The sequence below is a fragment of the Microcebus murinus genome, chromosome 15, assembly GCF_040939455.1.
Source record: "Microcebus murinus isolate Inina chromosome 15, M.murinus_Inina_mat1.0, whole genome shotgun sequence".
In the NCBI taxonomy this organism is placed as follows: domain Eukaryota; kingdom Metazoa; phylum Chordata; class Mammalia; order Primates; family Cheirogaleidae; genus Microcebus; species Microcebus murinus.
Window position 1 is genome coordinate 19,131,579 of NC_134118.1, and position 121,896 is coordinate 19,253,474.

General features: G+C 42.7%; 1 protein-coding gene across 1 annotated transcript; it reads right to left on the reverse strand.

Annotated features, from left to right (window-relative positions):
- Window positions 1–15,671: 15,671 nt before the first annotated feature.
- Window positions 15,672–121,073, reverse strand: MBOAT1 (membrane bound glycerophospholipid O-acyltransferase 1). Its single transcript, XM_012753638.2, has 13 exons — window positions 120,684–121,073; window positions 66,708–66,853; window positions 65,587–65,664; window positions 59,110–59,205; window positions 43,962–44,017; window positions 41,535–41,589; window positions 39,492–39,675; window positions 37,054–37,246; window positions 32,206–32,309; window positions 28,675–28,739; window positions 26,216–26,348; window positions 23,605–23,756; window positions 15,672–17,211 (listed from the first exon to the last, which is right to left on the reverse strand). Exons 1-13 carry the CDS (start codon window positions 120,780–120,782, stop codon window positions 17,085–17,087), a joined length of 1,488 nt encoding a protein of 495 aa, XP_012609092.2. The 5' UTR covers window positions 120,783–121,073; the 3' UTR covers window positions 15,672–17,084.
- Window positions 121,074–121,896: the final 823 nt, after the last annotated feature.

The following is a 121,896-nucleotide window of genomic DNA, read 5'->3' on the forward strand; positions in this document are numbered from 1 at the left end:
CCTTAAGATTTAGCATTAAGTAATCTACCCCCTTTGAACACTTTGATGACTTCTCATGTCCTTAAGACAAACACTGAAATCCTTCATTTGGCCAAGGGCCCTGAATGGCCTGGTTCTTGCTTATGTTAGGAATGCACCACATTCCTTCCATAGTCAGGATTTTCCTTCTGCCTGGAACGTGTGTCTCCCAGCTTTCTCTTTGCTTAGTTAATTCTGGCTTGGGGTAGACACCACTTCTCTGTTTTCTCCACTAAGGTAAGTCCTGTATCGCTTTTTCACAGTTGTAGGAGTCACTGTTGGTTGCCTCCTGTTCTTCTTCCTCTCATATAAGGGAACAGGTTACCATAAAAAAGGAACAATTAGAGAATACAAAACATTTGAAATTCAGCATATGAAACTTTAAAATTCAATAGAAATAATGACCTATAAATTAACATCTGACTCATAAGAGTCCCAGAAAGGGAGAACAGATAGCAAAAGGAGGAAACGTTCAAAGAAATGATAAAAGCAAATTTCCCAGTACTGTGGAACTTGAGTCTTCACACTGAAAGGATCTACCAAATGTCCAGAATGGTAAATAGTCACCAACACCAAGATATATTATAAAGAAATATCAAAACATGAAGTGTTTCTATAAAGAAAAAACTTCTAGAGCCAAAAATAAAAACAGCATATAATGAAGCCATTGATGGAGGTCCACTTTTCCTTAGATCCCTAAGCGAAAACAGCTTTTGTCCAAACATTCTACACCAAATCAACCTCTTAACAAAGTTCTGAGTAGGTCAGACATTATGACTCATGCGATCTTTCTCCTGATGCTACTCCAGGATGTATTCCACTAAAAGAATGGAGTCAACCAAGAAATGAGGGATTCAATATAGGAGGGTGGTTAAGGCAAGTCCCAGGCAGATGGAGGTGAGCAGGCGGCCAAGAGAGCAAGGAGTCTAGACTGGAGGTGAACACAAGGCTTCAGAAAGACTTCGCCAGGAAAAAAAAAGTGGAATTGATCAATGATCTTAAGGGATTGCTCACGTTAGAAATACGACTGAAGACACTTAAGAGATTTGTAAGATAATTGGGAAGGATTACCAACAGGTACAAAGAAAGCTGGGCAAACAAAAAAGAGACCTTTATTAATCTACATAAAATAGCAGTTGTTTAAAAAAATAAATACAATTATGGTACACCACTTGTCTTAAGAGTGGACAATATTTACGTGGTAACATAATATAAATATTGGCTATTAGGAGGAAATAGAGGAAGGGGGAAGTGAATAGAGGTCTTAAAAAAAGCCACAAACCACCATAATAGGAAGTCAACAGATAAGATCTGAAAGTGGTAAATCAAAAAATGTCAGTATAGGCCGGGTGTGGTGGCTTACGCCTATAATCCTAGCACTCTGGAATGCCGAGGCGGGTGAATTGTTTGAGCTCAGGAGTTCAAGACCAGCCTGAGCAAGAGCAAGAGCCTATCTCTACCAAAAATAGAAAGAAGTTAATTAGACAGCCAAAAATATACACAAAAAATTAGCCAGGCATGGTGGTGCATGCCTGTACTCCCAGCTACTCGGGAGGCTGAACACAAGGATTGCTTGAGCCCAGGAGTTTGAGGTTGCTGTGAGCTAGGCTGACGCCATGGCACTCTAGTCCTCGCAACAAAGTGAGACTCTGTCTCAAAAAAAAAAAAAAAAAAAAATCAGTATAATGTTAAGTAGAAATATGGAGACAAAGTAGCAGAAGAAAGAGATGAGAAGAGTTAAAGTTGGTTGCCTCTGGGGAGCAGGAGGGGGAAGAGCACTGTGCCGGAAGAGCATCTACCGTGTTTCCCCGAAAATAAGACAGGGTCTTATATTTATTTTTCTTCAAGAAGACACCCTAGGGCTTATTTTCAGGGCATGTGTTATTTTCCCCTCAAAGCCTCAGCTTGCAGCACGCACAGGATGGCCAGGACCTGACAGGGGGAACCAACCTTGTTGGTGGGGCTGCCCGCACCTTTGTGGTCACCTCTGGGATAGTAGCTGTCACAATGAGGCATGTGAAGGGCTGCTCATGTTCTTTCCTGCTCCGCCACAAAATGCATGGGTTGTGCGCATACGCTGCGTAGCCACGCCCATCGCTAGGTCTTGTTTTCGGGGTAGGGCTGATATTGCGCAAATGCTTAGAAATCCTGCTAGGGCTTATTTTATGAGTAGGTCTTACTTTCAGGGAAACACGGTAGGTGAGAGACTGCCAAGATCACCAAGCCCAGGTGAACCCACCGAGCATCTTTTTTAGACCCTGAATTTTTCCAGGCAGAGATATTAATCAGTTACTGTCATAGCTGTGGCACCTGCATATGTTGTTATGTCACTAACAACACAGCTGTGACCAGAGAGAATGGAAGAAGCAATGCATCTGCAGCATTCCAGAAGTCCTTACAGGCGCTTGCTTGGGTTTCATTGTTTATACAAAGCTGAAAACTCCCCTCTTGGCCCCCTCCTTTGATTACTCTCAGATTTCTACCCAGTGTCACAACCACTCCTTAGCACTGTCAACATCTGTGTCCACATTAGGCTGATACATCCTTGCATCATTGTGTCATTTTATCTTTGACCCAATTTGATTGTGGAATTCTATGGTTATAAACTAATGCTGGTTGATTTTCTTCCAATTGCATTCAAATCATTTAATGTTTCTAAATTTTAAAAGTATATTTTATGTATAGATGCTATTGCTTACTAAGCTGAGCTACTTGGTTTTTTAATTTTATTACGTTAAATGTTCACCCATATGCAGATAAGTGAATGAAACATAAATGTACACCTCAATTGTCACAAAGTGAATGTCTGTGTAGCAACTATCTAGGTCAAGAAATAGTGTTACCAGCACCCCTCCCTCTTCCTCAAAAATAACTGTCATGACTTCTAATGATCTGTTAATCCTTCAGTTTCTCCTGGTTTTTGAACTTTATATAAAATGGGGTCCTATAATATGTATTTGAACTTTTTGTTTTTTCCATATCTATTTCCATAAAAGTACTTTTGTACATAGACCTTGTATTTCATGACTTTGCTAAGCCTGTTTATCAATGCTAATAATTTGTCTTTTCTACAGGATTTTCTATGTTTAAGATTATAACATCTACATTTAATAAAAAAAAATTATTTCTTTGTTTCCAACACTTTTATCTTTGATTTCTTTTTCATTCCATATTGCATTTACTGGGAACTCCAACACATGTTTCCTTGTCCCTAATTTCAAGGGGAAAGCCTTTAACAATTGCTATTGGTTTTTATGTGCATTCATTAGATACAGGAAGCCCCTTTCTGCTCCTAATTTGCCAAGGACTTTACATCATGAGTACATATTAAATGCTTCTCATTGTTTTTATGCATCTATTAAAATGATTATAATTTTTCTTTATTCCGTGAGCATATTAATCATACTGATTAGTTTTTGAATACTAGACAGACCAAACTGGCATTCCCAAAATAAACCAATTTGAGCAAGATTTATTATCCTTTTGATATATTATCTTATATTATCTCTAAACCAATTTGAGCAAGATTTATTATCCTTTTGATATATTATCTTATATATATCTTGATATATTATCTTGCTCAATATATTATATTGCTCAATTCATTTCATTCATATTTTGTTTAGGATTTTGGGGTAGGATTCGACTGTAGTTTTTCTTATAATTTTTGTCATGTTTTGGTATCAATGTTATTCAAACACTGGAGATTATCTTCATTGTTCTTTCCTATTTGTTGAAAAAGTACAAAAGTTTCGCATTAATTCTTTCTTAAATGTTTGGAAGAATTCACCAGTGAAACTTCTGAGTCTAAAGTTTTCTTTGTGGGAAGGTTCTTAATTATAGATCTAATTTATTTAATAGTTCCAAATTATTCTGGTTTTTCTCTTTCTACTCGTGTTGGTTTTGGTCAGTTGTGGTCTTTTCAGAAATGTCAATTTCATCAAGTTGTCAACTTACTGTTTAATGCTGCTCATGATATTCTTATAATCTTTTAAACGTTTGCATCAGGATCTATGGTATTGTCTCCTTTTTGATTAATGATATTTGTGTTTTCTACCTGTTTTTCTTTAATCAGTGTATCCAGGAGTTTATTAATTTTATTAATCCTTTTCAAGAACCAACTTTCAGTTTTACTGATCCTCTTTGATTTCTATGTCATTGATTTTTTTCTCTTACCTTTATTATATATAGCCCATGTTTTTTTAGATTTTGTTCTTTTCTAATATATAAATTTAAGGCTATAAATTTTAAGAATGGCTTTAACTGCATTCCATCCATCTGGGTTTATTAGAATTAGTAGTACCTTGGTCACTTTGAATGTGTAAGCCTACTTTTTAGTCACTTATTTTAAAAATATTAGATCTGCCTTTAATTACATCCCATCATAAGCCCCTAAACTATATTTTAAGTTATCTGCATATATTAATTTGATAAAAGGGGGGGGGATGTTCAACTTCCCACTGTCAGGCGAGGACAGGTGAGAATGATGTAGCTTACTTGCTTATACTTTTCATTCAATCCCACATCCAATCTTCATTCTCCCCATCCAAATCCCATCAGCCTTCGAGTTCCTCCTTAATAAGGCTTTTGTGGCTGACCACTTCCTTCTCTGAGCTCTTACAGTACTTGATGTCCACTTTACTCATTCTGACACTTGATAACTATCTTAGAGTGCTACTTTTTCAAGTGTGCATGTATTTTCAATCAGCCTACTGTGAGGAGAAAAGGCCTGTATATTCACTTTTATTTTGCATCTCCCTCGGCATGTCGCCTGGTGCCAGACATGTGACTCCCAGTGGATAATCCCATAAGATACAGGAAGAGCAGGTGTACTGGTGCAGGGGACAGGGCCAGAGTGCCCTTCCCACACCTTCTCAGCAACCATCTTTTCTATACAGACAGCAGCTTCTTACAACAATCACTTGCGACTCTGCCAAGTGACCCTCTCCAGCTACTGAGAATGCGTGACCTGCTTGCAGGACATGCCATGGTGCTGGGATTGTCCCCATGACAGATGAGCACTGGTCCATGAATACCCAGCCTCCTCCTTCCCCTGGGTGGGGCAGCTCTGGGACGTGCTCTGCACTGTCTCCCACAGCTACCCAGGAGACTGAGCCTCAGTTTCCCACAGTGGCCATCTACTAATTAATGCACCCCGCATTAGTTTCCTTCCCGTCCCTGTCTTGCTTCTCCATTCCAAATCCCTCCTGGTATCACGTCCCAAGCCAACTACTTTTACTTCAAATTGCATCATCATCTCAGGGTCTGAGTATGGGGAAATGCAACCCACAACTATGTGTTGGCCTTTCTGTCTCTCTAAAGGGATTATCCCTTATACAGAGATTAACAAAGCTTAAAAAGCAAATTCTACATACAATTTGTTCAAACTAATAGTACAAGAAGAATTTTCAGTATAATTCTTGAAATGAGCTTACACGCTTTGACACCACCAGATACAAGCCCAAGAGGAAAGCACCAAGTTCCAATCCTGATTCAGCCATCACTTCCTGGATGTGTGTCCACAGGGAAGTCACTCCTCATCTTCAGGCCTCAGGCTCCTAATTTAAAAAGGGAACATAACACCTGGTCCTACTAACCTCAGATTGTTGGTCTGGGAAAACAAAGGGGGACTGTATGAGGAAGGGCTTTCCAAACTGTGAATTACAAATAAAATGTGCAATGAAATTGAATGGCAGCTCTTTTTATGAGGGTCTGAAACTAGTCTTGCAATATGTGGAAAAGTAATCGAAAGAAAAAAAAGGGCCGGGCACAGTAGCTCACGCCTGTAATCCTAGCACTCTGGGAGGCCGAGGTGGGAAGATTGCTCAAGGTCAGGAGTTCAAAACCAGCCTGAGCAAGAACAAGACCCCATTTCTACTATAAATAAAAAGAAATTAACTGGCCAACTAAAAATATATAGAAAAAATTAACCGGGCATGGTGGCGCATGCCTGTAGTCCCAGCTACTCAGGAGGCTGAGGCAGAAGGATTGGTTGAGCCCAGGGGTTCGAGGTTGTGAGGTAGGCAGACGTCACAGCACTCTAGCCGGGGCAACAGAGCGAGACTTTGCCTCTAAAAAAAAAGAAAGAAAGAAAAAAAAAAAAAAAGGAAAGGAGGAAGGAAAGAACAGACTTGCTTAAAAGATATGTTGCTTTCTAATATTTTCCCCTATGGTGTTGAGGCATAAAGTCAATCTGTGAGTTTTATCCAAGTCCCCAGTTTTTTGGGGAAACAAATGAGCTGGGAAAGGAGACCTAGAAAGAAAGGTTCATTCACTGCATTGCTTAGCCCAGTAATCTTGGGCCACAAGAGAACCGATGCCCATACTGTACTTCTGTGTGAGAACAAGGCATTTATTTATTGTGCCTACTAGACACAGTGGAGACTTAAATACTTGCCAAAATGCTTATGTTTCTTGCTAAATTCAAAAACTTGCCTAACAGCTCTAACTATAAAACTGAAATGTCAATGATGGTAGATAATGTATGAAGTGCCTGCATTTTCCTTTAAGTCACTCAGAATGTATTACCCAGGAAACAAAATTCTTAACACAAAGTTATAAGCAAAAAAAAAATAAGTTGGCTCACACTAGCACAGCCACAGGCTGAGAAGCTCACTACTAGAAATAAAGAAACTCATACAAGTGTGAAGGAAAACACCAAATCATAAAACAAAAGCAACATTGCTGGTCAGCTTAACCTACCTTTTGCAGATGAGAAAATTGATATCCAAGAAAACGTATGGCCCCGTATCACAAAGACTTGATGACTTTCCCTGTATCATCATTTCAGAATTCTATCAGCTTCAAAACTCACATCATGGTTCAGTTCATTTCACCTCCACCACTCTGATGGGTGAGTATTGCTATTATTCCACCTAAGATGAAAAGCATTCAGAGAGGTTGCTTTCTTCAGGGCCACACAGCAAATGAGAAGCAGAAATATGCCTTCAATGAAGCTATTTTGCCTCCAACATATCTATTCCTTTGAGTCCACATACCTTCCTATTTTGCTGTTTTCTAAAGTAGGAAGAGGGCACTGCAAGACGTCAATTCAGTATTTGATCCTTTAGGAACGCAGTCATTAAAATCTGATCTTTATTCCAACAGACCATCATTTACTACTCAAAAGAAACACCAGAGATTAAAGTGGCAATTGCTAAGTATTCAGAGTGTACATGAATGAATGAACGAACAAATGAAGGCTTGGCTTTGCAATTCAACATGGAAGAGTTGAAATTACCTAAAATTACCTCCTATGGCCACAAGATGTCAGTACTTCACACCATTTCAGAAAAATTACATTCAAGTCAAGAATTTTAGATCACTTGGACAGAGGGAGATAATTTATCGCTCATTAATTGAGACAGGTTCATTTATTTCTCATGTGTTTGGGGACTGCCTCCTTGTTTTCTCTTAAATCTACCTCAAGAGAGACTGCAAACTGGAGACTTTTAAATAAGGCCTGAGACTGAATGCACTTAAACAGCTGGGAAGCCCTAACCAAGAAGTCACTGGCTCACCTGTTCCCCTGGCTGTTCAGCAAAAACAAAGGCAGGACTGGCACTTTTACTACTCTCTTTCCCTGCTCAGCCTGCAAAGGCTCCTCCCAGCACTTGCTGGTCATTTGACCACTCTCACTGCTTCAGAGTCACAAAAAATCAGTGATTCAGCAACATCCAAAAGGCAGTGCATTTGGGGTTTTAAATTATGCTTTCTTCTAGAAATATTTGCTTCACACTTTCCCTCACTGGAGCTCAAGTTCAGATTACTGTAGTGAGTTCATGTAAGCTATGCATGCATTTAATTATTCAGTTCAGGGCTGCCCTGTGCTTATTTGTATTTTTTTTTTTTAGTATCATTAGAATCCAGTTTGCAAATCTTTATTTCAAGTTCTTAAAAGTTTTAAAACACCAAAATAATGTTAACCAAGCTCCACATTTTAAATTCAGCTACATGTAGCATTGACAAAATGAACTGCAAATTTATTTGGATTTAAATACTTTATTTACTTTATTCATATGAGACCTACTAATGCCATACATGTTTCTAGATTGATTTTTTTAAATCCCAGAAAGATTTGGGGCTTGAGGTATTTTATTATTCTTCTCTACAAAGATTTCTTTTCCTAACATTGAAACTGTTGATAAATAATCTTCATTAATGGCAATTCAAGTTTGCTGAGCTAGAGAAAGAAAAAAACTCAGTCTGCTATTGAAAGAAGCTGCTTGGTAGGTTTGGAGAAGAGCATTCAACTTCATAGACCAAAAGAGGTGTGTCGCCTTTAAAAGTCCATATTTCCTGAACAAATACGTCCTACTTATTGAGCGTCTAACAGTCACTTACCAGGCAGAGAAAGAAGCCTCAATCTCCACATTGCGGTGGACTATGAGATATGGCAAAGTCATTTCTCACCGGTAGTAGTTTAAAGAGCTAAGGTTTGCAACTGATTAACCTTGTAAAAATTAAATAAGTTACTAGTCCCTGTTCAAGTAACCCTTATTATAACTGACTTCACTGGTTTTCATTCCTTGTGTTGCTCACTGGAGCAGAAGGAAAAGGGATAGAATATTTCACAACATGGACACAGTCTCACACTGTAAATTTCAATGACAAATTCAAATTCCAAACGCTAAAAAAAGCATTAGACTCTTGTAAAAATAAATACCTATACAAAAGAACAACTAGAAATACAAAAAAAAAAAAAAAAAAAAAAAAAAACACCAAACCTATAAAACGAAAATGAGAAAGACAATAAAATGTCAACAGGTGCTGGGATTACAGATGCCTTATTCTCTTTCTGTACTTTCAAAATTTCCTAATTTCTTAATGCAATAGCAACAATGTAATGCCCAACAATTACAGGAATGTTTTTTTCAAAACTATAATACCTTCATTCACAGAATATTACACAGTCATTAAAAACAGCTTTCAGGAACTTATGATATGATACATTTGCAACAAACTGGAGAGCCCGAGCGAGGGTACAGCATCTCTCCAAAAGGCTGTGTAAGAGGACAGTGGCTGCCTCCACGGATGGAACCACAGAGCTGAGGCAGGCCCGGGAGGGAGAATTACTTTTCTACGTACATTTTTCACACTAATCAGTTGGCAAAAAACTAAAAGTCTGGTAATCCCGAGTACAGATGAGAACGTGGACAAAGAGAAACGCTGTACGCTGTGGGGGAGGGGGGAGTTCACACACCCATTGGAGAACAAGCGTACCTGGGGCAGGCTGAAAGTACATTTCTTTACACCAGGATCCTGGGGTGCCACTTCTCCATGTCTACCCTGTCACCCCATGTGCGCACCAGAGAACCGCAAACAGGTGCTCCCCGCAGCACGGCTTATTACCACAGAAACCAGGAGAACCTGAAGTTCTGCGCGGACTGAGCTGCGTCTGCCCCAGATTCATGCGTCCTAGCCTCCAGTACCTCAGAATGTGAGTGCGTTTGGGGAGAAGGTCTTGGAAAAGGTAGTTCAGTTAAAATGAGGTCAGTAGGGTAGGACTTAATCCAACATGACTGGTGTCCTTTAAGAAGAGGAGATGAGGACACAAGCACACACAGAGGGACGACCACGTGAGGACACAGGGAGAAGACGGCGTCTGCAAGCCGAGGAGACAGGCCTCAGAGGAAACCAACCCTGCTGACACTTTGATCCCGGACTTGTGGCCTCCAGAACTGTCAGACAACAAATGTGTGTAAACCACGCAGTCGGTGGCGCTTGTTTATGGCAGTCCCAGCGAACTAATGCAAAGTCCACCGGTAGGCAGATAGGAGAATACATTCTTGGTTATGCAGAAAATGCAACACTACCTCGTCTTTAACAGAACCACTAACTACCAGGAGTTGTAAAAGATGAAGGCCCAAGCAATGTGAAGTCTAGTGAACAGAGAACTCGCAGGAGGTGAGTTCCAGCAAGCTGGTCTTACCCCACCCGAACCTTAGTGGCCAAACGAGCTTGGTCCAGCACCATATTCAAGGGAAAGCCTGGATCTAAGTGCCTAGGAAACACTGAGCCATGGCTCATTCATTACAAGGGCCATTTCTAGCCCTGGTCTCTAAACGCAGGGGCCAGAACCCCAAACTCAACCCACCTGTCCTAGACGGCCCCTCTCCATTACCCCAGAGAAGGCATCTCGCCATAGTGAATGAAACTCATTCATTCTCTCATGTGTTCAACTAACACTGATCCGATACCCCTTTGAGTCAGAGCCTTGCTACACACAAGATGTAAAGAAACACAGGTTATAGTTGTCAGGCAGCTAGTTGGCCATCTGGTTGGGGAGAGACAAATGAAACCAAGTCAATCACAACACAAGGTATTACTGGGGTTCTATGAGCAGAAGCCAGACGTGAGTGGAGTAGGGCCTCACAGGGAAAACAGCATCTTGTCTGGTATACCTTCTCTGCCTACAAGGCCTGCCCTTTTTGCTTTGGGACATGCCTGTTCTTGTAGGCAGTGGAACTCACAGGTACAAAGGCACCGAGTCCCAAACCCAGGCTGCACGTGGGGCGGCTGACTGTCCGCAGGGAGGGCCGGGAACCCAGGCTGGCGAGGGAGGAAGGGAAGGGAGTGGGTTTCTGCCGCAGATAGCAGGAGCCGACAGGAGCTTTTATGAAGAGGGGTGACCTGAAGGGCTGACCAGGAAGAGTCCCTGCCAGCAGCATGGAGGACCGGAGGGAAAAGGTTACTGGTGACCAGACAGAAAACTTGTCCTAGCATCTGGTAGCTTTTCCGGGCCAGTGCACACAGAGACAGTTGCAACCTGCGACTGCAGCTGGAAGCGCTGAAAGGTCATTTCGCCTGTCGAGCCCAGACAATAGACCGAAAGAAGGCCTGGGCTGAATGGACGATTGATTGTAGCTGGCAACTGCTTACGCCATGTAAATTTTAATGTCAGAAGTGCTTATCCAGTACCAATTTTCTTTGTGCGAGAACATAAAGGGCCATGTGGATCCAGAAAGCCTTCTTTTCTAGAAAAGCGCTCCCCATTGACCTCCACTGGTTGGATCGGCAGTTACGATGAAAGGTCCTGCGAAGCTGCCCAGGCATCGGATGCCAGCGGATACCCAGGGGCATGCAGGTGTACGGGTCCCCGAAACATGCCCAAACGCCCCCTCTGCACTCATCCGCAGACCAACGCCACTGGAAGTGTAGCGGGTCCTCCAAGGCCCATCCGTCCCCACAAAGTGCACTGTGCTGGGTTTTCTTTTTTATAGGAAGCGTGTGTGGGAGGTACACCCTAGTGGCTCAAGACAATTTGCCTCTACTCCCGTCTCTGCTATAGAAGAGATCTGCGATGTCTTGGGCAAAGCATTAAACAGTCCCTTCCCCACCCCCTGCCTCAGTTTCCTCAGATATAAAAAATGAGATGAAGCCAGTAATTCCCACACCTGGCTGCACGTGAGAATTATGTGGGAAGCCAGTTAAGAATACTGATTCCTGGGCATGACTCCAGACCAGTTGAGGCAGAATATCTGAGGAGTGGGGCTCTGGAGTCCGTCTGTAGCCAATTATTTGTCAAGGCATCTGCTACCTGCATGTCCCCAAGGTCAACCACTTTGAAAGATGTCCGGGTACCTAGAAATCCAAATAATGGGAAATGTACCACCACCCCCAACCCTGTGGCCAGTATTTTGGCCAGTGCTTCTGGGGATTCTCCCAGGAGGCTTAGGTCACTCCTGGACATGTCTTGCTCCGATCTCTAGCTCCTACTGCGTTCTCTATCTTATGCCGTCTGTCCTCTTCTCTCCTCCCAAAGCCAGCCCAAACTGGAACCAGGTTTGGCTCCCTCTTTGAAAGTGAAAAATGTCTCTAGCTCTGGCGGTAAGAGAGGACATTACATAAGAGCCTGGGAATTCTACACCTTCCAGTCTTAAAGGAAGGACACCCTGACCATCCATCCAGAGAATTCCCCTTCTCCTCGGGCCCCCAATTCTGCCATCTCTTTATTCCGCTTTCAAGTAGTCCATACCTAATTATCCCGAAGTTTTGTTGATTGATTTCTCTAGCAAAGCAGTTTGCTCCCCACAACATATACCAACTACTTAAAGGTCAACCTTTGCATATCTCAAAATGCATTAGGGACCATGATAAATAAAAGGTCTTTGAGGAGCATGAAAAATGACAGAAGGTCCAAAATGCCTTCTCTTTAAGGTAATCAAAGGATTTAGGTAGACTCCCACTCCACCAGCTTGCTATCTCACTTAGCCAGCAGGAGGAAGGCTGTGGCCACACTACCATTTTCCCACACTGATATGATATGAATGATGCTGCTTCCCTCCGAAGATGGAAGTAGTGATTTTGTTTTCAACAGCAAATCTATTTTCTCACTCCTTGGGTGTTTAACAAACTCCCCAAGTGGCAGGGCCAGCCAGTCTGCATTTGGAAACCACTGGACCAGGTAAGTGAGTGCTGGAGTTACTTTCAGCCTTTTTATTTTTTTGAGACAGAGTCTCGCTTTGTTGCCCAGGCTACAGTGAGTGCCATGGCGTCAGCCTAGCTCACAGCAACCTCATACTCCTGGGCTCAAGCAATCCTGCTGCCTCAGCCTCCCAAATAGCTGAGACTACAGGCATGCACCACCATGCCCAGCTAATTTTTTACATATATATTAGTTGGCCAATTAATTTCTATTTATAGTAGAGACAGGGTCTTGCTCTGCTCAGGCTGGTTTCGAACTCCTGACCTCGAGCAATCCGCCCACCTCGGCCTCCAAGAGTGCTAGGATTACAGGCGTGAGCCACTGCGCCCGGCCTACTTTCAGCCTTAAAATGCTGAAAATACACCTGCCTCTGCACCAGGGTGTGAGATGGACTTTGTTTGGAGTAAGCCCCTAGGTGACCTGGGGCAAGTTACTTGCTACTTACGGTCTCTGAGCTTTGCTTTCCATCTTTGCAAAGAAGAGAATACTGCCGCGTTCACAGACTATGTTGCGAATGCATGTGAAAGTCACTGTCAATAAATATTGGTTTTCTTCATCTTGACATACGGCAGGTAGCCTGAGATAAGTGAAGGGAGTTAGACAAAGCTCACGGGGGCTGGACCTTCTCTATGCAAATACCTTTCCTCGTGGGCTTCATGAAGTCATTCTGAAGCCTGGAAACTTCCCTAAGGATCCTCCCTGAGGGGGACCAACCACTCCACCACCGTGAAAGCACAGCCAGCCCCTTTGGGCGGCGACACACTGACTGGTGCTGGCACGTTGCACTGTTAGCATCCAGCTTCAGGACAAGGGCAGCTTGACTTCCCCGGGGACACGAGGCTGGAGGGCAGTGACAGTGCTGTCCTGGGTAACCTTCAGGCACCAGGAAGTGAGGTCGCTCTAAACTGGCAAGGAAACAAGAATCAGGCAACCAATCACGTTACAGTTTCTGGATGCTGGGATTCTCTGGGCACTCCTACCACACGCTGCCCTGGATCCCATCTCTCTGGGCAAACTGTGAGCTCTATGAGGGCAGAGAACAGTATCTTTCACCTCCCAGAGTGCCAGGCCCACACTAGACATGACACATTTGATAAATAAGTAAATGCAGGCCGGGCGAGGTGGCTCACGCTTGTAATCCTAACACTCTGGGAGGCCGAGGCAGATGGATCGTTTGAGCTCAGGAGTTCGAGACCAGCCTGAGCAAGAGCAAGACCCTGTCTCTACTAAAAAAAATAGAAAGAAATTAGCTGGACAACTAAAAATATATATATATAAAAAAATTAGCTGGGCATGGTAGCACATGCCTATAGTCCCAGCTACTTGGGAGGCTGAGGCAGGAGGAGCGCTTGAGCCCAGGAGTTTGTGGTTGCTGTGAGCTAGGCTGACGCCATGGCGCTCTAGCCTGGGCAACAAGAGTGTGACTCTGTCTCCAAAATAAATGAATGAATGCATGCATGCATTAATTTATGGATGGATGGACCAGAGGGGTTCAGGTTCAGACTATGTAAACTGGCTGCCCGAGTGATTATTCCACGTGTTTTCAGAATTCCCCCAAAACACAAGCCTTTATTTCAAAACCTAATTCTGAAAAGCAGAAACGATGTTCCCCAGTCTCAAAAGTGACTCAATCAACTGCCAAGTGCAATGACGCATTAAACGAACCCATTCAATCCCTCATTCATTCAACAAACACTTACTGAATCTTCATTACAGGCCAGGCACTATGCCAAGTGCAAGCGACAAGAAGGGAAGAAGATGTGGTCCCCGGAAGCGCGGGGCACCAATCGATATCTTTTAAGCTTCCGCTGTGGTTCCAGCGTGCAGCGGGGGTTGAGGAGGACTGTTTGGGGGTCCACCTGCTCACCACGCACAGCCTGCGGAGTGACAGAGGGCACGCGCCACACCAGTTCTGGGGGACCACCTGCCCGTTCCTCTGTTCTCCTTCCAGCTGTCTCCCCCTGCCCTTTTCTCTCTTAACCAGTCACAATCTCAGACTGAATTATTTACTGCTTTTGCAACCACTGGACAATACTGTTCCTATGGTTACCTTAAAAAGTAAACATAAAATAATAAAATAAAATGTAACTGAAATATTTTAGATTTGGCTTTTTCAAAAACAAAACCAGAAAATGTATTTCTTTTCCACTGAAAGCTCATCAATCTGATATTTATTAAATGCATATTATATTTAGAACAACTTAGAAATCTAAGGCAATAAAAACAGTTCCAAGCTTCTGTCTAAACTTCGGTTCTAAATTGAACTTTTTTTCTATGGGAAAATGGTTCTCAGGAGAAAAAAGGTGCTCTTCTCTGTGTTGTCCTTCTAGTGCTGAGTAAAGCATCAACAACAAAAAAAAGGACTCCTTCGGGGCCTGGCACCAATTTCTACTCACTCCATACATAACAAGCAATCGATACCTGGTGATTGCTAGTGCAACCAATAGCTTCAGTCTGCCCAGAACTGAGGGGCTGGGAAGTCCTTGGCAAACCAGGACGGGTGGTCACCTTAGCAGTCACCTCTCCTCTTATGACCTGAGTTCCTCTCTCAGAAATGAAGATACTTAAATACAATGACACCTGGTCATAAATCACACAGCAAGTTCAAAGTCTTCATCGTAATATAGATTATTCCCACTTCATGCCAATGGTGATATTACCATTTTTGCTAGTGTGCAAGACGTGCATTTTTCTTGGTCTTGCTCCTCAATGTATTTCTGTTGAAGACAGGCTCTGATAGATTTCCAGCACCTACATCCCCTGCCACTATCTACCATCTAAGATTCCTCCTGAGACAGCAACATAGGGCTGCTCCAAGATTTCCTGGTTACATTGGAGTGGCTCCCACATACTCAACTTCCATTATCCCCCGTAAGGACTAGAGTTCAGGTTCTAGTACCACTACCAAGGCTGCATAAATGCTTTAGAGGGACAAGCACATCACCTGCACATTTCACTGTCCTAAGAGAAGCACCAGCAGGACACCGTGTGCAAAGACTCATAGCTGATGGCTTTCATGGGGACAGTCCTCAATTCAAACCTCAGCTCTACCAGTAACTCTGTGACCTTGGAGAGTTAGCAAATGTCTCTCTGACCCTCACTTCCTTCCTCTGTAAAAGGAGAGTACATCCTATCTGCAAAGTTGAGAATGAAGATCAAAATCATACCAAACACAGGCATCCAAGTGCCTGACGTATATAGTAAAAACTGAGCATGTTATGATGCTCAAATTTTAGGCAACTAAAACCTTAAGTTTGTACACATTTGTTCAAACACACAAACACACACGTGCTTCCGAATGTCAAGTCTCCACTGACACAAACAAAAAGCAATTCTTCCCATCAGAAACATTTTCTTTATATGGAAACATATGATTTATTCAGTAAGAAACTAACTTTCTTACCATCTGAGTCAAGTAAATTTTCTCCTCCCAAGTCATTTGATTAAGGGCACACCACACAGCACATGTTTTATTATTATCATTATTATTTTTGACGTTTAATACCATGTTTCCTTCTCCCACATAGAATCTTACCCAATAGAAGTCTCCAAGAGGAGCCATAGCACATTCATAGCAAAGACAGAAAACTGCCTTTCAATTTCTGCTTTCCAATCTGATTCAACTAAAACAAAGCTGTAGTTAATCAACTAGGACACTGGAAAGATGAAAATCAGCCCATGTGAACATCATGGCCTCGATCATCAACACCTCCATGAAATAAGGGGAGAAAAGAGAGAAACATCTCGAACTTTTATATAACTTTAAATTACTTTTAGAAAAAAATTATTTCTTTAAAAGGCATTGTATTGCCTTCGATGGTTTGAACATTTAGGCGTCTTCTCGGGGCCATTCCTGGGCAAACAGATGGCGAGTGTGAAATGGAAAACATTCGGAAAACAGCAGCCTCTCTTAGCCTCCTGGTACCCGGTATACAGGTACAGGAGACTTTCTGATTTCCAATCTTGGCTCAGAGTTCAGAATTTAAAAAAGGGAAAGGTTACATTCCTAGAGGGGGAAAAAAATGCAGCCTTTTTGAGGGCACACCTGGACTTTCAGTCCATTCAAGTGTTCACGGTTCATCCTTCTGGCTCACAAGAGTTTTCAGTGCCCTGAAAACCTCCCTCCACGATCCTTCTCCTCCATAGTCTTCTGAGTGTAGTGGGACATTACCGCAAACCAGTAACGTCACAAGTCAAAGGGTTTGGGGCTTCCCAAGGAGCAGCTGCATCTGGGTAAGTTCTGATTTAAGAAACCTAGGACAAGTCTTCTCAGCAATCAACTTCCAACTTCCGGCACCAATGCCTGCGTCCTCAGCATCTGGCGGCTGCCAAGTCGTGCCAGAAAAGCAAAGAAAGAGCCTGCGAGCCCAGAATGGGCTGCCTCTGCAAACCTGGCACAATCCTCCACACACCTCCCCACCACGCAAATGTCCTATAAAATATTAAAACAAATAAACTGGACATGGCCGATTTCTCTGTACAAAAAGGCTTTATAAAAATACTCCCTGCATTTTAAAAAAGAAAAAAAATAAAAGATGCATGTAAACATCGCCTCCACGTCACTGGAGAATCCTTGAACCTTTTCATCTCATCTTTCGAATGTTCTGCGGATTTACTTGTTCAGCTCTTCTCAGAGGTGTCACTCTGCTTTCTTCTTATTAACAGAGTTCAGACTCTGAGGCCGCCTTTGAGTATGAACTTGTGGCTTGATTGGCAGAAACAGTATTATCAGGAGACTTACGATGTGTAAATAAAAGTACATGGACCTAGGAATAAAAGCATACGAAAATTGTATTTCAAACAAAAATGCAAAATGGGAAACATGATTATCTCATCTTCAGTGTGACGAGTAAAGGCACTGTTTTGGGCAGTAGGGGACATGTCTGTACTCAGGCTTGTCTCAATCTACTCGACAGGTAACTCTGTTTGGTGGGTGAACAGGTCAGACATGGACTGAAAACTCACAACTGGGCAGAGCAAACCAACCAGCACCTCTGTGGATAGACATGGTATCTTCCCACTGGCAATTATAATAAGCAGACCGAGAGAATTAACCCCAAGACAGCCAGAAATCCCCAATATTCAAAGTCAGAGGACTCACGAGACCAAATTCAAACCCAACACAGTCATGTGCCATAGAACAACATTTCAGTCAACAATAGGCCCCACACACATGAGAGGGGTCCCATAAAAATCATAATAGAACTGAAAAATTCCTATCCCCCAGTGACATCATAGCCATTGTAATGTCACAGTGCAGCACATTACTGTTTTTGTAGTAACGCTGGTGTAAACAAACCTACTGCGCTGCCAGTCATATAAAAGAATAGCATACACAATTATATATAGTATATGATACTTGATAATGATAACAACTACGTTACTGGTTTATGTATTTACTATATTACACTTTTTGTTATTATTTTAGAGTGCGTTTCTTCTACTTATACATATAAAAATATTAACTGTAAAACAGCCTCAACAGGTCCTTCAGGAGGTATTCCAGAAGATGGCATTGTTAACATAGGAGATGACAACTTTCTGTGTGTTATTGCCTCTGAAGACCTTCCGGAAAAACAAGCTTTGGAGGTAGAAAACAGTAATATTTATGGTCGACCTTGTGTAGGCCTGCACTAATGTGTGTGTTTGGGGCTTAGCTTTTAACAACAAAGAAAGAATAAAAATAGGCCGGGCGCAGTGGCTCACGCCTGTAATCCTAGCACTCTAGAAGGCCGAGGTGGGCGGATTGCTAGAGGTCAGGAGTTCAAAACCAGCCTAAGCAAGAGCGAGACCCCGTCTCTACTATAAATAGAAAGAAATTAATTGGCCAACTAATATATATACAAAAAATTAACCAGGCATGGTGGCACATGCCTGTAGTCCCGGCTACTCGGGAGGCTGAGGCAGCAGGCTTGCTTGAGCCCAGGAGTTTGAGGTTGCTGTGAGCTAGGCTGACGCCACGGCACTCACTCTAGCCTGGGCAACAAAGCGAGACTGTGTCTCAAAAAAAAAAAAAGAATAAAAATAAAAAAACTTTAAAAACAGAAACAAACTTAAAGAGTTAAGATATAAAAAAGTATTTTTGCACAGCTATACAATGTGTTCATTTTAAGCTGTCATTAACAAAAGACTCAAAAAGTTAAAAAAAAGAAAAGTTTGCAAAGTAAAAAGGTTACAGTAAGCTAAGGTTAATTTATTATTGAAGAAAGAAAACTTTTTAATAAATTGACTGTAGCCCAAGTGTACAGTGTTTATAAAGTCTACAGTGGGGAGCAGTAATGTCCTAGGCCTTCACATTCACTCACCATTCACTGGCTGACATACCAGGGCAACTTCCAGTCCTGCAAGCTCCCTTCATGTTAACTGCCCTATACAGGTGAACCATTTTTCATCTTGTATGCCACATTTTTACTGTACCTTTTCTATGCTTAGATACACAAATACCATTGTGTCACAACTGCCTACAGTATTCAGTGCAGTAACATGATACACAGATTTATAACCTAGGAGCAATAGGTATACCATATAAGCCTAGGTGTGTAGTAGGCTCTGCCATCTAGGTGTGTCCAAGTACACTCTATGATGTTCCAAAAATGACAAAACCACCTACTGATGCATTTCTCAGAAAATATCCCCATCATTAAGTGATGCATGACTGCATTCTGTTGCCTAAACACAACGCAGCTAAAACTGTAACCCAAATGTTCTATTCAAGTGTAAGGGGTTCTTCTCGTGTGTCTTACGAGTGAGAGGGATCCTGATTTTGAAAAGCTAGTCCATAACCCTGCAAATAACTGTCATGGAAACTAATGAGAAACAAGTTTTGCTTTTGAGGTTTGTGAACTTCTCTTGTAAAAGTATGGTATTTGACACAGTGCGCACAACGTAAATGCCAAATAAATATTGAGCATATCAACAAATGCAAGTAATCTGAAACAGTTTGCATCAGCACAACTGTTCTAGATCCATTTGGAAAGGTTAAAGTAACACTTTTCTCCAGTGCTTTCTAAACAACAAAGGAAAATAGTGTTAAGCGGTGGGATCGCAATTGATTACATATCATTCCCCAGCTTCTGTGATCCTAAGGTCAGGCACATTAGAATCAGATAACTCACATATGCGGTAAACGTCTCCACCTTTTCACAAGACAAATGCCTCCCTGAAAATGGCTACTGAATGGTCAAGAGCTCTAACAGAAGCAGACATATCTCCATGCGTTTATTCTTTCAATAAGCATTTACTGCTTAGGATATATGAAGCATTAAACTGGGATCTATAAAAAGGCATAAGCATACTCCCCTTCCTTTAGGGTAATAGAAACAAGACAAGTACATGATTCATGGTTGTTTAACCAGCTGAGGGGTGAACAGCCATAGCAAGCGACCATTTAATTTACCATGTAAACCAAGACATTACTGAGAGCAAAAAAGGGCTCCAGATAAGCATGCTGGTTTAACAGGTATGAACCGGGATTCTTCCAGGCACACCCTAGCCATAGGTGACTCCAGCTTGCAAAGTCTGAATGCCAAAAATATGCTTTATTCTTGAGCTTTGCTTTAATCTTTTTTATATGGCAAAATCTACATACGAGCAATTGTGTTAAATTATATGCAAATACTTCGAGAATCAAAGGGAAACAAATTTCAATCCCCTAATGAGGTTTAGTAACCTCTTCTGATATTTCATGTTTCTTTAAAATTTTAAGGAATATTCCATCTTTCTATTACGGAAAAACTCAATTCAGCTCAACTGGCATTTATTGAGCATGCGAGGCATGACATAAGTACTCCAGATACGAAGACGAACAAGGCACAGTTCCACAGTTCCTGCTTTCGAGGACTCTGTGATCTATAAAAGTTTCTGCACAAATTCTAACATTCTTTCACACTGAATTTATGAAAGTGCTATCTAATTAAAGACATTTTGCATGTATGAGATATATGAGAATTTGCTTTTCAAAATGATTTCATAGAAGACCTTTAAATGTTCATCTGGGGCTCATTTACAACCTAAAGAAAAAAACTAGACTGAGAACTCTGAGGCTGAGATTTGAAGCCACTCTAGACCGAACACTGACTACACCTAAGAACAAAGCACAACTGGAATTTAAACGTGAAGCAAGGAGGATGTACTAAGAGATGGGTGTGCATATAACTGTCGTCCACTGCCAATTACTAAAGTTTGGCCCTAAGTGAGGAACAGATCTGGAATACAACGAGACTCACCTTCACTAAAACACCATGCAATTTTAATTTCTTTCACCAGATTTAGGGATTTTCTTAAGAGTTTCTGAAAGCAGGTTTTGAGGTGCCATACTGTGTATTAGCCCCTAGCAACAAGTGGTTATTAAAATTCAAATAAATCACAATGAAAGGAAATTGCAAATTCAGCTCCTCAGTCTCACTGGCCACATTACAAAATGCTCCATGGCCGCACACGTGCTGGGTGGCTGGTGTCTCAAATGGCACAGATAGAACATTTCCATCATCATAGAAACTTCTACTGGACAGAGCAGATCTAGATAGAAAATTTAAATTATATACATAACCAGATAACCAGATGATACATTAGGTTGAATCATCTGAAATGGGCCAAATTGACAAAAATGTCAATTCCTGTATCATCCTAAGCAAAGGTGTTTTTAAAAAGTATTCTAGGCCGGGCGCGGTGGCTCACGCCTGTAATCCTAGCTCTCTGGGAGGCCGAGACGGGCGGATTGCTCAAGGTCAGGAGTTTGAAACCAGCCTGAGCAAGAGCGAGACCTCGTCTCTACTATAAATAGAAAGAAATTAACTGGCCAACTAATATATATAGAAAAAAAAAATTAGCCGGGCATGGTGGCGCATGCCTGTAGTCCCAGCTACTCGGGAGGCTGAGGCAGGAGGATCGCTTGAGCCCAGGAGTTTGAGGTTGCTGTGAGCTAGGCTGACACCACGGCACTCTAGCCTGGACAACAAGTGAGACTCTGTCTCAAAAAAAAAAAAAAAAAAAAAAAAGTATTCTAGATTGTTTTTAAAAAGAAGTGAAAAGCTCCCTGATAATTTGACTCTGCCCCTTAAGTCCCACTCTAAGCTTAGAAATTGGCATACTTGAGTTGATTAAATGCACGTTATCACAAACCAACCACCACTTAGTCTACTCGATAAGCAGTTTGCATCCAAAATAGCTTCTCTTAAAGAAATTTTTCATAACTCTGGCCATATTGCCTTTAAGGGAACCTTAAGTCTGAAACTTGGGTCTAGCACTTAGTTGCTGTGTGAGTTTTGTTAAATTCCTCACCCTCTCTGAGCCCCCACTTTCTCATATGATAAACAGGAATACAGATACCTACCCGTCTCGCCTCAGCTCAGCACTCTCCAGCTTGGGTTCTTACTCTGCCCACATTCATGTTTCTCTGGTCCTCAGTGTGCAGAGCTTCCTCCTGGTATACTATGGGGGCTTTTCCATGCTGTTCCAAATCAAGAGCACTGCCCACAGTGGCCAGCCTCTCCCAGGGCACACACGCTGCCCCCACTCCACTCCCACTGCACAGCCTCCAGGACTGAGCTCAAATGCCACTTCCTCCCAAAAGACACCCACACACATGCCTAGGCTGAGTCAGATTCCTGTTATATGCTACACTCTCACAGAGCTCTGTACCATTCACTCAGAGTACGATCTCAGTGTGTATTTCTACATCTGCCAATTACTGCCTGTCTTTTCCATCAAGCTATCAGCGCCGTGGGAGCAGGCATGGTTTCTCTACTTTGCTTGCCATTCTATCCCCAGCTTCTAGCACAGTGCCCAGCATATTATAGGTATTAAATGATCCTGAGCTGAATACAGGCATTTCTGCTATTAATATAACATGATCAATCCATTCCTAAAAAGTCTCACACACATGCAGCAATATCTTGTGTTTAGAGGCCAGGTGCGGTGGCTCACGCCTGTAATCCTAGCACTCTGGGAGGCCGAGGTGGGCGGATCGCTCAAGGTCAGGAGTTCGAAACCAGCCCGAGCAACAGCAAGATCCCCACCTCTACTAAAAATAGAAAGAAATTAATTGGCCAACTAAAATATATAGAAAAAATTAGCCAGGCATGGTAGAACATGCCTGTAGTCCCAGCTACTTGGGAGGTTGAGGCAGAAGGATTGCTTGAGCCCAGGAGTTTGAGGTTGCTGTGAGCTAGGCTGACGCCACAGCACTCTAGCCCAGGCAACAGAGTGAGACTCTGTCTCAAAAAAAAACAAACAAACAAAACAAAACTATAGGTTTGCACTTTGTTCAGTGCATGGGTGGTCCCCAGCATGTGCCTACTTCACCCTAAATTCCATGTACTCCTCTCCACTATGTGCAACCAGCTGCATAAACTCCCCACGTGCACCCACCAAATCGCCATCTCGGAGCACAGAGGGGCCCTTCTACAGATTGCATGGTTGGCCAACCCCGGCCCCAGCAGGGCCCCAGCTCCTGCCTCTGTCTCTGTCCTGTTCTCAGAATGCCCAAGGTCTCCAACGTAGCTGCCCCACTAAGAAAAAGGGCCAAGGGCAGCAAATTCTCCCTCTCCTTTTAATCCAGATCTATCCCTTCAAAGTGTGCTGTTATGAGCATCTCTTAATTACCTTCAGAATGGCTTAAGAGATTCCTGCCCGCTTTGTTCATATGTATTGGTATTTGAACATTGGTGCCTCCAGGACAGCCATTTTCTCTTAAAGCTTCTGTGGACATTTTCCTTTCCTTTTTTTTTTTTTTTTCTTTTTTTTTTTTTTGAGACAAGGTCTCACTCTGTTGCCCAGGCTCAAGTGCAGTGGAGCAATCATAGCTCACAGCAACCTCCAATTTCCTGGGCTCAAGCGATCCTTCTGCCTCAATCTCCTGAGTAGTTGGGACTACAGGTACACACTACCACACCCAGCTAATGTTTTTATTTTTTTGTAGAGATGGGGGTCTCACTATCTTGCCTAGGTTGGTTTCAAACTCCTAACCTCAAGCAATCCTGCTGCCCAAGCCTCCCAAAGTGTTGGGATTATATATCATGAGCCACCTGGCTGCTGCTATGGACATTTGTCACACTGTCACACATTTAGAAGTCCTTAGACTGCTTGATTCAATTCACCACCCTCCTAAGCCGAACACAGATAAATTTACTAGATGGCAACTGAGAACAATGGAAACTTACTTGTATAAACTGATGGTTGGTTCCACTGCCAACATAACAAAGGGTGCAACTGTATAAGAGACAGCCAGCTGAGTGACAGCCCAGGTGACCACATCATAGGCAACTCTGACAGCTTTTGAGCAAAGGAAGTAATGCCTGTAGTTGTTTCTTACCTGCAAGCCCAGGGAGGGGGGAGAGGAAAGAGTGAGAAACAAAACAGCTTTTACTCTGTGCACACACGTAGTATACCACAGCAACACGGGCTACAGAAAACAACCAGCATCTGAGTTCTATTTTCAGCTAAAAATACCATTATGGCTTTTCTTATTTAAAAAGAAAAAAAAATACATGTTCACTGTAGAAAAATGTTCAAACTAAGCCAAAAAAAAAAAGTTTTTTTTTCTGTTTTTTAACATCTCCTAAAGTAGCATTTAAAAACTTGGTACACAGCCTTCTAAGCCTTTTCTATTCATATGTATCCACATTTATATTCTTAATGGCACCAATACATTTTCTAGCCTGTTTTTTCATTTAGTTATAGATCTATACGAACTTTTCTCCATGTCAGTAAATATTAATCTCCAATATAATTTTAAGTTAATTAGGTAAAAATGTTAGCTTGTTTTCCCACCCTCTGTCTTGCTATTAGAAACAATTCCATGATGCATACCCTTGTAAATAAATTTCTGCCCTGTTTCCCAGTTAATCTCCATTGGGTAATGATAATACAAATAACATTACTATTACTAATAACAAAAGCAGCTACCATTTACTGAGTACTTACTGTGTGCCAAGCCTGTGTTCATGATCATCTCTGTTGGTTTTCCCAACAAGTCTATTGAGTAAGCATCATTATTCCCATTTTACAGGTATGGAAACTGAGACTTAGCTAGAGAGACAATTCTTGGAAATGGGACATGCTGGGTCAAAGGTTACACTCATTTGTACATCTTTTGACACATGTGACCAGACTTGCTGCAGAAAGGCACCTCATTTCCAGGTGCAAGAATCAAAGGCAGAGGTGAAAACAATGGCTAGTTTATATAGGCAGGTCAGTCCCAAAGCAGGAAAGGCTTCAGTCGCCAAGGCTGCTCGGCAGGCTAAGGACCCTCTCCTGCACCCTACGTTCCTCAGGATAGAGACCAGGGGTCTGTCCATGGAGCAATGTTGGACATCCGGTATAAAATATCTGGTAACTTGCAGGGGCCTTAGATGCTTTATGACTATTTATCTCTTTCTAGACAAAATGAAAACACTGTGCTATCAACCCTTTCTTTTCCATCCTCTACCTAACTTATTTGTGAAAATTGTTTTCAGGCAATACAAAAGAAAGGCTCTGCAGAAATCAAAGCCTTTATGCCAGAACTAAAGACATTTTAAGGACTAATACTCTGGATATATTAACAAACAAAATTCTGACCTTTATTTCTCAGTTTGTCCTGGCCACCTATTCTTTAGTTTTCCTTTATAATCTGAGTAGGTATATGAATGGGAGAAAAGAAAATATCTTCCCTGTGTTCTATGTATTAATACAAATATATTCAATATGAACTTAATTTTAGAAGTGTATTGATCAGTATGAATAGCGATAAATTATCTACCTTGTTCACATGTGTATTCTAACACACCTCTGTCTAATCAAAATAGAAATTCCTCAGGGGAGGGACTCTTGTTTTGTTCACTGTGGTGACCTAGCACCTACACCACTGACTGGCGCATAGTAGGGCTCCTGAAATATTCACAGAGTAAGTGGATTAAAGGATAAGTGACTTGGTAGGCTGAGGCTCCTGAATTCACATCCAAAAAGCAGTTCAACAAATGTCATTAAAAGCTCTTCATGTCTGAAATGAGGAATCATTATCAAGGACTGGAATTAAATCAAATGCAAACTCCCTCTTTTTGACAATGAAAGCATTTTGAATTGCAATTACATCTATACATGTTCACCTTCTTCTTTGAGGACAACCACATTTTTTATTCCTTTATTATCTTGTTCTACAACAAGCAAATAGCAGGAAAAATCTAGGACAAAGTAAAGGCTCCCAAAAAAAACCTAGAGAACCAAAATTTATAAAATTCACAAAGAATTTTACACAAACTACGACAACTGGATCAGGCACGAGAACATAAGACGTTAGATCAATCTCTCCACAGACACATTTCTTACGGCTGCTATGTTACTGACTGCTCAGAGACACTGTGAATTATTTCTAGGCTTAGGGCAAGGAAATGAGAAATTAAGTGGAGCATAAGCAAGCTGAAATCCTATGGAGCCTACATTAATTAATAATCATTGTCATCTGTAATTAGTAGATAGTGTATGTTCACAGCCTTTAATGATTAAAAATGTTTTCATCTCTTAAGATACTAAACATTGCCTCTAAAATTCCTTCTGTTTTACAAACACCCTCTGTAAATAATATGAAAATAAAATGTTCAACTATCTTTGTAATGACCACAAGTTCCTCTATATGGAAGTGCTTCTCTAATACTTCTGTATGTTGTCTGATTTTTCGAAGTATCACTCCCACCTTCTACCCACAACCTCAACTCCTGCTAGGACCCAAAAGATGACAAACATACAAGCATGGGATGCCTAAGGCAAAGACCCCCTAAACCCAAGGAGGCTTACCGCTCTAGCTGCTAAGGTGACAAGGGTTCCAGTTAAGAAGGTAAAATAGTATCCAGGGTAGACACCATGCCACAAAGCAGACAGGATGAAGGTTAGCACCGTGGGGTACCAGGGAACCCGTTCGTAGCACACGCTGTGAAGAGAGGAAAGAACAAGAAGCCACAGGTAAAACACACCAGAAACTTCTAGCTACAGATGCTTATTTTGGGACCAGACCACACAGAAATCATCTGATCCATTACTGGTGGGATGCTGCCTGACCTTCTTCAGGTATCTAAAAGCAACCCACGCAGTCTGAGCTGGTCTGGTTTCCACCAGCACTACCAGATGGGCAGGTCATGGCTCCTTTTGAGGAGATGTTATACACTTTTAACCTCCACAGACTAAATGATCTGGACTTCACCACATTATAGCTACTAGAGGTCTGAGTGATCGCTTTCCACCCAGCAAGAGTTCCTGCTATATAGAAGATGATTCCACCAACAGCCTAATCTTATAAGTGCCATTGGCCTTCAAAATATTGGAATCAGGATCAGAGTCTTTAGAAATGAACATCCACATTTAGTCAAAATTAGTTTACCTTTCCAACCAAGCCCCTATGCCATCTAACTAATCAATAACACAATCCTTTTCATCTTTCTTGGCAATGACTCCAACATATAATCAATGAGCCATTATATGACCTCTTCGGGTTTCACAGTGTCCATCAGACCTAATTCATAAATTTGCCTTAAAGGGTGAGATTGTGAGACTCTAGAAAATGTCAACAAATGCCCTGGAGATCTTTGGCGTTTTGGTTGTTTATTAAAACAAAATGATAGGGAAGTTCCCCCCAACTCAGCCTATGAATTGCCAATGATAATCCAAGGAAGCCACATCTGGTTTACTAAATGAGAGGACCCCAATAAAAACATAAAAAATAAACTGGAAATTCAAACGGTTAACACCAATACACCGCTATGTGGGTTGTTCAAAAGTAACTGATGTAAACTGAAACTAAGGATTATAGCTCCTTCTTCAGAGGAAGAAAGAGAATGCATTTGGGGAGACAGACATGGACTGAGACCCCTTTTTGAAATGAGGAGTAAGGACATGCGTATTTGTTTCTTACTCTTTGTATCTTTTTGTGTGATTGAAATATTTCATTTTTTAAAAAACTGGTTTCTTTTTATTTTTATTTTTTATGTACACACATGTATGTTCAAGTCATTTTAGAATACAAACTCCTAATGGAGACTATATGGCTTTTAGCACAGTTGGATTACTCAATATACAGAAATAAAGGTGTATGTTACAATTATTTGTAAAATCGTTAACAGCAATAATTTTAAGGTCAACATTTCAAAAACTGGATGCATGGGTCAATTTTCAGAAAATACTGCAATGATCTTACTTTGGAGAAATTGCTACATGTCTGTTTCTTCTCTTGCCCCAGTATTTTAACCTATGAGAGATGCTACTTATGAAAAACAGTGGAACTTGTCTTTTTTTTTTTTTTTTTTTTTTGAGACAGAGTCTTACTCTGTCGCCCTGGGTAGAGTGCAGTGGTGTCAACATGGCTCACTGCAACCTCACGCTCCTGGACTCAGAAGCCTCAGCCTCCCTCAGCCTCCCAAGTAGCTGGAACAACAGGTGTATGTCACGACTCCTGGCTAATTTTTCTATTTTTTGGTAGAGACGGGGTCTCACTCTCACTCAGGCTGGTCTTGAACTCCTGAGCGCAGGCAATCCTCCCACCTTGGCCTCCCAGAGTGCTAGGATTACAGGTGTGAGCCACCACACCTAACTTGGAATCTGTCTTAAAGCTTAATACTTTTATACTTTCCCTGCACTCATTATGATAGGCATAATCACTAGGTAGAGTTTGCTGCTTTAAGAATAGCATTATTATTAGTTCCATAATAAGAAATGTCTCTAATTCTGGAACATGTGGGGAAACAAAAAGACAGAGGAATATCAACAAAAATATAAATTTTAAAAGCATAAACACCTGGAGTACCATAAAGCTGTTAATGCTAGGGATGAGTATCAACCCTCTTTGGTGTCTGAGCAATAGACTCCCCTCTAGGTAAGAAGCAGCACAGCACAGACGTCAAGAGTCTAGTTCTGGCACTCATTAGCTGTGTGACTTTGGGCTGGGTACATAACCTCTCTGTGCCTCACTTTCCCCATCTGTAAAACGGGGATAACAACCACCAACATCTCATGAGAATGATGGAGGATTAAATGAGTAACTGGGACACAGTAATGGTACCATTAAGCAATGAAATAAATGTGCTACCTTATGACCTCCTCGTATCACTATATTTCTACTTTTTCATCTACAGGACATAGATACTAATACAAAACAAGAGTGTCGGATGACATTACCGCTGGCAGACTACCACTGGTCACCTTCTGACTCCCCTCTAAACACAGCCCAGGGCCATGAGTAATGAGGTCGTTTTTGGTTTTCTTACCACTTTAGCCAGGTAGCTGTCTGAATATTCCAGTTTTCTAAGTACATTTTGAAACTTGTAGCAGTCTAGAAAGAAGAAAATAACACCTATCATTAGCTTTAAAAATACTCTAAGTAATGGAACGTCCTTCCCCAGAATTTCCCTGGTAGCAGATTAGAGGTGGTGTTTTCAGCAGTGACTACTTACGGTTCAGGATAAACCAGCTGTTCCATTACACGCAGTAAAATTTTCTGATGTTTGTAAGATTTACTTTGCAACTAAAGCTCGCCTTGCAAAGTCTCAATTTTTCTCAAAATTTATTTTCAAATTATAGGAAAAACCGAAGGAACATATTGTGGGTTTCTCTTCCACTCTGGTTAAAAATTTAAGTCATCTGAATTTTAAAACTAAACACTCTAAAAGAGGATTAACCACAGGAAAAATATAGTCATGTGAATTTAGTGCCTTTATGGGGGCAGCTTAAATTTAATTGTCATCTTTTCACTATGTGGCCATCTACAAACTAGGTCAGTCTTGTGCAGTTAACTCTATAAATAGCCACCCAGGTTCAAATACTTCCAATTGTGTCTGGAATAGTAAGAGATTTTATGCATGAAGGGATCATAATACAGAAAAGAAAACAAAGAAATATCACCCAACTGGCAATGAGGCCAGTGGTAAATCAATTAGTGGTAAATCAACCACTGAGGAAGACTTCACATTTCAAAATCAACTGGGTTTTCTTATTTAAAAAAAAAAAACAAGAGGTCTTATCAAAAACTGGTGGTAACAAGCATGAAACAAGAACACAAGGACCAGAATTCTTAAAGAAGGTAGAAAGTCTAAGTGCCACCTTTTCTCTGTTGAAGTTTCTTCAAACATAAGAAAATATTACATAGTCCATACCTTGCCCTAATGTCACATGCTTGCAAGGGAGGGAGGGAAGGAAGGAGGAAGAAAGGGGAGGGAAGATGGATGACAGACAGATGAGCAACCGATGTCTTTATTGTGAGTTTTTATTTCAAAATCCTAAGGGGTCCTATTCATCCATTTCTTCTATGGCTAATAAAATGCTATAAGCCGAGCCTCAAGGTACCTTAACTAAACTGCACTTCCTTCTTTTTCATTAGTTTCTTGCTGTACATCAAAATCCAATGAAAACACAAACTTTCTCCTTCTGGCTTTCTTTTATTATTATTAATAACTGAGCCCTTTCCCCTGAACACTTGCCCACAGTGAAAGGAGTCTGTTTTTTGGTGCATAGCAAAGGCAGACAGCCAAGGTCAAGGTGACTCACCCTAAGGGACGTTCACCCGCAGCACTCCAAGGCAGCCAGCAGTGGCCCCCAAGTTAGGAAGGAGAAATGAATTTTAGTGAAAAAAGAGAAGAAAGTCGTAACATACTCCAACTCTCTCTGACATCATCTATATAGAAAAGCAAAGTTTGCAGATGATTTATCTTGCTTTTCCAAAAGTGAGAAAGGTCATTTTGAAAGCTGGAACTTATCCATTTAAAATGCGGTTCATCATGAGCAGGGACTGCTTCTCGCATCACATGAGGTGACTAATGGGAAAAGCATTATTTGTTCATTCAGAACCGATGCTGGACCTTGGCCATGTCTCCTAACCACACCTGCCAAGGCTTTCCACCCACAAGAGCACCCAGATCCTCTACAACTGTACAAAAATGGGTGCTATGCCCATTGTGGGCCCTCAGTTAACATTTGTTGAATCTGACTGAGCTGAGTAACTAAATGACATGACAAGTTTAAGCTGAAGATATGATACGATTTACTTAGATAACCAGTCTAAGTGCTTCTACTTCTTTCTGCTTATTTGTATTTGAAGTGGCAATGCCCCGAGGCTAAAAAGGGAAGTGAAAGATAATCCTCCCTATAAATTGCACCATATTCTGTTTGGTGAAATGCCCATCAGTTTCCCTCTGGAGGCCACCCAAATGCAAATCGCCTCAGGCGAAAGAAGGGGAGGTTTTCCCGTGTCTCCTTCTGGCCTAGCTCCTACCAAACGTGGGTGGCAGGTAGTCAGTCCCGCATAGTAAGGCTTCTTGCTCCACAAGCACAACCCCCTCTGCCCAAACTCCCCAGTGGCACTCTGCCCTGTGGTGGGTGGAAAACCAAAACCAACAGCAAACATGAGTCACCTGGCTAGAGAACGAACATTTTTCTTTTCTTTATTTTTTCTTTTTTTTTTCCAGACAGGGTCTTCCTCTGTTGCCCAAGCTGGAGTGCATCTTCACAGCTCACTGCCACCTCCAACTCCTGGGCTCAAACAATTCTCCTGCTTCAACCTCACAAGTAGCAACCATGCCCAGCCAATTTTTTCTATTTTTGGTAGAGATGGGGTCTCGCTCTTGCTCAGGCTGGTCTTGAACTCCTAAGCTCAAGAGATCCTCCCACCGCGGTCTCCCAGAGTGCTAGGGTTACAGGCGTGAGCCACTGCACCCAGCCAAGAACCAATGTTTCTGTATGTTGAGAACAATGTCCTTGTTCCCATTCAGCTCCAAGGAGGAAAGGGTCTAAGACTTGGCATTCCTGTCCACTGTGAGAGCTAACAAAACAAAGGAAACCAGGAAGAATGTGGCTCCAAAGAGACCTCTTATGATAACAAAGACATCAAGAATTGTGGTCCAGGCCGGCCACCGTGGCTCTCACCTGTAATCCTAGTACTCTGGGAGGCTGAGGCGGGAGGATCACTCAAGGTCAAGAGTTTGAAACCAGCCTGAGCAAGAGCAAGACCCTGTCTCTACTAAAAATAGAAAGAAATTAATTGGCCAACTAAAAATATATAGAAAAAATTTGCCAGGCATGGTGGCGCATGCCTGTAGTACCAGCTACCTGGGAGGATGAGGCAGGAGGATCACTTTAGCCCAAGAGTCTGAGGTTGCTGTGAGCTAGGTTGATGCCAGGACACTCTAGCCCAGGCAACAGAGTGAGACTCTGTCTCAAAAAAAAAAAAAAAAAACAAAAAACAAAAAAAAAACAGAATTGTGGTCCAAGAACGAAGACGAGGAAAGAGAAAAACCACACCATTCTAGTGGCTTAAATGTGGTGCACTATGACAATTCTTCTTAAAAGTGAATAGACTAAAAAAATCTCCCAAGGAACCACAGAAGATAATTGCAATATTGAAATCTAAATACAGGAGGAGCTTCCCACTGGTATTCTTGACTGAAATAGGTAGAACGTGAGAACAAGAGAAAATGACATTTGGGCTTTCTAGTTGAAAGAATGGGAATGGACACAGAAAGATTTTCCTGGCTCTTTTTCAGATTTTGTATGTGTGTGTGTATATGTGTGTGTCACTCTTCCTTGAACCATTAAAATTATCATCAAATAAGTATCTTTAAAAAAAATAACAAGAAGGAAAAAAATTCTGAGACACAAAATGTCCAAGAAGCTTCTGGACCTGGCATTCCCCTAAAGGCTGCTTTTCCCCAGATACTCTGATGAAGAATTCTGGGGCTGAAACACTCAATACAAACCATTTGCTCTATTCACTGTGGAAGTCTGATTCAAAGGCATAATACACTCACCTCGATTTTCCAGATGTTTAGGTTAGAAAGCAGATCCCAACAGAAATTTCCATTCTTATCCACTCCGCTGAACCCAAAGCCAGCTGCGTTATTCACTGCATCAGCTACGGTTTTTAAAAAATAACACATTAAGATATAGAACAAAAGTCACATGGCTGCTTTAAAGGGTACTAAATATCTGTCTCACTTCAAGATGGAGAGGTATATGCAGTAGTTTCCTTCAAAAAGGAGCCAAAAAAATTTAAAGGACCAGGCACCAGTATGAATCAGAAAAATGTACTTGGCTCTTTGGTGACCTTGATTTTTACCCATTCATTCTCTAGCTCTTAGCAAAAGTGCTAGATGCTCATAGAATGCAAAAAAAAAAAAAAAAAAAAAAAAAAAAAAAAAAAAGAGAATAAAAGAGAAATGAAGCAATAAATAGGACTCGGTGACCAACTTGATAAGAGGAGGAAAAGGAAAGCAAATATAGAGCTAAGCTCAGAAGCGAAGACCAGAAGAAACAGGGAACCCAATAGAGGCCCAAGAGCTGTCACTGAAGGTGGCAGGGCATTAGCTGAGAGGCAGGGCTGTGTCAGGAGGAGAACCAGCTCCGGAAGAGAACCAGAGCTCACTCTGGATATGTTAAACGTGACGTGCCAGTAGGCTATCAGATGGACCAGCCAAGATGCAATTAGGAAGAGTTTAGGTCCCCAGACAAAGAACAGAGCTAGGACCATCATGTTGGAGCCAGTTGCATTAAAGGCCACACGTGCACACCATTACAAAAGCCAGCCTACTCATACAATCCATCTAAAAGCTCCTGTCCTCATCCTTATTTTACTTCACTGAGCTATAAGAAAACGTCCCCCTACAGTGACTATGTCCATCTCTACTCAGTTCCTTAATGAAGTGTTTCTGTAATCAAACACAGACCTGATGGACTCAACACTTTTGTTATGATGACCGAGAAGCTGATTTTCTCTTTTCATTTATCTTATTTCAAGTTCTGTTAGAATATCTTCCTTAAAAAAAAAACTTGGCTGGGCGGGGTGGCTCACGCCTGTAATCCTAGCACTCTGGGAGGCCGAGACAGGCGGATTGCTTGAGGTCAGGAGTTCAAAACCAGCCTGAGCAAGAGTGAGACCCCGTCTCTACTATAAATACAAAGAAATTAATTGGCCAACTAATATATATATAGAAAAAATTAGCCGGGTGTGGTGGCACATGCCTGTAGTCCCAGCTACTTGGGAGGCTGAGGCAGCAGGATTGCTTGAGACCAGGAGATTGAGGTTGCTGTGAGCTAGGCTGATGCCACGGCACTCACTCTAGCCTGGTGTCTCAAAAAAAAAAAAAAAAAAAAAACTCAACTAATCAAACTAATTAAATCATAGCACTGTAAAGTCTTAGATCTGGAGATCTTAAAGAAATCTCTCCTTTTCTATATGAGTTCAAGTCCAACTCAAGACAGCCTTCTGGAGAGCTGCTCTACTGGAGAACAACCCGTCCTATGTCTATCTTCTTTCTTTTTGGCATAATTGGTGACTTAGTGTTGCTTATGTCGTGCTTGACTTCATCATCAAGTCATCTGGTTTCTCTTAGAAGAAAGGATAAAAAGGACCGAGTCCTCCTATGTCATTGTCCCCAGCGATTGGACGGGAACTCAGCAAAGAAGAAAAAGAAAAACAAAGCCAGGGTGTGCCCCTAAGAAACTAATGGTTTTGGCCAGGCGCGGTGGCTTACGCCTGTAATCCTAGCACTCTGGGAGGCCAAGGCGGGAGGATTGCTCCAGGTCAGGGGTTCGAAACCAGCCTGAGCAAGAGCGAGACCCCGTCTCTACTATAAATAAGAAAGAAATTAATTGGCCAACTAATATATATACAAAAAATTAGCCGGGCATGGTGGCGCATGCCTGTAGTCTCAGCTACTCGGGAGGCTGAGGCAGCAGGATTGCTTGAGCCCAGGAGTTTGAGGTTGCTGTGAGCTAGGCTGACGCCACGGCACTCTAGCCTGGGCAACAAAGTGAGACTCTGTCTCAAAAAAAAAAAAAAGAAACTAATGGTTTTAAATGTGTGGGGAAAAACTTGTGAATGACAGAGATCCACTAAACTGGGAGAAGAAGGGCCCTTGAGGTCTGTGTCAACAGCTAAAAACCAGAGACGGAATGACCTCGGCTGGGACCGGCATAGCAGTTTCTAAATTCCTTCTCCCATCTCCAGCCTCATATCTGCTACACCTCGTCAGATAGAAAGGAACGGAATAATGATAACTACCTTTTCTGTGTGTGTTTTTGGTGCTTACTCTCTTTCCAGGACTCTAGGAAACACTTCTCAGGCATTTCTCATTTAATCCGCACAACAGTGTTAAGATGGCGGCTGAGGGTGTTCTCTGGAGCCAGATCAGCGGGTTCCTGCCTCCACTCCACAGCACACTACATGCACGGCCTGGGGAGAGTTATATAACTTCTAGAAACCTATGCCTCTCGAATACAGAATCGATATAATAATGGCGCACATCTTTAAAGGGTTGTTGAAAGGATTAAATGAAATTAAATACGTGTAGAGTGCATAGCTCAGTGCCTGGCCTAAATCAGCACTCAAGAAACATTAGCTGCTATTACTATTGTTAGGCTATTAAGGAGACTGAGGCTAGAGATGTTAGGGAAACATTAATATCACACAGGTTGTAAACAATGCGCCAGACTCTGAGGACAAGAATTTGGATTCTACGATGTGAAAAGCCACACTGTGAAGGGCCCAAGTACTGGCTCTCAGAACCGTGGCATGGAGATGAAGCTGGAATCCCCACTCTTCTTGGTGATCTCACGGTTGTTTATTCAAGCCTTGTTTTAGTCCCAGAGCAGTTAAGAGGGTCTAAGTTCACCTGTCCAAGACTGGCTTTACTGGCACTGTGCGTGGCTCCAAGCTATTGTGACTGATAAATTAATTTGGACACACATATGTTGGAGTTTGTGGTCCTCAGAACACAGCCTGGACTAAAGTTGAGCCTTGCTAATTAGTACTATTTAGCAGGAGGGGAAAACAATCAGCATTGTACGGTAAGTCCAAAAAGAAATAGTTTTATTATTGCAATGTAAACAGTAACTAGAGCTAGGCTGACACGGTGCAGCTCAGCTGAGATTCATCAAGAGGCCAGCTTTAAGGATTAAATTTATAATCATGTATAATTAGTACATCAATTATATGTAAATGGCATTTTAAAGAGCTGGAGAAAACAATTATTCCGTTAAGCAGTTTAACTAGTCCCTGATATACTATTCATTGTTTCTTTATTCATAAATATGACAAAGGTTAATTTCAGACCAGCCCGTGGAATCTAAACGGTAACAAATTTCAAACTGAGGCCATCCAAATTAATGAAGTATTTCTACTATGGAAAAAGATAAATAAGAGGAGGGTGGGGGAGGCAAGGTAGAAAAAGAAGAAGAGCTGAGTGTGCAGAGAAAGCTCTGCACAGAAAGGGTTACTTCTTCGCTGTGGTCTACATGTCTGGGGTGCTCCCAAAGGGACAGAATGACACGGGTGGCCCTGCTCCCTGGAACCCCTGCCTGCCCAAGTCCCCACACCAGCACGCCCATGTCGCCTCGGACCCCCCCTACGAGGCCATGGGATGACCCTTCTCTCCCCCTGAACAGCCGGAGCTGACTGAGTCCAGAAGCCGGCCCTTAAGCCCTGGGACACAGAAAATGGGATTGGGAGGAGAGGCAAATTTTATATATTTTTTACCGCAATAAAAAATAAATAAAGTAATTTGATACCTGCAAACGTGAATTTGGAGCTTAAAACCTGAGGCACGAACTGAGAGAAGAACTCATTCAATTAAGTGCTATTCCCTCATGCGTGGCATATGGGCTAAACACCAGGAACCAAGTTTATTTATTTTTTTTAATTTCAATAGATTTAGGGGATATGAGTGTTTTTGTTGCATGGATGAACTGCGTAATGCTGAAGTCGGGGTTTTCTGTGTGCCCATCACCAGGTAGTGTGCATTGTACCCGACAGGTAGATCTGTATCCCTCACCCCCTCCTGCCCTCCCCTCATCTTCGTTTTCAAGTCACAGCTCTCTGACATCAAGGACCAGGTCACTTGCAGCTACGATGTTAAACTCCCATTCCTGAAAGGGTTCCAGGTGTGGCACAGATGTGGCTGTCATGCCTTAACGAGACCCTCTACCAGTTGTGGTAAGGCCACGCAGGGGTTTATTGCTCACTGTAGCAAAGCTTTAAACAACGCCAGTCTAAAACTGTTTGAAAGGAAAGAGATAAAAGCTTAATACTGACCAAGTTATCCCAGAGAAAGAAAATAATCGTTATAAAACCAAATGAAGCCGAACTTTCTACCTCAAAAAAAAAAAAAAACACAAAATCACTTGAAGTCAGCTTCTTTCTAAGACATAAAGCTTAACCAACAGTTTCTTAGAGAAGTGTAACCTAAATGAGTATGTCTGCTGACAAAATTAATTCAGGATGCATCTTGTATTATAAACAACCCAGAAAAAATTACAAGAAAGCCAGATCACTTTGGAATTTTTCCCTAACTTTCCACTGCACTAAATGGCCAAGTTTGATTGGTGAAAGCAGAAGCTTCCAATTTTTAACATCTGTTAATAACATCGAGCTTAAACAACAGCCAGGATGCTTTTCCCTCTCATCACGGCTAATCACGTTTATGGAGGGCGGAAGAGAAGAGGGCTACGTTGGAAACTAAAAAAAAATGACACTGGCTACACAGCCTCCCGTTATATATTGGACTTTTTTTGATTAGGTGATCCCAAAAGTTGTTCTGGCGAAACCATCCAAAGATCATGAATTTTCCCTCATTCATTTAGGGCCACTCCATCAAACTTACCTAATGTCCATGCAAAGTAATACTTGGGTTTTGAGGCTTGCATGACAACATATAAGTAGCAGAGTCGCGTCAGAAAGTTTGCTTTATAGACAAACCAGTCACTAAGAAGACAGGTGACAGGGAAGGCCTTGGTGAGCGTCAAAAACAAAAGGAGAGACACCAAGGTGATGCATAACTTCTGTATCACAGCTCCCTGAAAATGGGAGGGGAAAATCAGTGTAACCATTCAGAAGACTCAGGTATGAGAAAAACAATTTTGGCAAAGGCACGTTAAGAACAACATTGCTCCACTGGCTGCTCCAGCATTACTCTATAAAAGGAATAGCAAGGGGCATTCTTCCTTGTGACGCAAATCTGACAAGGGAGATTAAGTGTTATATTTAGGTACAGGATATACCTTTAACACTTGGGGGTGAATGTACTGAGAATGGAAGACAACTTCTATCACCATATTCTACCAACAAAAGGTAGGTGGTTTTATTACCCAAAACAGAAAAGAAATGGGTAACATTATAGGGTGGTGATTTTCCATCAGAAAGAAATAATCATTTACCTTCCACTTCTGGAGCCAGCAGAGCCCAGGAAATGGATGAGTCACCAGCAAGGAAGACAGAGGCTCAGGTAGGAAGGATTTTGAGCCAGGACATGGGCAGGGAATGGGGCGTTTCAGAAACCTCCCAGGATAGTTTAGATGTAGTCTGCTCCAGGGTTGAGATATGCTCACTTTTTAACAGTGATTACTTTTGTCCAGTTTCCCTGACATTTCAGAGAATGTCCTTCAACATTCAATAGAATTGTAGTTTCTAGCTTCAGAAAAAACAGACTTTTATTGGCAATATGGGTACAGTAATAGCACCTCCCTCAGAGGGTGGCTCGTGGCTTAAGTGAATGAATATTTACAAGGTACTGTGAACCCTGCCTGGCTCCCAGGTAAGTGCTCACCATGCTCAGCCACAGTTATGACAACACCACTGAGAGGTGCCAGCCCCTCCCATAGCATGTCTTTGACCAAAATGCAACCTCACCCCTTCACTTTCTCTGTGCACAAAAACACAAGAGTCGCCTTGGAGAGTGATGGTTAAGACTCTGATAAAATTACTTTCTGAATAATAAGCACATGAAACACGAAAGCACCACGGTGACAGATACTGCCTAGAAACACCTGGTTACTTTGATGTCTCACAGGCATGGTGACTTCATTCTTAGATTGTCCAACAGAACAGAAGAAGTTGAGACACCTGACCAACCATAAAGCACATAAATTTATTATTTCAGCATAAATTCATGCTTAATTAATAATCACTTAAATTTCCAAATACTTAGCTCTTAGTTTTGCCTAGACTTGCATTAGCACTTATGAAATACTGAACTCAATTTATCCTCATTTCTTCCTTTTTCCAATTTTCACCATTCCTTCAATTAATTTCAATTCCCCTTCAATATAGGATATTTGATCTGAATAAATTTAGCATACTTGTAAAGTTCAATAAGTTATCCTAATATTGACTAATTTGAGATTGATAAAATTCAGGTTAAAAATTAAGGCCAGGCATGGTAGCTCATGCCTGTAATCCTAGCACTTTGGGAGGCCGAGGCAGGAGGATCACTCAAGGTCAGGAGTTCGAGACCAGCCTGAGCAAGAGCGAGACCCCGTCTCTACTAGAAATAGAAAGAAATTGATTGGCCGATTAAAAATATACAGAAAAAATTAGCCGGGCATGGTGGCACATGCCTGTAGTCCCAGCTACTCGGGAGGCCGAGGCAAAAGGGTTGGTTCAGCCCAGGAGTTTGAGGTTGCTGTGAGGTAGGCTGATGCCACAGCACTCTAGCCTGGGCAATAGAGCCAGACTCTGTCTCAAAAAAAAAAAAAAAACACTTAAAATATTATTTTAGAAAGCCATCATAAACTCTCTTGAGATCAATAAAACCAAGCTTCAGGCATGCCAATGTAAAATTGGTTTCCCTTGTATTAAGTGAGATCTACCAACACACATACACACACACATACACAAACAACACATAAATTCTGATTCCCACCCACTGCTCCTGCCACCTTTTATGACATACTATCTTTCGGCCATATTTGAATTTCAATTCATAAATGCAAAACCCCCATAGTATTCAAACATGTTAACGTGCACAGCCTGGGCACATTGGGTGCCCTAAATGATGGCTGGCTGGCTAACAACGGTATTGCTTTAATGCTCCAGCCAGTGAGCTCCTCTGTAAAACAAACACCCATTGCTCCAACGCAGAGAACGACTACAAATAAATACGAATACTGGTATTTTAAACAAATGAGAAAAAAAGTTGTTGACCAAGATTTCTGGTAAAGTGTTTGCTTTTTAAGTATAACCATTATTACTGAGAATTAGGCCTGGCAACAAAACCCTATTTTCTCTGTACCTCTGGGTAAACATGGGGCACTAAACACTTACAGTGGGAGAAGGTTCTGGAAAGCTGTGGAAACCTTTTTGTTTCCAGTTCACTTCTAGCAACTTCATGTGTATATGTCTCCCCTCGATGAAGGCTACGTAGTCCTTGAAATTGTTGCAAGGGCCAGCTATGACACTCATGAAATTGAGAAGGTAGCTTAAATATTCCAAAAAAGAGGGTTTCACTCTGTGAAAATAAAGTAAAAAAGGTTGAAAAGTCTTCAGTCTTTTGCTTTTTCTTCAAGACTTGCAAATAAGCAAATCATAAACACACATTATCTCTATAGATTACTATGTGGGACATGACCTTTCCTTGTTTTGTTTCTATTAATATAAAATCCACCTACGAGAAATCTTGTGGAAAGGAAATGTTAATATGAATAATGCAGGTGGCCAGGGCTCCATGGCGCCCTCTGCTGGCTTATAAGCACTCAGGGTGGGGTCTAGGAGGGCAAAAGCAACTCTGAGGTTGGGAAATGCTCTTTTCTCATCACCTTTATCTGTCTACAGGACAAAATGAAGGTAATAAACAAAAGGCAGGCTGGGAACCTGACCTAATAATGTTAGCTGATCGAGATGCTTTTCAATGGCAAAACTCCCTCCCAACTGCCAAAATAAATACAAAACAAATGATGGGTGGAACTAGTTTCCACTTAAAGAGGCCACACAGAACTATCCCTGTAAACAGCCTCTTGCCTGCTTTGGCATCCAAGCCTGGGGTCCTGAACCACACACCAGGGTAGTGGCAGGGGGAAAAAAATGTGCAGAGAACAGTTCCAAGTAATGATTTAATGCAATGGCATTTCGGGAGGCTTCTTCTTCTAGCAGGATGGAATGGTGGAGAAAACCTTTGCAAAGCGCCATTGCTAACCAGTCACTGGAATTATGCCCTATAGCATTTTACACCTCCATGATGCTTAAGAAAGAACTGATTAGAATCTTCCAATGGTGCTCCATTGCTTCCAAATCCCAATTCCTTAACAAGGGAATGAAGAACTCGATCTCCTCTACCACCTGGGACCCTCTTCGCTCATCCCAGTCATTCCCTGATGCTATCTAGCAGGAACCCAGCATGGCTGCTACCCCACATGCTGTTTTTGCTCCCAGATCAATGTGGTCTCCTCCTACTGTAGACAGCCCCCTCCTCTCTGCCACCCTTCTTACTGCACATCAACACAGGCAAAGCCCACCTGCAGCCTTCCACCTGTATCTATCTCAGCCCCACACCCACCTCTCTGACCCTACTTCCTATCTTTTCCCATGCTGGCATTTAATCACACTGATATGCATTGGTAATTAACTGTCTGGGGAACCCCAGACACATGTTCCGTAAAAATAATTCCAGAGTAGACATAACAATCCCAGTGTTACAGAGAATCTTGCAGAATCAACAAAATTACAGATCCACTTGCACTTTGTCCTAGTGATCTCACTTCTGGGAATCTATCCTAAAGCTGGACCCAAACCCATTTTAAAATGACCAAATAGTATAATAGGTTATTCGTCACTTACCATTTTTAAAAGCCAAAGATTGGTAAAGAATACACATGTCCAGGCCGGGCACGGTGGCTCAAGCCTGTAATCCTAGCACTCTGGGAGGCCGAGGTGGGCGGATTGCTCGAGGTCAGGAGTTCGAAACCAGCCTGAGCAAGAGCAAGACCCCGTCTCTACTATAAATAGAAAGAAATTAATTGGCCAACTAATATATATATATATATAAAATTAGCCAGGCATGGTGGTGCATGCCTGTAGTCCCAGCTACTCGGGAGGCTGAGGCAGCAGGCTTGCTTGAGCCCAGGAGTTTGAGGTTGCTGTGAGCTAGGCTGACGCCACGGCACTCACTCTAGCCTGGGCAACAAGCGAGACTCTGTCTCAAAAAAAAAAAAAAAAAAAAAAGAATACACATGTCCATCAACTGCAGATTCATTAAATGAGTATTATTATTAGATCCACAATGGAATCAATATGCAGATATTAAAAAATGAGAAAAATCTCTAGATACTGATATGCAGAGGGCTTGAGAATATATTGTTCAACTTAACTTACTTTACAGCAAGTCGATGTTGCTCAGTAGAGAGGTCTTCAGCTCTTCGACCTAATCCTATGAAAAAGAAAAAATTTAGAAATAAGATGAAGTGAAGTAAATAACTAATTCTAAAAGAGTCTTACCAATGTCAACTGAAAAAGGTAATTTATTTTTGCTTCACATGCCGAGCGTGGTGGTAGCTCATGCCTGTAATCCTAACTCTGTTGGGAGGATCGCTCAAGGTCAGGAGTTCAAAACCAGCCTGAGCAAGAGTGAGACCCCGTCTCTACTAAAAATAGAAATTAATTGGCCAACTAAAAATACATAAAAAAAATTAGCCAGGCTTGGTGGCACATGGCTGTAGTCCCAGCTACTTGAGAAGCTGAAGCAGGAGGATCCCTTGAGCCCAGGAGTTTGAGGTTGCTGTGAGCTAGGCTGACACCATGGCATGCTAGTGAGACTCTGTCTCAAAAAAAAAACAAAGCAATCAATTAAAAATAAATAAATAAATATTTTTGCTTCATAAATCATAAAGAGCCCCCATTTTCCATTTTTTAAAAATGCCCTGAATCAAAGAGCTACCCATAAGTACCTATGTGTGAAGGAACATCTCTACAGGTTCATATGGAGAAGGGAGAATTCGGGTCACTCCTATTTAATTCACATGGCATGACACGGACCTCAGAGAGAATCCTCCCTGTCCTGTGGTGGTTCCTTACCCATTTGTATGTGTTTTCATTGCTACATCAGAGAAATAAGCCTGCCTTTCACAGGCTGCCCCAGTTTAAATACTCCCTGATTATGCTGGGTACAGACACCTGGTACAAGCTGAGCTGATGGGTATGGGATGTAATGGGGAAAGGAATAGGGGGCTTTCCTCTTCTCAGAAACAGAGGAAATGTAACCCCGAGTGCAGGGAAAACATTAAGGAATTATCAGATTTTTCTTCTTTTTCAAAACTCATCCATCACAGAAAAACTCCCAACCAAATCACGTTTGTGCTTCCTATGAAATTTACATGTTAACTAGAGTCAAAGAAACTGAAGTGTTTTCTTAGAAGCAGTAAGTCAACTCTAAAACTGTATATTCAGCTAAGGCTGATTATGGTCACCAACCATGAAGGCAATGCAAAAACATGCCTCAGAGAAGGCAGAGTATTTCTGGAATTTACTTGTTCCTCCCACACACAAGAAAAAAGGCAAACGGCAAATAAACACTTTTCTGCATGTAAGGGATGTTCCAGAAAATACGGTAAACTGAGAATACTTCTAAAAGTAAATTTAGGCAAAAAGTCTGTTTAAAAAAAAAAAGTCTTAAAAAAAAAAATCTCAGTCATTTTTTTCCCCAAGATCTCAGCAAACAGTACATCTCCGGTAATCCCAGAAATTAAACTGATTTTAGCCATTGGTTTATGTTGCTTATGTTTGACTATAACCACTGAAACTGGAGTTTCAGTTACAAGTAGGGTGACCAACTCACCCTCATCTGCACAGGACTCCCTGGCTCTGGCACTGAAAGCCACATCCTGTGAAACTTCTCAGTACTGGGCACACTGGGATGTTTGGTTACCTAGGAAAGACTCCATCCGTGGTATAAAATTACCCAGTTCTCTACAGAATGACTAAATCACCCAGTATGACCTAGGAATACACTGGTGCAAATGAAATTAAATCAGTTCCCAAGCTTAAGGAAAAAAAAAAAAAAAAAGCTAGCTGTCAGAGATAAATCGTCTCAACCTGCCGGCAGATAAAGAAATTTCAACAGTCAAAAAAGTGCTTGCCAGAGCAGTACAAATCCACAGAATAGACTTTTGCTAATTGCACCTGGCATCTCTAAAGCCCATTATTGAAATCTGCCGCCCAGCTGAAATAATCTTCTTCCCTTTCCTGGAACCCACTTTGAACAGGGTAAATCATACTTTCTGGTCATTTTTAGGAAGAGCCTGAGTAAAGAAAATGATCAGTTTTACACAAACAGAAGATTCTTCTTTCTCCCAGCTTTTTATAGGGTTAAGCTAATCTCATTAGATAATTTTCCAAGCCAAAAAAAAAAGTATCATTAAAAAATGATTAACCAGCCAATGCTATTTTAATCTTTTATGACCTCACGAGCTTCTCAGAGATTAAACCAAGGCAAAAAGGATGCCATTTCCTTTTAATAGATTTGGGGGGAAAAAAGGGCAGAAGAGTGTCACAAATTAAATTTAAAACATCATAAAGATAAACAGAAAACTCACTGTTCTCAGTGCAAATATTTCAGCAAATTCAGACTGCAGATTCAGCAGGGAAGAAGTGATTAATAGCTGGGAAAGGCCTGGAAATTTTGAACAAAATAAAGCAAAACCTGCCAGCACTCATCTAAACTCTGGCCTGTGTGTACAGTATAAACAGAAGAACTCTGAATATCAGGCTCACACTGAGAGCCGAAAGGAGGGCAGTTTTTCTCACCATCATGAACTTGGAATGCCAAGGTTGTGATCTTCTGAGTGACAATCATCAGAGGCCTACAAGGAAGAAAGAAAATAATCAAGACTGGCAAAAATGCCATGGGAAGAAACATTGATATTATATTTCTCTGGATGGTGGTTCTTCATCTTGAAGTTTAATAAATAAAGTACAAAAACACTGAATTCAAAAGACACAATTTTTATTTCCCTTCCAAATCACTTCGTATAAGTAGATATAACAACACTGAATAACAAGCTCACACTAGGACAGTGTGTCGTGTCCTGTCACTCAAAACGTGGCCCCAGGACCACACCACCAGCATCGCCAGGAGCTTGTTAGAGATGCAGCATCTCAAGCTCCACTCTAGACCTACAAGATGATAATCCGCATTTTAACAACATCGCAAGGGAATCTGAACATCCATGAAAGTGTGAGAAGCACCGGCTTGGGAGATACTTAATCCAGTGCTCTGGTTCTACTTGTATGAAAATATACATTAATATTAAAGGCGATTTTTCCAGGCACACAGAGTAAAAGATACATTTGTAAAATGCAGCTGCCTATAACTAAATCATTTATTGGCCAAAAATAACGCCAACCTTAATTTGGAAAAAGCCATTAAACAAAAACTTGCCTAAGAAGTGGTACCCATGTCAACAAGGGTGCCAAGGTAATTCAATGAACAAGAAAAGTTCTTTTTAACAAATGGTAATGGGACAATGAGATGTCTACATGAAAAGAGTACAAAAACCAATTAAAAATGAACCAAAGACCTAAATGTAAGAGCTGAAACTATAAAACTCTTTGAAGAAAATGTAGGTGCAAATCTTTATGACCTTAGATTAGGCACTGGTTTCTTAAATGTAACGCCAAAAGCACAAGCAACAAAAGAACAGGTTAAGTGAATGTCATTAAAACTTAAACTTCTATGCTTCAAAGGATATACACCACCAAGAAAGTGAAAAAATATTTCACAGAAATGCAAGAAAATATTTGCAAATCATATATCTGATAAGGGACTGGTACTAGAATATACAAAGAACTCTTACCTCAATAATACACAAATAACCCAAGTTAAAAATGGCCAAGGAATCTGAATGGATATTTCTCTTAAAAAGATAGGCAAAGCCAGGCACGGTGGCTCATGCCCGTAATCCCAGAACTTTGGGAGGCTGAAGCAGGAGGATTGCTTGAGCCCAGGAGTTCAAGACCAGTCTGAGGCAACATAGCAAAACCCTGTCTCTAAAAACAAACCAAAAAAAACAAACAAAAAAAGATAGGCAAATGGCCCAAAAGTGCATGAAATGATGCATAATGGTAATTAGCTGTCAGAGAAAAGGAAATTAAAACCACAGTGAGACACCACTTCACAAGCACTAGGATAGCTGGAGTCAAAAAGACAGAAAATAACAAGTGCAAACCAAGAAGCGGAGAAACTGGAACCCTTGTACATTGTTGGCAGGAACAGTAAATGATACTGCTTTAGAAACAGTCTGGCAGTTTCTCAAAAGGTTAAACATAGAGTTCCTTGAGGACTCCACAATTCCACAGCAAGGTGTACACCCATGAGAAATGAAAATACGTCTACACAAAACCATGTACATGCATGTTCCTAGCAACATTATTGATAATAGCCCCAAAGAAAGTAGTCCACATGTCCATCAACTCATGAATGGATAAATAAAATGTGGCATGTTCATAGAATAGAATATCATTCAGCAATAAAAATGGATGAAGTACTGACACATATACCACAACAAGGATGGACCTTGAAAACATCATGCGAGGTGAAAGAAGCCAGACACAAAAGATCACGTACCATACGATTCCATTTATATGAAATGTCTGGAAGAGGCAAATCCATAGAAACAGAAAGTAGACTGCTGCTTGCCTAAGGTTGAGGGAATTAGGAAGAAACGAGGAGCGATGGCTAATGCACCTGAGGTCCCTTTGGGGGTGAAGACGATGTAAAATTAATTGTGGTGATGCTAGCCTTTGTGAATTTACTCCGTGAATATGCTAAAAAAAAAAAAATTGAATTGGACACTTCAAATGGGTGAATTGCAGGGTATGTGAATTCCATCAAAATAAAGCTATCATTTAAAAAGTGGCACCTATTTTGCCAATGGTCTACCCTTGTTCTTTAGTACCTTTTTGTAACTTTAGTAGCTCTATTCTTAAGTGTGTTCAGGCTGCTATAGCAAAATACCATAAACTGGGTGGCTTTTATACAATAGAAATTTGTCTCTCACGGTGGTTGAGGGCCCACTTCCTAGACATATGTCTTTTTGTAACCTCATATGGTAGAAGACCAAAGGAGCTCTCTGGGGCCTCTTTTATAAGGGCACTAGTCCCAAAGGCCCCACCTCTTAATACGATTCTCATGGATGTTAGCTATCCAAGTAAGGATTGCAACATATGAATTTTGGAGGGACACAAACATTCAGGCCATAGCATTGCCCAACAAGACAAGATAAAATCCCACTGCACTGACTACCATACTTTCCTTCAAAATGTTTTTGTGGAGCTTGGCTTTCTGATCTCAATTCTTATGTCTTCTTGCCAAATTTGCTATCTCTGATGGATGATGGATGGCTCAGTTAGATAGATGGCTGAGGCTCTGGTCCATGTCCTAGGACAGCACCCCTGGGATCACCCTGGCATGCCACACACCCCTTATGCCCTGCAGGCCAGGCCCATTTGGGTGGGAGGACAAACCAACTTTTGGCCAAGTCCGATGTGTGTCAACTATACTCATCCATTTTTCTGCGAGTCCACATTCTTGTCTAATTTTCCTCATCCTAATTACCATTTTGCATCTCTTTAAAATTAAGCATGTATTAATAATATTTTAAACTATAAATATATGCTAATAAGATAAACCCTTTTAAAGAAAGTACCAACAATCTTGCCTCAGAATACATAAAAAAAAAAAAAAAAAAAAGTACTGGCTGAATGCGGTGGCTCACACCTGTAATCCTAGCACTCTGGGAGGCTGAGGTAGGAGGATCATTTGAGCTCAGGAGTTTGAGACCAGCCTGAGCAAGAGAGAGACCTTGTCTCTATTAAAAAAAAAAAGAAAAAATTAGCCGGACATGGTGGTGCATGCCTTTAGTCCCAGCTACTCAGGAGGCTGAGGCAGGAGGATGACTTGAGCCCAGGAGTTGGAGGTTGCTATGAGCTAGGCTGACGCTACAGCACTCTAGCCTGGGCAACAGAGTGAGTCTCTGTCTCAAAAATAAAAACATACATACATACCAACAAGTACCCTTTGAAATCTTATCACTGATGGCCAAATTTATGTTATTTGCAATATCTTTATATCTTAAAGCCCAGTGGCCAGTGGTCATCGTCTGAAACAAGACTGCTAATGCTGGGCATACAGCTAAGAGAGGGGCACAGCCTGGCTGTGGAGGAGGGGCAGGAAGGGTGTCTGTGCCCACCAGAACCAGTGAGGTAAGTGTGGCAGACACGGAGGCCAACAAGTCAGTCACTGTACTGTGGCCAGACATGCTCACAGATGACACCTGTTTACACCTCGTTCTTTTATATTAAAAAAAAAAACAAAAACTGCTCTTCCAGAATGCTGAGGTTTTGGTCCTAGCAATAAGGGCGACATTACAGTTACAGCTTTGTATAAGGCCAATCTGGTCTTATAGACCAATACAACTTTGTAGCTCACTCTCTTGACAACAAGACTTCTGACTCAGAATACGTAACAGATACTTAGAGCAATTTTTCTCTAAAGGGACTCTAAGTATCACATTCAAATAATTTCCAAATACCGCCTTCAAAGCACAATAGTTTTCTTTCCAAAGACTTTTTGTTTGCCTTTTTCTGGAGGACTGAAAACCCTAGAAACCAGTCTTCTTTATATAAGGCCCAGCACCGCAATTTTCAAAATTTAAAGCACACTCTCTGGTGACCGTGCTATTTGCAAACCAGGCAAGTTCCTACATTTAATGTATTACTTCAGGAAAGGGCCTAAAAATAGATACATCAATAAAAAGATAAAATGTATCATGGAATTACCCTAACTTTCTGTCCCTGTAGAAGCAGAGTATTTGTTTTCCTCTATCTGGAGTCAGATTTAATGTACTGATGATTAGGCAGCATGTTCAGCAAAATGTTTAGTAAGTCTAATATTCACATATGCTGTAGCCATGAGGATGTGCCACTCTGACCTGCTGCTGGGAGTATACTGGCCCAGCTGCAGTTCTCTGATTCCACCCACCTTCATGCTGAGGCCACGCCTCCCATAGGCTGCTCCCAGCCAATGACTGAGTGCAGCAGGGATATTCACACAGGCCCCGCCCTACGAAATCTGATTCTTTTCCTCCAGGGGAATTTTAGCTCCAGGATTCTCTGCTGAATTTGCCAAAACTTTCTTAGAATTGCACTGCAATCGAAGACCTTTCTTCCATCTCTCCCTCTCTCCTTCTCAGGGGTCAGACCTGCATTTCAATCTGATGGCTCTCCCAGCCTCATCCATTTCCCTCCCCATTTTCCCTGGCTGGCATTTCACCAAACAAATCTCTTATAAGTCTGTTCCCATCTTGGCATTTGCTTCTTAGAGGATCCAGACTAATGTAATACATAATACTGAATAGCTATAGCAATGTCAATAAATACTAATTATTCAAGAAGAAATCTATACCACTGGGTCCATGTAAAAGCTATATTGTTATAATTCCTTAGAGAAGATATCCTTTTTTGGAAGAAAAAGAAAAGAAGCTATGGATTTGAATATTCCTAAACATGATCTAGACTATGCCTTCAATATGTTGCTTCCGTTTTAAATATCCAGTTTCTAACAATTTAAAAAGAAAACAACTCACACATGTGATTGTGAGTTTATTTTTAAAAATGAACTAGTAACTTATGAAAAAAGCAGATCTAAAGCTACAAACTAGAACTAGAACCTGCTCACTAAAAAGAAGAGAAGGTCGGGTGCAGTGGCTCACGCCTGTAATCTTAGCACTCTGAGAGGCCAAGGCGGGTGGATCATTTGAGCTCAGGAGTTCGAGACCAGCCTAATCAAGAGCAAGACCCCATCTCTACTAAAAATAGAAAGAAATTAATTGGACAACTAAAAACATATAGAAAACATTAGCCAGGCCTAGTGGTGCATGCCTATAGTCTCGGCTACTTGGGAGGCTGAGGCAGGAGGATCCCTTGAGCCCAGGAGTTTGAGGTTGCTGTGAGCTAGGATGATGCCACGGCACTCTAGCCCAAGTAACAGAGCTGAGACTGTGTCTCAAAAAAAAAAAAAAAAAAAAAAGGAAGATGAGAGCACCATACTTTTTTTTTTTTTTTTTTTTTGAGACAGAGTCTCACTTTGTTGCCCAGGCTAGAGTGAGTGCCGTGGCATCAGCCTAGCTCACAGCAACCTCAAACTCCTGGGCTCAAGCGATCCTCCTGCCTTAGCCTCCCAAGTAGCCGGGACTACAGGCATGCGCCACCATGCCCGGCTAATTTTTTGTATATATATTCGTTGGCCAATTAATTTCTTTCTATATATAGTAGAGACAGGGTCTTGCTCTTGCTCAGGCTGGTTTTGAACTCCTGACCTCGAGCAATCCACCCGCCTCGGCCTCCCAGAGTGCTAGGATTACAGGCATGAGCCACTGTGCACAGCCAAACCATACTCTCTTGTTCAGAGCAAGCTACTCATTTTTTAATCTGATGATTTTAACTTATGGATAGATCAGATGCAAAAATGTAGATTGCATAAGCTACTGAGACTTGACAATCAAATCCTTAGAGTTACTGACTTAAGATAAAATTTAAATACCATCCATGTCATATTTCATTCAAACCATAAAACAATCCAAAATGATTAGAAAAAAAAATCATGTTCCTTTATTGCAAAAAAAAAAAAAAATGCAAAACTCAGTATACAGAAATACAGACAAGCACAGGAAGGGCAAAAACAGAAGATTCATAAGTGGCTCCAAGATGCAGCCAAACAATTTCCTCAGGACAATGAGGCCTCAGAACTTGAGCTGTACTCAGATTTTCCACACACACCCCACCCCTCCATCCTTGGATTTGTACACACTCTTCAATTAAAGGCCCTGTACTTGGAAACCATCTGACCAATCTGGAATTAAAGTGTTGAGTCTAGTATGGTGAGGTGGGGCCATTCCCCTTTTGCCTTATAAATTTTTTTCATGATTTAAAAAGAGTCAAAGAAAAACTTATTTTTTTTTCTTGAACCTAAGATTATTAGTCTAATTTAGATAACAAAATATAATGGGTAAAATTAAGGATGGGAAAACAGGTACATGGAGAAGTGTTTGGAATATAAAGAAAGAACAATGCCAACACACTACCACCTGCCACACACACACACACACACACGTACACGTACACACACACACACACACACACACACAATATCAGTGCCTTCTGATACAGACTCTTGGCAACTCACCAGAGTGGTACCCATTCATCCATTTCCACTTTCTATATCAACTCCCAACCAGAAATGACTTCTCTTTAAAATATTAAACAAAATCTCAGTTTTGAACACTATTTCAAAAAAAACCTACCTAGTTTACCTTAATCTTTGGACCTAAAGTGGTTAAAGTTCTGATGTCCCAGCCAGGCACAGTGGCTCACGCCTATAATCCTAGCACTCAGGGAGGCTGAGGTGTGAGAATCGCTTGAGGTCAGGAGTTCAAGACCAACTGCCGGAAAAGTGAGATCCCCATTTCTACTAAAAATAGAAAGAGATTAGCCAGGCAACTAAAAATAGAAAAAATTAGCCGGGCATGATGGCACGTGCCTGTAGTCCCTGCTACTCGGGAGGCTGAGGCAGGAGCATCACTAGAGTCCAGAAGTTTGAGGTTACTGTGAGCTAGGCTGACACCACAGCACTCTAGCCCAGGCAACAGGGCAAGACTCTGTCTCAAAAAAAAAAAATAATAATAATTCTGATGTGCCAGTAAAGCTAGGACAGAACGATGAGATAACGTAGCCATCACTAAAGGTGTCGTGTCAAAAGAGACAACCAGACAACCGACTGCACATCTGGTTGGCCAGCATCAAGCTTGATCTGACATTCAAGTATCTTATTTTCCCAACAGGTAATTTTAGAACCAAAAGGTTACATACACTTCATACTTTTATTACTTTCTTTATAATAAAAAATCTACTTGTGCTGCTTGTGATACTAGGAAAGCAGGGAGTTAGTCAAGCAAGAAGTTTAGCATGGTAAGAGAACACCATGACAACAAACTCCCTATCAGTAGCAATCTAAGCCAGCACTGCCATCTTGCACAACTCCAGTGGGCACCGAGAAACAGCATGACACGTGCAACCTACAGCCTGGACCCCGCAGCTTCTGTCCTCCTTACCCCCTGTCCCCAAATGACTGCAGAAGAGGAGGAGAATATTACAGCTTTAGTGTAATGCTGCCAAACCCCTACAATTATGCTGGCGTGCAGAAAGAAAATCAGGGACTCCAGAAGTCACACAAAGGAAGGACATAGCTCTATCAGGTTTCCTAGGACTATAACCAAACACAAGAGTACTCCACTGGACTCGTTTCAGAGTTCCCTGGTATCTGTTCAGAACAATCCAGGGGTTAATCACAGGAAAAAAGCTTGTCCTCTTTAACATCTTTTCAAAGATTTAACTTCCATACCTTGGCACTCAACAACAAAATCATCAATTCTCCCTTTTAAAGGAACCTACCCAGGCCGGGCGCAGTGGCTCACACCTGTAATCCTAGCACTCTGGGAGGCTGAGGTAGGTGGATGGCTCAAGGTCAGGAGTTCAAAACCAGCGTGAGCAAAAGCGAGAACCCGTCTCTACTAAAAATAGAAATAAATTAATTGGCCAACTAAACATACAGACATATTAAAAAAAATTAGTCGGGCATGGTGACACATGCCTGTAGTCCCAACTACTCAGGAGGCTAAGGCGGGAGGATCGCTTGAGCCCGGGAGTTTGAGGTTGCTGTGAGCTGACACCATGGCATTGTAGCCCAGGCAACAAAAAGTGAGACTCTGTCAAGAAAGAAAGAAAGGAAAAGGAAAAGGAAAAGGAAAAGGAAAAGGAAAAGGAAAAGGAAAAGGAAAAGGAAAAGGAAAGGGAAAAGGAAAAGGAAAAGGAACCTACCGAATATACTTCTTATAACCCATACTCATGTCTGCAGAAGTAAACTCCAAGTGACTAGGCTAATTATTAAAAAGCTGGCAGCAGCATGAAGGAAAAACATGAAATAAACAAATCTTAAAATTTCTTGGTAAATACTTTCGTTTTTTCATATTATAGAACCCAATTATTTGAACATACTGGGCTGGTCAGATCAGGTGACCAGGATGTCATAAACCAATAGAGAAAAACATTGTCCATGGAACAACAGGGCAAATGATCTCTACCCCCAGCGAGGGGCACTAGCAAGTAATATTCCTATTATGCTCCGATAAGATAACAGAGAATACCAATAGCTATTGTTCCAATCCTGTCTGCTGCCATTCGCCATAATCTTTTAATAAGCATGCAAATATATTTAAATAGAATTCCAGGGTTTTTCCTTATTATCATAACATAAAAGAGTAAAATGAATATTAAAATCACCAATAAAGATCCCCCTCCAGACAGAACCACTGTTTTAGCATTTTCAATGTTTCCTTCCACTCTTTTTATTCTATGTACATTCACATTCCAAAAAAAGAGAAATGGAATCCTACTAATCCTACTACATGTATTTGTCTTATGGTTTTTACAGTCTTTGAAAACATCATTTTCAATGGAGGCATCCTAGAACCATAATTTAATCATTCACGCTTTTTAGACCATTTAGGATGCTTCCAGTTTTTCACACTTATTGACAACAGTTGAGCACCCTTATGAATAAATTTGATTTCCTTATGATAATTCAACTCCTAGGAATTTATGCTATTATGGGATGTGAATTTTAAAAAAAAAAAAATTCTTGCTGGAAATTTATAGTGAAATTGCCTTCCAGAAGGGCTATACCAATGTATACTCCCACTAGCAGTGTATAAGAGTTCTCATTTCAAAACATTTCCAACAACACATGGGCAACTCAAACTGCCAACATGATGGGAGAGCAATTATCTGCCTGAATCTGGCCCAGCCTGAAAAAACGAAATAAGAGTTCTTGCTGCTGCCCTCAAAAGAAAACTCGATTTGTACCCTTCTGTGAGTAAAAAAGAAGAATCAGTTCACTGTCACAAACCTAAAAGGAATCAAGTACCAGCTACATTACAAGCAATTGTTGAGCTTCCTCCCAGGAGAACAATAAATATTCTAGTGCCTTTAACAGCCCACATTCACAGAGAGAACATAAAGGACATTCACCACTACATATATTGACATAAATTGTATTATAGCACTAATAAAAGTGTATCTTGTGTGTTAACCTTACCATTAACGCCAAGTCCAGCCCACGAAAACTTGATTACACTTAGAATTATATATAAAATTTTAAGTCCCAGAATAATCTAAAGTACAAGTTTATGTGTCCTCCAAAATTAAATATATATATATATATATATATATATGTTCGATACAAACAATAACCTCAACCAATCCTATTCAATTTCTGTCTGTGCTCTTATTCTGAAGGCATAATAAAGTGTGCTAAACACTTAGGTTTGCACATGTGCTCCAGAGAGAACAGCCACATATCAGCCTGCTTTAAAACACTAGGTTTAACTTCAAAACCCTACCTCATCTCTTGACAAAATCCTAAACAAGATATTTCAACTGGGCCACGCACCACGGCTCATCCCTATAATCCTAGCACTCGGGAAGGCCAAGGTGGGAGAATCACTTGAGGTCAGGAGTTTGAAACCAGCCTGAGCAATACTGAGACCTCATCTCTACAAAAAATAGAAAACTTAGCCGGTCACGATGGCGCATGCCTGTAGTCCCAGCTACTTGGGAGGCTGAGGCAGGAGGATCACTTAAGCCCAAGAGTTTGAGGCTGCAGTGAGCTAAGATGTCACTACTGCACTCTAGCCTGGGCAACAGAGCAAGACTCTGTCACTCAAAAAAAAAAGATATTTCAACTGAAATAAAGAGTAAGGTTAAATCAATTCCATTTTGAAGAAGAAATACGTGATTGCTTGCATGCTTATAATGAGAATAGACATTGGTAAAGAACTTCTCTAACTGACAACTTGTTATTTAAAACATCTTGTCAATTTCATGTCGGTATGTATTTCCCATTTATGTTGACTGACATTATCCAAGAAGATGGGTTTATGTCAGTGAGGCATTTCACATTTATGGTGGCAGGAAAAACTAATGCTGCTTAATGATGTCTATTAAAAAAAAAGATAGTGTGGCCCCTCTGTAACTAGAGAACTAAATCATATGCAATTTTCAGGTAACAGATTTTTAATTTTATATTCTTCCCCTAACAACAGTGCCCTTTCTAGTTTAAACAGTCTGCAGTATTGTATATAATGTCAGAGATTTCTTAATACAAGGAGATCCCAAAATGCCAGAGAATAAACATCACTTGAGGAAATTTATCAAGACTACACTGCTAAAAGTGACGCTGACAGGTACTGATGTCCTCCCCCTGCCCTCAACCCATTGTCAAACCTCAAATCCACCACATTTCACAAGCACATGACTGTTTTCCACAAATGCTCTTTATTTTCTCCTTCTGGTAACTTACTACGACTCCGATTACACTAAAAATGATGTAGAAATTATTCAAGAGTTTACGGTTTTAATAAAACAAACAATGATGTGACAAGAACGGCCAGACACGTGTAGTGTAGAGGCATCTTATCCCATGAAATCAGGAACGGGGGACAGCTGTTAGTTCATCAAAAGCCATGGAGTCATAAAACAATGTGTATGAGTTTCCCCGGGCTGCTGTAACAAATAGTCACAAACCGGCTGGCTTACAACAACAGAAATTTTTTCTCTAACAGTTCTTGAGGCTAGAAGTCCAAAATCAAGACGTAGGCAGGGTTGTTTCCTCCTGGGCTCTGAGGGAGAATTTTTGTTCCTTGCTTCTTCCCAGGTTCTGGTGTTGACAGCAATCCTGGCCATTCCTCAGCTCCTCCAATTTCGGCCTCAATCTTCACATGGCCATCTTCCCTCCATGTGTGTCTGTGAGTCTGTCTCTCGTGGCTTTCGTATAAGGACAATAGTCATATTAGATCTAGGGCCCGCCCCAATCCAGTATGACCTCATCTCATCGTAACTAAGTACATCTGCAAAGACCCTATTTCTAAATAAGGACATATTCTGAGGTTCCATGGACATGGATTTGGGGAGGACACAATGATATGCTCACATTTTAACCTTTTGCACTCGGATGTCGAGTGTAACTTGACACGGTTAGCATCGGTAGCAGCTCAAATCGAGAAAAAAGCGAGTGCAAAGGGTTAACTTTCTATACAAACTTGAAACAGATAACTGCACATTCGTTCTGCAGTGTCTTCTGTAACCGTGCCAGGTACAGACTGAGTCCCCAGTCACTGTCTGCTGAATAAGGAACCAAGAGCCTTTGACGCAGGACCAAAGCCTTTCCTTGCAGTGTTGATGTGCTGACGGAGGCCATTTCTCTCACGTGAACCCTCTGCACCACCTCCAGGGTCCCTGCCTCTAGCACAGACTCACAAGGTAAAAGAAAGTAAAGATGCTTGCAAAGCAATCTGAGTGAAGAATCCCTAATGCTGACAATTCCTTCCCCCAAACTCCAATCCTTTCAGCATTCTCACCCACATTCCATTCAAGAGCAATTATTTTTATTTATTTATTTTTTTTGAGACAGAGTCTTACTCTGCTGCCCAGGCTAGAGTGAGTGCCGTGGCATCAGCCTAGCTCACAGCAACCTCAAACTCCTGGACTCAAGTGATCCTTCTGCCTCAGCCTCCCGGGTAGCTGGGACTACAGGCATGCGCCACCATGCCCGACTAATTTTTTCTATATATTTTAGTTGACCAATTAATTTCTTTCTATTTATAGTAGAGATGGGGTCTCATTCTTGCTCAGGCTGGCTTCAAACTCCTGATCTCGAGCAATCCACCTGCCTCGGCCTCCCAGAGTGCTAGGATTACAGGCGTGAGCCACCGCGCCCAGCCAGCAATTATCTTTAATATACTAAACTTGCCTTGGTGGCTTTCCAAAGGACCCAACCTGGTTTTAGAGAAACTACTGTCTCTATTTTCACATGCATATATAATCAGCTCATATATAAGTTATGATGGTTAATTTTACGTGTCAATAGACAGGGTTAAAGAACACCCAGGTAAGCTGGTAAAACACCATTTCCGGGTGTATCTGTAAGGGTCTTTCTGGAAGAGGTTAGCATTTGAATCGGTAGCCCACCCTACCAACACAGGCATGCAATCGCCTGAGGCCCAGAGATAAGGCAGAGAAAGGGTGAATTTTCTTTCTCCTTGAGCTGGGACATCCATCCTCTGTCCTTAGACACGGGAACTCCTGATCCTCAAGCCTTCAGCCTCAGGCTGCATCACGCCACCAGCTTGCCTGGCCCTCCAGCTTGCAGACAGCAGATGGTGGGACTACTCAGCCTCCATAATCACATGAGCCAATCCCCACACTAGGTCCCCTCATATATATCATATTTGTTCTGTTTCTCTAAAGAATCCTGACACTCATACACAGGTACAACTGGAATAAACACATGTGCCCCTAGCTAAGCGTACACCACAACTGATGAGGGAAATGCCCCTGGCCACCATCTACAAACCTCCATGAACCAGGAACACTGTGAGTATAACTGACAGGCAATGACAGCACAGGACCGGGCGTGGTGGCTCACGCCTGTGATCCTAGCACTCTGGGAGGCCCAGGCGGGAGGACTGCTTGAGCTCAGGAATTCGAGACCAACCTGAGCAAAAGCGAGACCCCGTCTCTACTTTAAATAGAAAGAAATTAGGCAAACAACTAAAAATACAAAAAAATTAGCCGGGCATGGTGGCGCGTGCCTGTAGTCCCAGCTACTCAGGAGGCTGAGGCAGGAGGATCACTTGAGCCCAGGAGTTTGAGGTTGCTGTGAGCTAGGCTGCAGGCTTTCTGCTCAGAGGAACGACAAGGCACAGGCACAGAGGCAAGAACTAACTCAGCAGGTGCGAGGCCTATGAACCTTTCCAAGTAGCACAAGGGGAACAGGAGATGTCAGGAGATGAGGTGGAGAGTTAGGAGGATCCAGAGCATCACTGGCTTTGTATTTTAGAACCTCATTCTCATGGGTGTGGAGAGCACAGAGTGACAAGGGGCAGGGTGGAAGGAAGGACAGCCAGTTAGGAAGGTGTTGCAGACTTGTGGTGGCCCGCGGTGGTGGCAGCGGCATGAAGAGCAGTGGATGGACTCTTGTGACAGCCAGGCTGCGAGACAGAGAGGGAGTGGTCACGCAGGGGGAGGTGGCTCTCCAGGACCTCCACAGGCACCTGTGTCACATTTCTGTGCTCTTGCAAAGCCACTCCCTCTGCCTGGAATACCTGTCCTCCTGCCTAGAATACGCAGCACCTGGCATATTAGCAACTCAAAAACTGCTGCAGAAATGAATGAACGAATGCTTCCTGCTTTAAAAGGAGAAGATGATATACCCAAGAAACCGGTAATAATGTACTATGGGCTAAAGTCAAAGTTTTTTGTTTAATATCCTAACCAATATGACTGGAGGGGCTGTTTAATAATGAGTTTCTGGAAAATGTTGACAAAAGGACTGACAACCACCAGAGTATTTAATTCATTCACTTATTGAACACCTATTAAGTGCCAACAACTCTTCTAAGTACGGAAGGGCTCTGGGTGTGAAAACAAACAATGAAGTTTGTTGATTAAACACTATGAGGAGTTAGGATTTCCATTTACAGTTTCCTTTTAATGCTGTAACTTCCTGGCTAATTTTGCTATTACCTTTGTTGCTCCCAAGTTTTCCATGTTTTACTATCAATACGTAACATTAAAAAATAAAGTTTGAGAACTTGTTTCATAAAAATTGAGAAAGCGTGCTCCAACAATGTGGAGAGGACACACAGCTGGAAGAAAACGAGGTAAAATCCCGGAGACCTAAGGGCAGGATGAACTATCGTATGAACAGTCTGAGAAGAACCATAGTCATGAATATTTAAATATGCAACAGTCACTGTGTCCCAAAACAACACTCTTTTGCCTTCCTGAGCCCACTCATGGTGGGACTGTGGAGGTGCACAACTTGCAAAGTTCACGGCAATAAACTGGGAGTTGTCACCTCCTCATTTCCCTGCCCGTCTCCAACGACTCACCAGATAAGATGCAATGCAACCTGGGGGAGAACTCAGCTTCTCCTCGCAGAAAACAGAACCAAACTCCTAGAGTGGTCATGTGGATAACAGACAATGTGTCACCAGGAACAACTCTGCTTTAGCATTCATAACTTGAAATTAATGAAAAGTTGTTTCTGTACCAACCTCAACAGGGCACAGAATTCTCACTGATCCATCCATAGTCTTTACCAGGTGACCGGTCAGGAGAGGGTGGCCCGCCAGGTCAAGGTCATGGTGATAGACACAATTTTTACAACCCAGATGGAGACCCTGCTGGACCAGGCATTGTCCTTCTAGTTGCTGGAGGTCAAGAGGGTCTGGGGACTGGGGCCAGAGCAGCCAGGGGTCACTCAAAGGGGCCAGGGTAGCAGCTATTATCAGCTAACATGCAAGAACATCTGTATTAGTAACTAGTAAGAGATGAACACCAACCCTGCATTAAGGGCCTTCAAACAGGGGTTGGCAAACTTTTCCTGTAAAGAGCCAAACAGTAAACATTCTAGGCTCTGCAGGCCACATGGTTTGTCACAACCACTCAACCCTGCCATTATAGTGTCAAAGAAGCCACAGACAGTACACACATAAGTGCCTGGTTATATTCCAATACAGCTGTACAAAAATGGGCAGTAGGACAGACACAGCCCACGGGCTATAGTTTGTGACCTGCCTTACAGCACAGCAGAGCTAACGGCCCTACAGAACCATCAAATCCTCAACCTTGACCTCGTGAATCAGCACAGTGTCCTACCAACTGATTTAACCAGCCAGTGATGAATCTCATGTGCACACTTGATGTTTACAACCCCCAAGAGACTGAGTCAAAGTCAGCAGTCAACACCCCACCTCCACAGCCCCCTTAAGAAACTCACCCTGAAAAATCTGTAGTGAGAATCCCATAGTGGAAGATGTATATTCGGCTGATGTGGCATATTGTAAGGTATCCCATTGCCACAAAAAAGGAGTACCTGGAACCAAAACACAGATGGTCAGATTACTATGCATAACAACAATGCACCCGATAAATGTTCCCTTCTTCCTCTCCCTCCACCCGCAACTGCTCGCAAAGTCCTATTTGGTCCGGCCACGTCCGCCTTTCCATCCATTGCTCTCACAAGCCCTTCACCTCTTCCCACCTGGACCACTGCAGGGGGTCTCAGCCTTGGCAGCATAACAGGACCACCTGGGGAACTCTACGAACTACAGAATTCCAGGCCCCACCCCCAGCTAGTCTGGTTTCACAGGTACCTGCTGCACCTGGCAGGTGTGATCCCAACGTGCAGCCAGGGCTGGGAACCACTGACTCGTAAGGTCTGCACCCAAGATTCTCCTAATCATGAACCACCATGTTCACATAGGATCTTTGTAAAACACAAATCATCACCATACTGCTGACCACTCTCTTCTTTAAGCACTTGATTCTCTTGGCTTCCGCTCTCCTTGCTTTCTTCATGTCTCTCTGGTTAATTCTCTGCAGGCACCTTGTTCGGCTTTCCTGCCTCCACCTGCTCCTCAGGTGTTAGCATTCCCATGCTCCGCTCAGCATCCGCCCTGTCCAGGCCTCAGGCCAGTTACCACTTTCTCATCAGCACTCCCTGAGTCCCTCTACTGCACCACCAAGGTGCACACAAGCCACACACACAGACACGTGTCCACTTATAAGCACTCTTGTCACAAAATTCAATTTGTCATTATAAATATGTGATAAGCTGTGCAATGAACTGAATGTATATGTCTCCCCAAAATTCATATGTTGAAACCCTAACCCTCAGTTTGACAGTATTAGGAGGTGGGGGCTTTGAGAGGTGATTAGGTCAGGAGGAGGGAGCCCTCACAAGTGGGATTAGTGCCCTTACAAAAGGAACCCCTGAGGCCAAGTGCAGTGGCTCTCGCCTGTAATCCTAGCACTCTGGGAGGCCGAAGTGGGAGGATTGCTCAAGGTCAGGTGTTCAAAACCAGCTTGAGCAAGAGCAAGACCCCGTCTCTACTAAAAATAGAAATTAATTGACCAACTAAAAATATATATACAAAAAATTAGCCGGGCATGGTGGCGCATGCCTATAGTCCCAGCTACTCGGGAGGCTGAGGCAGGAGGATCGCTTGAGCCCAGGAGTTTGAGGTTGCTGTGAGCTAAGCTGATGCCATAGCACTCTAGCCTGGGCAACAGAGTGAGACTCTGTCTCAAAAAAAAAAAAAAAGGGGGACCCCAGAGAGCTCGGTCACTCTCTTTCTGCCATGTGAGGACACAAGACAACAGCACTCTATAACCCAGAAGAAGGTCCTCACCTGGACATGGTGACACCCTGATGTTGAACTTCCAGCCTCACAACTGAGAAATAAATTTCTGTTGTTTATAAGCCACCCAGTCCACTGTACTTTGTCATAGCAGGCCAAGCTAAGACAATGTGATTACGGTCCCCCTTACCAAACTGTAAGCTCCATGAGGGCAAAGATAATCACATGTGTCTTGTTCACCATGTCCATCTCCTGTGTGTCAAGCGTATAGCCAACTATGTGACTGCTACTCTTCTTAAACATCTCCAGTGGATCCGCTATCTAGTCAAATCGAAGCCGCTGAACACAGCACGGTGTTCAAGGTGCAAGGCGCTTCACACACTAAGCTCTACCTCACCTTCCCGACTCAACTCCAGCCACACCCTATGTCCACTTATGTCCCTATGCCCTGATGTTCAAATTATACTGCACTGCTCACGTTCCACAATTAAATCCTGTATTTTCGGGCCAGCTATCTTTCTTCTGCCTGCAACTTCTTTCCCCATCCTATGGTCTATCTGGAAACTGCTGATTATCATATAAGGCTCAGCTCCAACGTCACCTCTTCAGTGTCCCTTGGCTTGGTCTGGCGCCATCCACTCCACCCCCTCTCCAGCTCCCCCAGCCCCAGCACAATTCCTTGCTCCGCTGTCTGTATTTCTCTAGTACTGCATGCTAACATACATAAGCACGACATTAAAATTATTTATGCACGTGTGTCTCCCCAACTCATTGTGACCTTGAGTAACCACACCCTTGACCTGGCACATAGGAGGGGTTCAGTTCCTGTTGGCTGAACCGAAATGAACACATTACGCACTTTAAATGGTTCAGGAGCTCATCAGATACAGACATTAATTCAGAAGACATAATTTTTAAACATGAGCCATAAAAGAGGAAAGATGTATATTCCGATATTAAATTATATCAAAATCACATATTCATATTAAAGTAACTCATGAAAACTAGATAAACTTAAGGAATAATAAAGTAGGGATAATAAAAATTCAGTCGGTAGCAAGGGACAGCCAGATAACGAGCAGGGAGGAGTTCTGTAAACTTTAAAGCAGACTATAACATTAAGGCCAGATGTGATGGCTCATGACTGTAATCCTAGAACATGGGGAGGCCAAGGCAGAAGGACAGCTTGAGGCCAGGAGTTCGAGACCAGTCTGGGCAATAGTGAGAACCCATCTCTATATTAAAAAAAAAAAAAAAATATATATATATATATATATATATATATATATATATATATATATATATAATTTTAAGTTCTCTTTACCATTATTTGCAAACAAAGATGTTACTACACAAAAAGATTTTTCCCTCCCTTGGGTTCATCCTAAACCCTTTCCAAACCAGGAAGATGGTCAACAAGGCAAATGACTAAGAAAAAACAAATAAGAGCTGGAGAAGGGGTAGGAGGGAGTCAGGCATCACTGCTTCCAGCATCTGTTCCCTTTCTTGGCCAGTTCATGAAGCTCAAGGCAGGAACACAAAGCAGATTCAAAGGGCAGCTTCTTCTGGGAGCATGTCAAGTGCAGCCACCCCTGCTGCTTCCCCTCTGTCCTCAACAGGAATTAGACCCACACCTTCCCCTGGCCCAGAGGGTAAAGGGGACTCAGCTCATTTGTGGTGACAAGACCCCCACCTGTCAAGGATGGTTCCAAGTGCTAAGTTCCAATACAACAGGGCAATGCCCTGGCCAAACCTAAAACATCTAAGGAATCCAGGAGTGGTAGAGAGAACATGTATTCCAGAGACAAACCGGTATGAGTTCACATCCAGCAATGGCAAAGTAACCCATGGTGGGAGAGGTTGACACAGTGGTTATTCTAGGAAGGAAGGCAGTGGTAGAGATTGGGACATGAGTAATGGTAATAGTCTCCTTACTGAAACGGCTGGTGGTTACATGGGTGTGTTCACTTTGTGAAAATTCATCAGATTGTTTGTTTATGACTTTGAGCTTTCATTTCCTCATCTCAGAAAAAAAAATCTATATTCCATAGAGTTATCCTAAAAAGAACATATTTGAAATAATGAAACTATTAAATGATACATTAAATAATAGTTCATGTATTAGAAATAATGAAATAAAGTAGATTAACAGGAGCTGAGCTCAGGACTTGGCACAAAGTACAGATTCAAGAACTGGTAACTGCATCACCAAGTATCACACAAGGGCTTCTGTCCTACCAGATACAAACTATACTCTGCTCCAGTTGGTTCATGTATGATAAACTGATGCCCAGTGACTTCTGCCCAACACAGTGGCTTGGGGAGGAAACAGGTGATACCTGCTAGAACTCACTAAACAAATTCTGAATACTATCATTCCAAAAGTGGGTTAGTTCCATATGAAGCAAACACTAGTCCCCCCCTCTTTTTCCCAGACATATAACAGAATTCTTTTTTTTTTTGAGACAGGGTCTCACTTGTTGCCCAGGCTAGAGTGAGTGCCATGGCATCAGCCTAGCTCACAGCAACTTCAAACTCCTAGGCTCAAGCAATCCTGCTGCCTCAGCCTCCCGAGTAGCTGGGACTATTAGTTGGCCAATTAATTTCTTTTTATTTTATAGTAGTGACGGGGTCTCACTCTTGCTCTGGCTGATTTTGAACTCCTGACCTCGAGCAATCCGCCCACCTCGGCCTCCCAGAGTGCTAGGATTACAGGCGTAGAACTCTTGTTCCTGGCCCCATAGGGCAGAGAGGACAGCGATTCACAGAGAATCAGGAAATGATGCTATTGAAGAGAACTTGCATTCAAACTACTGCAAGGCTCACATTTTATAGGTGGGATGTACAGAGAAGCTGTGTGACTTGGCCAAACTCACACTGCTGTTAGGACCCAGATTTCCTGACTCCAAACTAGGGCTCTTTTCCTGAATCAATAGGAAACAACTTCAATTTTTTTTTTTTTTTTACATTTACATTGAGTCCATCCATCAGGAACTGTGAACTATTCCCTACCTACTTCTGCAATACCAGCAACCAGGCGAGCAAAGAAAGAGTGGAAGAATTTGTTCTGGCATCTTTTCTTTTTGGTCTTGTGATAAAGCCCTCCACTAGCACGATGTTACTGTGGTGAAACAGCCACAGGCTGCCTGGAAACCACTGTGCTCTGCCCAGGCCAGCGTATTCCATTCCTCCACGCTGGAATGCAACGCTGCAAACCTGAACAAGCAAGCCTGGCCCTGAAGGGCATGTCAGTTGTTGACCCCTCTTAGAAAACAGACCACACCCCATCAGCATCACATAAGTGTGGGGAGGGGTGACAAGATGCAATTTATAAAGTAGTTGGAAATGTGCTATACAGATACAATAGTATGACTAATCATTTATTTGTTTCCAAAATCAAGTTTAAGAAAAGCCAAGCATTTTCACTCACCACTAAAAAAAAAATAGCCTTTGTAAGCATTTTGTCATCATATGAAGCACTTCCAAAACCCATTCTTTCCAAATTAGAAAAATGGATTTCCTATTTCCCTTCTGGAAGGAATGACACTATCCCCTTCAAAGAAGGCACTGAGAAGAGGGATGATTAGAATTTAAATTTTCAGAGTTCACTTGGATATTACATTGAATGACTATAAAATCTAAAAGCATGCAAAAATATTTGCCCAGAAATTTATTATGGGTTAACAACAAGATTATACAGTGACAGCCAGGCGCAGTGGCTCACGCCTGTAATCCTAGCACTCTGGGAGGCCGAGGCAGATGGATTGCTCAAGGTCAGGAGTTTGAAACCAGCCTGAGCAAGAGCGAGATGCCCGTCTCTACTAAAAATACAAAGAAATTAATTGGCCAACTAAAAAGATATAGGAAAAATTAGCCGGGCATGGTGGTGCATGCCTGTAGTCCCAGCTACTTGGGAGGCTGAGGCAAGAGGATCACTTGAGCCCAGGAGTTTGAAGTTGCTGTGAGTTAGGCTGATGCCACAGCACTCTAGCCCAGGCATCAAAGTGAGACTCTGTCTCAAAAAAAAAAAAAGAAACAAGATCATACAGTGACAAGTTAAATTTCAACGTTTTGAAGAAGGAAAACTATTTTGTATTAATTGAAGAGCTTTCTGAAGCTGAAATAAATAAGGCTCTGCTTTTCAGAGAAGCTGTCAGAAAAGAAGCCATAAAAGAATAAATGTCTTCGAAAAGTAATTCAGTCATTCCTTCCATAAATATTTATTGAGCCCTTACTTGTGCCAGGTATTGTTCCAGGCTTTGAGGATACAACAGTGAACAAGAGAGAGAAGTCTTTGTTTTCACAGAGCTTACATTCCAGCATTCCCGAAAGGCAGAGTTAATACAGTTTCCAGAAAGACCATGGGAAACAGAGACTATGCAAAACAGGTATCCCAGGGATCCCAACTGATTAGCCAGACATATCACTTTCAAGGTAGAATTAAATTACTTCTGCACTTTGAAATCTAAACATCACAGTAAAAAATATTCTTTTATTTTAGCAGTTTTATTATGCACATTTAAAGTATACAATTTAATAAGTTTTGACATATGTATGCACCCAGAAAACCATCACCAATTTCCAGATACTGCAGATATCCACCACCCCCTGAGAAGTCTCCCCACGCCTCTTTGTGATCCCTTCCACATCCTCCCTGCACCACCCCAACCCAGGTAACGTCTGATCTTTTGTCATTATACATTACATTGCATTTTCTAGAATAGACTTTGTGTGGCTTCCTTCATTCAGCATATTTATTTTGAGGTTCATCCATGTCACTGTGTATATCAATCTTTCATTCCTTTTCATTGCTGCGTAGTATTCCATTGTGGTGAACACTTCAAATTGTTTCCAGCTTGGGGCTATCACAAATAGAGCTGCCTAATCCTGATCTAGTCTCTTTCACCTGAGGCCCAGTTGGCACCCCACCTTTTTCATAAAGCCTTCTCTGAAGACTCGTAGATTTTAGGGCTCCCCATTCTTCCTTTTGATATTCTAGATAAGCTAAGATTCAACACTTGCAGAAAATGGGGAAGGTTCGTCTTCACCCTGGAAATACATTTCAAAGAGCACAAAAAAACCTCACCTCATATTGTTCATTCTCAGGGTCTTACCTGTGAATATTAGATACGCTTGCAGTGACCATGATTGTGTAGCACATTAACACCAGCACAAAGAGATGTACGGAGTACCTTTAAGACATAATGGGAGGGAGGAGACATTGAATATATTCATAGTAACATACCTATTGGCCACCCATACTGTCCACCTCCACTCTCTCCAGAACGTAAGTGATCAGTGAGCTCATGTTTACGTATGAGAAAATAAATCAAGTATTTTTATTCTGTGTAATTAAAATAGTATAGCTTGAAATGACACTAGAAAGTCACGGCCCAGTTTGGCAAGTAGAGCACTAGTAATGTCAGGAATCCATAAATGGAATGCTTATACTTTTTCACATATTACAATTAGGAGTCCAGAGAGATTGAGTTCTTTCTTTGGGATTTCATTTTTTTTTTTTTTTTTTTAAGTCTTAAAGTACCACTACCAAAACTGGGTTTCCCCAGATACCAAAACTTTTACCTGGTAGTTGATTCAAAATACTCTTTTCTCAAATATCTGTTGAAGGATTAGGGGCAGTACACTGGTACAGAACCCCAAACAAATTCACAAATTTCCTGAAGATATATATTTCTAGAAATGCAGGTCCTAAGAAGTGCTACCACTCCCAGGGTATTTTCACAGCTTACCTAGCAAAGGAAGTCCAATCTACTGGTTTTCTCTGTTAAAGAAAGACTCACATTCCCTAAGACCTGCACTAAAACCACTCTTCTGCTCAGATGAAATGCAAGGACACTAGTGTCTCTAGCAGTAATGCAAGAAATACACCAACATCTGCTATAGTTAGGAAAGGTCCCGTGTTGGGAAAAACTATAGCATCCCCCCTCGTGGTGAGAAGATCTAGAGAAGTCTAATTTAAAAAAAAAAAAAAACATTCACTGTACTGACTTCCAATGGATAGTCAGTTTATTGGTTCCAGGGTCTTATAGTAAATGGAGGTTCCTGCAATGTCCCTAATATATTACAATAAGGTATTTACAGTATCATAAAATTTTACATTATGGTATTTTACAATACCATCTATTTCTTACCTTAACGCAATGCCAATAAAGTCCCAATATCGCCACAAAACATCCAAATGATCAATACTATAATTTATGAAGCTCATACTCACCAACCAAAACAAAAGATGACAAAATAGACGCCAAAAATGGTAGCAAATGCATGCCGGACATCGGAGCTGGTTTTACTAGGACTTAGGTAGATGCGAAACCAAAAAGCAGCAAACAATGCAAAAAGCTGGCATGCCACGAAATTCACCTATGGGAGAGGGGGAGGAAAGAGAGAACAGAAATCTTTACTGTATTGCCTATATGTGAACTTGTTCTGTTTTTGTTTTTGCAGGTTTCCACATCTGGATGCATCTCAGACTTAGGTTTGGTTTGTTCCCCCAGTAGAGTATCCAAGTATCCATTTGGAGGAGGAAACAAGTAACAAGTGATAACCATACCCTCATGGGATATGAGAAATGACAAACCCAAGTTTCTTCTCCAACCCTTTAAGACTGGCCAAGGTTGCTTTCCCACCCCCAAGCAGGTGGCTTTTAATGTAAAGGACCTCAGCTGACTGTGCCTCCAGCACAACCCAAAGACAAAGAATTTTTTCTTCTAAAGACGCAAAGTTTGGCAAAAGAGCTCCATAGTTTGGTACCTGGGCAATCAAATGCTTCTCCAAAGTGATCATTAGCTGTTTTCTGACTCTAATTTTCTCATTTTAAAAATTAGCACCACATGAGCAAGAGCATTCTTCAAAGTGTGACACTAAATAGCCACAAAAAGACACACAGCCCTGCATTAAACATCCAATGCCAAGCCTGTCCAATTATGCAAGGTAGACATCAAATTTCCTTAGAAAAACCTCAGTGGCCTCTCTCTCTCTCTCTCCATCTCTCAAGAATATTTTGCCTAACAGAAAACAAAACAATTCTCTGAAATCTATAGGAGAGACCAGCTGACTTAAAAAAAACAAAAAAACAATAAACAAACATGTACTTTTGCAATTTAAATTTACCCAAATCAAATTCCAAATACATTAAGTGGTGTGACCATTCATTAAAATTAGAAAAGTAATTTAAAACCCTCCAAGTATTCAAAATAAAAGCTTCAGTATCAATTCACTTTTAGAAGGCACTTAATCGAAAAGAGATTGAAGACATGAATAAACCCTCAACTTCCGCCTCAGTGGTTTTTCACACTACAATAAGTTGTGGTCATTAATGAAATTCACTAGGGCTGAGCTGGGAGGTAGGCTGGAGGCAGCAGACATCAGCTCCACCTGAACTCGTTTCATTTTCCCAATAAAAAACAATACTTTGGACCCCTTAGTAGAAAATATTACTTTCAGAGAGTTTGTGTTTCGGCTTTAAAAATTAACTGCATTGTGTTTCCCCTATATTTGGTAATTATGCCTCACCAGCCTTTCCAGAAATCTGTTGTCACTCCTCCCTACCTTCACTTCCTACCTTGAAAGAGAAGAAATGACATTCGAGCCTATCCATGATTTTGTCTTGTCTTTTAATCTAGGCTAAACAACCCAATTTACACTCACACACAAAAAATACAAGTATAGAAAAACAGTCACCTTAGCAAGGTTCAAAATGTGCAAGAACTGGCAACTGGAAAGTCAAAACCTTATGATCGTCTCTGTAGATGAGCGATCATAGGTTCTTTCACTTTCTCAGCCCAGGGACCAGCCTGCAGCCACAACTGAATTCAAGAGAGCACCCAGGGGGACATTTGCTCCATTCTTTTTTGTTTTGGCCAGTAATTATTGAGCGTTTGCACACGAGGAATGATTCAGAGGGTGGAGCAGTGGTTCTCAAGAGTGTGGTGCCCAAACCAGGAACGTCAGCACCACCTGGCCACTTGTAAGAAATGCACATTCTCAGGCCCCGCCTCAGGCCCCGGCAATCTGTGTTCCAACAGGCCCACACGTGAGTGCAATGCACACTCAAGTTTGGGAACCACTGGGATAGAAGAGAAAGAAGGCATGTTCCCTGCCTTCCAGGAGCTTATAATCTAACTGGGGAAAGAAAACAAATAACCTAAAAGTAATTGCTAAGTAACAGTAACTTTGCACCAACTGACAGAGATTCTTTGCTTGAGCAAACTTTAGTCAGGCTCTCGAACCTTCTCCTTGGTGTACTTTCTTGTAAAATCCAGTTTTAGCAAGAACCCCCCATCCTCCATATCTGATCACCCTCGATATCAGATCTAGTTCCTCATCTTCTACTGTCCCTCAAGTGGTGTCTGGTCACCCTGGTCTGTCTTCAGCAAGGACCTGTTTAGGTCAGTTTGGCCAGAATCCCCATTACCCTGCTGTGTCCTCTTAGTAATTTTCCACCCAGTGACCCCCCCCCCCACCTCTTGGCTGTAAATTCCCACTTATTCATGCTGTATTAGGAATTGAGCTCAGTTCTCTACTGAAGTCTTTTTCCCTATTGCAATAGTCCTGAATAAAAGCTATTTTTTTATGGCTTGAACTACTGTCCAGCTCTAGTTTTTCTAATTTTTTAATTCTAAATACAACAGTCAATTTAATTTTCATACACTAGAAATGAATAATGTGAAAAGAAAATTAAGAACGTAATTTCACTTACAATAGCATCAAAAGAACAAAATACTTAGGAAAATATTAACAAAAGAAGTGCAAGACTTGTACAATGAAAACTACAAAATGTGGTGGAAACATATTAAAGAACACTTGTATAAAAGGAAAGGCATCATTCAAGAACTGGAAGATTGCCATTGATAAAATGGTCATGCTCCCAAATCGATCGATAGATTAAACTTAATCCATGCCAGGAGTCTGGTTTTTTCTTTGAAGAACTTATTATGTTATGGGCCCTAAAGCCTCCAAAGTAAATGATAGCAAGTTTCATGATTAAGGAGGGATGAGAGACTCAAATGGTCAATCTGGAAGATGAAATAGGTAAAACTTGATGGGAGTTAAGAACATTAAAAAAATCCTGTGGCTTGGGTTCTAACCCCAACCCTATTTAACTGGCCTGGCATCAGGGCTTTGCAGAGCTTTCAGATAATTTTAATATGCAGGCAAGACCAGGAACACCTAATTCAGAAGTATAGAGAGAGAAACCTACTGAGGCACCCAGGAAGAACTGGCTTCCCCAGGATGAAGGAAAACACAAAAAAAGGGCGAGGAGATTGGACTTGCAAGCTCTGGGGCAGAGCTTGCAAGTGAAATGCAATAGATTCAAGAGTGATCCCAAAAGCTCAGTAGCCATGACCTTGGCCTCCAGATGATCTCCTGAACTGGGCTACTTTTCTTCAAAACCGCTCCAGATCTATCTCCAAGGAAGTGACTCACTGTGGGAAAACTACATCTGATCTGTATCTGTTTACCCTAAGGATTGAAAAAGAGAAAAAGAGAAGACTTCCTTGGTTGTTGAAGCAATCTGCCATCTTTCAGCCACCATAATGTAACTGTACCTCAAGGGATGGGACCTGACACTAAGATGTCAGCTGAACAGCCTTGGGCAATCCGCTGATTGATCCCACAGACTCTTACTGGTTGACTCTATATGCCAGGTCCTGGGGACAATGAGCAAGATGCTATTTCTACCATCAAGTCAAAAAGAGACTTACATGCTCTGGGGCTTCAATTCCTTTATTTCCAAACTGTGTGCTTTGCGAGAACTGGGTCTGATTATCTCTTCCAGCTCTACCAATTCCTGACTCTGTATCTAACTGGGTGTTTTAAAAAGCATTGAGGCCATGTGTGGTGGCTCACGCCTGTAATCCTAGCACTCTGGGAGGCCGAGATGGGTGGATCTTTTGAGCTCAGGAGTTCAAGACCAGCCTGAGCAAGAGTGAGGACCTCCCCCCCCTCCCCGTCTCTACTAAAAAATAGAAAGAAATTAATTGGCCAACCAAAAATATATAGAAAAAATTAGCTGGACATGGTGGCACGTGCCTGTAGTCCCAGCTACTTGGGAGGCTGAGGCAGAAGGATTGCTTGAGCCCAGGAGTTTGAGGTTGTTGTGAGCTAGGCTGATGCCACGGCACTCTAGCCCAGGCAACAGAGTGAGACTCTGTCTCAAAAAGAAAAAAGCACTGGGAGTCCACTAGGCTGAGACAGCTCCAACACCTTGGGTTCCTACATATAAGCAAGCTGACATATAACTGAGTGAATGGCCATACCTCAGAAAAACAAAACAAGCTTAACCAATCAGAAACCACCAAATAAGTGGTAACTGGAGACTTTACCAATCATAAACCACCAACTAAGCTCTAACCAGGGAGCTTTAGCCAATCAAATATTTTCTTCATTTTGCTTCCTGGAACACCTTATATAAAACACCTTGGCCTCCAGATGATCTCCTGAACTGGGCTACTTTTCTTCAAAACCGCTCCAGATCTATTTTTTGTGTTTTCCTTCATCCTGGGGAAGCCAGTTCTTCCTGGGTGCCTCAGTAGGTTTCTCTCTCTATACTTCTGAATTAGGTGTTCCTGGTCTTGCCTGCATATTAAAATTACCTAAAAGCTCTGCAAAGCCCTGATGCCAGGCCAATTAAATAGGGTTGGGGTTAGAACCCAAGCCACAGGATTTTTTAATGTTCTTAACTCCCATCAAGTTTTACCTATTTCATCTTCCAGATTGCCCATCTGAGTCTCTCATCCCTCCTTAATCATTTCTTTCCTTTCACTCCCCTTTTGGTGGAGCCAGAACTGCTTGTAGTCTGGCATGATCTGATTCATGAGTTGCTGAATGTTCAAATAAACTCTTTAAAATTTTAATATGCCTAAGCTTATCTTTTAACACCAGAATCCTTTCCCTTGACTGTTAATGGTAAATGTCAAACTCAAGGCTTTATTTATTTATTTACTTAATTTTTGGAGACAGAGTCTCACTTTGTTGCCCAGGCTGGAGTGCTGTGGCGTCAGTCTAGCTCACAGCAACCTCAAACTCCTGGGATCAAGCAATCCTCCTGCCTCAGCCTCCCAAGTAGTTGGGACTACAAGCATGTGCCACCATGCCTGGCTAATTTTCTCTATATATTTTTAGTTGGCCAATTAATTTGTTTCAATTTTTAGTAGAGACAGGGTCTCGCTCTTGCTCAGGCTGGTCTCAAACTCCTGAGCTCAAACGATCCCGCCCACCTCAGCCTCCCAGAGTGCTACGATTATAGGCGTGAGCCACCGCACCCGAACCAATAGTTAATGTTTAATGGGCACAGAGTTTCAGTTCTGCAAGATCAAAAGAATTCTTAAGATAGATGGTGGTGATGGTTACACAACAATATGAATGTACTTAATGCCACAAAACTGTCCACTTAAAATGGTTAAAATAGTAGATATTATGATATGTATAATTTACCACAATTCTTTTTTACAAAAGGTACCAGCTGGAGTGTGATATGAATTCGTGTTTGCTAGCTCACATCAACACTGGTAACTGGCAGAAACAATGACCATCTCCGCAGCCAAACGAGGCTAGCTCCCAGGACAACAATTCATATAGGAACAGAGTGAGGTTCTTGTTCCTTTCCTCTGTAAAGGGTCAACAAAATTGGAGGCCCTATCTTTTAGACATACATCCTGAAATCATTTTGATTTGCTATATGGGTTCTGCTTCCAAATAATCTAATGGGGATGGGGAGAATGGGGTGAGTAGAGATCAATGGTTTTCAACTAGGGAAGATTTGCCCCCCAGGGGACATTTCTGGTTGTCATAACTAGAAAGGGAGTGGGTGTGCTGCTGGCATCTAGTGGGTAGAGGTCAGGCATGCTGCAAAAAGCAACAGCATAGTCTCCCATGACAAAGAATTTTCCAGCTCAAACTGTCAGTAATTGCCAAAATTGGGAAACCTGGTGAAACACAGTTAGATGAAGCAAGATGGCCCTGAGTCAAAACTGTTGAAGCTGAGCATTGGGCATACCAAAGTTCATTCTATTGGTCATTCTACTTTGATGTCTGTCTGAAATTTTCCATAACAAAAGTTTTTTAAAAAAATTTACACAACTCTGGAAATCAAATCACTGGTCTAAGATGATACAGATTTTAAACCGTGGTGATTCCAAGCACTTGAAACTGAAAAGGTCTCTTTTTTCCACATTAGAAAAACACCTAAGTTAGGGAGATAATATACATAAATTTAGAAACAAACTCAAACAAATAATGGGATCATGTCTTCCTAAAGAGGAAAAGAACCACCTTTTATGAAGTGATCAAACACCTATAAGAAGAGAACCAAATTATAACAAATGCAAGAGAAAAAGATCTGTCTTCAATAATTTTTTTTTTTTTTTTTTTTTTTTTTGAGACTGGGTCTGGCTCTGTCATCCAGGCTGGAGTACAGGGGTACAATCACAGCTCACTGCAGCCTTGAACTCCTGAGCTCAAGCAATCCTCCTGCCTCAGCCTCCTGAGTACTGAGACTAAAGATGAGCACCACTACGCCTGGCTAATTTTTTTTATTTTTTGTAGAAACAAGGTCTTGCTATGTTGCTCAAACTCTTGGCCTCAAATGATCCTCCCATCTCAGCCTCTATCTTCAATAATAATTTTGCTAAGTAATTGTGACCTCTCATCTTGTGATCGCCAACAGAGCCAGTGGTTAGAGGGTAAGACAGTGGTTACCAGAAGCTAGAGGTTGCAGGGGGAAAGTAGACAGGGAAGGAAGACATTGGTCAACAGGTACAAAGTTACCAAAAGATACGAAGAATAAGTTCTAGTGATCTATTACACAGCAAGGTGACTACAGTTAATAATAATGTATAATATATCACAAAATAGTTAAAAGAGAGGATTTTTTAAATGTTCCCAACACACAGAAATGAGAGTTTGAGGTGATACATACGCTAACTAACCTGATTTGATCATTTCACACTATATAGATGTATCAAAACATCACATTTTACCCCATAGATATATACAATTATATTTGTCAATTAAAAATAAGATAAAACTTCCAAAATAATATGTGCCCTGATGTTCTTTAATAACCCCTTCATATGCAAGAGGAACATGTGCAAAGGTCACTTTTTTATGGATCCACTCCCTCCAGAGCAGCAATGAAAATGGCACTTTCATTTGTGATTTCCAACAAAGTACTGCGTGGGCCTTTATGCATAAGGAAACAGTAGAGCACAGCTGTTTTGATCGGGCTCCGAAACACAAGCAAGACAGACATAACTCAGATTCAGCAAAAGCTCAATTTCCACAGCTCTCGCAAGATTTCAAAGTCATTGCGAGGAAATAAAACACATGCCCGAGTGTTTGATTTCTTATTTCACCAAACCACAACCAAACTGTGCTACAATTTCCAAATGCAAGTCTCCAACCTTTCTACTCTCATGTACCACTAGAAAGGCATTATTTGGGGATTTCTGTTCCATGGCCTTCATATTCTTCCAATAAAAAAATTAACTCTGCAGGAGCTAAAAACATTGCCTTCCTCTTAATGGAGAGATGCAAATATGCTATTTTTTAACAAATAGCAAATATTAACAGTCCAAACTTATTTCCCCTACTACCCTGGTTCACCAGGGGCTCACCCATGAGGTGCAAGCAACTGGCCACGCCTGGAATATTCTTCTCAGCAACAGTGCCTTATATGCTCCAAGACAAAACCAATCTAATTAAACAATTCTTTATTTAAAGGCAAGCCATTCTTCCACCACAAACAATACACTTTTGCATTGCTCCCCACAAACAAATGTAGCTGGGGAAGAGTCCTTTCTAAAAATGCTATTCCTCTCTGTACCACAGAACAAAAAGTGTTTGTGTCATACTCTTTAGTTACTTTGTACTTTCAAAGGGATCCTTGTTATGCTTTCATTCCACACCCCTTGGAATGTCAGCAAGAAATATTTTTAAATCTCTAATGAGCCCATTTTTTTTCCAGGTTGATGGATAAGCAAATATTATTTAATATTGATAATCAATGTGCATACTTTATAACCAAATGTCTACTTGATATTTTGTCTCACCATGACAATAAGTGTGCCTACCATGTGTCAGCCACAGTGCTAAACCTTAGGTAAAGGACTCCATTTAAGTCTTACAACAAGCTTAGGAAGTAGCTCACTCTCACTTCACACAGGAGGAAAATGAAGAATAAGTCAGTTAAGCGCAACAGCGCAAGTCACAAAGTCAGCGAGTGGCAGAGCTGGTTTTCAATCTGGCCTGAGTTCTTACTCATTGCTTTGTCCTGCTGCCCCTCAACTCCCAACATTCTCCCCAGAAACACCGTCACTCCCAGAGAATTTAGTAGCTGCCTGTATTAATCTTGTAGGGCCGCCATAACAGAGGGGTTTTTTTGTTTGTTTGTTTTGAGACAGAGTCTCGCTTTGTTGCCCAGGCTAGAGTGAGTGCCCTGGCGTCAGCCTAGCTCACAGCAACCTCAATCTCCTGGGCTCAAGCAATCCTGCTGCCTCAGCCTCCCAAGTAGCTGGGACTACAGGCATGCGCCACCATGCCCAGCTAATTTTTTCTATATATCTATTAGTTGGCCAATTAATTTCTTTCTATTTATAGTAGAGACGGGTCTCCGCTCTTGCTCAGGCTGGTTTCGAACTCCTGACCTCGAGCAATCCGCCCGCCTCGGCCTCCCAGAGTGCTAGGATTACAGGCGGGAGCTACCGCACCTGGCCCACAGAGGGGGTTTTAAACAACAGAAACTGACTTTCTCACGGTTCTGGAGGCTGGAATCTGGGATAAAGGTGTGGGCAGGGTTGGGTTTTCTCTGAGGCCTCTCTCCTCGGCTTGTAGTTGCCTGTCTTCTCCTTGTCCTTGTGTCCTCACAAGGTCTTCCTTCCAAGTGTGTCTGTGTCCTAATAACCTCTTCTTATAAGGACACAAGTCGTATTGGATTAGGGCCACCCTAGTGACCTCATTTTAACTTGATCACTTCTCTAAAAGCCTTGTGTCCAACTACAGTCACATTCTGAGGCACCTGGGGGTTAGGACTTCAACATCTGAATTCTGGGGAAACACAGTTGAGCCCACAGCACAGCCCAGTAACAATCCTCTACTCAAACACATGCAATGAAACAGACTTCATCTTCTTTGCTCCTATAAGAAGAAAGTCGGTAAGACCCAAACCAAAGGCTGAGTGGGCTGCTGTGAGCCTCAGCCTAAGGTGAAGGCTCCTACCAGCCTGGAGGTGCCTCGGCCACCAAACACAGCTCCTAAGAGGGACATTCCAGCTGCTGCCCCTGCCCGCCTGCTCCCATGTCTGTCAAAACCTTGTTAGCCTATAATCAGGCGTACACACGTTGAGAAAGTTCATTATTCTTTGCCTTTCGTTTCAAACGCACAAGTTTTAAGGTAATAATAATCAGCATTTATTAAACATGCACGCCAGAAGCTCCACAGATGTTGGCTGTTATTCTGCATGCTTCACATCTTTTATCTCATTTAATCTTCTCAACAACCCTCAATCTACCACGGAGAATACTGGGGCACAAAGTCGACGGGCCCCAAACACTCAGCTGTAGGGCAGCGCCGTTAGTCAAACTGGCTGCTGAGTCTACAGGCAATTGCCTTTCAAGTCTTCCATCTTGTTCAGGGGAGTTTTAAATTAAGATGCTAGGGCTGAAAGTCCTTTCCAACAACTGTTCTTTGAGGCTTGTGTAATCTATTCCTCTTGCTCACACTCGCTCCCTCTCTCTCTCTCTCAAGTTTATATACTCATATACCAAGCTTCCTTCACCAGTTTAAAGTCATCCAGTGCCCCTTAAAAGGAGATAATCCCTTTTTTAATTCTCAGAGAAAGAATCCTCATACACTTGGTTAGAGTTTAAATTGTACAAAAAGACATTCGGCTTACCTTAGCATGCCACATGGATTAGTTACAATTCAGAATGAAACCCCTTTAAAAACTGACTCCAATGTATATAAGGGGGGTAAAGGATTATGCTGTCTTTAGTCATAGCAAGAAAAAGCATGAAATCTGTAGGTGATATCCTTTGAGGGCTCACCTCCAGCTTGCCCCCCATAAATCACATCCTTATAATCCTCGGCCCAGCAGGCAGGGAAGACAGCATAGAATGCAGGGCCATTTAGGAATCCTGAAAAACCCCATGCACAAATATACAGCTACCCTCCTCCTCTGGAAGTAAAATGTCCCCATTAGAGTTAATCCCATTGTTCACCAGCTAAAAACGTTAAGAGGAAGAAGAATGATGGCTACTATTTATGGTACTAATGTCAGGAACTGTTCTAAGTCCTTTTGCCTAAATAACTCCCTTTATCTTCACAACTGTAAAGTTCTTTAAGGCATCCATCGTACAGATAAGGAAATTCAGTCACAGAGAGGTTACAAAATTCACCCAAAAATTGTACACCCCGTCAGTGCTAGACTAAACTCAGGAAGTCTGGTTCCTGAGCCCATTTGCTTAGCCATCATGCTGTGGTTCATTTAATTCAAATTTCTCACATAATTCCAATGTCTCATCTCCAAGATGAGGAAACCGAGGCCCAGAAATAGTGAGTGACCTGGCCCAGGTCACACGGCCTCTGAATGTCAGAGTTGGGACTAGAATCAGGACGTAGGCCCAGTATGCCTTAGTGGCTCCCCACCAGCCTGGATGTGGACTTACGACAGCATGCAGGGGCTCAGAGGGGCCCATCTAGGACTAAGAGCTAGAGCAAAGAACCCTGGGTCTCTAGAGGAAGTGAGGGGCGCACACTAAAGAAGGGAACACCATTGAACGAGGAGGTGGAACATTTGGGGCAATTTTATGACCTTGACCAGGGCCTGTCAAGTTTTATGCACAGATATAGATATCACCACCAACAGCGTGTGTATTATGTATATAAATTATGTATACATTATACATATATTTAATATATAATGTATATGCTATATACATTATACAATATAGATACAATATATAATGTATATACTATATACATAAATTTAACATATAATGTATATATAATATATACATGTAATATATATTTAATATAGTGTGTGTACACATATATAATACACACACATAAAACCTGACATTTTTCACGTGACCCATGTCCACCCAGTTGGGCCTGGCGTCACTGTCTCTCAGTCTGGTTCTACAGTAAAACATGACCTCAAATAAGAGACTACCGTCACCTGCAAGGTTACGTGAGAAAACAACATCTACTTGACAAGACTGTAGTGGGCACTTAATGGAATGTGAAAGTACTTTGTATACTCTAAACCTCCACGAGGATTAGGTTAACTACAAACTATTAATATAAAGGCAGCTAACTAGCAGGACCACCCTAAGACAATGACTCTCCACAGTGAACACGGGAATAAACCAGCGAGTTAATTTTAAAAAATTAAAATTAAAGAGGACTGATGGTAGGGCCCCCTTCCAGGTTAGAATTTGAGGGTTTGGGTGGACAGGCATCTTAAAAATAAAAATTAAGTTCTCCAGGTGATTTTGTTTATTTATTTGTTTGTTTTCGAGACAGAGTCTCGCTTTATTGCCCAGGCTAGAGTGAGTGCCATGGCGTCAGCCTAGCTCACAGCAACCTCAAACTCCTGGGCTCAAGCAATCCTGCTGCCTCAGCCTCCCAAGTAGCTGGGACTACAGGCATGCACCACCATGCCTGGCTAATTTTTTCTATATATATTAGTTGGCCGGTTAATTTCTTTCTATTTATAGTGGAGACAGGGGTCTCGCTCTTGCTCAGGCTGGTTTCGAACTCCTGACTTTGAGCAATCCGCCTGTCTCAGCCTCCCAGAGAGCTAGGATTACAGGCGTGAGCCACTACGCCTGGCCTCTCCAGGTGATTTTAATATGCAGCCAGGGCTGAAATCCACAGCTTCAAATTATCACATTGCTAACCGGGAAGCAAGAGGCAGTTTGGTGAATATATGTTAGATAGTCCCCGACTTATAATGGTTTGACTTATGAAAGGAAAACATGGAGGGAACGTTTCCACATTCTCTCCACCCTGACCCCCTCACACCCTCTTCCCTAGGGAAGGAGGAATGACTTAACTTGACCACTAAACTCAGAAGAGGCACTGAGCAGGCCCAGCAAAGGCACCTGGGGACTTCCCCTTTGGGGAGCCAGCCTGCCCTTAGACAAGAGCATTCTCTGCCCCATGCTCCCTACATAGGGCTGTCTCATAGCATCGCCCTGCCCCAGGGGTCTTGGGGTGTTTGCTCAGCAGCACCAGTAACTGCATGGGTCAGTCAGTCTCATTCAAGAGTAAAGAGATAGGAACTCATTGGGGTCTATCAGCTTTATCATTAATAAAGATAATGTTGTGATCTTCCCCTGTCTCTTGGGTCTTATTTCCAAATTGGTTCCATACCTAGGAGGGAAAGCAAACAATGCTGTTTACTAGTTGCCCAAACTCCAGTATTATGGATGTGACATAATTTACTCAACCAGTCTACAATTTCCAAGTTGTTTCCAGTTTTTTGCTTGTTACAAACAGCGCTGTAAAAAGAAAAAAAAAATCCTCATACGTACATCCTCATGTACTGGTGCATTTATGTCTGTAAGACAAATGCCTTGCTTGGTCAAATGGTATATTTATTTAAAATTTTACTAAATACTTCCACATTTCATTCCCCAAAAGTTGAAGCAATTTTTTACTGCAACCAGTAACATATAAGAATATGTTTTCCTCACCCTTGCCAGCACTGGATGCTATAAATCCTTGGTCCCCAAGCCCTGGACCTCAGACCTGTTCCAGTCCATGGCCTGTTAGGAACCCGGCACACAGCAGGTGACTGGCAGACAAGCAAGGGAAGCTTGATCTGTATTTGCACCTGCTCCCCATCGCTCTCATCACCGCCTGAGCTCCGCCTCCTGTCCGATCAGCAGTGGCATTAGATTCTCATAGGAGCACTGAACCCTACTGTAAATTGTACATGCAAGGGATCTAGGTTGCACGCTCCATATGAGAATCTAACGCCTGACGATCTGAGGTGGAGCTGAGACGGTGACGCTAGCGCTGGGGAGTGACTGCACATGTGATATATGTAACGTGCTTCAATCATCCCAAACCATCCCCCACCCCTCTCACCACCCCCCACCATCACGTGGAAAAATTGTCTTCCATGAAACCAGTCCCTGGTACCAAAAAGGTTGGGGGCCGCTGCTATAAATCTTTTAAATTTTTTCAATGAAACGGTGAAAAGCCGGGACTGCATTAATTTTAATTTGCATTTTCCTTACTACTGGTTAAGCACCTTTTCGCTTATTATCAGCCTTGGCCGATGAGTTTATTAGCTGCTGAACTAACATTTTCAAGCATTTACTGTAAAAGGGAAAAGTTATCCAGATATATTAAACACAAAGATTTTAATCAATAGTAATTGAGACCTGGTACAGAGTTAAGAGCACAAGCTATGAAATCAGACCACTTGAGATAGAATCCCACCCTAGCCCCCTAGTTGTACAACTTTAGCCAAGTTAGTTAGCCTATATCTCCAATTCTTCTTCTATAAAATGGGAATAACATAGCTACTCTCATAGAATTAAATGAGTTAATATATGTCAAGTGATTAGCATGGTACCTGTCACACCATTAAATGTGCAGTGCATGCTAGATATTATTATTATCTCTATTGTTCCAGCAAACTGTTTGTCCAACACAGTAGAGAGGAGGAAAAAAAAGCTCAAAGGCACTAATTAGAGTTACCGGTTTCTCTGCACATGTTCCAGTAGAAGGTATATAAATTGATGAAAAGACTGCCCCCCAAATCATGATGGCCTACGAAATGCATAGTAAGCTCCTACATAGTCAAGGAACTGATGGGTCCTAAATGTAAAAGTGCAATTAGCCCATTTTGTTTCCCAAATGAGATCTGCATTTATAATTATGGTTTAAAGAGACCACACATTCATTACTCACTGTTTAATCTCATTTTAAAATTCTTAGACATATACATTTGAAATATTAATAGTAAAATTAATCAAAAAATATAAGCCCAACCAGCAGGGGTCAATTATGCTAATGCTACTATAGTACCATCTTTCTTATTGAAAAATATCTCTCTCCCACTCCCTCCCCCGTCTTTCCCCCTCCCTCCCTCTCTACACAAACACACACACACACACACACACACACACACACACACACACAGTATTTGGTTAATCACTAAAGAGACCGTAACTACAAATATCATCAGGGTTTTCCCAACAGGTAAAATCAGGAGGTTAAATAAGGTTATTTAAAGAGACGAGGGAAACAGACTCCCAAGTCATGTCTTTTCCCAACAACCTATATTGTCTCCTAAACAAAAAATCTGAGTTGAATAGTTTCTTTCCTGATGGACTTAGGTAAAAACTTTATCATTCCAAAGAAAGTGCCCTCCATAGCCATATACACTTTCCTATCACCAATAGTACTATTGCTATTTAATATGCTTCTATGAGTGAGATCTTTAGGGACAATGGAAAATGCAGAACCAGGGCTATATTTTCTTATGCAACACCCCAGGGTGTGACCAATTATCTCAGAGTGTGTTGTGAAACTCTTATAAGTCTCAAAACAAAATTAATTTTAATTTGAAAATAAAATACATTGCCCTTTAGCTTTTACAAAACAGAGCTCTTGTGGGGGCCAGCTGGGGTACGGCACAAATGTCACAACTCCAAGAGTGGAGGGACCCAAAGCTTGGTGGCTGTTGTGTAATGTGGGACTAACAAAACAGGAATATTTGTGATTCTGCCTAGTCTCTAGGAACTAAACTATTTTGAGCTCTATTACATAATCACCTTCTCCAAAATATGTGCATGTGTATTCACAAGGAAACTCTGATGTGGACCAACAAAGTAACTACACATCCTTATTTAAAAAGAAAAAAAACTTACCAATTCAACAGCAAACCAGGCAACAGTTTTCAAAAGTGGGAAACAAGTTACCAACTACAGGTTTTAAAAAATGTAAATGGCAAACAAGTTTTTCTTTGGTGCCTATTAATTTTCCCACCTACCGATCTCTCTGCAGAGTCATAAAAAAAAAGGGAGGAGAAGAGATTTATATTTTAAAAATTTAACCCCAAAGAACCTCTGAAATCATACTCCATTTTTAACCTCTCCCTCAAGCCATAAATCGTGGCATGTTCCTAGTGTTCCACAACTGTTCTGGCCAAGTCAGCAACTATGTCCTTGTCTGTTAAAGCCAATGAACAACAGCCAGTCTTGGGCTGCCATGAGCCCTTGGTGGCATTATTCTCTGTCCTTCCTTCTTAACTCCCTGACGCCCCATTCTCATGGTTGTCTTCTCTTAGCTCTCTGATCACCGCTGATCCCTCTCTTTCGAGGGCTGTTCCCTGCTGCCCACCCCTGCCACAATGGGCCATCCCAGGCCAGCCTCTCCGCTTATCCATATTTTATACCAAGGTGATCTCTCTCTCTTTCCCATGCATCCACATATCAGTTGATGACTTCCAAATTTTAATCTCCAGCCCAGATGCCTCTCCTGAAGACACAGAGTGGACCTCAACCATACACCCAATGCCTAAAATCCTCATTTGGAGAGACCACGGACAACTAAACTTCACTATGTCCACCCAGAACTCATCGTCTTCCCCCTCCCCTACTCCTCCAGCAGTTCTCTTATCCAAGGGTGGGGCCATTCAACCACCCAGTTGTTCAGGCCAAAAAACCAGAAAACAGTACTTCCTTCTCTCACTCCTTCCTAAATAGAATCAAGCTCCTCAGATGATTCTGCCTCCTAAGTCTGTCCTAAACCCATCCACTTACATCCACCTTAATTCAGTCTACCATGCATTTCACCTGGCAAACTCCAACAGTCACCTAACTGACCTCCCACCTCTGACTTTGCTCAATCCTCCTGCTCCTCCTCCTGAGTCCTGAGTCCTTCTGATCTCTGATCTCAGCTTAGGAAGCCCTCCCTTGTGCCAAAGTCCAAGACAGGTGACCTGCTACAGGGCGGGGGGACACCCTCAGCATCTGCAATCACAGCATTTCTCACACTGTATTGTAATGATCTCTTTACCTGAGCTAAAAGCTTCAAGAAGGCAGAAGCCATGCCTATCCTTGTCCCCAACATATGCACAGTGCCTGGCATATATTAGGGTTTCAATATTGTGAGTGAGTGAGTGAGTGAGTGAGTGAGTGAGTGAGTGAGTGAGTGAATGAATGAATGAATGAATGAAGGGTATGCTCAGGAGCAAAGGAGATTGGGCAGCACGTTAGGGGAAGGGCTCTGAAAACTGTGCTTACTCTTTAATCTGTAAGAAATGCAGTTCCAGCCCTTCACAAGACATTTATTCGGAAAACCTTTACTGAAAGGCTGATGTGTAAGAAGAGAATGTTTTGCAGCCGTGGGTGACTTCATTAAAAGTATTCCTCTTGAAGATACAGGTGTCACTTTTAATTCTCAGAGTTATTTCATGTACAACTACTGGATGTAATTAATATAAACCAAGTCTGATGATCTCGTTTGAATCAAATCCTCACTCCCAAGTTAAATGGAAAACATTATAGTTAACTCCATTCATCTAACCCCAGGAGTATCATTGACAGCAGAAAATTCTTTTACATCCTTAAAGAAGAAAAACAAAAGAAAATATCAGAAGTATGCTGTGGTATATAAACTGCTGTAAAACACTGATTCCTAGAGATGGCCAAAGTTCCTCATACTGTACCTACTAAATTAAAAGAGGGCCTATTGCCTTGCTTCCTCAACTCTTGCTCTTAAAACCAAACAGAATATAAAGTCAGCCTTTTTGCCTTCCCAAATGTGTAGTCAGCAAATACCCTGTATGCCTAACTTTTTATTCCAAAAATAAATAAAATCCCAAGGGGAACTACAAGGAAAAGTCATACAAACACATAAATATAAAAAGGATATATGCATGTATAGCATTAATACATATAGATCATCAATAGTATACTTAATAAATGTTTCCCATGACAAAAGGCCCAAAAGTGTACAAGCAAAAATAGATAAAAAGGGCAGAAATGTACAAACATGATTCAGCTTCCCTGGATAAACTCTGCAAAGAAAAGGTGAGATCTCATCCATGTCACACAAAATTGAAACTTTGTGGCCTTCTGAGTAATAGAAACTGGTAGTTTGGTATTCTCTAAATCTCAACTTCCATAAAAGAAAAAACTTCTAAAACTTAATCTAGGATTTAAGTTTCAAAATTCCATAAAATAATCAGAGATTAAAACAGGTTTTTAAAAGATACCACAACTGAATAGAAATACTTCATCAGAAATGATTAAATGACTCATTTTGGAAAACACCTGACATAGAGTTGTGGTGTTATGATACATATGCAGATATTGGTTTTTTGTCCACGGTTCCTGGCTCATAACTCCCACAGCTCTTGTTACAGTAAACAGAATCTCTCTCCTGACTTTCTGCCCTCCTTTCACCTGCCCAAGGCAGATCTTGAATCTGACTGTGGGTCATAAGACCCTCAATCCAGCGAAGGTCCTGTCCAGTATTCTGGAGGAAGGATTGCTACACTGAGAGCCCAGAAAGACTCTGAACAGACAGGCCCTGGCTGGGTTTAGACCATCTCCTTGTTGTCCAATCACATTTCTACACGGTTGTCGACCATGCCTATCCAATGAGATTGCCACAAAGGCCCAAGAAGACAGGGTATCGAGGGCTTCCAGACAGCAGAACACTTGTATGTCCCTGTAGGGTGGCACCCAGGGAGGGCCAGGCAGCTCTACATCCCTTCCCTCATACCCCACCCTACATATCTCTTCATGTGTATCCTTTGTAACACACCTTATCACAAACCAGTAAACGTGTTTCCTTAAATTCTGTGAGCTGCTCCAGCAAATTAATCAAACCCAAAGAGGGATCATGGGAATCACAACTTGAAGCTGGCTGGTGACAAGTTCCGGAGGTCCAGACTTGTGACTGGTGCCTGAAGGGGGAGCAGTTTGGGGGACTGAGCCCCCAACCTGTGGGATCTGACGCTATATCCAGGTAGTTTTGGACTTAAACTGAGGATACCCTGCTGATGTCTGCTGCAGGACTGACTGTTGGTGGCGACTAATCGCCACACTTGGTCACAGGAGTCTTCTTTTCTGCTGATTGTTGTGGTGGTGGCGTGAGAGCAGAGGAAAACACGGTTTGAGTTTTTCCCAAACAAGAATCAAAATACATTTGGCAATTCACGAATAGGAGGATACAAAAGAGATGTAAAATTGTATTTTACTTAAAAAGAGGCAGACAAGAAATCAGATAGCTTTTTATTTTTATTTTATTTTATTTTATTTTATTTTATTTTATTTTATTTTATTTTATTTTATTGAGACAGTCTTGTTCTGTTGCCCAGGCTAGCAAGCCATGGTGTCAGCCTAGCTCACAGCAACCTCAAACTCCTGGGCTCAAGCGATCCTCCTGCCTCAGCCTCCTGAGTAGCGGGAACTACAGGCATGCGCCACCATGCCCGGCTAATATTTTCTATTTTTAGTAGAGACAGGGTTTCACTCTTGCTCAGAGCTGGTCTCAAACTCCTGAGCTCAAGCGATCCTCCCGCCTTGGCCTCCCAGAGTGCTAGGATTATAGGTGTGAGCCACCACATCCGGCCAGACAACTTTTTAAATCTGAGTACTATATGCAGAGCCCAGCAGTGTAGGTAAATATTTTTAGGAATACTGGGTTCAAAGTACAAAGAAAGAGGAAAGACAGAAATATTGGGGAAAGAAAATAAATAAGAAGGGGAAAGAAAAAAGGAGGTGATAATAGTTGCTTCTTCACAAGACAGTTATTAAGTTCAGATGAGATCTTAGCGCTGACAGCACAGCGTAAGCAATAAAAACTCCAAAGTCTAATTTTGTTTCTAATAGAATGTGAGGGTCTCATGGACAGAAACCAAGTGGGTTATTACTCTTAGGATCCCTAGCACAGTGCCTGACACATAACAAGTATTTAACCTCTGTAGAATGAATGAATGGGAAAAGGCATAAATGGATGAATGAATGGGAAAGCTGAAAAAAATCCAGGAAAGAAAGGGGGGAATACATGCTAAGATGGCCACAATAGGTATCACCCAATGACACCCCATCTGGTAGCTCCAAAGAAAGACCCCAACTAGTCCCTCTCCCTTCGCTTTACAGTAAATCACATGCTAAAGGAGTGAAGGCAACAGTGTACCCAGGGGTTCTGCTTTACTGATTGGAAAAGTGCTTGATTGCTTTTTTCTCTAGAGTTGGAAAGCAAAGGCAAATCTAACCCGATGCTCACACTACTTTGCCTACCTCTACTCAATGCCCAGGGGACCAGCAACCCTTCCCCTCCTGGGAGCTAAACTCCCCAGGCTACAGAATGGCCCCAGTAGCCTTGGGCCAGCCACCTCTTGGGGCCTCTGTGTACTCAAATGAAAAATGGAACTGTAATAATAACAACTGTCAGGGTTTCTGCAGAGGTTTGCGTGTTTTAAATAAAATAAAAAGATCGGAAGAAAACTTAAAAATGATAGAACACTACACAAACCTGTAATGGTACTAGTCATAGTTCTCGTAGTGCACTCTGGACTCACCACTGTCCAAGGAGGAAGCGTGTGTATACATACAATTTTTTTTTTATTTCAGCATATTATGGGGGTACAAACATTAAAGTTTATAGTACAATTTAATGCATGCCAGGGGACCCTCTGCCCACCCTGCAGGGGATGAGGCTGCAAGTGTTTGCTCAGAGTGAAAACTTGAGCCTCATGAAATGGTTAATGTCTGTTTTGTATGCTCTATAGGGCAAAAGGAAGACATCTGAGGGAAAAGAGTGGGGAAAACAGTATCAGGTGCCCAGCCTGCTAATCTGCTGTGTGCAATAGCTGGGGGCAGGGCGGAGGTGAGTGAACTGGGCTCACAAATGAAGAGCTGTTTCTTGTAACTTGAGAAAATCTAGAGTACAGTCATGTGTCACTTAATCATGGGGATATGTTCTGAGAAATGCATCGTTGGGTGATTTTGTCATTGTAGGAACGTCATACAGTGTACTTACGCACACCTAGACAGTAGAGCCAACTACACACCTAGGCTATATGATACAGCCTGTTGTTCCTAGACTACAAATCTGTACAGCATGTTACTGTGCTGAATACTGTAGGCATCTGGAACACAATGGTAAGTATTTCTGTATCTAAACATATCTAAACACAGAAAAGGTACAGTCAAAATGCAGTATAAGCCAGGTTCAATGGCACATGCCTGTAGTCCCAGCTACTCAGGAGGATCACTTGAACCCAGGAGTTCTGGGCCGTAGTGCCCTATGCCAACCAAGTGTCTGCACTGACTTCAGCATCAGTATGTGACCTCCCAAGAGCAGGGCACCACAACATTGCCTAAGGAGGAATGAACCAGCCCAGGTCAGAAATGGAGCAGGTCATTAATTCCCATGCTGATCAGTAATGGGAGCATGCCTGTGAATACCCACTACACTCCAGCCTGGGCAACATAGCAAGATCCCATCTATATTTTAAAAACATACATTGATATATATTTTTTAAAACACATGCTATAAAAGATAAAAAATGATACACCTGTATAGGGCACTTACCATGATTGGAGCTTGTAGGACTGGAAGTTGCTCTGAGTCACTGGGTGAGTGGTGAGCAAATGTGAAGGACTAGTACATTATTGTGCACATTTATAAGACTGGTGGCGCAGTAGGCCTGTTTGCACCAGTATTACCATGAAGATGTAATGAATGCACTGCCCTCGGGCTACGACATCACTAGGCAATAGAATTTTTCAGCTCCATTACAAGCTAATGGGCCCACCAGTGTATACAGTCTGTCGCTGACCAAAACATCGTTACGCGGCACATGACTGTACTTGAAACCAGGCCCACTCGTGGGATCCACACTAAATAGAAATTATATCAAGTAACCAATTTGGAAGAATTTATTTCAAAGCAAAAGGTTAGTTACTATTTTTTAAATTCCTTTAATTCCTATTTTCATGCCTACCATTATGGGTATGTGTCAGAAGTGAAAAGGTAATATCTAGGAGAGGCAAATTAATTCACCTTGGATACACCATTTAATAAGAGAGCTTGCAGAAAAGCCACCGTCTGGTAAGCTCTGAACCTAGAATGAAGACTTCTGCATGCAAGTGGGGAAAACAGACTCATTAAAACTCATTCTCTCCTAAGAGCTGGTCTCCTTTAAGAGCCAACAAAAAAAAATTTTTTTTTAACTAGCAAAAAAATTTTTTTTTAACTAGCAAATTTTTTTTTTAACTAGTATTAAAAGATAATACAATGAGAAAGGCTCCAGCAGGGAAACTGCCTTTGGCACAGATATTGCTTCTCTTAAATGGAGTATTTTAAGCTTAGGCTCTTGAATGAGATTTGTGTTTTTCCCTTCAAGAGAAATGGAAGAAACGATATCACCTACCGACAAAGATACAGGTCTGTCCAGAAAGTATCCACTCATGTTAAGAGGAAAAAGAGAAACATTTATTGAAAAAGATACAAGAAACATTATACGCAGGACAATGACGCCTCTGTCCCCTTCAGAGTAGGCACCTGGGGACCTCACACATTTCTCCCAGCATCTCTTAACCTAACCTGTACATGCTCAGCATTCTCAGGTGTTCTGCTTGTTGCTGGCTTTCCAGAACGTGGATCACTTTCAACAGATTCTCAACCATCTTTGAAGCGTTTGTGCCACACTTTTATTTGCGCTGCACTCATCCCATTGTCCCCAAAAGCCTTCTGAATCACCCACAGAGTTTCCCCAGAGGATTGTTCAAACTTAACGCAAAATTTGATGCAGATTTGTTGTTCTACTTGCTCGTTTTGCATGCGATGGCCACACAGTGCACATGCTCCTTCAGCGGCGTCCAGCACCCCACTGACCAGTCCAGTGGCGGCGTCCCTGTTCACGCATGCGCATTCCGATCCACTCACCTTGGCTGCCGGGTTACGTTAATGTCGCGCAAACTTGTTCTCATTATATTAACAATGGCTGGATACTTTCCAGACAGACCTCATACATACAACTGCAACATAAGTCATATAGACCAACAGATTGTTAATGGTTGTCTGCAAAGAGCTATTTAGAGCTTGATTCTGAGGGTGTGTGTTTTTGTTTTTGTTTCTGTTTTAGGGTTAATACAACACCGTGGGTGTCACGTCTACAAGCACAGAATCTGGAGCCTGCCTGGATCCAAACCTGAGGCCTACCCACTACTTACCTTCTTCGTCTACAAAACAGACATAATGCCTGCCCTAGCCTATCAGCTGATTGTGAAGTTTGAATATATAATATAAAATTTTGTATGAATTTACAAAATATTAATATTTATAATAGTGCTGGCAAGGACTCTCTAAGTGTTTCTTAGGATAACGATGATTTTTTCTTTCTTTTTTTTTGAGACAGAGTCTCACTCTGTTGCCCCAGCTAGAGTTAGTGCTGTGGCATCAGCCTAGCTCACAGCAACCTCAAACTCCTGGACTCAAGCAATCCTCCTGCCTCAGCCTCCTGAGTAGCTGGGACTACAGGCATGTGCCACCATGCCCGGCTAATTTTTTTTTCTATTTTTGGTAAAGACAGGGTCTCACTCTTGCTCAGGCTGGTCTCCAACTCCTGAGCTCAAACGATCCGCCCGCCTTGGCCTCCCAGAGTGCTAGGATTACAGGAGTGAGCCATGCACCCGGCCAATGATGATTTTTTCAGTTCAGAAATAGCTAATTTTCTAAAAACTGAGGCTTTCAATGGTGCCCACATAAGACCCAGGGAGATGATGGCATTTGCTATCAGTTTCTATTTCAATTCAAAGATGATAAAGAGATCTGGCTTCATGATTGTTAGTTACACTGACAGGCATAACTTAACAGTTTACAAAGCTATTTCATACATATTAGAAATATTTTTAAATTTTTAACATCTAATTTACCATCAAGAATTACCTGCCCAGACAGCACAATTCACAATTGCAAAGATGTGGAAACAACCCACGTGCCCATCAATATATGAGTGGATTAATAAAATGTGGTACATGCATACCATGGAGTACTACTAACCACAAAAAGCAATAATAAACTAGCACCTCTTATACTATTCTGGATAGTGCTGGAGCCCCATCCTTCCAAGTGAAGTATCACAAGAGTGGAAAAACAAGTACCACATGTACTCGCCATCAAATTGGTACTAACAGAGCAACACTTAGGTGGCTCACATATAAGTAATATTCATCGGGTTGGGGGGGATGGGTATACTCACAACTAATGGGTGCGGAGAGCACTGGAAGGGGGATGGGCATGCTTGTAGCTCTGGCTTGGGTGAAAGCAAATGCATTACATGTAACCAAAATGTTTGTACTCCCATAATATTCTGAAATTTAAAAATAAATAAAGAGTCAAAATTTAAAAAAAAAAAAGAATTACCTGCCCACAGTCACTACCCTGTAGAAAACTGCTAAAGCCCATGCCAGGTAGTGTTTCAACAATTGAAAGTAGGCTGGTACTTAGTCACCCTTTCTTTGCCAGTGGCTCGGCCTTTGATCTTCAGGAAGTTACATTTTCCCATCATCATTATCTTAAGCAGCAAAACAGAAGGATTCAGACTCACCTTGGGGATGGATGCTGTGATAACAGTCTATTTAAAAACCCACCCAGTTATTCAGATACGGACAATAAAGTGAAGCACAGCATTCTGGTTTCTCACTTGGCAAGTGTCTCTGAGACATCATCCTAAACCAGGCGTCCTCAAACTACGCCTAGCACATTTATCTGGCCCTCCGGGTGTTTTTGCCACCGCTGCCTGTCCTGCTTAGCAGCCGACTCGTCCCAGCCCACAGTGCGCACTCTACAACGGTCTGAGGGACAGTGAACAGGCCCCCTGTTTAAAAAGTTTGAGGACCCCTGTCCTAAACTGTCTGCTTTCTCTGACACTTTTCTCTTTTTTTTGTTGTCCCACTTTTCTCACGTTTGTTGCTTCCCCCAGAGCTGGGCCGGGGTGCCCTCGCCCCTGCCGCCTCACTCCCTCCTTCCTTTACACGGACGCCAGTTTCCCGCCGTCCCTGATGGCAGGGGGGACGACAGCCGGGCAGGTTCGCTGGCATTGAGCGTCACTCGCAAGACTCACATCCTGCAGGTGCCTAAACGCTTCTCGAATGCTCCACTCTAACATTAAAGCTACTCTGTCCACAAGTGGAGGAAAAGTATTTCGGTTTTACTCCTATAGAACAGACAATTCATTTTTTCAGTGGTATAAACTTTAAAAAAAAAAAAAAAAAAAAAAACTCTTTACTTCAAACCCACTAAGCCGAGATGTGACTGTCTCCTACAGTGGTTTTTCTATTTCTGGTTAATATTTGAGTGGGCCCACTCCACAGTATAGGCAGTATGCCTGCTGCTACTAGTTAGTTCCCAGGGATGTAAGTTCTACGGGGGAAGGAGGTCAGGGTTGGGCAGAGAGGCACCCAGATAATGAAACAGGACGGGAAAGTCACTACAAGTTTACCTAATGAATGACCCTCTAAGCTGCCCATGTGACACCACTTCCCTTCCCAGAAAAAGCTAAGCTTATCCACCTACTACAATGAAGATCCCATCTGCATCGTTGCAATCCTCACCAAATGGCTAATGCCACAGAAACATACCAGTGTTAGAAAAGTATCACAGAATTCTCTTAAGTAAATATTTTAAAATTAATAGATGTTGTTCTAAATGTGATGGTCCTTCCAAGTATGCCTCAAGCACAGCTGGAGTCAGAAATTCTTAGGTTTTTAATACTTTGGCCAGGATAAAGTCACTAAGGGAGCAGGTTTACTGCTAGCGATTAAGTGATTCACTTCATACAAAGTCACTGATGACTGCACAAACAGCACGTGCAATAAATACATTGGGGCACCCAATATAACAGGGGGCAAGGCTACCCCACCAAAAACGTTCCTTCCTCCAAGTTCCACTCACCCAAACACATACAGGGTGCCAGGTAGGTATCAGGGACTCGCCACGGTGAGGATAAAACAGCAGTAACTTCCCTCCAAGGATTGGGAGAGGCAAACACGGAATCCTTCCCTCCTTTCCATAGCTACTGCAATCTGCTTATGCCCGCCTCTTGCACTCCTGACTTCCGGTCTCGCACCATGAGTATCTGTGTACGTGTCATCTCCATTACTAGACTGGATCTTCGCTGAAGAGAGGAAGCTCACTTTACTGATCATCAAATTGCACAGAGAAGAAACTTCCACAGGCTCCTTTTCAACAAACCCTGCAGCTTGCCCTAATTTCCCCTTCCTTCCTTTTCCCAACCATTCCCACTCACCCTTGCCCTTATTCCTTGCCCTTTTCCATCCTTGCCTCACCCTGTCACCTCCAGAGGACCTCCCAGCATGGACTTTCACAGCTCGCCAACCCTTCTTGCACCAATCAACACCTCGGCTCTAGACCATTCACATCCCATGCTCAGACCCTCCCAGGATCTGCCGCTCTGATTCTGGGTTAACTAAGCTCAAGACTCACAGACATTTACTGAACTTGCCAACAGAATTCCACTTTGAACTGCCCTTAATGTCATGTAAGCTGCTAGACTTTTAAATAGGATTTCTGGCCTTGAAATAGGTCACCAACTCGCTCTTTATCACTTACCAAATACCAACTGCCTGTAACTTTTCATTTTCTTAATTCAGAAACATATAAGTTATCCACGGGCAAGTGAATGTAATGAAAACTTTCATTTAACGAATGACATCTCTCATGTAAACTTGCAAAATGTTTTCAAATTGGAGGTATAGAAAGGCTTAATTAGAACTCAAAATTTAAGAATTAAAGAAAGTGAAATAACCAGAAACCAGTTTGATTTAGCTCAAGCTGAGTTTAATGAAACATATAATTAAAATAGAAATACCAGCGAATGATTACCTTGAACCAATCAGTTTTAGGCAGTGCTAACAGCAAGTTAAAAATAGAAACCGGATGATTTCATCTTGCCTACTTCTCAGCTGCCCAACCAAGTACTTGCCTGTTGAGGGCATTTCCCATCGTGTTGGCTGCAGTGGGGAGAGATGAATTATGAACGACAATCTGGCCACAACAGCCACCCTAAGACAAGGAAGTCCAGGCCACCTCTAGGTGGTCAGAGCCCCCCAAAGAGATGGAACCACTGCAGCTACAGGAAGCCACATCCTAGCACTTGACTGTCCAGTGTGAGACCTCTTCTTCCTCCTGCTTTCTTAGATTTCTTTCTTCTCCTATAACCATCACCCTTCTGCCTTCTTCTCTGCCCCCCGCCCCCACTTCATTCTATTTTCTCCTGCTGGCCTTTCCGCCCATCTGTTTTTCTCTTCCTTGAACTCTAAAGTGGATGAAAGGAGTCCCAGATTTATTGGATTAAATAAACAGTCCCAGGGAGCCTCTCTCCGAGTTTAGGATCGTGCTACATAGTACTGTGCGTACAAAAATGGCGAAGCCTTGGTATCCGCCTTCCAGAAAAAGGGGTAAAACAAGCACAGCAGACCACGGACACTCAGGGCATCCTCAGTGCTCACACGTGGGAGACACACAACCTGTGGGCATCCGGAGGGCAAGTCCCACGTCTGCACGGCGACCACCCGACAAGGAAAGGCTCGTTCCAGGTGGAAACAATGTTTCCCAAAATAGAGCACTATGCAAGGGCACGGGTATGTATGTTTACGATTTAGTGCCTCAGATTACTGCAAGATTATTGCACATCTATAGTAAATTCAAGGAAGGGATTCCAGCACACACAATTTCTCATAGACAACATGATGCAACAGGACAGCCTTGACTTTGGAGTCGGGAGGATTGAAGTTTAAGTCCTTGCTCACCTTACAAAGACCGCAGGGTGACCTGCGACATAATGTCCAGGTCACCCTGAGCAAATTGCTCAAATTCCCTGGTTATAAAATGAGAGTATAATGGCTACTTGTAGGGTTGTTAGGAGAATGTGAGCAATGCACAGAAAGTACTTGACATCTCTCTTAGTCCATTCAGGCTGCTATAACAAGTAACTTAGACCAGGTAATTTACAAAAAGCCAGAAATTTATTCCTTACAGATCTGGAGGCTTGGAAGTCCAAGATCAAGTACATTTGGTGTCTGGTGAGGGCCCATTCCTCATAAATGGCATGTTCTGTGTGTCTTTACATGGCAGAGGGCCAAACAAGCTCCCTCGGGTCTCTTTTATAAGCCCAGAAATCCCATCCCATCCCACCTCTTAATACTATTGCATTGGGGATTAGGTTTCAATGTATGAATTTTGGAGGGACACAAACATTCAGACCACAGCAACATCTAACAGGCTATTAATCTTTCCTCCTGGGTCTATACATAATTGAGAAACCCTCATTTCTAGAACATTGGGAAGAAACCTCCCTCCTCCACTCTCTCACTCAGTCTGCCTGAGGGAGGGGAGCAATGTGTTGAGGGTCCAGTCTCTGGCCTCTCCCCTGAGCTGACTGCCTAGTGACCCCTCCTCCTGCCCAGTGAGTCAAGCCCCTGCTGCCCCATCTAGTTGCCCCACCTGAAGCTGGGATAAATCACCTCAATTCCAGCAGCAGGAACACCTACTTTAGTCCAGAGCTCTGGACTTTAGCCCAGGTCCATTCTGGCATCTCCATTTCAGCTTTCCCCAAATCGAAGCTGGCACCTGGAACCTAGGTGAGACCTGTGTGTGTCTCTCCACTGACCAGCAACCCCTAGGGGGGGCTGAAAATGGAACGCGCAAACCTCAACGGTTATTCTAACTATGGGAAATGACACAATTTTTCACTGATGGAGAAAATTTCAGAAAACACAATGGAAAGGACTGGCATTGCATGTATAAAAGGAAAAAATTAATCCCTAAATCTACTGAAATAAAAAAAAAAATTGGTTGGGCATGATGGCTCACACCTGTAATGCCAGCACTTTGGGAGACCAAGGCATAAAGATCATTTGAGGACGGGAATCCAAGACCAGCCGGAGCAACACAGCAAGATCCTATCTCTACAAAACTAAAAAAAAATTAGCCAGGCATGTTGGTGCACGCCTGTAGTCCCAGCTGTTTGGGAGGCTAAGGCAAGAGGATCTCTTGAGCCCAGAAGTTGGAGGCAAGAGTGAACTAGGATCATGTCACTGCATTCCAGCCTGGGCAACAGAGCAAGACCCTGTCTCTAAAATAAATGAATAAATAAATTTATAAAAAATAAAAAGGCCGGTGCAGTGACTCACGCCTGTAATCCTAGCACTCTGGGAGGCCGAGGCGGACGGATTGCTCAAGGTCAGGAGTTCGAAACCAGCCTAAGCAAGAGCGAGACCCCGTCTCTACTATAAATAGAAAGAAATTAATTGGCCAACTGATATATATAGAAAAAATTAGCTGGGCACAGTGGCACATGCCTGTAGTCCCAGCTACTTGGGAAGTTGAGGCAGCAGGATTGCTTGAGCCTAGGAGTTTGAGGTTGCTGTGAGCTAGGCTAATGCCACGGCACTCACTCTAGCCTGGGCAACAAAGCGAGACTCTGTCTCAAAAAAATAATAATAATAATAATAATAAAATAAAATAAAAAGATAAAAGGAACAAATTAATACATAGTGCTCTTTGGACACTGAAGCTCCCCCAGTCTGAGCTCCCACTCCTCTCTGAAGAGGCTGGGCTACAGCCAAAGAGCACTATGTCCTCTGCGCCCCTCTGCCACTCTCTCACTCGAAGTACCTGCCAGGCCACCCTGTCCTCCAAGCTGGAAAGTAACTAAAATGAACTGTAACCTAATCCATGGATTGATCTTCCTGGAAAAGAAAATGTGTTTACACAAGGGAAAAGTCTGCAAGGACTCTACTAAAATAAAAAATAAAAAATTCACTAAGACTATGTGAAGATGTCCCCATCACCCCACAGGTGAACAGGTGACACAACGAGCTGCAGTAGGTATAGCCATACAAGGCACCTGGGGCCATCTGACCAGCTTGGCTCAATCACAGTGACCGTGACCCCCACCCAGCTACACTTTGCTCCTGATTATACTTTGAACTTGCCGGGAAAATCTCCTAAAAGGGATATAAGTGCAGTGGCTTTCCAATGGCAGCACTGTCATCCTGCTAAGCAGTTGTATAAGTCACAGGTATCCATCCCTGAGCTCTGCCAAGTGCAAGTCCAGCAACAAAAATCAGACTAATTAGCAAAGCTAAGGACGGTGCCTTGAACAGTTGTAACTTCACTAAAGTATTGCTGTCAGCAATACCCTACCCAAAAGGGTCATTGCCCAGCTTCAAAATATCATTAATATCTCTCCCATTTAAATGAAACAATATGTTAGGGATGCATGGGGTCTTTGGCCAGTAACTCACAGCTAGAGGGGCGGGAAGAGGCAGACACTCACATGGAGCCCACTTGTGAGGGGAGACCACGTCAGGGAACCATCCAAGTAGGTGCTGGTGCTGACGTGGAAGTCCAGCGTCTCTGATCCTTGTGCAGATGGGACTGGGGGTAGAACTGTCCAAGGTGAGCTCCCGTCACAACAAGTGGACAGAGAACAGTGGGTGATACTCTAGTGTAGAAGCCCACACTAGCAGACAGGCAGGAAAAAGATGGGCAATGACCCTCAGAGAGGGGACCCTGGTCACTAAGCCAAGGTTGAGGGCTGGGCCTCAGTCCCCATCGGAAGGGTGACTAGCCCCTGTGTGCCTATAAGATTCCCCAGATTTTGTGGTGAGCAGCTAGTCTGCACCTCTCCAAACCATCTTCCACCAAAAAATGAACACAAATCCAGTCATGCTTCTCTTAGGCTTAAAGCTCTTGGGTCATCCCTATTCTCTACAAAATGGACCCCTGCCATCAACCCTTTCCCCCCCACCACCTACCCTACCCCTTCTTGGACACCTTCCCCTCATCCTCACCTTCCTACTCCCGCTCCTGAGCACGTGCAAGCGCGCGCGCGCGCGCGCACACACACACACACACACACACACACACACACACACACACTGAGCTAGGTGTCTGCCACACCCTACTACCAATATGTATCTAACATTTTAATTGCTCTGTGTGGGGCATGTGTGTGTGTGTGTGTGTGTGTGTGTGTGTGTGTGTGTATTCTAGCTAAGAGTTCTCTGAAGGCAGGGAACAAGTTTTATTCACCTTTGTAGGTATAATGGTTAATGTTATGTGCTAACTTAGCTAGGCCAAGGTATTTAAATATTTAAATTAGAAAACTTTAAGTAAAGCATAATGAAGGTGGGCCTCATCCAATCAGTTGAAGGCCTTAATAGAAAAAGACTGACCTCCCTGGAAGAAGAGAGAATTCTGCCAGTAGACCATCTTTGAACTTGAACTGCAACTCTTCCCTGGGTCTTTGGCCTGCTAACTACCATGCAGATTTTACACTTGCCAAGCCTTCAACCATGTTGAAAATGGTTCCTTAAAATAAATCTTTCTCTCCTGACCCCCATACACACGTACCCTGCTACCTCTGTTTCCTCTGGAGAACCTGACTAATACTGTAAGACTAGCACCTAGGACAGTGCCCAACACATGACAATAAAACTTTATTTTATTCTCTAGAGTCTGAGTCTAAGCATTCCATACTCTTAACAATAAAACCTACAAGGCAGGTATTACTATCTCCACTTACCACACAAAAGACTAAAACTCAGAGAGTTTTGGTAACTTGCCCAGGGCCTCACAGGAAGTTAATATCCATTCTGTCTGATGTGCTGCCTCACATCAATAAACTATTTGGGAGGAAGGAAATGGGAAAGCTGAATTTTGCTGAAAGCACAGTCTTGCTTGTATGCAATGAGTGAGGACAAGGAGAGGAAGGATGAAGAGGCTATGTCTTCACCTGCTTATGCACGCCATCTTCAACACACTTCTGGAATAACCACTGCCCGGTCCCCTCTCTCCACTCTGCAGGTCCAAGCACTTAAAAACCCATATGCCTTGAGTGTCCTCACCCTTCCTGCAGCCCAGTGTGAGGCAACAAGAAATGGCAAGAGATGTCAGAGTGAGATCCCGTATGGAATGCAGAAGAACTTGTTGCCTTGAAGCAAGTTTACCGGAAAGTACTTTCCTCACTGGCTAGTGGGTCTCTGGATCTGGAGGGCTCGTGGTGAGGCCAGCCTGAAATGCTGTCACTCTGGGGCAAAGCCCTGGGACAGCCTTTGAAGAAATAGGAATATTCCATCAACGGAATACCTTGGACAAAGTAAAGAGGTAAAGAGCCCCACCCATTTGTTCACTTCCATCTACTGGGCTCCTTCTGAAGAATAAATATGAATAAATTAATTTTTACATTTTCACCCACTCTTCAGTTGCATGAAGAATATACACTATTTTAAAATATGTATACATTGTGGAATGGCTCCATCAAGCTAATTAACACATGCATTACCTCACACCTTATCATGGTGAGAACATTTAAAATCTACTCTCTTATCTGGGTTTGGGAGTTAAGAGAAACACATGAGAAAGAAAACACCTACCTCTGAAAAAGAATGAACTAACCAGAAATTCAGAAGAAAAACCGCAGAGGCTTGGGTGAGACCCAGGGATCAGTTCTAGTTAATGGAACAGGTTCCTCCCTCCAACGTGGAGAGAGCCAAGCATAAGCCGTTGGCATCTTGACCTGTTCAGCTTTAAGCAAAACCTACAGCTTGTAAATACAGTTATAAAACTGTTTACCAAGTGGGCTGGAAATATTTATTGCAAATTTAAACATCTTTGGGATAAAAATAATTGTCTATGTTTATTCCTTAAAATATCTTTGACTACCACAACTTGCTCATTCAGCTATTAATATAAAGCCCTTCCAAGAACATGACAAGAGGATTCCTAAACTGCCTGGAATGTTTAAACACTGACCGACAGACAACTCCTTGCACTTACCTAATTCAGATGTCTATCCTTCTTAATATGACCACATTTTATTAATTCTGAAGATGTGAGTAAGGTAGCAAGCATGTCATACTGGAAAGAACACAGACTAAGGTGTCAGACAACCAGTCCTGCCACTAACTAGCTGGGTGTCCTTGGGCAAGTGATCTAATCTCAGTGAGTCTAGGTCCCATCTGTAGAATGAGAAAAGGAATGAGATTATTGTTAGGATGATTCTTAAAATTCCACAACAAAATACGTATAACACATCTTATGCAAGCATCTAAATGGCCTCTCCATGTGCACTTAATGGGGAGTGTTCACCATTAAACTATGAAACTCTGCTGTGTTTTGATAGTTTGCTTTGTTTTTCCCACTTCCCCTCTGAAAATAATTTCTAATTGCAAATCTGCAAATTTAAAACGATTTACAAAATAAGAAGAGATTCAGCTATCTCTATTTTCAACAAGGAAAAGACAGAGGAAAAGAGAGTCAATCACATCACCAAGTGGTAGGCCACTGGATTCATTAACATGAAAGAATAAATAGAAAAAAATGATGTCTGTTGGTCAGGTCAAGAAAGGAAGAAGTGTAAGGGAGCACGGGTTTTCTATCTACATTTGAAAGTAAAATTGAAACACTGTCTTGGCCACAACTAATCTTGTAAACTAGAAGGGCACCTAGCGAGGAGGATGAGAAGGTGCTCAGATATGCCTCGGTCGTTGTAAGAACAAGAAACAGCAGCTAAGAATGGCAGATAACAACACTCATAGCCACACACACAAAAGCTGTCTTGGCCTTAGAAATAGCAGGCTGCCTGGTCACCATGGGAGACACAAAATTCCCAAGTGCACAAAAATTTAGAACAAGTCCCCAAAGGAGTAAATGCTCAGACAAGCCTTCACACAGCACGCAGGTAACTATGCCCCAGAAAACCACGCTTCCTCCTAAAGGAAGGGCATACCCCAGGTTGCTCCTCGGGGGAGATTAATTCTTTAGATTCCCTAAGACTCAGTCCTGGAATTCTTAGGAAATTCTGACTCAGAGAGATCACAGAACCCAGTAATCCATGTGTCTAAAAGCCGCCCAGGTGTCTCTGATGGCGATCGCTTTTTGGGAATCGGGGCTTTTTGGACACTTCGTGCCCCCTCAAGATGCCATAGGTCTGTAAGGACAGTGGAGCCCACGCACCATTTGTTGTTCACTTCCATCTACTGGGCTCCTTCTGAAGAATATATATGGGTAAATTAAATTTCACGTTTTCCCCCACTCTTCAGTTGAATGAAGCATACATTGTTTTAAAATATGTGTACACTGTGGAATGGCTCACTTGAGCTAATTAACATATGAATTAATTAGCTCACACTTTAAATCAAGAACACTTAAAATCTACTCACTTAGCAATTTTCTTTCTTCTTTTTTTTTTTTAAGAGTTTGCGGGTCTCGCTCTGTTCCCCAGGCTGGAGTGCAGTGGCTATTCACAGGTGCGATCATCACAGCCCACTGCAGTCCAACTGCTGGGCTCAGGCTATCCTCCTGCCTCGACTTCTGAAACAGCTGGGACTACAGGCACATGCCACCACATCCAGCTAGCAATTTTCACCAATGACACATTATTATTAACTATCATCACCATGCTGTGCGATAGATCACTTGAACTTATTCTTCCTAACTAAAATTTTGTACCCACCCTTTGAGCAACATCTCCCCAACCACCCACCTTCCCCACCCAGCCCAGCTAACCTGCATTCTACCCACTCAGCTTCTGAGAGATCAACTCATCCCCTCCTTACCCCCCAAGTTGAGTCTTTTCTTTCTCTTTCAGATCAGAACTGAAAACCAAATGTCCCTCCCAAACCCCAGCCACACCCACCTCACTGCCCAGGCATCCTAATCCCTTCATTAAGGGAGTCCCAGGGACACATTTAAATACAAGACATTTCAATGGAGTTCAACAGTTGTCCAACTGAGACCATTAGAAAGTCAATTCCCACATTCTGATTTAAGCAGCTAGGCAAAAAAGGGAAAAAAAAAAAAAAAAGAAAGAAAGTAAACTCCTAAGACAGGAAATGTGCATTTCTTAAGTTTGGTGCTATAACAATGAAGGCTTTTTCCCTATTTGCTTCAAAAATAAGATGGGGCTGACAATGGGGAAATAATAGCAAACAGCATCTATATGATGACTCCACAGTTCACTAAAACCTTTCCCAAGGATCACCCACCTCCTTTGATATTCATAATGACCCCTCAATGTAAGTATTATTAGCTCATTTGGCAGATAAGGAATCAGGCTCAGAAGGTTTAAAAAGCTTGCCCAAGGTCACATGGCTAATAAATACTGGCTCCAGGCCCAGAATCCAGCACTTCTCCGTCCCTTTCCAGTGTTCCACAGAGCAAGGTGAGTTCACAGGATAAACCTCAGGAGGAAATGCAAATGCCAATTATACAGCCTTGATCTGAAGTTGCGTCTACTTTTATTCACCTGCTATCCCATAATTCCTTATGAGCAGATTTTTGCATGGATTCCTGAAGCTTAAACAAGATACACTTAGAATGGCTCTGTAAAAATGAGAGATTAAATACAGAACTGAGAGGCAGAATAGCATTTCCAAGGCTGAAACTTAATGAGGGACTATCTCAGTGAACGATGGTAAATGCATGAAGATTTTCGTTTGAGTGCAGCTCTAATGTTTGATGTTCCAAGGAGACAAATATTTTTCTTATTAAACAACTATTTATTCATGAAAATTACCTGAGGAGGAGCACGAAGAGTCATGATAAACCAAAAGTCCTTTACATCTTTACGGAAAGTCCCTTAAAATGCATGCAAAGACTTTAATAAAGCGAATTTTAAAACAAAAAGTAAATGTAAGCACAGACATAAACCAGTGTAAACGCATCTTACCTTTCCATTCTTCTGACTAGAAAATTCTCTAAAACAATACTGGTTCCAACTTCCTTTCCTGACAATATGGTGAGCTCAGTGATCATAGATCACTGAGCACAACTAAGGATCCTAGATTAAAAATGAAAAGCAGGCCAGGCACAGTGGCTCACACCTGTAATCCTAGCACTCTGGGAGACCAAGAGGGGAGGATCACTTGAGCTCAGGAGTTTAAGATCAGCTTAAGAAACAGCAAGACCCTGTCTCTACTAAAAATAGAAAAATTAGCTGGGCGGCGTTGTGTGTGGCTGCAGTCTCAGCTACTCGGGAGGCTGAAGCAGGAGGATCACTTGAGCCCAAGAGTTTGAGGTTGCTGTGAACTATGATGACACCACTGCACTCTACCCGGGGTGACAGAGCTAGACTCTGTCTCAAAAAAAAATAAAAAGCATCAGTGTTTAAATAAACTTTATTTTTTAGAATAGTTTTAGATTTACAGGAAAATTATAAGAAGAGTACAAGAGAGTTCTCATATACGCTGCAACCAGTTTCCCATATTATTAACATCTTCTACTAGCATGGTTCATTTATCACAGTCAAAGACCCAGTATTGATACATTAACTAAACTTCATACTTTATTCAGATCCCCTTAGTTTTGACCGAATGCCCTCTTTCCGTTCCAGGATCCCATCCAGGACACCATGTTACATTTACTTGTCATGTCTCCTCAGCTGTCATGTCTCCTTAGGCTCCTCTGGCTGTGACAGTTTCTCAGACTTCCCTTGTTTTTGATGACCTTGACAGTTATAAGCAGTATTGGGCAGGTACTTTGTAGAAACTCTCAGTCGGAATTTGTCCAATGTTTTTCTCATAATCAGATAGGGGTTAAGGGTTTGTGCAAGGAAGATCACAGAGCTAAAGGGCTATCTTTACTACAACATATCAAGGGCAACGTGCTATCGACACAGATATCACCGTTGATATTGACCTTGATGACTTGGCAGAGGTAGTGTTTGCCAGGTTTCTCCACTGTAAAGTTATTCTCCCCACCCCTCTTTCCACACTCTATTCTAGAAAGAACTCACTATGCACAGCTCACACTTAAGGAGTGGAGAGTTTATGCTCTACCTCCTTAAGGGCAAAGTATCTACATAAATTATTCAGAATTCTTCTGGAAGATTTGTCTATTTTTCTTCATTTGTTTGTATATTTGATAATTCACTTATATTGAGATGAACTCATGGATGTTTATTTTATACTTTGATTTATACTCTAAAACTTCTATCATCTGTAGATTAGAGATCTGTAATATAGACTTCTTTATCTAATCTATACTTCTGTAATCTAATACTTTATGTTTTGGTCAAATTGTTCCAGCTTTGGCCACAGAGAATAGTTTCACTTGGCTCCTATGTCCATTTGACATACCCTTATCATTATGACTTTCGTTCTTGGGTTTCTGTTTGTTTTTTGAGACAGGGTCTCACTCTGTCCCCACAGCTAGGGTGCAGTGGCATAATCACTGCCTACTGCAACCTCAAACTCCTGGTCTCAAGCAATCCTCCTGCCTCAGCCTCCTGAGTAGCTGGAACTATAGGCATATACCATCATACCTGGCTAATTTTTTTTTCCAGTGATGGGGTCTCACTATTGCCCAGGCTGGTTTTGAACTCCTGGCCTCAAGCGATCCTCCTGCCTTGATTTCCCAAATTGCTAGGATGGCATGAGCCAGGGTGCCAGGACTGGCTTTGTTTTTATGCTTGAGTCTTTCCATATTTTCTGGCACTACAAGATGCTCCAAGCTCATTTTGTATAGTTCCTGCCCCAGTCCTACAATCACCCATTTCTCCAAAAAGCCTTGGTTCCTTTTAATAAAGAATACTGGAAACCAAGACCTAGGCTTAGGCATACTTGTCACTAATGGAGTGTCACTTCTTATAGAAGCTCTCAGCTGACAGGGCAAGGAAATGTATGTGTGTGTACGTGCTAAGCCTTGAATATGTGCAGATCTATAAATGTTTTCATATGTAACCATCTGTGTCTATATTAAGCTAAACATGAGTTCATACTGATGTGCTGATCATTTCCATGCACAGCTGAACTGGTAAGAAAGTTAAAATTCTCAGAAGCCAGAAATGCAAGAAAGCAGAAATCAACAGTAAGCATCCCTGGAGCTGGTATTTGTCCTAGGGGCATGTCCTCATCCAGGTGGCCTAGGGCTTGGGCACAGGAGATAGGCAGGCAGAGAAGGAAGAAGGGGGAGGAAGAAACGGAGGCTGTGCATAAAACCAAGACATATCTTGAAGCCAGGAGCCCCCCTAAACCTCTGAAAGGAGGCCCTCCCTGCAGTGGGAGACAGCAGTCCTGTGTTTATATGCACCTTGGCTTGAGTAGAGAGACAAAAAAGGACAAAGACTCCCCTGAGAATGAAAGTTTAGGGACCTAAATTCACATGCTCTGTGTGGCCAGTAGAAATCCAAAGCAGGAAATGAAATTGAAGTAAGCCTGTGGCCAGGCATGGTGGCTCATGCCTGTAATCCCAGCACTTTCAGAAACCAGGGAAGGAGGATGTCTTCAGGCCAGGAGTTTAAGACCAGACTGGACAACATAGAGAAATCTTGTCTCCATAAATAACAAATAAGTAATTTTTTAAAGAAAAATTATTTTAAAGAAAGTTAAGTGAGACAGGATTGGGAATGTCCCCAGGTGCCTAGCAAAAGTAAACCCAAATTCTTGCCAAAGGATTCCACTTTAAACCCAGGACTCAAAATATTCCCACAGATAAAGTACAACAGAAATACGCACCCAATCAAATATCACTAAAAACTCTTAGAAATGAAAGAAGCCAGTCTACAAAGACCCTATATTACAATGATGCCATTTATAAGAAATGTCCAGAATACACAAATTTATAAGAAAGCAGATTAGTGTTTGCCAAGGTTGGGGGAGAAGGGGTCAGAGAGGTAGGATCTGGGGGAAAGAGGGACTGCTAATGATCTGGGGTCCTTTTAGATGGATTGAAAATGTGCTGAAATTAGATAGTGACACAGATTGCACAACCTTGTGAATACATTAAAAACATTCAGGCCAGGTGTGGTGGCTCATACCTGTAACACTAGCACTCAGGGAGGCTGAGGCAGGAGGATTAACTGCCTGAGCTCAGGAGTTCAAGACCAGCCTCAGCAAGAGTGAGACCCCATTTCTACTAAAAATAGACACAAATTAGCGAGGCAACCAAAATAGAAAAAAAAAAAAAAAAAGCTGGGCATGGTGGTGTACACCTGTTAGGAGGCTGAGGCAGAAGGATCACTTGAGCCCAGGAGTTTGAGGTTGCTGTGAGCTACGCTGACTGCCACGGCACTCTAGCCCAGGCAACAAAACAAGACTCTGTCTCAAAAAAAAAAGAAAATTCAATTAGACACTTTAAATGGGTGAATTATAAGGTATGGAATCAGAATAGAAAGAGAACATTAATGGAAAAATTGGTGAAATTCAAAAAGTCTAGAGTACATTTAATGGTTATATACTAGTTTTTGTTTTTTCTTTAGTTTTGACAAATGTACCATGGTCATATGTAAGATATTAACATTGGGGTAAGTGAGTGAGGCGTATATGAAAACTCTGTCCTATCTTTACAACTTTTCTTTAAACCTACAATTACTGCAAAATAAAAAGGTTATTTTTTTAAAAAATCACCTAAGAATGTGGTCCATCTATTATGAAGCAAAGGACAGTCTTTTGAAGACCTGCAAGCCACTTCCGGAAATGCTGGTGAGACCCTTGGTACTTTCACTTGAGGTAAAGAGGGTTCTTCACAACATAATAGAACAAAGGAGCTCTCCAGAGACCACCAGGCTCAAAGTCCTCCTCACAAAATGAGATGCAACATGACCCACCCCAGCTGTGGCTGCCTAACCAGCATTATAAAGTCCTCACTGATGGCCACTCCATGATCCTGTGGCTTTCACCCTTCAAAGTCAATTCATTTGCTTATTTAAGTTCATTTCCTTTTGTTTGGCAGTCTTCAGCCTGGTGGTTGTTCTTGTAACCATTTTTCTTGCTCTAACTTCTCCAGTTCTTCTGGAAACTTTGTAACAGGGAACCAAACCTAGACACATAATACTCTAACAAATGTTTGAAGATTGCCAAGTACACATCAGAGATGGTTTTTCAGCTCTCATAAAAAGTCCTAAGTGGTCAATTTCTGAATCATTTCACAACCCACTGGCTTCCTTAGGATTCCCTCTGCAATGTCAACCAGCTAAGGTACACAGCCAGAAGTCATTGTTCATTGCTAGGATGAACAGAGCTCCACCCTGTATCTTCGTGAAATGACTGTTTTTAGTTCACAGCCTCATTTTGCCCTTCCTTCTTTTAAATTAAGAAAACAAAACTGGCAATCAGATAAAGATAACATCTAAAGACACTTTCAGTGGAAAGATACAAAAAAAAAACCACATAAGTCAACTTAAGTTTTGCAACTTAGTCAAGCTAACTATAAAACTGAGATAAATGTTAACTCAGTAAGGCTAAAAGTACAAAAAAAAAAAAAAAAGGCAAGACAGTTTTCTTCTAAATCCTTTTTGTAAATTCTATCCCAGTCTGCACACATGAAAAAGAAAGCGAGGGGAAAAAACCTTTATTTTTGTACTTCCTTCCATAATTTATATAAAATGGCTCTCTCAATTTAATTCCATATAAGTACTGACTTGCTTCCCTTTTGTTAAATAATGTGTAGGTAAGTTAACACTATCTGGAGACAATGGGCATTTATTAATATATCTTAGAATGGAAAAAGGAGGCTAAACATCTCAATATCCCTAGTGGACAGGAAAAAGAAACTCTTCTTCCAGAGTAGAGCACACAAGTTCCTAAGGCATCATGGCCTTACTCTAAAAAGGAGGAGGAAGGAGAGAGAGGATTCCAGAGCACCAGAGATCAACTCACTGCAGCTAACATGCACGGAAATGCACACATTCATTTAGCAAAATAAGAAAGCAAAATATACAGTGTGATCCTTCTAGCTGAGTCCAGTGAAGATTGGAAAGAAAAATAGTCTTAGTTTGTGGTCTTTACCCTCAAAACATGGTTTTTTACAATCTAAAACCAATCCTTCGGCTGGGCTCAGTGGCTCACGCCCATAATCCTAACTCTGGGAGGCCCAGGCAGGAGGATCATTTGAGCTCAGGAGTTTGAGACCAGCCTGAGCAAGAGCGAGACCCCGTTTCTACTAAAAAATAGAAAGAAATTAATTGGCCAACTGAAAATATAGAAAAAATTAGCCGGGTATGGTGGTGCACGCCTGTAGTCGCAGCTACTCGAGAGGCTGAGGCAGGAGGATTGCTTGAGCCCAGGAGTTTGAGGTTGCTGTGAGCTAGGCTGACGCCAGGGCACTCTAGCCCAGGCAACAAAGTAAGACTCTGTCTCAAAAAAAAAAAAAAAAAAAAAAACCCAACCCTTATATGCTAAGGTCTTGGGATCCCAGAGCTGAATTGGTCTTAAAGACCACTGTCTCCAGGAGATGGGGATACCAAGAATCCTGGAGAAGTCCACTGCCCGGAGGCCAGGTAGAGGCACAGCCATTTGAATCCCTAAGGCATGGAGGATGAGGGAATCTTTAATGTCCTTAAGCCTACACTCCGAGTCACTTCTCTCCATCTGAGGGTATACAGGAAACAAACCCCCACGTCTTCTGCCTCCTCTGCACGTAGGTCCCACGGTGAGGGGCACTCCTGGAGAACGGGAGCAGAGGACAGAAACCCACTCGCCCCCCCCCACCACCAGCACTGCCAGCGTTTGCTCAAGGACGAAGCCATTCCTGGAGGAACAGGAACAGAGCTTTCAGAAAAGGCAGAAAGGAAGTCAAAAGTCACTAGAGCTCTGTTTATGCAGATATGAATCAACCCCTAAGAGACACTAAGTTTGGCCGGGCGCAGTGGCTCACCCCTGTAATCCTAGCACTCTAGGAGGCCGAGGCGGGCGGATTGCTCAAGGTCAGGAGTTCAAAACCAGCCTGAGCAAGACCCCGTCTCTACTAAAAATACAAAGAAATTAATTGGACAACTAAAAATATATATACAAAAAATTAGCCAGGCATGGTGGTGCATGCCTGTAGTCCCAGCTACTCGGGAGGCTGAGGCAGGAGGATCGCCTGAGCCCAGGAGTTTGAGGTTGCTGTGAGCCAGGCTGATGCCACGGCACTCACTCTAGCCTGGGCAACAAAGTGAGACTCTGTCTCAAAAAAAAAAAAAAAAAGAGAGATACTAAGTTTAAAAAAAAAAAAAGAAAGAAAGAAGTGGAAGGACTGTACACTATCACGTGTGTCAGAACACAGAAAAGAAGGTTCTGGGCACCTACAGACACAATCTCTGAAAGGATGTGACTGGAGCTGCCACTTTGAGTGGGGACAGGGGGGCATCTGGCCAGCTGGGGTGGGGGGCTGACTTTTCATTATATCTTTTTTTCAGCTTGTTTTATAACTGTGATATCAAGCACTACCTACTTGGAAAATTGATTTTTAAAACTGTATCTACATAAAATAAAAATTATAAAAAATCAATAAAAATAAGTTTTTTTGAAATGGGATAAATAAAAAAAGAACAAAAAATAATGCAGGGGGAGAGGGAGGAAGCTTAGAAACAAAGGTCTCAATCCAGTGACACTCATAGTTAAACCACTTCATGAAATTTCACAAAATGACTTTTGATTTTAGCAACTTCCTCTGGGCCTTAGCAACCTTTTGTGTACCTCTGCTGACTCATCTGTTTCAAGTCAGAGCTACAAAACGATGAATGAGACAAAGTGAAAAAAGCAAAACAAAACAGTATTTTGAAATTTTAACTCCTTATTTGCAATAAGAGTTTAGAACAATCTGAATACATACTTTTCAAATGTACCTTGCTCTTTTCCAAATTCAACTAGAACCTGAGCTCTCTGTTGTTGTTTTGGTAAATAAACCTGAGAATGGAATATTTATAATAAAATAATATAATGGTTTGCCGGAAATCACCAGCACTATCAGCCCAGAAATCTTAATTCAACACTTTACCACTGCTTTAAGGCTACTGTAGACTTTCAAAACCATACCTCAACTTAGATCAATATTACTAATGCATAAAAGAAGATTAACCACTGATAACTTGATAACTTTTTTAAGTCAGAAGCACAGCTCCACTTTTATAACGAAGTTGGTAAATAATTCATCAAGCGCACATTTTTTTTGATAACTACAAAACACATTACAAATAGGCTAATGAGTTCACCCTGTTGCAGTTGGTCACGTTTCTTAAGCTCAAAGGCATAGCAGTCTTTTAATAAAGCACATTTTTAACCAGTACAAACTACTTGCATTTACTTTTCCCATTGATTACTCCCTATCCTTGTGCTCTCCTGGCAAAACCACTACAAGTTATCACTAATAAGACTGTAGCAAGTTTTCCCTTTATCTTGTTTACTAAAAGGGCTGACTTACTTAAAATAGAAAAGACTCTGAAAAGTACACAGTCACTGTAACTAAATGGCATAGACTGAATTCTTTTTATAAGCTACTAGCACAAAAGATATTTTCAGATCATATCTCTTTAGACATAATCTTTTCATGAAATTTTCCTATATAAGTGTAATTCTGAGCCCACACTATGGAATACTTGAGAGTACTTGGCTATACGGCATCTTTTGTATGTATGGCTTGACTTTACACAGCTAAAAGAAATATCTACATGTCGTTCACACATATTTGAGATAATTGGTCTAAAAAATGATATTAAAATTTGCATTTAAAACTTCAAGTGATGAGTATATCAACTCCACACAATGAAAACAGGAAATGGAGTATGTCATATTTAAACAACTAAGATTAACGTTTAACTCCCAGCAATTGAGCCATGAATTAACTTTCGAATTAGAAATTAGGCTTATTGAATCTGAAATTCAGGTTCCAAGTAATAAACAGACCTAAGTCAGTTGGTAAAAAGAACTGGCTCCTGGCCGGGCGAGGTGGCTCACACCTGTAATCCTAGCACTCTGGGAGGCAGAGGCGGGCGGATTGCTCAAGCTCAGGAGTTTGAAACCAGCCTGAGCAAGAGCGAGACCCCACCTCTACCATAAATAGAAAGAAATTAATTGGCCAACTGATATATATAGAAAAAATTAGCCGGGCATGGTGGCGCATGCCTGTCGTCCCAGCTCCTTGGGAGGCTGAGGCAGGAGGATCGCTTGAGCCCGGGAGTTTGAGGTTGCTGTGAGCTGGGCTGATGCCACGGCACTCACTCTAGCCTGGGCAACAAAGTGAGACTCTGTCTCAAAAAAAAAAAAAAAAAAAGAAAAGAACTGGCTCCTAATTTTATTTTAATGTAGTCATTCATTCCAATCTAAGAATGTAAATAAAATTCCATTTCAATTCAACAAACATGTATTTAGTTCCTACTTTGTCTTAAGCATACAAAGATGATTAAGATTCATCCTCAGTGGTATTAAATAAAATAGGGGTGATTGTTTTGGACTGAGCTTCTGCACAAGGCCCCAGCAGACTAGACCAGACCAGACCAGAGTCACTGGTGGTAGGTGCCACGTAAACAAACTGAACTTTAAAAATGGGCCAGTTTCCCAAAATACAGGAGAGTTACAGCAACCAACAGAAAAGGGCCCCATCTACCTAACCCAGCAATGATAAGGAAGTCTCAACTTTTTTAATCTCATAAGTAACTTGGCTTCTTATTCCTTGTTTCTGCCTTCTTCAGCCTTTTCTGCCCATAAAGCCCACCCCTTCCGCTGAGCTCAGCCTTTCTATTTTATAGATGGGATGCTGCCCGACTCATGAATCGCTAATAAAAGACAGTAAGATCTTTAAACTCGATTTGTTGAAATCTTCTTTGATAGTGGTCGCTGCCCCACAAAGAGTGTGACTCTTTCCTGGAGTCTCAGTGCCTTTGTGCAAAAGGTTCTTCTCTCTGCAATATTCCAACTGTCGCACCCAGCCCTTCCTCCATATAAATTCCCCTTCTCCTTCTCCTAAAGCAGCTGCCCCCAGGAAGCCTTCCCCCAATACCCTCTCAGGAGAGGCCCAGAGGTGCAGAGGCCCCACGTACTTTGGCAATGGTGCGAGCAGTGTGCAGTGCAGGGTTTACAAGCAATACATGGCTTAACAAGTGCTCACAGGCTCATCTCCTAGAAGGCACAGATCTTTATTAATCTCTTATCCCCATTTAGTTCAATATTTGGCATACAGTGCTCAATGAGTAACTCTGGAAAGAAGCTCTCAGAGTCGGGCAGGACAGAGAGACCAATACATAATCTAAGATATAAGGTCCGGGCCAATCGTGGTGGCTCATGCCTGTAATCCTAGCACTCTGGGAGGCTGAGGCGGGAGGATCGCCCAAGGTCAGGAGTTTGAGACCAGCCTGAGCAAAAGTGAGACCCATCTCTACTAAAAATAGAAACAAATTAATTGGCCAACTAAAAATATATAGAAAAACTTAGGCAGGCATGGTGGTACATGCCTGTAGTCCCAGCTACTCGGGAGGCTGAGGCAGAAGGATTGCTTGAGCCCAGGAGTTTGAGGTTGGTGTGAGCTAGGCTGACGCCATGACACTCACTCTAGCCTGGGCAACAGAGTGAGACTCTTGTCTCAAAAAAAAAAAAAAAAAAAGATGTAAGGTACGAAGCACAGCAGTACAGTATGGACAAGGTGCCATAGAGAAACAAAGAAAAAAAGAAGGGGTCCCTTAGGCCCTGGGGGGAGAGGGAGGCCAGGGTGACAGAGAGCAGGCAGGAGGAGGTGATCGTAGGGCCTGGCCTTGAAACACACACTGAGGACCAGGATGAGGAGTAAAACTGCAGGGAGAAGGAAGTGAATGTGCAAGGCTGGGGGGTGTGGAAGCCACACTGTATTTGAGGGACAGGAAGTAAACAGCCCACTGTGGTGAAAGTACAGTGCTCGGAACCGGTGGCTGGCATGCCCAGGAGCACAGCCTCAAGCCACAGCCGTGGGCTCAGGTCCAGCCTGTGTGCCCCTTCCCAGCTACAGGCAAGTGGCATAAGCCCTGGGGGCCTGTTTCCTAACTGGAAATCTGAGGAGTAACTTCTATACAGAGCAGCTGGCTCATGCTGAGGGCATGAGCATCCGATGCATGGAATATTGGTGTCCTTAGGTTAGACAGGTAAACCGAGCCACGTCGCGAACAGCCACCTCTTGTTCCACAACAGGAAGGCTAATGCTCCAGGGCACACCAGGTCTCTGCTTTAAATGCCGGGGATTATACAGTTGCTCCTGTGCTCTCTCTGTCCTCCCTTCAATTATTGCCAAATCTAGCCACCAGACAGTGACACGAGCCAGCACTTTCCAGTCGGGCCAGCCCACCTTCTAGTAATTCCCGAGTCTCCCTTCGTGGAGACTACGAGTCCTCCTACAGGCTCTGAGGGACGGTCCCCAACGGCCCCAGCCCTGTCCTCTCCAACTGTACGGAACTGAGGTTTATACCCCACAGTCTCGCCCCCAACGTATCCACATTCAAGGCTCTCTGGTGGCCTCCACCTGCCAACAGCAATCTCCTCAAAACACAAAGGAACATTCCACCACGTTAATGTGCAGCTCCAGGAAGGACTGCAAAGCTCAGGGTCAGTCACTGGACACCACCTCTTCGGGACTCTGGGACCCCAGGGGGCCACCCTCCCTATCTAGCCTCCCCCCACTCACCCCAACTCTCACGCTCCGCACGAGAGCTCCACTTCTCACGCAGCATCCTCCTGCTGCTCCTGACCTCCTCCTCCTCCTTCCCCTCCTCTGGGACTCATCCTCCCACGGCGTTCCTCCCTCCACTGCTGACCGTGTCAAAGCCCGCCCTCTGCTTCCCTTTTGCCACTACGACAGCAAAGTCAAAGTTGGGAGGAGCAGGTCAGGGCTTCTCCAGCTGCCCCACTGCTGCGCTGGACCAGTTTTCTGCCACCATCCTGATACAAAGCCTTTCCTCCCTCCAGACCCTGCGCAGGCTCCTAACATCCGATGAAGGCCGACTGCAGAGCCACTAGCTGGGTGCACGGAAGCAGGGCAGGTCAAACCCCTCTGCTCCTTCTTCCTGCTGTTGGAATCTACCCACTGTTGGCGACTCCTCCATGTTCCTACCTATCTTAGGTACTTAGGTCTCCCCCACCTTGTTACTGAAGACTCGGCACTTGTCCTCCAGGCTGCATCGGAAGAACGAGAACAAGTGGTTTGAGGAGAAAGAAAGAGAAGTTTATCACTTGGCTGGCAAAGGAGGAGGATGGAGACTCTTATCTGAAATGCCATTGTCCTCCTAATAAGTGGAAATACAGAGCTTTTAAAGCAAGGGTCCTCCTAGCTCTCTGGGAGGCCGAGGCAGGTGGATTGCTCCAAGTCAGGAGTTCGAAACCAGCCTAAGCAAGAGCGAGACCCCGTCTCTACTATAAATAGAAAGAAATTAATTGGCCAACTAACATATATATATATATAAATTAGCCAGGTATGGTGGTGCATGCCTATAGTCCCAGCTACTCAGGAGGCTGAGGCAGCAGGATTGCTTGAGCCCAGGAGTTTGAGGTTGCTGTGAGCTAGGCTGATGCCACGACACTCACTCTAGCCTGGGCAACAAAGCGAGACTGTGTCTCAAAAAATAAAAAATTTAAAAAAATCAAGCAAGGGTCCTCAAACTTTTTAAACAGGGGGCCAATTCACTGTCCCTCAGATCACTGGAGGGCTGGACTATAGTTTAAAAAAAACTACGAACAAATCCCTATGCACACCGCACATATCTTATTTTAAAATAAAAAAGCAAACGGGCAAAAACACCCACATGTGGCCCACGGGCCATAGTTTGAGGACGCCTGTTTTAAAGGTTCTCAGCTTCAGGCAACTGCTGCTCAACCACAGTTGACGATCTTGATCATTCCATCTCTGTCCCATCTACCTGCAGACAATCTCATGACCTCCACTGAGGACCTCCCCCTGCCAGGTCCTGGCTGAGCCATCCAGTCCTGTAGCACAAAGAACAAAAGACATTGCTCAGCCCCTCCCAACCGCTGACCTGAGGCAGCAGTGCAGGTTTTTGTTCCCAAAAAGGAGTGAAGGCTATTTTAAAGACACAGAAAATATTTTTGCCATTTTTTCCCCCAGGCCATTCCCTGTCCAACCTCAAATCCCCAAATTTACATAGGCAGCTTCCACACTGAGCAGGACAAGCCGTCAAATACCCCAGCTCCCAGTGTACTACACTGAACTGACTTCCACCCCTACGCTCATGTCCACACCTGACTCTCACCCTGGCCCAGAAAGACTTCACTAGAAACCTTCCACTCACACATCCCAGCCCTCTGGCTCTCTCTCTTCCTCCGCACCTGCTCCTCCAAGTATCCCCATCTCAGGCTGTTTCCTTTTTCATTTTTTATCACTTCCAACTCCTTGTCAGCATCTTACAACACTTATATTTCTTAACTTCCCAACAACCTTCTCTGAAAACATCCAATTGTCTGTTTCACTTTTGCTGCTGAAAGGCACTGCTGCAAAAGAAAAAGCATATATTGACATATATTTGTGCCTTTAATAATGTATAATTTCCAGTGGGTTGATTATACTCAGCAACCCGTAACACTGACCCTGGTCAGTGCTGTCTGCCTCCCCCTTAAAGACCACGCCAAGCCTGCACTCCTCCTAAAAACCCCACTTCCTCCTCCACCCCTGCCTCACTGAGATGATTCCTACACCACTTCACAAAATGAAAATCCTTTCACAACTTCAACCCTGCAATGCCTTTCCTTTGACCACAGTAATGGCTCTCAAACCTTGGTTGGCATAAGAATCACCCAGGGAAGCCCCTGGACCCTGATATTCAGATTCGGTAGGTCTGGGCTGATCCCAGAAACACCCAGATTCTGACCATGATCCATGCACCATGTTTGAGGGAATCTGGTCCACAGCAGAGGTTGGCAAACTCCAGCCCTCGGGCCAAATCCATCCCACTGCCTGTTTTTGTGTGGCCTGCATGCAACAAACGTATTTTACATTTTTAAAGGGTAAAAAAAAAAAATCAAAAGAAGAAGACACGTGAAAATACCATGAAATTCGAATTTCAGTGTCCGAAAATAAAGTTGTATGGGAACTCAGCCACACCCAATTGTTTACATATTATCTATGGCTCCTTTCATGCTACAATGGCAGCATTGAATAGTTGGGACAAAGACTGTATGGCCCAGCAAAGCCAAAAACATTTGCTGTGTGGCCCTTTATAGGAAAAGTCTGCCGACCCCTGGTCTGCAAGATGAAGTGCAAACACCTGACCAGGGTCCTGCCTTCCTCTCTGACCTAAAGTCCCGCAGTCCACACAACTGCACTGACCCAGCCACTCCGGGGGCTTTCAGTTCCTTGAATGAAGCTTACTATTCCACACCTGCACACCTGTGTAGTGCTGCTCTTCCTGCCCAGCAAGGCTCTCCCCACTTTGCCTGACAAATTCTTTTTTTTTTTTTTGAGACAGAGTCTCGCTTTGTTGTCCAGGCTAGAGTGAGTGCCATGGCGTCAGCCTAGCTCACAGCAACCTCAAACTGCTGGGCTCAAGCGATCCTCCTGCCTCAGCCTCCTGAGTAGCTGGGACTACAGGCATGCACCATCATGCCCAGTTGATTTTTTATACATTAGTTGGCCAATTAATTTCTTTCTATTTATAGTAGAGACGGGATCTCGCTCTTGCTCAGGCTGGTTTTGAACTCCTGACCTCGAGCAATCCGCCCGCCTCGGCCTCCCAGAGTGCTAGGATTACAGGCGTGAGCCACCGCGCTTGGCCCCTGACAAATTTGTATTCATCCTTCAAGACCCAACTCATGTTCCTCGCCAGGTGTGAGAACCTCTCTGACAAACACAACTCCTCACATACCCCAAAGCAGAAAGGGTCCCTCCCTCTGTTACCCCTCCACTGGGCTTGATTCATTTGTGTATAGCAGTGGTTCTCAAAGGTTAGGGTGCATCAGAATCACCTGGTGGGCTCATTAAATCACCCACCGCTGGGTCTGCCCCATGGGCGGCACCCAGGCATACAATGTTTATTTCTAACAAGTTTCGAGGCTGCTACTGCAGGTTCAGGTACCAAACATGAGCACCACTGGTCCGGATATGCATCCCTGTCCAACCTGACAATGAGCTTTTTGAGGGCTCGACACTACTCTATTCGTGTCTAGATCATCAGAGCCAGGCACAGCCCCACGAATTCCTGGAACACAGTAGAAACTCAATTCTTGCTGTTTGCGGTCTAACTAAATTAATTTCTTCCCATAAGCCAATCATTTTCAGTATCAGACAATGACAAGGATTGTCCTAAATGGAGAGAAGAGACCTGACTTTGTAGAAACTACTAAGGCCCAAAAAAGAAAAACAAAGTGGCCCTCTTCCAGGGCTGATGCTATGTGGCTCACACACATGCTAAGCTGGGGTGAACTGCAAAGTGCTGGGGTGAAGAGCAGACTGTTCAAGTCAGAAACCCAAGGGTACAGCCTGGAGGACTGTCAATAACAGCAATGTTAGAGGGAGGCCCCTTCCCCCAGGGAAGGCTGAGCTACTATCCACTTTCAAAACAAGGTTCTATATACTGAAGTTTGGTAATTTATAACATTATTGTTGGCATATATTGTTACTAAAGACAAAATTTATTCAGCACCTACTACTTCCAGAGAATGCAAAGAAAGATAAGATCTTGACCACAAGGAGACTTTAAATGAGTTTGGAATTCAGCATATAAACCCAGCAAGATAATTAACAATATAAGGCAACATTTACCAAGCATCAAATGTCAACTATGTCAAATTTACACAGTAAGGAGTCCTGTGGGCTTCCCTTCTCGGTTCCACCTTGAAACCATCTGCAAACTCCTGTACAGCACCTACACGGGTCTGATTATACAGCACCTGTGTATTTCTATGGGCCTTCTGTCTTTTCTCCTAGTATAAGCTCTTCCAGGATGGGGACCTAGATTTTTTTTCATCCTTGTATTTCTACCATGTGGCTACGTACCTGGCACTATGGCACTCAATAAATATTTAATTGATTTAATAATGATTGTGGAATGTGAGCTCTACTTTTGACAAAGGGCAAGACTTAGATAAGAGAGAATTACAGGCTAAGTTTTCCAAGCACGGCCAAGGGAACAATCCAGGGGACTGAAAGCTCCAGACAGGTAAAGAAACCTCGTGGTCACAGGCCCCACTGGAATAATCAAAACCCACTGGTAGTACAACCATTAGTCTCGAGTGCCAGGTCTTTAAAGCGGGTCTTCATTCATCTGCTCTTTTAAACTGTAACACAAGCTTACATTAATAGTCCCCAACCTTCACTGCTTTAATCTCAAAATCATTTCCTGGATTCTTATTTCCTGGTCCATTCTTCCCTTGCCCCTTTTTCTGCCAAGGCTAAATTAGGGGAAAAAAATGAAACCCAGACAAAGAATTCTAGCTTAACATTGAATTGATACTTTATGCACACACACAAAGTTTAAGGGCACCATTAGGTAAAAATATCTGTGGCACTCAGAATTCCCCACCACCAAATTGGAAGTTCCTCAAAGCATGGAAACCGTTTCCTTTTCAGCTTTCACAGTTCCTAGGACATATCCATGCACCACACAAATTGATAACGTCAACATTATCATATCCATTTTGGCAGCCAAGTCAATCTTGCAAACTTAGAAGGCAATGGTTAGTTTAAAGGCAGATCATGTCACACACTCCATAACCCAAACAAAGGCAGATGATTAAAAAAAAAAAATTACCCTCCTTTTGTTGATTCCCCAAAAATGGTAAAGAAAAGTTCTTGCCTAATTTATCCTAAGTGAAGCTTTTTATCTGAATAATCCTACTAACTGCAGGAGTTCCACATCTGCTCACTGGACATGGACTCTTTACTCTGTATCTGAATTACTGTGCACTGTCTGTCTCTAAGTAAATAAGATGATTTTACATTTGACATCTTTTTTTTGAGACAGAGTCACACTTTGTTGCCCAGGCTAGAGTGAGTGCCGTGGCATCAGCCTCGCTCACAGCAACCTCAATCTCCTGGGCTCAAGCGATCCTACTTCCTCAGCCTCACAAGCAGCTGGGACTACAGGCATGCGCCACCATGCCCGGCTCATTTTTTCTATGTATATTAGTTGGCCAATTAATTTCTTTCTATTTATAGTAGAGATGGGGTCTCGCTCTTGCTCTGGCTGGTTTCGAACTCCTGACCTCGAGCAATCCGCCCAACTCGGCCTCCCAAAGTGCTAGGATTACAGGCATGAGCCACAGCGCCTGGCCTACATTTGACATCTTTATGAGGTCAGGCTAGCAAAAGTCTCTGGAAACAAAAACCATAGACTTTTCCTCAGTGTAGTCATAACTGCACACAGACATCCCCATTTAAGGGTACCCAGAAATTAGCAGAACAGATAAATGGAAGAATCAGATAAAAAATGATGAAAGAGTTCTCCACCCACAAAGCAGAATGCTCACCAGACAGTTCTGTTTTTGCAGATAATAAACTACTTGACACTGGGAGGCCCAGAGGCTAAAGACATTCCCCACAGTGCAATCAATCAGGAATCACGAATAGACACATATTAAATGTTAAAACATTAGGAAAAGGATTAAGTGTCCTTAAGTGGCATATGAAGAACTATTTGGGTAACTTGAGATATATGTTTTATAATTTTGAGCATATTCCAGGCCAATAAAAGTCCCTCTTTAATGGGACAGGGGCAAACATGTCTCAAGGACTGTGCTTTTATCCTTGGATTGCCCTGCCAGATCTGTCTCCACCTTTCTCTTCCCTGTTCTGTGCCCCAGGAGGAGCAGGCCCCTGCAGGCCAATTCACCCAGGCACCCCATGCTAGGCACCCTTGGGGGCCACTAGCAAGAGATGGAAGAGCTGCAGGGTGGGAAGAAGGGCTGAGGTTCTCTCTCTGTTGCCCACTGTTGCATCCTGGCAGGGGAGGGGTCCAGCTCTCACTGGCCAAAGTCAATGAACTTCCTTCCTTTTGCCTTCTAGCCCCTGGTCTAAGCATTTCAATATCCTTTGTTGATTCTTTTAACCTTGCCCATACTCCTGTAAGTAATTCATTAAAGTCTATTCATTTCAACCAATGGAGTTGAATTGTTTCCTGCCAGGAGCCTGTCTGATACAAAGACCTTCCTGACATAGGGCATTTCATATCTATATAAAATTTCTCAACCCCAAAATGTAGGTCTTGTTGCCAACTTCCATTTTACACATGAGGATGCCGAGGCTCTGCGAGATTAGCGTTCAGGCCGGGCAGTCACAAAAGAAGTTTGCAGGCAGAGCAGGAATTGCACCTAGGTCAGTCTGACATCTAAACTCTTATATATTAAAAAAAAAAAAAACCTTAAAAATGTGGAGGAAAACATACCAAGCTTCTAAACCCTCAAGCCGCAGTTTAGCCTCAGAGCACATTATTTACGGTTTCAGACATTCCTCCAGCCTAAAATAAGTTACCTGGGGCATTGTTCCATAAGTGCTTCTTCCACCAAGGGTCATTCAGACTTGCTCCTGCTGGTGGTCAGACTGACCTAAGATCTAAGAGATCCCAGATGCTTCTATCTATCACCAACATTTTTCCTTCAGTTCATCCCAGAAATGCCTCCCCACTCCTAATCTTAAACATTCCCTAAGGCTTTTTTTGTTCCATTTTATAAATTAAAACCTGTGTTACTTTTACAGAAATCCAGGAGATTAAGGTTGGGGGAGCATGCAGTTAAAAGATATAACAACATTATACCAGCACTTCCCAGTTCTAACTTGCCATGGTCCTTTAACAATTTCTCTCTTTCCATACAAAAAAAACCTCTCTGGATTCTTCTTTCTAGCTGTGTAGAATAGCTTAAAAGAGAAAATGCAATTAAAATAAATTCTGAAGGGGTGCAGAGAGGTAAGTACAAAACAAACTCCCCTTAAGGAAATTCAGCTATGAGTTATATTTAGTTTCAGAGCTAAAGAATTTGCTATTCTGTCTGTCTCTGCCTGGGTCTCTCCCATCTTCACTGCAAACTAAACAGTAATTTACAAAAAGCACAAATGCGCTGGCATCTGATACTTCCCAAGTCCCTGACTTTCTGGATTTTGCAAGTGATGAGAAGGCAATGGTCACATCAGGTGGAGTTCCAAGTCAGATCCTTGGAGTGAGCCAGGCAGAAGGTTGGCTCAGTAAACAGGACCTGAGTTAGGCAAACATCCAGGGCTCACTTCCTCATTGCTGAAGGAATGTGAGTGGAAAGGGCAGCAGGTATGCTCTTGTCAGAAGGGAAAAAAAGAGCACTAGTGAGAGGAAGGGCAGGAAAACTGGGTAAAAACCCAGCAGGAAACAGAACAGGAGTGCAGTGGGTCCTCCTCCAGTGTACACTGTTCAATCCCATTTAAATCAATATATATTCATTGAGTCTCTACTATGTATACAGCAGATCTAGCCTGCAGCACCTAAAGAGACAAGAAAATAAGTAAGCCTGCCTCAATCTTCAGGAAGACTTCTTACCAGGAATTACTATTGTTGCCATTTTTAATTTTAATAGTAGCTGGCAATTCCTGGACGGTCCAAATAACTTCACCAGCCTCTCCTCCAACTGACCTGCGCTACTCAGAAGAGTCGAACTCCAAGGATAAGCCAACTGAATAAACTAAAACCTTCAGAAAAACCCAAGGATCCCAGCATGTCCCTCCTCCCTTTCGTAGGAGTTTCTCACAAGGTACAAAACAACTGTCACCCTGATTGGACAAGTCTCATTACAGAACTCTAAAACCCAGGTCTCTCATTCAAAAGCTATAGATCAGAGCTACAGATTAATCAGGCTTTTTTTTTTGGACAAAGTCTCACTCTGTCGCCCTGGCGTCAGCCTAGCTCACAGCAACCTCAAACTCCTGCGCTAAAGAAATCCTTCTGCCTCAGCCTCCCAGTGGCTGGGACAATAGGCGCGCGCCCCGACGCCCGGCTAATTTTCTATTTATAGTAGAGACGGGGTCTCGCCCTTGCTCAGGCTGGTCTCGAATTCCTGAGCACACGCGATCCTCCCGCCTCGGCCTCCCAGAGTGCTAGGATTACAGGCGTGAGCCACCGCGCCCGGCCCAGGCTTATTTTTTCAAGCAGGGTCATCTAAAGTAAAAATAATAACGGCTTGACAACACTGATGGAAGAAACACTGGACTCCTTTTATCAGACTACTTCAGAACTTGATTACAGGAAACGAGGCAATCCAAACTTTAAAAAAGAAAAAAAGTTCAGTCGACCTTGCCGTGTAGAGTGTACCAGTATTGTTCACACTCAAAGGAGGAAAATATTAACACCAACTCAAAAGACCAGAAAGCCCACCTGTCTGGTGTGAAGCTGTGAAACGCGGTATGGGCGGGAGGGAGGGCGCGAGGGGCCGGCACCCTCCACGCCCGCGCCCGCGATCGCCCGGGGAGCCCTGCGCCGGCCGCGCGGGCCGCTCACCTGGTCCAGCGGGATGCCCAGGAGCTCGCTGAGCGGGTGCAGGCAGGTGGAGCCCGTGGTGCGGTAGGAGAGGCTGGGCGGCGGCGGCTCCGCTGCCATCCTGCATCTTCGGGAGGCGGCTGCCCCGGCCCCCGCGCGCACCGCCCTGCTCTGGGCGTCCTCCCGCCCGGCTGCGCTCGGGTGGCTGCACCGAGGGGCGCACGGCCGCCTGGCTGGCGGGGCTCCGAGCGGGAGGCCGGGGGACGCGAGCCGGCGGCGCGAAGTCCCGGGGCGCAAACTTGGCGTTGGCGTTGGCGCGGCGGCCACGGGCGCCGTGGGAGGGCCGGGCCGAGCGCGCTCCGCTTCCCGCTCCCCTCCTCTCGGCGCCCATTGGCCCGGCCGCTCGGGACGGCCCCGAGAGGGGACGGAGGGAGGAAAAGCGGGGACTCGGAGCCCGGCCCCCGAGCGCCACCCAGCCCGCCCTGCCCGGCCTGAGCCGAGGCCGACGGGGAGAGGGAAGGCGACGCCCGCGGGCGCCCCCGCCTCGCCCCGCGGCTGGTGGCGCACAGCCCTGGAGGCGGCGGGCGCCTCTTCGTTCTCCCGAGCTCCCGGTCCTCGCTCCCCGCCCGCCCAGGCGACACCCAACCCCCGCCAGCCCAGGCGGGCGCCTGCCACTAGGGAGCTCCCCCGCCCCGCCCCGTCCCGTCCCGCCCAGCCCTGTTTTGGTTTCGCCGCCGTCGCGGCACCCTCCTCCGGGTCCCCGCGCCAGCTAAGAGCTCCTGCGCTCGCCTTCCGAGCCGCAAGGACTCCGTCCGCTGGACGCCGCAGGAGACCCCCGCGCTGCGGGCGAGCGCCGCGGGGCCCAGGCTCCCGCCTTCCTTGCCGTCCGCTGGTCGAGGCTTGGTTTCCTACCCACAACCTGGTCTGACACGCTGTGTGTCACGCAAGCAAAAACAGGGGGCTGCTGGTCACGTCCGTCTCTTAGGACTGAGAATTATTTTACCCCTCCCTGTAAGAAACGGTGCTCACTGTCATATACATTCTAATAAGTTATTTGCATGCCGTGAGTCCTAAAAAAGGGTACCCTTGCCCCTTCACCACTTATCTGCACTCCGACACCCATGTATCAATCACTGTTCCTTGGAAAACTTCTTCAACTTATTGATAGATTTCGGGAAACGCAAAGTTTGAAGATCCGTTCCAGGAATTGCTGCACGCCAGTTGATGAAAAAGG

Excerpts from the sequence above, each read along its gene's own strand:
- MBOAT1 (XM_012753638.2), bottom strand. The coding sequence starts at position 120,782 with ATGGCAGCGGAGCCGCCGCCGCCCAGCCTCTCCTACCGCACCACGGGC. Across the intron at positions 41,590-43,961 it reads GGCATTCCAAGTTCATGATG|GATTAGGTCGAAGAGCTGAA; the intron begins GTGAGAAAAACT and ends TCTTTTTCATAG. Across the intron at positions 23,757-26,215 it reads TCACCTTAGCAGCTAGAGCG|GTAAGAAACAACTACAGGCA; the intron begins GTAAGCCTCCTT and ends CTGGGCTTGCAG.